Source organism: Pleuronectes platessa, chromosome 13 (genome assembly GCF_947347685.1).
Source record: "Pleuronectes platessa chromosome 13, fPlePla1.1, whole genome shotgun sequence".
NCBI classification, from domain to species: domain Eukaryota; kingdom Metazoa; phylum Chordata; class Actinopteri; order Pleuronectiformes; family Pleuronectidae; genus Pleuronectes; species Pleuronectes platessa.
The window spans coordinates 16,061,757-16,182,691 of NC_070638.1; the positions used below are offsets into that span (position 1 = coordinate 16,061,757).

The following is a 120,935-nucleotide window of genomic DNA, read 5'->3' on the forward strand; positions in this document are numbered from 1 at the left end:
CTGGAGTGGAACAGGTCTATGAGAGCCGGCAGGTCCCAGCCGATGCCCTTCTCAGCTGACCAAATGATCCGCTGCAGTCTGCCCTTGTCCTTGGCAGTGGAGGCAGCAAACCAGACGGTGATGGATGCGGTGAGGATGGACTCAATGATGGCTGTGTAGAACTCAACCATCACTTTCCGCGGCATGTTGAATTTCTTCAGTTTCCGCAGGAAGAACATCCTCTGCTGGGCCTTCTTGATGATGGAGGTGATGTTCTCCGTCCACCTCAGGTCCTGTGCAGTTATAGTCCCCAGGAATCTGAAAGACTCCACTGTTTTAACTGGGGAGTCGTACAGGGTGAGGGGGGGCTGTTTGGGCTGGGCTCCTCCTGAAGTCTGCTATCATCTCTACAGTTTTTAAAGCGTTCAGCTCCAGGTAGTTCTGGCTGCACCAGGAAGCCAGGCTGTCAACTTCCTCTCTGTTGGCGGCCTCGTCCCCATTGGAGATTAATCCAATAAGGGTTGTGTCGTCAGCAAACTTCAGGAGTTTGACAGAGGGATGGCTGGAGGTGCAGTTGTTGGTGTTCAGGGAGAAGAGTAGAGGGGAGAGCACGCAACCGTGAGGGGCTCCAGTGCTGATGGTCCGGGTCTCAGAGACAAGCTTGCCAAGCCTCACGCGCCGCTTCCTGTCTGTCAGGAAGTTAGTGATCCACCTGCAGGTGGGCTCAGGCACGTTCAGCTGTGTCAGCTTGTCCTGGAGAAGAGCTGGGGAGATGGTGTTGAATGCAGAGCTGAAGTCCACAAACAGGATCCTGGCGTAGGTGCCGGGGGAGTCGAGGTGCTGGAGGATATGTTACTATGGTGTTAAAACTGAGTTATGATGCTATTAAAACCATTGTGTTAAAAATGTTATTATGTTGTGAAAGCAGTCATAAAACACATTACCAGTTTTACATAACTAAAATAAAATGCACAAGTAAAAGCAGAGTGATTTACAACTCATAAATTATTGGCATTCGATATTGTGAATATCAATATGATATCATAATCAGTTTAGTGTACCATCTTATCTTAAATCTTAGAAAGATAAGATAAGATAAAACTTTATTGATCCACATGCCAGGAAATTTCACTTGTTACAGCAGCAGGCAGGTCAGAATGAGGTAGACAAGAGAATAAAGAAATAAAAAAAGGCAATAGAATAATACAAATTAAATCAACTCAAATGTGCAAACGTTATTTTCTGTTAAAAATATGACAAATATTGTAAATGGATTGACGTAACCAGTGCGGTATTTTGTTTTTCATTCCAGATGGTCGTTAGGAGTCTGACAGCGGTGGGAATGAAAGACCTGCGGAACGTTTGATTCTTGCACTGTAAGTGGAGCAGTCTGCTGCTGAAACAGCTGCTAAGGGCCCCACGGTGTCATGTAGGGGGTGAGAGGGGTTGTCAATGATGGAATTCAGCTTTGCTAACATCCTCCTCTCACCCACTTCCTCCATGGAATCCAGGGGACAGTCCAAGACAAAGCTCTCAGTGCACCCGCACCTGCAGCCGAACAAAGGCGTAAAACACTGCCGAAGGGACCACAGTGTCATAAAAAAGTCCTTAATAGTGTCCTCAGTCTCCTCAGCAGATGGACACGACCCTAGCCCCTCTTGTACAGGATGTTTGTATATGCGGACCAGTCCAGTTTGTTGTTGAGGTGAACACCCAGGTAGTCCCCCACGATCTCAATGTCCACTGGTTATTCAGTTCAAACCAGTGGGCAAAGTCAGTGATGACCCCCCCTATTCTCCGGCTCGTTTTCCTCTGATACACGACCAACTGTGTCATCAAAGAACTTCTGGAGACGACAGCTGTCTGGGTTGTCTCTGAAGTCTGATGTGTATAAGCCCAAACTAGACTCGGTCAGGCATAGACCCCCTCCAAGGCTCAACACAGTCCACTTACATTCCATCAAGCTGCACCAAATTACACACACTTATAGATATCACTTGCCAGATATCTTGCCAGATATCACTTATATCACTTGTATCACTTATATCATAGATATCACTTGCCAGATACCAATTGCCAGATTAGTTTCATTCAGATCCAAGAATTATTCCCTTGGAAAATTGGTCAACAGGTCCAGACCCTTGTCCAGATCCACACCAAGATTTGATGGGTCATTTCTCGGCCAATGTCACATCCATCCTACAAGTTTCATGGAAAGGGGTAAAGTAGTTTTTGCGTGATCCTGCAGACACGCAAATCATCTGTGAAGTATAAATAACAACACAGCCCTGCTATCCCTCATTCTACCACAGTGCTCGATGACTCATTATTCATTAAAACTTTGCAGACCTTTTACAGACACACAAAAAAAAAAGACCTATGTAACTCATTAAGCTTGAGGAGATTCCCTCTTTGGATTGTAAGTGAACATAGATCAGTTTCCTGTAGCACTGATGAAGACACTGGTTGCACTTGCTGTGTTACTCACATTTTTAAAACTCCTTGTAACACTTTTGTATTTTAGATTTTTGAATTTTACGAGGTACTGCATTATTAGGGTTGCTTATGATGTTATTGCCAGGACTTCAGCTGAATCAGATTGGGCTGTTCAGTGTCAAGCAATGCTGCCCTGATCTGCTGGTTATTTGAACAAGGCTTGGCAGGATGGTCTGGATGACGGCAATGATCACGCAATATAGTTAACAAGCCAAATTATCCTTTCAAGCTAATGTGTGCAACTACACTAGCAACAGATGTGCAACAACAGTTTTTGTTGACACTAGAGTTATCAAGGAAAAGCCAGAGACTATATCGTATTAAGGTGCTCTTGTGACGCTCAGTCATTTATGTTTATGGTTTTCTATTTTCTGTTTTATTTTATAGCCCCGCTGTCACTGTCTTGTTTCAGCTTCTCACTTCCTGTCGTTAATTGTCTTCTCAATGTGTTTCACCTGGTGTAATTGCCCCGGCCTTCCTGCTTGGTATTTAAGCCTCTGTTTCCCTTTGTCTGGTGTCGGGTTGTACTAGTTGTTTTCTCCCCACGTCGTGAGAAATGGTTTGTTTGTTCCTGCGGTTTCGACCAGCTTCTCCTGCTTCCTCGTTCCTTGTTCTCAGTGCGCCTTGTCGCCAGTGTTACTTTTGTTAGTGTTCTTGTTTTGTTTTTGTCTTGTTAAAGACGTTTTTGTATATTAAATCCCCTTTTTGTTATAACCTCTGCATCCTGGGTCCATCTCCTCCTTCAAACCGTAACAGCTCTCTCAGTCAGGGTCCAAGTCCACAGCTGTGTCTCTAAGAGAGAGAGCAGCATGAAAGGGAGGAGCGCTCAAACTCAACAATAAAGCTGTATAACTGCATTACAGGCTGAGTAGATTAATTCAAAAACAATCTGAAATCAGCAGGGTCTTGTCAAATATTACCCAGAACTCAATTGTGCTTCTGTACCCCTGTTGCACTGTTTTTTTATCACCAGATCACATTGCGTCACAAAACAAGTAGAGGCCGTTTAGAGAGGTATCCTTGTGTCAGTAGCATGTGCTGTGCAAATGCAGAGAAATGATTTTGCCTCCTTTCTGTCTTGCGCCATAAGCGTTACAAATAACTCTTTATTCAGAGTGACCCCTACCATCACAACTATATGTATTCATGAATGGCCAGCATTGATTCAGAAGTGATCTCCGATTCAAGTAGGCTCCAAGTATCTTGGCCTTCAATGATTTGCCAATTTACTTGTAATATTGCACTTTTTGCAAAAGGAGTTTTATAGCATGAGCATTCATGACAGAGGCTATGTACTAATACGAAATTTTCAAAAACTTTTCAGTGTCATGATACTGAAGATACTTGGCATAAATCTAAATCTTACTTCCTAATTCCCCTTATAGCTGAATACTTCTCAAATGAGTTGATATATAAAGTTAAACCCTTGAGTTGGGCTTCTTCTTACCTTAGTCTAGTCATCACTGCTATGTTGGACAGAGCTGCACAAGGGGGTCACCAGAAAAGAAGTGATAATGGTGCAGGGAATCAAGTCAATATGGTTTTATCCACCTCCTGGAAAATAGTTCCTCCGTCCCAGGATAAGAAGCATGTAGCAGGACTTGACTTGTTCACAGTCTTTATGAAGTGGAACCTTAGCCTGTCAATGAGGAGTGTAGTAACAACCCCCTTTACACGGGCTATAACATTTAACAGCACCAGTGTGGAACTGTTTCTTGAAAAGTTCACTGAGAGGCAAAAAGTTTATGGGTAGACAAAACTAGTCTAACGACAGCCCTGTCACCAGACCATGATTCTGGTCTTAAAAATACATAAGGCCAGAGAGTTGTGCTTAGATATGTAGCATGGAGTGCATTGCTGCCTCCTGCTGGAAAACAGCACATTTGCTCTTTGCAAACTATAATAATATGTGTGTTGTTTATTGACATCGAGAGCATGAGAGTGAAATGTGATCACAAGTGGTGCCTCAACACAAATGTGGTGGCAGGTGTGTACTGATGTAGTTAAAGCTGTTCACATGTGATCAGAGCACCCATAAGACACGTATTAATACCTATGGACAGGGCATTTGTCTGAATCTGAAGTGAACTTGTAAAAAGCGATATGATGGGAAGGGAAGATGTAATTGTTCCAATGGTGAAAACATTAACGATTAGCTACAGGATCCTTGTGTTGACAAATGGAGACGTTTTATTATCTGAGTTCAGTGCTTGAAATAATATCGTCCTCCATACAGCTACAAACTAGACCACATCAGATATGGATCCATCTCCATTTGACCATGATCTGCGGATCTCTCCAGAAACACTGTGGAGTCACATATGAGGATGAAGGAGCTATACAATTGTTAAATATAATCACTAAAGGATTAATTACCTTAAATAGCTCATTGGAAAACGTTACCTTAGTTATTCTGCCTGATTTGAAACATTAAATTGTATAGCGCGCCAAGATCCAACATTACTCTTAGACATTCTCAAGTTGGGAATAAGATTTAAATTTTTCCATCAAAATCCATTAATTATTCTCTCGGTAATTGGTCGAACAAACAAAGAAATGGACAGGAGAGAAAACATATCCTCCCGATTTCACAAACCAGAACAAACTTAAACAGTTTGTTTTGGGCGTATTTTTTTGGGCCTGAGAAGGATTGTTGTTTGGTTCAGCAGTGATTATTGAAAAGTATGGGTTAAGTCTAGGCAATTTGAACTTGCATTACAGATCCAAAATTAAAAATTAAAAATTTAAGACATAATTTGTGACTCTCCATTTGTTTAATGGTTAATGAATGAAAGGAAACCCTTTCACAAGATTATTTTCTGACGGGTGTTGTCTATTCCCCTGCCTATGAGGATTAGAAGTTACATCGGCAAAGAGATCATGTAATTTAGTCAAATTAATGGGATCTATGCTGTTTTCTATTTGTCTTGAATAAAAATATTGTTTCACAAGCATCACAAATTAAAAAACTAAATATAAAAAACAAGGAAACTAAGTCTTCTGAATATTGAGCACACAAATTATGAAAAAAAAATTCACATGTTTATTCCATAGTAAGAGTTGTAGTCAACTACTATTCCCATTACTCCCTAAAATGATGATGTGTTTTACACCTCAGAATGACTAAAACAATGCCATTCCCATGTTTCCAGCATGTTTGAACAGATACAAAATGAACACGTGTTGTTAGGGATTCCCCCCCATTTCAGGATCAGACTTTTCTCTTTCAGGAAATTCCCACGTGTGGGAAACTCCAGCGCGTTAAAATCCCCTCTAATAACAGATGCATTCAAGATTTCAGGAAGTGTGTTACTCTGCTGCGGACAAACTGAAACTAAACTGCTGCATCCAAACACTCACTGAAAATGTATTTTCGGACTTGTATTGCAATGTGTGGTTTATCTTTGGATTCCGAGTATGTATGTACTCGGCGGAGTGCTTAGAAAATCAGCGCTGAAAGTAGAAAAACGAGGTCAACTGTCTGAAGGGGTGAAAAAACCTGCGGCCGTGAACGCAGCAGCTAAAAACCCGGAAGCGTGTCGTCATGAGCAACAACAAACCGAGTGGCTCAGACAGCGGCTCCGTGTTGTTGTCAGTGACAGACAGCAGCCGTCAGGCATCAACTCCCGTGGGCGTCTACGCGCACACATTTAACTCTGTTTCGCCGGGTGCTCTTTGGGTTTCGTCAGTGAACTGGTTCGCCGGCCATTGGATGCTTTCCCTGTGTGTATCCGCCCTCCTCCTCCACCGCACTGTCTTTAGCTTAGCCTGCTAGCTATTGGTGACTTTATGACACGCGTGTGAATGGGAGCGCTCTTCCTCATTGCGTCCTGTTAAAGAGGCACTTCTGCTCTCAGTGGCGAACCCGGCGCAGGAAGAAAAGCTTCGCACACTTCCACATCTTCACTAGCTGCCATGGAGCATCACGTCGCGGCGATGGGCTGCGTGAACATGGGCAGTCTGACCAGCACCCTGCCGGTGATCCCCTACCAGAAGCTGACGGACCTGTACTACGTGAGCAGGGGGGGCTTCGGCACCGTGTTCAAGGCGCAGCACTCGGACTGGAGGACCACCGTGGCCATCAAGTGCCTGAAGCTCGACTCTCCTGTGGGAGAAAGGTACCTGGATCAGCTCATGTGACCACTGCACACTTTAAGGAAGGAAATGCGAATTTAACGTTATACAGAAACTTACACTGTTACTGTAACATTTTATAGGAAAGTAAAAAACCTACTATACAGGCACAGGCTGTGGGCTCTGTGTTCACAGTAGAGCAGCACGATGTGGTGACAATCAATCTAGATGAATATTGTTTGTTCCTGAGTGAAGATTGTTGTTGTAAACTCTTTGTGAGCAGAGACTGACAAACATCTAGACATATTTACACGAACCTCCTCACTGTGCTTACACGATTCATAAGCTTTGTATTGAAAATATTGACTTCTATACATTATATCCTGGTTTGCCCAGATGTTATCCGAAGTGTCCCCCTTGTCATCTGGGTTGACAAAATTTGGGCTAAAAAACAATAACAATAACTACTGCCATCTGATTTCCATCAAGAGCAATATAACAAAGTTGCGAGACGTAATTGGTCTTCCTCAAAATTTTTAAACGCTTCTCATTCTCCGTCCATAAAGAAATGTTCATAACCACAACTCTAACTTTGGGGCAAAAAACACTCTTTAAACGTGAAATAATTAATAATGTGACATTTATTGTGATAATAATCAGTACCGAATGATTGGAAAATATTCATCTTGATATCATTTTTGGCATATCGCCCCGCCCCTCAAATGACTTCAGTCGGTATCACTTCATTCCTCATTCCTGCAGTTTAGGTGGAAGGTAACTTGCTCTTGTCCACACCTGTATTGGCTCTTTTGGGATAAATATTTTTGCTCTGTGGCCCCGTCACTCAAACACAATCCACATTTGAGATGGATGTTTTAAAAGCTCTCTTTAAAAAAACACTTACCATAAAACTGTTATGATAAAAAACACTTTCATTTTTATTTAAAGAAGTAAGACCTATGTCTTGATTATAATGGTTCACAGATAAATATCCGCTTGCCTGCTCTCGGATGGACCCACTTCATAATGGAGACAATGTTTATACATTACGAGTATTTTGGCCTCTCTTGCTGATATATTAATATTTCATTAATAAGTAAATATTAGCAGATTTATTGACTCTGAAGTATTGAACTTCCTCTTTGGACGAGCTGCAGGGTTTTATATTTAGATCACATTAACAGATGTGCTGAAGGTGTGGTTCAAGAGAAACTCAACATTTAAAGGAGCACAATGACCCGTATTCCACTGTGCAGCGATGTCAGGGATTGGCAGTAACTCGCTATGATCATTTGCTGAATTTCAATGAGATCTCAGTGTGATATGATTTAATAATATTATAATCCAACTCATTTACATAGACCAAATAATTGCGCACAACCTGCTCATACTAACAAAATGAAAGTGTTTTAAACATTAATAATTTGGCCTCTTGTTTTACGTGACAGTAGGAAACTGTAGGTCATTATTTACATACAGAATACACAGGTATCCCGATTTGATATTGTGATAATGTAATTTCCCTAAGCATAGATCTGTATCCACAACACTATAAATGTCATCTCTGTTTTGATATTTTCTTCACTCGACTGACTCTATCGCTGGCTGTGTCTCAGAGAGAGGAGCTGCCTGTTGAAGGAGGCCGAGGTGCTCCACAAAGCCAGATTCAACTACATCATCCAGATCTTTGGCATCTGCAACGAGCCCGAGTTCTTCTGCATAGTCACAGAGTTCATGAGCAACGGCTCTCTGGACCTGCTGCTCCATGAGGTAACTACAAGCACTCAGAGGCCAAGACCGTCACAGCTTCCTCTTTCATTGAGGAAAGAAGAACTAATTTGTAACCAATCAAACCAACAATGTTGCGGTCTTCCTTGTAGTGTTGAACCATGTAAAAAAAAAAATCTTAAGTCACAGTTGCATATTGAACATTGACACAGGGACAGTTCTTGTTTTCCCACTTTTGTTTCTTGAACGGCTGAAGAGAGAGACTCTTTGTTGCTTTTGGCAAATATATCTCTCTCTCTGTCTCTTTTATTGAATGTGTCACTCATCATGAACGTGTATGATGTAACTTCCTGCTTGTGAAATAGCAACCAAAAGTGAAACCTGGATATATTCACAGTCCCTAAAAAACAGGGGGAAATATGTGAAGAAAGAAGTAAGGTTCGGGAAATTCCCATGTGTTGGGAGGTCTGAGGGTCATTTTAGATTTTGAATCAGGCCAGAGAATCTTGTTTCTCAGTCGGAAATCCCTTTAGGTATGCTTTCACTGACGGTGGGGCAATATAACTATACCGATTCTGATCCCAACATAATTTTATGCCAATAGCAATATGCAATAAGTTCATTATATATTTAATGTTTATGCATCATCCAAACACAGTGATGAGGTATAGCAATGGAAATACCTCAGATTTAGCTAATATTTCCTGTGTAACTGAAAGTGTTGGTTCTTCTCTGCCAATAAAGAAGAATTTACAACCAAAAACCTAATTATGGAGCAGAAATAAGAAAAAAACAATTTCATCATCAAAATCGACTGATAAGAACATTTTTATCTTGATATCATTTTGATATAAATGTCACTTTCACTAAGGAGATGCTTTTGTGTGGACACTCATTTCCACAAAAGATCTCTTGGGTTCAACCAGATTGACCACAGGGTTCTTGGTCACTTCCCTTACCAAGGCCCTTCCCCCCCCGATGGATCAGTTAGTCAGTGTGACTAGCCTCGACAGCCCTTCCACCATTTTAGAATATTGGGGACCACTCTGGCTCTTGGGTACCCGAAATGCAGCAGATTAATAGCATTCCTCAGATCTGTGCTTGATACAATCCTGTCTCTGAGCTTTTCTGCCACTTCCATTGACTTCATGGCTGGGAGTTTTACACTGATATGCTTTGATTTGGCATCTGTGTGACCTTATACAGACAGCTGTATACTTTTCCAAATCATCGACTAAAATCATTGCGGAGAAACATCTCAAATAGGAACTAGATTTCAAGTTTGTGAATACATATGTGATGTTTCAGTTGTTCTTTTTTTTTTAATATCTGCTCTGTTCCTACAGAAAGACACATACCCTGATCTCGCATGGCCTTTACGACTGAGGATCCTGTATGAAATCGCACTGGGGGTCAACTTCCTTCACAACATGAGCCCACCCCTCCTACATCATGACTTAAAGACACAAAACATACTGCTGGATGATGAATTTCATGTCAAGGTGTGTGTGTGTTCATTTCTACACTGTTTATTCGCCAACTATGTCTCCATTTTAATTGCTCATGTGATCAAAATAAATGTTTAAATGCATTACAATATCCTTAGTTCTGCCTCATGAAAGTTTTTATTCTAAAAGACCTTAACCTCAAATTGATCAATGTTTTATCATGTGATTTATTCAACAACTGGATACATGAGCGACCAAACATGATAGATTAATTTGAGGTTAAGCTTGGATTATGTGTCATAGTCCTATCATGTAAATCCCATTTCATCTAGTTTGGGACTTCTTTAGATTGTGTTTAAAAACTTTATGATTAGAAATGACCAGTCAATCAACAGAAAAATATTTAGGTTATTATTTGAGTGAGGCAAAAGCCCCACATTCTCTGGTTCAAGGCTCTCAGAGAATTTGCTCTCATACATGATATTAAAGTGAATATTCCAGAGTTATTTGAGCGGTTGTTCTGATCATTTAAGAAGTCTTTGGGTCACAGTCTGGGATTAGGGAAAAGGTAAATACCATATTTGACCCTTTTCGACATTTCTAGATAACATTATTCATGGGTAACTTTAGAAAAGTATCAACAACTGAATCTATAAGTAGAAACTATGTTTTTTATGAGTTCAAAATGTTTGTGCATGGCATTGTCACAAAGAAACAGCCTGATTTTTATACATTCTCATGAAACTACGTCCTGCAATGCACAAGAAGTGCAGTTCAAAATGAATGAAGCGGAATTTATTAAAAAACATATCTTGTGAAGCTGATATTTGTGAGTAACTTTCTGCTATTGTTCTGTCCAGATTGCAGACTTTGGCCTTTCAAAATGGCGCCAGCTCTCTGTCAGTAAAGGCTCAGGTTCCAAGCCCACAGAGATGGGTGGCACAGTGATCTACATGCCCCCGGAGAAGTACGAACCATCCAAGAACCGCCGCGCCGATGTGAAACATGACATGTACAGGTGAGACAACCGATCCCAATAACGTGATTCGAAAACAATAATTGCACCATGAATCTGGTTATTGACGTCTATGTCATCAGTCACATTTAAAAACATTTTATGTACATGACGTTCAAATGATCAACATTTGAAAATGGATCCCTTGATAACTTGACTTCAATAATACACACCCTGATAAAGGGAATGTTTGCCAAACATTTTCCTGTTTGGCAAGTTGAGATGATGTGCCAAACTTTTGACTGGATTCTTTGCATATCAGAACCCAACACTGCAATGATATCTGCCAAAGGCTCAATCCGTCGATTGCACAATCAGCCAGGTTCATTTGAGGAATCTGCTAGTGAGAGGGAGACGTGGCCTATTGCAAAAGAAGTCAAAAGTATATTCAATAAAAGACCCGTTTGAATTGTTGCAACAGCTCCATCAGTCGTCACACTTCCTCAGAGCAGCATTTTTCTGATTAGCTCATCGTAAAGTCCCTCACGTCTGAAGGGGAATACCAGTTAACAGACGTCACAACTCTTATTTTCCCTGACTGCCTCTTCATGTTTACACTACAGTTATGCCATCATCATGTGGGAGGTGTTGTCCAGGCAGATACCATTCGAAGGTAACGTGTCTTTGTTAAATCAATTGTTAAAAGTATTTTATATACAGTGCCTTGCATAAGTATTCACCCCCTTTGGACTTTTCTACATTTTGTCATGGTATAACCACAGATTAAAATTTATTTCATCGTGAGTTTATGTAATGGACCAACACAAAATAGTGCATCATTTGGAAGTGGGGGGAAATATTACATGGATTTCACAATTATTTACAAATAAAAATGTGAAAAGTGTTGAGTGCATATGTATTCACCCCCTTTACTGTGAAACCCCTAACAAAGATCTGGTGCGACCAATTGCATTCACAAGTCACATTTGCAAGTCACATAATTAGTAAATAGGGTCCACCTGTCTGCAATTTAATCTCAGTATAAATACACCCGTTCTGTGACGGACTCAGAGTTTGTTGGAGATCATTACTGAACAAACAGCATCATGAAGACCAAGGAGCTCACCAAACAGGTCAGGGATAAAGTTGTGGAGAAATATGAAGCAGGGTTAGGTTATAAAAAAATATCCAGAGCTTTGAACATCTCTCTGAGCACCATAAAATCCATCATAAGAAAATGGAAAGAATATGGCACAACCGCAAACCTACCAAGAGGACGCCGTCCACCCAAACTGAAGAGTCGGACAAGGAGAAAATTAATCAGAGAAGCAACCAGGAGGCCCATGGTTACTCTGGAGGAGTTGCAGAGATCCACAGCTGAGGTGGGAGAATCTGTCCACAGGACAACTATTAGTCGTCTACTCCACAAATCTGGCCTTTATGGAAGAGTGGCAAGAAGAAAGCCATTGTTGAAAGGGATCCATAAAAAATCCCGTTTGGAGTTTGCCAGAAGCCATGTGGGAGACACAGCAAACATGTGGAAGAAGGTGCTCTGGTCAGATGAGACCAAAATTGAACTTTTTGGCCTCAATGCAAAACGCTATGTGTGGCGAAAACCCAACACTGCCCATCACCCTGAGCACACCATCCCAACAGTGAAACATGGTGGTGGTAGCATCATGCTGTGGGGATGCTTCTCTTCAGCAGGTACAGGGAAACTGGTCAGAATAGAGGGAAAGATGGATGGAGCCAAATACAGGGAAATCCTTGAAGAAAATCTGATGCAGTCTGCAAAAGACTTGAGACTGGGGCGGAGGTTCATCTTCCAGCAGGACAATGACCCTAAACATACAGCCAGAGCTACAAAGGAATGGTTTGGATTAAAGAATGTTAATGTCTTAAAATGGCCCAGTCAAAGCCCAGACCTCAATCCAATAGAGAATCTATGGCAAGACTTGAAGATTGCGGTTCACAGACGGTCTCCATCCAATCTGACTGAGCTTCATCTTTTTTGCCAAGAAGAATGGACAAACCTTTCCATCTCTAGATGTGCAAAGCTGGTAGAGACATACCCCAAAAGACTTGCAGCTGTAATTGCAGCGAAAGGGGGTTCTACCAAGTATTGACACAGGGGGGTGAATACTTATGCACCCAACAGATGTCAACTTTTTTGTTCTCATTATTGTTTGTGTCACAATAAAATTTATTTTGCACCTCCAAAGTACTATGCATGTTTTGTTGATCAAACGGGAAAAGTTTATTTAAGTCTATTTGAATTCCAGTTAGTAACAGTACATTATGGGAAAAAGTCCAAGGGGGGTGAATACTTATGCAAGGCACTGTATGTATGTTTGAGTTGTCATCCTCTTATTAAGTTGACTTTATGTGTGTTCAGAAGTGACAAACCCAATGCAGATCATGTTCAGTGTGCTGCGTGGTATGCGTCCAGATACGAGCTTGGACAGCCTGCCCGCGGACATCCCCAGCCGAGGGACCCTCATCGACTTGATGACCTGCGGCTGGACCACCAATCCCGACGAACGACCGTCCTTCCTCAGTAAGTTCACCCAAACAGCGCAACTAATTTCTGGCAGAATATTTCAAATTCCATCTTAAAGATATAATATGTCACAACTCTTCCTGAATTATTTTTCATTTTCACAGTTTGGGATGGTCTGTTCATGTTGAGTAACAGACTAATCCTGCGATGAATTTTACCCTGACGAAGCGCTGACTAATAATCAGCTTCCTGTCACTGAAACAACATGTTATTCACTCCCAGCATTTGTTCAAACTACACGCATTCATATTAAGTCCATGACCAAACCAACTCCTTTTTATGAGCTGCATGATAATCAGAACATGCAGCAGATTTATGAACTTATAGTTGTTTTACAAAGCGCCTAAAGAAAACTACTGTCACCAGTGAAGTGGCAGGTTTCTGAACTCTCCCCCAGCTAACAGAGCTTTTACCTCCATTACAGAGTGTTTGATTGAGCTGGAGCCCATGGTGAGAAACTTTGACGAGATCGACTTTTTAGAAGCCGTGCTGCAGGTCCAGAGGTCAAAGGTCAGTCGCAATATGTTACTAGGGTTTTTTGAAGGTGTTTAATGCCAGTAGTAGAGAGCTGACAGTCTACAACCAACCAAGCTGGCGACATTGTGGTTCATGGTCTGATTCACTGTGGTGAAGCTAATGGAAGATGATGGATATGTGAATGTGGACAGTGGGAAAGTTGTTAGAAAAATTGGCATTATATTGAAAGTATAACCCGACTGATTTTTGTTATTTCTGTCATTTCTGGTATATTAGAGTGTAAACACTTTTCAGTACTGAAATAACAATATATATTTACATAAATTTATATGTATATTTTTTTGAATTTTTATTGAATTTACAGTATACCTTGTAAAACACAAATACAACCAAATATATGGAATAAAGTCATAAAATGTAAAAATAAGAGCACATTTTTTCTGTATTCTCTCTCCTGTAAGATTGAAGTTGCCATCTCAGCAAACATAAACTCTTATGTCTGTGAAAGTCTCGATTCATGTCAGCCAGCCGAGTAATCAGTCGTGCTCTATTGAAAACATTATCATCATGATTTGGGACGCCCATAATCTCCTGGAGAGGAACCGCTACGTGCTCCACAACATTTAACTGACCACCTGTAGGGAATTGAAAATGTTCAGGGTGTTGTTAATGTGTGTGACTCTTAGTGTGAAGCAGAACATGTGTGGTAGGTTGATGAAAAAAATTTAGTTTGTTCTCTTCTGTCATTTCTCAATGTTATTGGCTAATATTAGTGTGATTAAATAGATACTTAAGGGAGACACATGCAGCACCAAACTAGAGCTGGATATCTGATGAATTTGCATGAATAAAACCTTTATTTAACTGGTGTGTAATCCGGGGCAGTTTGCTGTGACTTAAGAGAAGGGGACGTGTTCAAGAATTCTTGTTCCTAATTTCCCTTTAACATTTCCTTCCACTTTTCAGTTTTGGTGTGTGTGTGTCTGTGTGTGCGGTTGTGTTTCCAGTTAAAATTCACTACTATCAATAACTACTAAGTTTATGCTTGCAGCAGACATTTCCATCTAGGCTGCAGCTTGACATAAACTTTATACATATAGCATGTCGAAACCCATTGTCGAAACATGTGTGTCAGAAGTTGAACATGAGGTCACTTGGTCAATTTTATATTGATCTTTTACTGCACTCTGGTTAAACTGTGTTGGTCCTTTGTTCAAAGAAACGGCCTTATCACTATATTTCCTCTCCAACACACAAAAGATGCAGCTTTTAAATCAGGCCTATAAAGACTATGTTCCAGACACATTACAACACAAACTCCCCTCCATGTGTGGATGTAGATTTTCAGTGTTTCTCATGTATAAGGGTCAGTAAATAATAATAAGGTATATTTTTTGAGTTTGCTTCATACAGTATATATTAGTCCTGATTCTGGTTTATTCAATTTAGCACATTATTAACGTTTGATCGTTGCCCACTCGTTTCAGTTTGTCTCATTCCCTTGTTCTCCTCTTACTCGCTCCACAGTTAAGGCAGAGAACGGTCTGCTGTTTGGCTCAGCCGGTGTCCGGGCTGAATGACAGGCCCAGCCCCCCAGTCAGTAACCTTTCATTCTTACTTACGTTTAGCATATGCTTTGAGGAGTACATACAATCAGCTGTTAAACGAATATTACTGTAGAAATATCTAAATCAAAGTCAAAATTTTGTGTTAATTAATGTGTGTGTGGAAGTTAAATATCAGTGACTGTTCTGTCACAGGAGAGCTCCACCTCAGGCTCAGGCTCCTTTTCATCTCAGGCCTCAGACATATCTCTACCAGGACCTCTCAACAGTAGCACTACAGGTAATGACAACATCACATGGGTTTTATGTTTAAACACATGTTTAAAACAGCATCAGTTATTGGTTATGTGGTTAAGCTGCTGTGACTATCTGTACTAATGTACAACATTTAGGAGAATGGTTTTCCATAAACCACACAGGAGCAGCTCAGCGGTTCCAGATGTAACATTTTATATAACATCTGTTGACAATACCAGCTTCATTCATCTATTGGGTACATCGCACCTCTTCCTCTGCCCTTTCTTATGCAGGTAACCGTCTACCGTCAATCCTCGATAACAGGCTGGAGCCTCCAAAGTCTCTGAAGGACCCTAGCCAAGAAAACAACCTCAACACTGACCAGCCCCCCAAACCCCAGAATGTTTGGAATATTCCCATCAATCCTGGCCGGCCGATTCTCGAGTGCCCAACTCAACCGGACGACCAATGCCTCAAGCCAAAGCCGCAGCAGCAAGGTAAAAGCAGTTAAAGTTAACTCCGCCGTGCTGAGTCAACCCTGGAGAATGATCGGGCTGCACCATTTATCATTCTCTCTAGCTTGTTTGTATTTCTTTAAAGTAATCTTCTAATCCTAATCTCCTAACTAATCTAAGACAGGGATGCAGTGACAGTGACCCTACTTAATAGTGTTGGAAGGGGAGGCTTGTTTTGGTTGAACATTTGTGCACAGGGAGGTGGGCCCTGTTATCAGAATGGCTAATTACCCCAAAAGAAATCTGCCAAACGGCGTCTGTCGACTGTGTGATGGCACACCCTATTCTGAGTTGTGCGACTTATTTAAGTTTAAGTCTGACTGATTTTCAGTTTTCGTTTTGTGTCGGATACATTTCTGACATGTCAGAAACGTTGGTCTGCTGTCATCACGCTCCTGTTCAGTTGAAGCATATTCACAAGTCAATTCCCCCAAACTCCTCATATTTTTCCTCACTGCATTTGCGTTAATGACAAAACACAATAGTAGGAAATGGAGTTAATGGCATGAGGCAATTGCACAGCTAGAAAGAAAAAGATGGAGGTAAAGATGTTCCCTCCAACATAGTTTTCTTTCTTCCTGCAAAAGAGCAAAGCCAAAATGACATAAGCCAACGCATCTTTTTTGGACTATAGCAAATTTAAGAACAACATTTCTAAAATTCTAAACTTCTAAATTTGCACAGTGTATGCCCTCCTTAGCAAACAGATAACAGCCATAGGTTAGGAGTTTGTCCTGGATGATGCTCTGACGTTTCTTTCTTTATTTCCTTGTTTCCTTTGTTAGTTTATTTCTTAACAGTGGCATGAGAAGAGAGGCTGTCATACGTTGTTCAGATTGTAAAACACATTTAAGAATTTGTGCTGTGTAAATAAATTCGACTTGACTTAATCCCACATTTGACCATATTTTACCACTAAAACATGAATCCTACTTCTTTCTCCTCCTTAGCAGCAGAGCACTTTCCTACACTGCAGCCCTCTCCGACCTCACTAGGCCCCATCACTCAGTGGATGGCGACTCATCGCGTGGAAATCGTCTCCCAGATGACAGAGGCCTGTTTGAACCAGATCCTGGACGCCCTGTTGGCCCGCTCCATAATGATGCCAGAAGATTACGAATTTGTGAAAAACCAGCCCACGCGCACCGCCAGGGTCCGCCAGCTCCTGGACAACTGTCACCGGCACAACGAAGACTCCTGTCACATCATCGTCCGCAAGCTGTACGACAACAAGCAGATGGGCCTGAAGCCGTATCCGCCTGAAATCTGCTCCCCGACCACCGCCCTGGCTCCCAGTGCTCCGCCTGCTTACACGTCCCAGCCAAGCAGTACAGACAACTACAGTTGACTCTGAGTGGTTCTGCTGTCATCAGGGTGGTGAACCTGGTTCTGTACTTCCCTCAGAAGACTGAGGCACGGCTGCTTGAAGAAAAGGAGCCACAGTAACAGGTGGTTTTGAAATGTAATTTCCCCCTTCAACCAGAGATGGACTAGATTCTGTTTTATCAGAATCAAAATATTTTGACTGAATCAGTGATTTTTATTTTACAATGTTATGGATTTACTGAGGTGATTTGTTTATAGTCTTTGTATACTGACTGGATATATGACAGTGTTTCACTCCTTTTTGGATGTTTCTCCTCTTGAAATTACCATTGATTATGTAGCCTCTAACACTTATGTGTGTATATGTGTTGAACACAAAGATTCTTGGTAATCTCAGTTGATCTGAGTAAATGACGGAAGGACTGTTAATATGCTGGAAAACCTGCAGCAAAAACAAAGTTGATTCCGGCTGTAGCAATCTTATGTTAAACTATCATGTAGTTGTGACCTAAGTTTCCTGATAATTCCACTTATTCACCAATCAGAGAGACTGTCTTTGTTCGAAAACATTTAAGAAAATGCCTAGTCAGAAAAGCTTAACAGCTGTTTATAGCGTGGTGGTTTTGAACGTCAACAGCTTCTCGTAATTCAGCTGAAACATAGGGATGAGTTAATTTGCTGGAATGGGGTCATGTGACTGTCCTCCTCCATTTACTGTAAAGATAAAGACTGGCTGGGCCCACATCGAGGGTTATGCGTGTGTGTGTCTGCATGTGTATACCTCGAGTAAAAATGGAACAAAGTAATCAGCCTTATGATTTGTTTAATCTTCTAAAAAGTGGCCTCAGCTCTCAGTATTTATAACAATACTCACTTTAGACACTTTAGACCTGCCGTGTCAGGAGTCACAGTTCTTCCATTCGCTCTGAACTAAGGTTGAACGTTTTTTTTACCCTACTGAGCCGATACAATTGCAAAACACAAGCAGGAAAACAAACCTAGTGTGCTTGTAGGTTCAGTCATTTTGTTTCTCTTCACTTTTCTACTGTATCTGTGCTGCCTAATCTGCTGAAAATGAAAGTAGAAAATGTTTCTGTCTGTTTCTATAAAACATTCAGTTCGCATTAAAACAGTTGCAATAGTGGATCGCCGTAAACACTATTTTAAACCTGTTTGTCAGCTGCACAGTTCACTGTTACTTAATTCATTCCTTTGTGCCGCCGACAATGAAGTGAAGAAACTAATAATTTATTTTTTCTGCAGGTTAATTCTCTGTCGTTTGACTAATTGTTTCATCTCTGGTGTGAATGTACCTAGTTTTTTCATGAATAGCCTTTGTGTCCTCTTCAGTGATTTAACTCTTAAATAGGTGCTTAGATAACAGTATTGTAGCTGAGGTATGATCTCTGTAATATCCAACATTCATCACAGAATAACCCTTTGTTTTGTTCCAATTTCTATGAAAAGACGCACTTTTTTTGTTAGCATTAAGTTGATGTACACCTCCCCAGTCATTAAGTCCAAGGTAAATAGCAGTTCAAAAACATGGTAAGAAATAAGCCACAACAGGTCGTTCTTAGACCCTTTTACAATAAATGTTCCACTCTGACTACCATCATTTAAGTGTCAACAGGAAGGCCACCAAGGTCAATGTACTTCCACAATATGGGGCTAGTATCACCTCATGTTTGATAACTGCCTAATATTCTGCTTCTAGTCGCATCTATAGTAACATATAAAGGACTTTTACAAACATATCAAATAAGGAGTACAAATGCTATGAATTTGATAGCCTAGATATGTTTGTACTGTAGATGATAGTTTTATGTTTTTATAAATATTTTCATCTGTGATCTCTCGTTAATTATTATTTTTTATTTGATATCTGTAGAATTGTGCAAAACAGCAGCCTATCATTTAGGAGATAGTTTGTCAAACTGTGATATTATGTGTTAAATTAAATTTCAGTTGGCGTGAAGCTGTGATTTCTCCGATTTTTCATATACCGCATCCAACTCATCAATAAAATTGGTATTCTGCTTTTACTACTGCCTGCTGTCGTCATCTTTCCTCTTGATTTCTTTGCATATAACAATAATCCAAAGGTCATATATAGTTTGTTAGCAAAACACTGGGGGAGTTACCTGGGGCCTCAGGGTGCAACACAGTTAGCTTATATAATGTTATCAACTGCACAAAGATTGAGATGTGTGGAAGAATACTGAGTTTGATTCACTGCTCGGGGGAGTTGTATCACAAGAAGGCAGTACAATCTTTTTTGATTTGATAACACCACATCAAGGCAAGTCTAATGACTATAGGTAGTGGACTGAGCTAGTTGAGGGATCACTGTGAGAAAAGATAGGTGTAACACTGAGGAAGTCCTGGACAGAGTCATCAAGTAGGTGGGAGCATTAAAAAAATTGTTGCCAGTAAACGGGAGGGTTCATGTACATCCATGTCACTATAAGATAAACTGTCACTATAAGAGAGGGGTGAGGACCACAAAGAGATGCAAATGAGCCTAAAAAATACTCAAAAGGAGAATGAAGGACCAGCACAATGACCACAGATGAAAACACATCAATAACTTAACCAAACAAAATGACCACAGAGTCAGAAAATGACCAAAAAGACACAAAGAGGACAAAGAGAAGCAAACCAACGTCCCGGAGACACACACCCACCTGAAAGAGATTCCAAATTCCCCAAAAGATTAACAATGACCCTCAAGATGCAAAACAAATACAAATCAACACCAAGTAGAAGCAAAGGTGAAGATAATGCAATGTATGATGGCTGAATTCCATTTAGTTGCTTCAGTTTCAGGATACTGGTATTCTGCCTGCTGGCTCACTGTCACTGGCATGTCTCACCAGGACTCTTAAACTGAATGGAGACAAAATCATCAGTGTGCTTTTCTCACAGTCATGCCGGCTGTGAGAAAGGCCTGTAGCAGCCCGTCCCAGTGACTGATTGAGAAGCAGGTGCTCGGCCAACCGCTGTGCACTCAGAATGCTCCTTAATGATAGCACACGTCACAATATCAAACAATCTCCAGACCCTTGTCCTGTTGACCCAGAAGCAGCTTTGCTCCCTGTGTCTGTGCTGTTCCTGGGGGCCGGGGGCGAGGCCTATTGGTCTCTCAAAATAGCACAGAGGGGAACACGAGAGTGCCTGCTCCTGTAAAAACACTCGCTGTGGATGTGTCTGGCTGGGATTGCGACATCGACCGTTCAGTTGCTACCACTCAGATATGATCTCAGCGATTTCTCACTGCTAGGTGTAGAGGAGCAGACACTACACACACCACAGGAGGACAAATACACCTTTAGAATTCCCCCAAAATAAGGTAAAGTCCTGTTTGTTTACTTTTGCCACTTATTTCACGGATTATTACACAGTGTTCCTTAGCGGTGTGAGCACATGTGTGACCTTTTCCTGTTAACTGGACATTGACATGATCAAGTTCAGCTCATGTGTTTAAGCCTGGAGAATTTGGACCTAAACCAACTTAGTCATCTGACAGTTCAATTTGAAAATGCTTTAATTCCTGCTCCATAATCTCAATATCAGCAGTGCATCACTGATGGGGGATCTGAGGCAGAAGATGGGCGTCATGTCACAGACAATATGCCCACGTTCACAGGCTGCTTCTGTTGAGGACTTAAAGGCCCCAAATGCAGTCAAAGAAGAGAAGATGCACATGAAGAGAGAAATCTCTCTCGTCAACGGGGTCTGCCTCATCGTGGGCAACATGATCGGCTCTGGGATCTTTATCTCACCTAAGGGTGTGCTCATGCACTGTGGCTCATACGGACTGTCGCTGCTGATCTGGGCCCTCGGAGGTATCTTCTCCGTGTTCGGGGCTCTGTGCTACGCAGAGCTCGGCACCACCGTCACCAAGTCCGGAGCCAGCTACGCCTACATCCTGGAGTCTTTCGGTGGGTTCCCGGCCTTCATCCGCCTGTGGACGTCCATCCTGCTGATTGAGCCTGCCAGCCAGGCCGTGATTTCACTCACCTTCGCCAACTACCTGGTGGAGGCTTTCTACCCAACCTGCCAGCCGCCGTACCACGCTATCCGCCTGATAGCAGCAGCCTGCATCTGTAAGAAACACTCCTGTGAATGAATGAGAATGTGGGACAGACCAAATTCAGCATTTAATTCATTACCTAGGAAAAGAGTTGATGGATTTCTCATGACAAAAAAAGAAAACAAAAGTAAATGGTTTTGTATTTAAATAGCGCTTTTCCAGTCTTGATGACCACTCAAAGCGCTTTACATTACAGTTTCACATTCACCCATTCACACACACATTCATACAGTGCATCTACTTGCAGCACTTTTGCTATTCTATGGGGGGCCATTCGGGGTTCAGCATCTTGCCCAAGGACACTTCGGCATGCAGATGATTCAGACTGGGGATCTAACCGCCGACTTTCAGGTTGGAGGACGACTACTCGACCCCTCAGCCACAGCAGCCCGAAGTAGTTCATATACAATTATTCAGCCAGGTACACATCTCATTTAGATTTAAGTCTCTCGCCAAGAAGGCAGCCAAACATCGTTACAACAAGAAAGGGTCAGATGAATTAATTTACTGCAAATACAAACTCAACACTTCCTGCTTGTACATTACAAGCTTTCCGCTGTTAAAACCTACAGTGGCTTTTATTTTGAAGCAGTCACAGGAAACCGTCTGAACACTAACATGTCCATTCATTCCAGGGTCAAACTCAGTAACCCTCTGTGGGACTGGCACCGGCTATTGTTGGACCAACAGTCCTGTAAAAATAACACTGTGGTTTACAGCAGAGCTCTGTGCTTTGAAGAATGTGGCTAGCAGCAGGACCAGGGCCGGGTCTGGACAGGCATGTATGAGGGGGCAGCCACAAATCTTGAGGGGGCATTGTGCCTAACCCTAACCCTAACCCTATTTAGTTTGAGGGGGCACAACATTTATTTGAGGGGGCCAGGCCCCCTCTTGCCCCTGCCTAGACCCGGCCCTGAGCAGGACTGGTATTTGGGTGAGAGAGCAGCTCTGTCCAGATTCATGACGCGCTCACGCTGAGGCCCTTGAGACGCTCAGACAAGATGGTCAGGGATATGCTGTGCTGATCAAAGAGCAGGCATCTGCAGCTCGTGATAAAATGAGTTTCACCTGCTGACCTGCAGGGTTAGTCGTTGTTTCCTGAGGGGTTCCTCTTTACCTGCTGGGCAAAACACCTAATAAGCCAGCAGAGGTTTAACTTGACGCTGTGTTGGGCCTTGTTTGCATAAATGATGGTCTCAGCCATTTAGGGCAAGGTTCATTCATCACCATATTCCTCCACTTTTTCCAGGTATTCTCATTTTTGTCAACTGTGCCTATGTGAAGTGGGGGACTTTGGTCCAGGACATCTTCACTTATGCCAAACTCATGGCACTCATCCTCATCATCATTGTGGGAATCCTGAAACTATCCACTGGTAAGTACAAATACATTTAAGAATCCATCAGAGAAAACACGCCATACGTTTCAACCGCTGTCTTCTCATTTTGTGAAGGAGAAACAAAAAGCTTCGAGCGTCCTTTTGAGGGCTCCTCCACAGATCCTGGACCGATAGCTTTGGCCCTCTACTCGGCTCTGTTCTCCTACTCCGGCTGGGACACACTGAACTTTGTGACGGAGGAAATTAAGAATCCAGAGAGGTAATGAGGACAGACGCATGAAAGAAGCATTTCGAGGGCATGTAAAAACACACACTCAAGCCTTTGTGGACACACTCTACATTTTACAAGACAGATGAACACCTCCAAACCACTGCCACTGCACTCCTCCCTACAGAACTGACAACACGCACACTGACTGTCTCTTCACACCACTGCCTGTCTAAACACGTGTTTCTAGATATACCCTGCAACCACTGACACAACTGTCTACCTCTGTATGTATGAATGAATGTGTATAACACGTTTGGTAAGTGGATATGAAAGTGCAATTATTTTCTTTATCTTTGTTTTCCGTTCTTTATTTAATTGTTTTTTGAATAGTCTTATATTTAGAAATTTAGTGACACGACCAGGTAAAGACATTGCTGGACATATATGAGAATTTAATTGCATCAATAACTTATTTCTACATTTGACAATAAAGACTTTTGAATCTTTCATTTGAAAAGTCAGAGCTAAAGGGTTAATATATCTCTGAAAATTGTAAATAAAGTGGTTTTAAAATAACCATACAGAGTCTTTACTAAGAAACTGGAACTCAATAAATGACAAATGTTTTCTTTCTCACAATTACAGTAATAGGAAGACGTTTGTTTGCACTTTATTTACTCACAACGGCTCAAATTTCTGTTTATATATGAAACGTGTTGCTGTTCGTGCTGAGCCCACTGACAATTATCACATGACCCTGTGATTCAGCTCTGCACAGTCATGACTCATCCACCATGTGTCCCACACAACAAGCTGAAACAAAAAGTAATGACTAAGCTGCCTGCCCAGCACCGGTCAGCTGACAGAGCACGTCACTGACTGTGTTTACATGATCAGCAGTAATCCAGCTCTCGACTTTATTCTGAATTAGACATCATTTTGATTTAGATATTCATACAAATTGAATATAGAATATTTCATCATATTCCTATTTACATGTTATAAAGAATAATGTGAGTATGATGTCAAACAGTTGCCTCACATGTTGTGACAACTCAAGAGAATGTTATAATGCAACTAAGACCTATCTCAACCAGGGAACAGTCTTGTACTTAATGTTCTTTGTATGATGAACATCTTATGTATAAAATCTAAGATTTTCTCCTTCCTGCTTATTTTCCGATCATAAATTTGTGTATAGATTTATTGTTTTTGGATAACACTGAAGGAAGGAAATAAAATAAACTAAAAGTAATTAAACTAAACCCATGAATACCCCACATGTCTTACTTTCATTATTGCTTATTCTCAGTATAGCCTTGGTTAATACTGGGTAATCATAAAATACAGACATCATCTATTCACTATTGTCCGAATCCAATTATTTTCAGAATATTAGTTTCCATTGTAGACATAGTTATGTGTTTCCACTGCATATTTTACTTTGTGCTTGTTGTTGTAGAAATCTGCCCCTGGCCATTGCCATCTCTATGCCCATTGTGACCATCATCTACCTGCTGACCAACGTGGCGTACTACGTGGTCCTGGACATGCCATCCCTGCTGTCCAGTGACGCCGTCGCTGTGGTAAGACCTGGATGACGGTTGAAGGTATTAATAGGCTTTGTTGACCCGGAGCCTAAACCAAAATGTGAATCTGATCCCACAGACCTTTGGGAATGCAGCACTGGGGCCGTTCAAGTGGATCATCCCTGTGTCAGTGGCCATGTCCTGCTACGGAGGACTCAATGCTTCTATCATCGCTGCCTCGAGGTGAGAACCAGGAAGTCTGAACAGGCACTGACCGTAGGATGACATAATGAAGAGCATCTTTGACTTTTCATCTCTGTCAATGATGCAGGTTGTTTTTCGTTGGAGCCAGAGAAGGCCACCTCCCCAACAGTCTGAGTCTGATCCACCTGGAGCGTTACACACCCATACCTGCGCTGCTCTTCAATGTGAGGGACATTTACTGCTCAGATGACGGACAGTGGTCACAACAGTGTTAGTGTATGCTCTGTTTTCATTGCCCGCTCTCTGGTTCCAGGGGTTGATGGGCCTGATCTTTCTGTGTGTGGAGGACGTGTTCCAGCTCATCAACTACTTCAGCTTCAGTTACTGGCTCTACGTGGGTCTGTCTGTGGCCGGCCTCATCTACCTGCGCATCACTCAGCCTAACCGACACAGGCCCGTCAAGGTGCTACTACACACAGACACACACACACACACACACACACACACACACACACACACACACACACACATAGACACACACTTTTTCTCAATTATAGTGGTGGAACAATCTGACTTCCTCTGTCTCGATACCTGTGCTCTGGTCATCAGCTAGGTTTAATTAACAGGCTGTATACCTCATTTAAACACTGCTTTACCAATGAAATTAAACACACTTATATAAATGTACTGAATTCTCATGTATTATTAACAGTATTTGAATTAATAGATTTGTGCTAGTCCAGTTATTTAAGTCAGTATCGGACCACTATCCAATGATCAATCGATCAATAATCTCATCAGTGCATCCTCACGCGACTCCTGTAATTGACTGTAATTTATACTCTACTGATTTTATCTGACAGCTCTATCTACTAACCAATATCACAAATGTTATAATATTTGTCAGAATTGATAATTATCACATCAATGTTACATTATCATTTCTTTCAACTTGATTTTTTGCTCCTGAGTAAATGTTGTGGTTTTAAACTATGAGCACAGAAAGACAAACACTTAATAAAAAGCAAAACATTTTATGAATTTGAGCTGAAAACTTTAATACAAGAAACATATTATTCTCATACATATTACTGAAATTATTATCAAAAGAATTCTCCAATTGTCCTCAAGAAAGTATATATGTTAAAGTACAACTTGAGGCATCATGAATGATGACAGGGAACATTTTGCAGAATTAATACTTTTACTTTTTGATATTTTAAAACATTTTCTTTATAATGTTTGTGACATTATCATTGTCTTAACTCGTACTTTTGTATTTTTACAGTGTTGTACTGCTACTTTTACTTTAGAACATTATATTAATGCAACATCCACCGCTGATCTTTAAATACATATATATATGTAAAAAAAAGTATATATTTGTGAAGTATACTTTGCTGATTCCAATTAAGCTTGCCGGATTAACATACCACAAGGACAATTATTAAAACATTTTATTTTATTGGTTTTGTGCATGACACACACAAATACTCTGAGAAAGGATCCGCGATATATAACAAATGTGTGTGTGTGTGTGTGTGTGTGTTCTTCTGTCCACAGTTGAGCCTGTTCTTCCCCTTCATCTACTGCCTGTGCAGCCTGTTCTTAGTCATTGTTCCTCTGTACGGAGACACCATCAACTCTCTCATAGGGATTGGCATTGCGCTCTCTGGTGTGCCAGTTTACTATGTGGCCATTTACCTGCCTGAGGACAAGAGGCCCAAGTTCATACAGAAATTAAATGGTAAGGCTTTTAAACATAACTTCTGTATTCCGCGAGCAGTAGGAATTTTTTTGTGTGTGTTTTATTATGGTGTGATTACCAATTTACTTCTGTGGTTGTTTGGTCATTACATACATGTTTGGAAGAAGGGATAAAGTGATAAAGGGAAAACACTTCCCCTCTGAGATACTGACCTTTATTCAAAGACATGAGATTATGCACGTAGTGAGATTACTGTTGATCATTACAGAGTTTGACTTCCTTACACAGTCTGTCCCATACGTCACTTGGCCTTTCCACTCCCTCTGTCTCAAACAAACTTTCCCTCTTTCCCTCCTCCAGCGTTTGCCACCAGATGCACCCAGACTCTTCTCTACTGCTGCCTGACAGAAGTCCACACAGAGCCAGAAACACAAGCAGGCGCTAAAACGCAGTGAACACCATGGAGCGTCCATGGAATCGCCCACCACCGAGGCCTCTGTCCTGAGCGACGAGGTCCACGATGGACAGCACAGCCTGGTCTGGACTCATGGCGTTTGTGTGCCAGGTCATGCTAAAAAAAAAAATATGAAAAAGAGGATCTGACATCGCAAATGACTCACCAGGAGGAGAGAGCACTTGAGAGAATGCAGACTCACTTTCCTCCGCGAATGTGACACACTTCCCTTCAGACAACGAGGAGTATTTCCTACGAGGATTCAATTAAAGTTCAAGCTGACATTTTTTATTTAGTGTTAAGATGTTATATGATTAGTCCCTTTCAAAAATTCATCATATACTACTCATGTGGCGACAGGTAAATCATACAAAAGCCGCAGTATGACTAATGTTATTGTGATTGATTACATAGTCGAATGTAATGTAATGCCTCTAACAGCACCTGGCTTATTAACTGCCTTTAGTAGTCACTGTTACAGTGACTAGTGAAGTAACTAAATACACAAATCTCCAGACACATCAACAGTACAACAGAGCATGTTCATGGTGTGGTGATCAAAACCTCTTTGTGTTAAATGATGTAAAGTGCGATGGGTCACCTGTTTACACCAATTTGATGACCTGCCTACATTTATTCTGGAAATCCTACCTTCATGTGAATAACAATTGATTTCAGTGAGTTTATATATTATGTTTTGTAATTATTCATGATTTTCAAAGGACTGATTTAATTGGTCCAGGATCCATCTGCAGGCAAGTTGCAAGTTCGAATATAGAGTATCTGCAAAGCTTTAGCAAACTGCATCTTCTCCCACAAGGGGGAGCAGATCGTTTTTTAGCTAAAACATGTTCTGCATGCTTCACTTGAAAGGCCTGTGTTTCTGTTCTAATTGAAAAAATAGTAACGAACTAGTGTGTACTGTAAAATGTTAAGGTATCCAGAGCCTCAACTCTTGTTTACTGGCAACCAATCAAACCTTCACTTGACAGGTCTTAAATAATAAATGTAAACTCAACATTATTTCACATTTAATAATCTACTTTCTTCACATGTGAAGTGCAAACCAAATATATTCAAGAATTTACTTTTAGAAACAAGATGCCTTTTCTTTCTGTGAGTGACTCTCAGCCGTTGTCTCTTATAATCTTCATCTTCTTTCAAGCAGACGTGACGTTTTCTTATATTTACACATGTAGTGTTTTATCTTGAATATTAACAAACTTTGTCTCTCAATTCTTTTGTATTGTGATTAAAATGCAAAACCTTTTCACAATAAATGTGTGGATTATATTAGCCAAAATGTGTACTACACCCCCCCCCCCCCCCCCCCATACATCACAATTACCAGTTTTTTTTAAGTTGCTGAGCAAATTTACCAAAACTTTGCTCATTAGAATACATTTTTTAATAAGTATATATCAATCTGGTTAAATCTCTCCCATACCCACAGTTTCCTGAGGGTTAGGGTTAGGGTTCATGTTAAACAAACTTTCAGTTTTGGTTACAGCTTCACATTTTATTACATATGAAAAAGCTTTTAAAGACAACTTGAATAATGCTCATACATAGGATCAACAGATGAAAAACAAACAGTTAACTCAGAAGTTAAATTATTCTTGAAGGTCACTAGTCTACATATTAGTTGGTATATAATAAGGATATAATTCTACCAAGAGGATTTACTCTCCTCTTAAGAAAAGGTACAGTCGGCCGTATCAAACCCAGGGCAGATCCACTTGTTGCTGAACTGTTTGTATCCTTCAGCATCAATCAGCCCACTCCCTGAACAGACCAAAGATATCGTTAAACTTCATTGTTACTATTGTTATAATGGAGATTACAATGTGTGAATGAATTTAAGAATACATTGTAACCTTGGAGTGTAGAGACTAGTCTCCAACTCGTACATATGGATTATGTAAACATACAGGGAGAGAGCATTTACCGTCCATCAGGTTCTGGAGGCTGCAGTAGTTTGTGTTATTGTCAGCAGGGTCTTTGGAAACCTCGGACACAGCATCACCCTGCACATTGTAGAAACATCATGGGACGCGGATTTTTCACAAATCACAAAAAGAGGGAAACAGAGTGTGAACAAAAAAACCTCAGCGACCAAAGCTGCTTAACCTGAACTCTTAGTTCCCTCTTTGATTTTCCCCCGAAAACGCTCTGAGGTCATGAGAATAAACATTTTCACACGCTGTCCCTCTGCTTGTTTGAAGCCATTATTGATGCATTAAATCAGATAGACTCACAGAGGACTGATGAGGTCTATGGTCATTAGGGCAAACTGTGGGAGCAGCAGATAAAATTGTTCTGCTGTATCATTGAAAAAAATAAACATATACTTACACTCATCTTGCAAACAGTGGACTGCTCCAGAAGAAACTGAAGGTCGTTGACTTTCTTTGTTTTCGGAGACATGTGCGTGGCCTGGATCAAGTACGGAGCTGACGACACAAGCTGCCGGCACAAGTCACAGTCAGACACAGACATTATGTGCATCGTGTGCAGCTGTGGCCTCTGGTAGGTGGTAATACTTAAAATAGTTCAACACCATGACACTTTCCAATATTGCACAAATCCTTATTTCCGTAGTAAATGGTAAAAACCTGTGTCAGCGAGACCACGAGCAGATCAATAATTTAAAACAAGATAATGGTATTACTTATATACAATGCAGTATATCAACTATGTATCAGACATCAGGCATCAATCTCCACTCTTACATATGTATAACCTTGTTTCCAAATTTGTTTTATCCTCATTTAAATCACTGCTGAGATAACAGATATTATAATAACTATTTCATGAATTATTTATTCAAATTCCACAGCTGACAGAAGCTTTTCACCTCATACGAGCACCTCTCCCCTGCAGCTAGACAGCTCGGCCTGCTCTGCCAGGCCTTGATCTGGCTCACCAGCTTCTCGTTAACTTCACTGCATGAAATGCCAAACAACCTGTGGAAAAGAGCAGTCAGATTTGTTAAAGCTCACTTGAAAGGCTCATATAGTATTTATGAAAAGTGTGCACAGTGTGGATTTGAACGTTCGTCTGCACGAGACATGACTAACGGCAGTCTTGTGAGCACAGACCGATGATAACAAGCATGAGAAGTGAACTTGGACTGCACAGAACTATGAATTCATAAGCACCTTGACCAATTCACTGTGACAGCAGTGGATGTCATGCAACCCAACAAGCTTTATAAAGCATTATCTATGCATAAGCGTTTACATGGTGAGGCCTCTGGGTGGTTAGATGGTATCTGTGTTTGCATGATCTCCTCCTGTCTGCATGGGATTTCTCTGGCTTCTTCCCACAGTCCAAAAACATACAGATCAGGGGTTAGGTTATTTACAGACTCTAATTTGCTCATAGGTGTGTACGTGAGAGTGGATGTTTGTTTGTCTCTGTATGTTGGCCCTGGCGACCTGTCCAGGGTGAACCCCACCTCTCACCCAATGCCAGCTGGGATTGACTCCAGTTCCCCCCACAACAATAAATGATAAGCGGTATAGATAACAGTTGGATGAATGGATGGATGTCGGAAAATTTCCACCACTGACTAATTTCATGCAGTGCCCACTGTGCACTTCATACAAACAGTTTTAATTAAACACAGGTTAATTCAATCTATAAATTATATATCTCTATCATGATATCTATGATAACATATCTATGACTATGCAGACAATTCACCCAGAAAGCCAACAAACCAAATAAAGCACTTTACCATTTGACTTTGCACTGTTCGGTTTCCTCTGCCAGGAGCATGGTGATGGTGGCCCCCAGAACGAGAGCCGAGGCAACAAACAGGAATCTCAGGTCCATGCTGAGGACGATTGGATCAGTTGGTTCGGTCTGTGGTCGAGTGCGTGGTCGTCTTCTGAATGTCCGCTCGATCGGGAGCGACAGCTTAAAGAGGAAAGTGCACGGGTCATGTGGACGACTGGAGAAGAGGACAGCACAACATTGATTACCACGGATCACCTCATGGGAAAAAACAGACTCTAGCAAACTGGCCAAAGATCTCGATAGAGCACAAATGCAGAAATGTATAATTACAAACATTTAGGGACTATTTTCTTGGTTATGTTTTCCAGAGTGATTTAATGTTTTTTTAGATCAACTTGAAAACCTCTGTCTTCTGCCCCTGGAATATCATGGAGATAGACTTCAATATCGTTAGTTTCCAGAGGGGCCATTTGTAGAAAGGGGCCCCATTAAAAAAGCTTCCTTTAAGGATCGTAGTAAGAGTGAACGACAACAGTAAAGTTGTGGATGTAGAACCGAAGCAATAAAGCCACTAGAATCAGGGTCATTATCAGGGTCATCATCATCATGCATGTTGACAAAATATGAATAAGCTTCTTTCTTTACTTGAATAGAATGTAATTACCTATTTTCTTTGTGTCAGGTTCCAGGGGTTGACGTCCAGCAGGTTTCCCTGGTCATTAACTACGACCTTGCTACAAACATAGGTAAGAAAAGATCATATACCCAGTCATATACTTTTCGAGGGGGGGAAACTGTCAAACCTTGTATCAGAATTTTGATGTGTGTAACAAGGTAGGGGATTTCTATGGTGTCTTAATAAACTGAATTTGCTTTAAGTAAACTTCCTTTTTCTTGGTGTACATTTTTAATTCACTGTTTAAAATGGTGTCTTCAAGTATCTGCCAGGATTTGTAAGCCACCTATCAACATGGCAGTGTTGAGGGGGGGAAGAGTTGGTGAAAAGATTTGACTAACAGCACCACCTACTGGCAAGTCAGCGTAAAACTTCACTAAGCATGTTACAGAAAAACAGTCAAATCTATGGAGAAATACTGAGCATGCAAACACATATTTTAGTAAAAAAACTGCATTTATAGTCGTTTATGGACTTAAATCAATGTACAAATTTATATACTTCCCCTTTAAATCAGGATTTTTAATTCCAACTTGCATATTTTTTTTAATTTTTACATGAATTACTATTTTGAAGTGTAAGAAGCCATGGATAAATTCATTAAATAGTTTTAGAGAAAGTAATTGAAATTTCAGTAAATTCCAAATATGAAATGTTATTCTACAATTCTATTCAATTCTATCCAAAGTGTTAATATAAAATTCAAAGTCATTTAAGCAATTTATGTTTTAACTAAATAAAAACATTCTCCCAGGCTTGTGACTGCTGTGATGCTGCAGGCTGCCAGTGATGTAGGACGGCTGATTTGTTCCCATGTCCCACGAGCATGTCCTCTCTTTCTTCACTCTGACTCTTCCTGCTCCCCAAACCACATTTATTTCATTCATCGAACAAACACAACTATTTAAATGCGAACACAAAATCTCAAATCCTGAATGAAAAGGATCAGAAAGATATGACAGATAGTACCGACACATTACATGTCATCCATAAAATAAATTCCCTCTGTGTAACTAAACAGCCCTGATTATAGAGGACCAAGCATGCAACCCTGATTTGTCAACATTCAGACGTTAGTGCGAGTTTCCTTCACCCTGACTGTGACATGACAGGCACACAGCCAGTATGAACCATCCTGAAAGACGTTATCCTTAAGTTCTCAGAAAAAGATGTGAGGGAACACAAATGTCACTTGCTCAGGACCTTGTCCAAAACTTTTCCAACCGGTCCGTCAATAAAATGTCTGCAATGGGAAAACAAACCAGGAGAAAGTCCAGAAAAATCACAGGCATGGGGTTAGTATTTCTAAGACGGGATTGACACAAAACGTCTTACAGCAGACATTTCCATCTAGTGTACAGCCCGACATAAACTTGTTACATATAGAATGTACACCCACTGTCTAGCATGTGAACCCATTGTCTAAACATTTGATTCTGAGGTCCCTTGCACTCGATACCAGACATACAACTATTTCCTCTCCAACACATTTAGGATGCAGCGTATAAGTCACGCATATACTGAATATATGTTCCAGACACAGAACAATACATGAGGACCCAATTTGTAATTTTCCGGAGTTCATGTCTGAAACTTTTTAATACTGAAGTTTTTATCCGACATCCATTCGTAATTTCATTGATGCCTCCTTAACCCTTGTATGTTGTCCGGGTCTGTGGGACCCGTTTTCAATGTTTGGTAAAAGAAAATAGATGCGATAAATATTTGTTCCAAACCTGAGACTCATTGGCCTTGTCTCATTCTCGTGATGAACATATAAAAGAACATATTTTCAGTGACTGTACACTGTACACCCCCCCTACACATTTATATTACATATGTTGTGTTCGGGTCCACCGGACCCAGGACCACGTAATATGTTAAATTGTACATTACATGCACCTCTGCTCCCACATTCCTGCACATTTTACGTAAAAGTTCTCTGCCAGTTTCTGCATCTCACAAGGATTCTGTGGATTCCCCTTTGGATTTGAAAACTCCAGCAAGGATAATAACCACAAACTATGCAAATAAATGGGTTTGGTCCATCTCATTCCAGCTTTCTACGAAAACACGCTGTCCCTCCAAATTAGTGCAGAATGATTTACGTAATGAAAAGTTCGTAAGAAGGCTCGATGTCCTGCACATGAGTCACTGCTATCCGTGTCGGCCCTGGTTGATCCTTATTACATTGGTAGCCATGCGATTTCATAATTTTTTTGACATCCATATGTTGGCTGCTGATGGCCTGGCCTGGATTTGGGACTGGCTGCAGATGAACTTTTTACGTAGCTGGCTGATGGTCAATCTCATCCTCTTCTTCAAACTCACTTTCAGACTCTGAATTGATAGAAACAGGAACTTCATATACTCTAAACTCTTCCCCTTCATTGTCTTCCAAAGATTTTCTCATGTAGACTGACATGAGTGTGTTGAATTTCTGATTAAGTTCAAGAAATAGACAAAAAACGAAAAGCACTTTTATTCATACATGTGATTTAACAGGGGTAAATGACAAATATTAACCATATATGCTGTTTATATTGCTTGCAATTGGGATAAAGTTAACATCTGTTAAGTATTTTTACATATTGTTGTAGCTGTATTGACTGAAAGGCCTAATAATGCGGTGGGTCCACCAGACCCGCGGACATTGACTGAGTGACCAAAACACGAACACCACAAAAGGGTTAAACAACCATGACAGAAAAGTCTGAAGTCCGGCAACTAATATTCAAATCTTGCCAGACAACTAAAACAAAAAATATAAAAATAAAAAACACAATACACAACAAAACAAAAACACAATCAAACTCCTAGGAATTATACTTAGTTATCTTATGAGATCACATGATCAGAGTCCCTTTCCCAGCATATTTTGAGGCCCTCCAACTATGGAAATTGGATATAAATATAATCATTTACATGCTCCCTTATTTTTGTGCTCCATCTTAAGTGAAAGATCTTCAATTCCAGTTTTACCTTGAAAATGTGTTTATTTGAAATACAGTAACGCCGAATTTAATAACCAAAGCGTAGGTACACTGAGTGATACTAATGCAGTCCCGTACAAAATGCCATATATTATATAAGAAGACATTTTACTCCAAAATTGAAAAAGTTGAGATCTCGAATTTCCTTCGAATTTAAGACAAACACCATCAAGTAACACTTTATCCATTTTCCCTGATAGTCAGCAGCAACTGTGACTCTTATTCTGAAAATATCTGAAAGTTAGATGCTTACTATTGCTATTTGATCACCGGCCATAATGAGGTTACTCTCTCCCATTATACAGCTTTTGGGAGCGAAGTTCAGGTGAAGGTGCCGATGGCTGATGAATTAAAGGAAGAAACTTGCACCTGAGGAACAGTGAATTTTCAGCTTGTAAAACAGCAAAACTTTAGTCTGAGTGGAATAAATACTGAGAACAAATAATTCCATTTAGAAATTGTGTTCATTTTTATAAATGTGGGGATAACAGGAGCACCTTGAGAAAACCCATTGCAAAACTTTAGACTTAGTAAAAGCTAGGTCAGGCCAGATAAATCCCTGACCTGAAAATGATTATGGAGGTACCTGCACCACAGAGGATCAATCAGCGCAGGTGAGAGCTATTACCTGATTGGTCCTCACACTGAAAAGCGAGTCACTTTGTGTTTGTGTTAAGTTTGTGTGTTAATGTGAGTAATGTTCAATGAATCATGTTAAAAAGCGAACACTCCGTTTCTGGCTTTGTGTGGGAGAGCCCCGTGGCAAGCACCACTGCCACACTGACATTTGAAAGTGAAGCTTTCGGAGTAACATCATCCACCTATTATCTCCCGAAGAAGGAAGAGACGCCTGCTCTGAAAGAGGAGACAAAGCCAGGCTTTTTGCACAGGCGTTTTCTCAAAATGGAGATTATTGATATCTCAAGTTCTGGATCTCTTCCAAGAAGGGAAGACATTAGCATCTCTGGAGAAGGCCACTTATTACACAACTCCTTGAAAATGTCCTTGTCAAGGATTCTTCTAGGGTTGAAAGTTGAGTCAATGTCTTTGACCTCGGCCCATATTCTCTCCAGCAGATGACGGCTTGTGTCATCATCAGTACAGGACACCTTGCCTTTCTATAGATTTGTGTGACGAGCTTGTCCGAGAGAACACTGACATACATTTTATATCTAGCCTCTGCCTGGATCTTTTCAATCTGCTCCCTGGCCCTCCTGTCTGATGATGCTGAGTTCTCACGTTCTTTGCTGACCTCTGATGATATTGTCTGCTTCGATCTTTTCTTCCCACTGCTGCTGACCACTGCTGGTGTTGACTCTATCAGTCTTTCGTTCCCTCTGCTGGTGAACTCTGATGGTGTTGACTGCTTAGATCTTTTCTTCCATCTGCTGGTGACCACTGTTGATGTTTACTGCTTCAGTCTTTCATTCCCTCTGCTGTTGACCTCTAATGATGATTGTGATGAGTCGATGGCCATTAAAGCGACTGACACTCTGTTTGTGTGGCGGTTAACTTGGTTGTTCAGCCACCAGCTTATCAAGGACAGAAAACAAAACATCCTGGTCTGAAGGTCTGCATATATGCCCCTGTGTGAAGTAGGAACACAAACCTGTTTCACTAGACCTGAACCCATGTCTGAATTCTTGCCAGGTGTGATGTGCGAATAGATGAGATCTGAAAGCTGTTTTGTGAATACAATAACCTTTTTAGATGGAGGCTTTTCTAGTGTTTGGAATGCAGAACTTTCATTTCCACCTCCTGGCTTCTCCTTCTCCAGAAGCACAGAGTCAATACTAGCAATCAATGACTGTATCGCCTTCCTGCTAGTGACTTTGGGATTCTCATTGAATTTTTTCGCAACCTGTGACAATATTTGGAGCGTCCCTGCTGCGGCAAAAGTCTTTATGAAAAGCCTATTGATCTTTCTCATTCCTTTACCGATTGAGAAGTTTGGATCTGGAGATTCCTTTCCATTTGTGCTTTCCTCACGGATTGACTCAATTATTTCATCTAAAGCCATATCAATCTCTAGAGAAAACGATGAATTGAGAGAGAGGCTGTCATTGAACTCATTAAAGAAGTCTGTGATGTCAGTCAAACTATCGTTGATTGTTTCCTGGACAAGCCTCTTCACACTATCCATACTGCTTGCTGTTGAACCTCCCTCTGAGGATCTACCTGACTTGGAGCTTACTCGTGAAGAGTAGGAGCTTGAAGAAGTCCTACACACCAGAATGGGATCATCTGAAGGGTCCTGTTCCTCTGAGGAGATGGCCTGACTTTGCTTGCGCGATTGACACTTTACCAATTGTTTGATTCGTCCGTCTGTCTTTAACGACTCGCAGGCATAACAGATCATCTTCTGGACTTTAGCGGGGTTAATGAGGAGGGTTGCTATAGGCTTCTCAGAGCTCACACAGATGGAGCTTGCAGACAAGGTGGAGTTGACAGTCTCCGTCACCTCCTCTACAACCAAGTCTGTGAGCTTATCCAAACCTTCAGACGTTGTTGTGCTGCCTGGTGAAAGACTGTTGTTGAGAGTGTCTCCCAGAATGGACCGAACTTTATCCTCAGACACGGGTACACAGGGACGTCGCTTTACAATGGCATTTGAAACAGACGTCATTAAGTTCAGCAGAAATTCTGCCAAAATAAATGTTGTAGCTTCATCCGGTTTGCAAGATTTCAACCTCTCCCACTGCTGTGCAGTGAGCTTTGTAAAAAAAATTCAAAGTACGGCCGGACAGTTTCTGCATTAATGTCCATTTGTTTAACTTTCTGAGTGAACTCCATTGCGAGTGTTCTTTTCGCTGTTCGAAGTGTGCTTTACATGAAAAATCTCTTATTTTCTTTGTTCTACCAATTGGCTGGTTGTTTCAGACTGACTCTTCAAGAATTTAAGCAAAAGGGGTTCTAGGAATTGAGGCAAAGGGGGTTAAAGGAATTGTAGCAAAGGGGGTTAAAGGAATTGATCATTTCTGATTCTGAAAAGTTCCAGGGTTTTGGCTAGTTTGTGTACCTCGGTGCTCAGAGCACATCAGGACACTTTACTGTTAATTCACGTACTTTCCCTCATGTCAGCCATCTGTGTCCTCTCAGCCTCTGCTGCTTTCCACAGCACTCTCACAATAGTTTGTACCATCACACATGCAGTCAATTTAAAGGTTCAGTCTGTAACATTTAGGTGAAAGGGATCTATAGGCAGACATCTTATATAAAATAACACTATGTATCCAGTAGTGTGTATTAATCATCTAAATTGTACAAATTGTTGTTACCCTAAAATGGGCCCAATATATTCAAATACTTTAATCATGTTTTTTACAGTAGCCCAGATGATTATCACAGTTTCTCTTTCATGTTTGGAAGGGGAAGGTGAGGTGAGGGGGTATTCAGCTGCAGAATGCAACTTTGCCACTAGATGTCACTAAATTCCTCACACTGAACCTTTAAATATGATTAATGTTTTATCAAACATGTTATCAAACATAGCATCAACAAGCATTTTTAATATCACTCATATCATTGTCCCTACTTGTGTGATTAATATATTATTAAATTATTATTATTAAAATCACTGTTACAAATGTGTGAAACAATAATTTTAGCATTCCACCCTACAAATGATTCATACACTGATTGATTGGAAACTGTTACTTGCCCCTTAAATCATGCTGCTATTTAACTTCCACTGTAACTCCCTCCATTGCTCTGGATTTTGACTGTAGGAATGGGTGGTGTAGGTTCCATCTCATATGGCCTCTTTTCATTGACCCATGTAGACTTGTCTCTCTGTTTGGACTAGACTACCGTTGGGCCTTCTCCATGTAGAAGGCCTTCCCCCAAGTCTTTGGAGGCCTCATCTAAGTCTGTATCTTTGGGTTTGTTTTCAGTACACTTTGTAGATGTACATGTCTCCCCTTGTGCCCTAAACATGTCATCTGCTGGAGCGGTCACCATTTTCACTCTCTATGGGGAAAGAGCCAGGATCAATCCATAATAACAGCACAACAAACTGAAGACGGTGTAATATCCCAGTATGTTTGACACATTTGATCTTTAGAGTACCTGTCTTAGTGTTCCTGGAGTTACAGTCAGACTGTAGAGACACCACAGCGGCACCATGAGGACTGAAGATGCTGCTAGAAGTAACCCAAGGACATGGCCCCACCATGGGTAGTGGTAGGTGTTGTTGTATGTCAGAGGGGTGAATTTGATCACAGAGAAAAGCAAAACGCTCTATGAAGAGAGAAACATATCTGGGTCACTAAACTGAAAACTCGTTTTTATTTTCTCAGTCAAGTATATGTAGACAATAAAGGCAGTTTCCTTCATTTACTTACAGCAGACAAACATGGTGTGATGAACTTCCAACAATATTTCATGTAAAGTGAAGGTCTGTAGCCAATCATGTCCCTGATGTTATTGTAATAACGATCAGCACCTTGGAGACAGACATTTATTAGATAATCAATATTACATGGTAAGGAGAGTGAAAACAGAACAAAACAACATTTTAGAGTTGAGAATGAGTTTTATTTAATAGAAGTTGCAATATGTACGAAGGGGTGGGGGGGGGGGGTCGGCAGTAATAGTTTTGGATATTTACTGTGCCACCTGTTTTAATTTGAGTTAGTAAGTCACAATTATAGTCATTATTATAATTATGACTCTGTTGTTACCCAGCTAGCATTGTGTCCTTGTTGCTCTGGGTTGGTATTCCCCCAGTAATATTGTAAACAATTAAATTATGGTTTAAACATCGCGAGAAGTTTGGGATCTAAACGTATGTGTGGTGCTATCGATGGTGCTGCGTGGAATCATCCCCTTGAATATGATTGTTGAGAGAAAAATACACTTTTCTATTTGTTTCTAGATCTTTAGTCCTCAGTGGGCTAAACACTGATGTCAAGGCAACATGTGACGTCTCCACCTGCTGGTGGTGCTGGTACTGTACTGGTGCGAAGTGGAATTGTCATTCTGTATTTAGTGATAGGATTATATAGTAGCTATTTGTATTTGAAAAACAAAGTAACTCACCATAAACCCATCCTATACAAATGGTCTCCAAAATTCCAAGAAGTAATAATGGGATACCGGAACAGGCGTAGTAGTCAAAAAGCTGAAATACATAGATTCCTCCCTGTGGTTCATTAGAACAAAGAGAGAGAAAATGATTATTAAAGAGAAAAGTAAAGTTGTACAGAAATTGATCAACTGTATATAAAGCAGGAATTTTCACCTATTCTTTTTTTATTATTGTGACCCTTCATTAACACCTTATACTGAGAGGACTCCAACAGTCAAACAGCAGAACACACAGACAAACACAGAGGGGTCATTTTGTATCATCTGAAATGGCAGACACACAAAACCGCACTGACCTCAGTGACCATGCAGAGACCGATGACTAAGCACACGCCACAGATGACCAGCAGGAGTAGTTTACGTCGATGACCAGTTAAAAAGAAGGACGGATGCATATCTGATATGGATGTTACCAGACATTCCAGATACACAAACTGTGGGTAAAAAGGAATATAGATTAGAGCTCTATTTAGTGACATTAACACAGACTATGACTGTGATGTCAGAGAAATGCATCGAGAAGGAGAGCAGTGCTACATTTGACACTCAACTCATGCAGCAACAGTTCTCCACAGCCGTCAGATGCTTGTCTTTACAATTGTTCTTTGTTTGATTTTACTTCATCCTGAACTCCTTTACAGCATTTTCACAGATGAAAGTTTGGACCAAACAAAGTTCCAAACAAAGTTTTTAGTGTTTACATTTTATAGATTAAAATGTAATTTCACATTACAATTTAGGGTCCACAGATGAACGTGTGTGTGATGTTGGCTTATTTTTAATGCAGCTATTGAATTTGCTAACTTTTTTGAATAAAATGCATTTGTGCTGTTGTAACATCATTATGGTTTGACTACCACACACCAAACACATTATTCAAACATTATATATTCAGAGGCAAGCAATCCTGTGAGCCTAGGAAAACCTGTTTCTGGAGAAACAAGAAAGAGTTTCACTTCTGTTTGTTCTTTTATCGTTTGATGCTGTCTTATCTTCCTGAAATCGGTCCAAAAATGCAAACTATCAAAAACGTTCACACCTCAAATAAACTGAACCATGGTTCAATTTGATCAAGACCAAGACTGCCTCCTCTGGTTGGAAAACATTTTGGTCCATTAGGACCTTGGTTTCAGGGCACCTTTCACACCTGTTAGTCCTTGTCGTCATCACTTAGTTGGGCTACATCTACCTATATTTCACATTGTCTGGTTTGTAGTCATTCTGATGTTGGTTTGTTACATATTTGGCTATTGTACTAACCAACTCTTTTGAATAAAGGGGTTTGAATGGTGAAAATGAATGAAGTAGTTCTTTTTTTTTATTATTAACATCCTTTTCACCCAAATATCTTTGGAGACGAAGACTGGAAGCAATCCTGGGAGCTACCTTCTGCTTCTCTTTCCTCTTCTATTGTTTCATGCTGTCTCAACATCTTGCAATAACTCTAAAGGCGGAACTATACCAAATAGAGTTTTTAAGAAACAAACGTTCAAATCCAGTTCAGTTTGATTCGGAGGGAGACCATCTGTTTTGATGGTACCAAGTCCTGGTCCATTGGTGTGTCCTACCTGACTATCCACTCCAAGGAAGACAATCATAAGAAAGAAACAGGCAGCCCAGAGTTGGGGTAATGGCATCATTGCAACTGCTCGAGGATAGGCAATGAATGCCAGGCCGGGACCTGCAAGTGGCACAAAGGACAAGGTAGACCACAAAATATGTCCAGCCATAAATTAATTCATTCATTCATTAATTAGAGCTTGAAAAACTTATACCTGATTCAGCCACTGTTGAGATGTCAACACCCAACTCATAGGACATGAAGCCAAGGACGGAGAATATTGCAAAGCCAGCAACAAAGCTGGTTGCACTGTTCAGTAAGCACAGGGCAAATGCATCCCTGTAGAATCAATAGATACGTTACTTGAGTCATAGAAAATAACAACAAAAATAAAATAGAGGAGAGAAACATGTTTTCCTTACTTGTAGCAGTTGTTGGTGTATTTGTTGTAACTTCCCAAAGATGTCAAACAGCCAGTGCACACAGCATAAGAAAAGAACACCTGGCTGGCAGCATCCATCCACACCTTCACATCATGAAAAACTTCTTAGTGTGTCCTTTCTTTATATATTTTTTTTTACACTTTTTCATTTGATCATTTATGTTTGAAAATGCAATGGCTCATCCACTAAAGCCCAGAGTTTAAGTTTGGATCAGCAGTTCAATGATTAACGTATAATTCATTTGTTTAAGATTTGAAATCAATCTCATGTTTGACCAGTTGAGTCAATAAATCCGTCGCATTCAGCCTCCTTGTTGAGAAGGGTGGCTGTAAGACTTGGAACCATTTAGAACAGTTTGGTATTTTTAAATACTAGTGATGCAGACTGTTTTTTTATTTGCTCGCATTTTTGTCTTACCTGAGGATTAGCCAGATGTGTCGGATCAGGAGAAAGGTAAAATCGAATACCATCTAAAGCTCCTGGCAAAGTCAGACCGCGGATCAACAACACAATCATCATCACATAAGGAAATGTGACTGTGATGTAGACGACCTGAGAGAGGAGGAGGGATAAAGATACAGTGAGTATACAAAATACTAACACTGCAACATAATACATTGAAAATCAAACTTTGTTAAGCTCTCAGAGTTCTTTGAGCTACTGTCGTTTTCAGACAGGAATTGTTTTAGCTCCTTAGAGTTGTCGGACATAATTGTTTGGAAGTTCACCTTTCCTGAAGACTTGACTCCTTTCCAGACACAGAAGTAACAAATAATCCAGCTCAGCAGAAGACATCCAGCCAGGTCCCAGCGGATGCTACCCATCTCTTCAATTCCTCCTGACAAACCCAGGACTCTTCTCCTGAACATAAGATATGTTTAGACACAATTTCCTGTAAAATGAATCTTCTGTTTTAATATGAATTAGAGTTTAAGTGAATACGCACTGCCAGAATTCTTCAAATGGAGATGTTGCATTTGGAGATTTGGGATTATTTGATGAATGATTGACTAGAAAATCCACACATTCCCCTAGTAATAGAAAAGAGTAAGAGGTTAAATTGACATTTTGTGCTACAGTGAATTTAAATATTGAATGTCTTTGTGAGAAATGTCTTATACAACGGTTTCCCTGTCATTTTCTTTGATACATATTTCTCTAATGTCCTACTGCATGAATGAGTCAGTCACAACCAGTGATGCCGGTAACGCGCTACTTAGTAACGCGTTACTCTAATCTGACCACTTTTTTCAGTAACGAGTAATCTAACGCGTTACTATTTCCAAACCAGTAATCAGATTAAAGTTACTTGTCCAAGTCACCTTGCGTTACTATTTCGGTATTTGTGGTTAACCCGCTGGGCACGTCCTGCGGCTGGGGGAGCAGTCGCCCCGTCGCCCTCCTCACCACGCCGCCGGAGGCTCGGTGTGCGGCACGCCTCGACGTTTTTTTAGGGGGGTTGTGCTCGTCCGCGGTGCGGGGGCTTTCCTATGCCGCGGGGCGGTGTCCGTCGGCGCTGCGGAAGGCGGGGACCGGTTGGAGGGGACCGGGTACGGCGGTCGGCGGCAGCGACTCTGGACGCGTGTCGGTCCCGTCAGATCACCTCAGCTACAGCGCCCGTTGGGGGAACCCTCCGTTCGCGCGGGGGGGGGGGGGGGGGGGGGGACCTCCGGCGGTGTCTAATAAAGTTAGTGTTGGCAAAACCGGTTGTCATTTTCATGTTGAGGCGGCGGGGGTGTTGTCGGCAGCTGCTGAATGTAACTAATAAAGTAACTTGTAATCTAACTTAGTTACTTTTAAAATCAAGTAACTTGTAATCTAATTTAGTTACTTTTAAAATCAAGTAACTTGTAAAGTAACTAAGTTACTTTTTCAAAGTAACTATGGCAACACTGGTCACAACCCATGAGAAGTTCGTAACCAGCCATGTCTTGTGACACATGTCGTCTTCCCCAGCCTGCGGTGAAGCATCATGATCATTTTTAATGTCCTACAACATCTGGGCACAGTTTTTAACAGATGTCAAGCAAACAAGAGGAAATAGTGCTGGGTACTGTTGTCATGCAAATTGGAATTAGCACCTTCTGGTTGTGTCTCTGCCACCCAGTGAACTTTTAGTCCCTCCATATTACATTTACAAATAATCAAGAGAACAAAAAAATGCTTCGCGGGGCCACCTTGACCTTTAAACCACAAACTTCAGTACATCTATGAGTCCAAATATATGTTTGTACAAAATTTGAAAGGACACTCTGTAGGTGTTGCTGAAATGTAGTGTCTACGATACAAAAAACTTTTGTCTGGTCACCGGGATATCTACCTTTGACCACTAAAATTCCCTAATCATAATAATAGCTTGAGTTTATATAGAGCCTTTCAAGAGACCAAAGGATGCTGGGGACAAAAGAGAAAAGAAATGAAAGTAATTTGCACAAAACAGGATAGAAATGAACAGCACTAATGGCAGGAGAGCCTTAACTGAGGCCAAAGGCCTTAGGGACCGGCTGGTGTTTGAGTATTTTTTTTATTATTTCGTCTGTGATTTCAGCTAAACATCCAAGATTCAATCCAAGTGAACGTTTATACAGAATTGGAATAAATCGGTGGGAAATAAAGCGAGATGTCGGGCAGTTTTACAGTGTGGCTCACTGGTGTAGATTTCGACAGCAATGGAGGGACCTATGGTGCAGAGGTTATGTTAGGCTTAGACAATGCTAACAATTGAAAGTAGGATTAATTTGTTTTTTGATCTGTGAATTACCAGACTGAACATTTCAAAAACTCAACATATAAATACTTAACACAGTGATAATATGTTGTAGCGTTGGTTACGTATGTTCACCTGTATTCCAGGTGTTGTTACAACCGACCCAGGGGAGCTCAGAGTTGAAGGAGGAGAAGAGGTAGAAGAATCCCCAAGCCAAGATGACGATGTAATACATCGCATTGTAAAGCATGAGTACTTGACCGCCATAGCCTAAACCTAAATACACACGTCATTAAATTGGAACTTAAGATACAACAATACAAAATTAAATTTTATATCAACTCTTCTGTATCCCAGTACCTTCAAGTATAGGGCATATTTTCCTCCAACATGTGATTGAACCCTGACCAGTAAGCTGCCCCAGAGACACCTCCAGAAAGAAGATGGGGATTCCACATGTGACCAGGAACAAAACATAAGGAATCAGGAAAACCCCTAAAGGAAATGATTAGGTTATTTTTTTGGTCAAGAAAAACCACGACTATTATGAGTAAAAACAACATTATAGCCAGTGTTACTGATGATTGCGGCAAATTGAACTAAGTCTCCTGTTTTCCCCAAATTTCACTTTCACAGATTAGACTTTTGACAATTGTTCTCTTACCACCTCCATTTTTGAAGCAGAGATATGGAAATCTCCAAACATTTCCCAGGCCAATGATTTGACCAACAACTGCCAAAAAGAACTCCGTCTTGTTGGCCCACTGGCCTCTCTCAACACACTTTGATGTGGGAGGATTTGGAATACTGTCATCTTTCATCAGCTCCTTCACTGGATTCTCTGCTGGCTCCATTAGGACAGGGCAACTGTTGTGGGATGTTACATTTGAACAAAAACAGTGTGAGTTTTACGATACTTTATTTAGTTTTATATACCTCTTTACTATTCACTGTATATAACACCAACTTTTTAGAGACTAGGGATACAGAAGGAAATTATCATTTTTTTGGCAATGCATGATTAAACATAATTAATAATTTTTGCTTTTAGCCGCTAACCAACTCCACTATATATTCAAGGCTCCTTCATGTGCTATAGATGAATGTGTGCTTCAATCCCTGAGCAACAAAAGCTCCAATTGGTGGATCCCTCTTGAGCCAGCCCATCGCAGAACTCATTGTGAACCAGTAATAAGGCTAACGAGTTAGCTAAGTGGGAGGTCAAGCTGCATTACATTATGTCATTTAGCTGATGCTTTTTTCCAAAGCAACTTACATTTTTAGTACACTTAACATTCATGAGGGGCCATTTAGGGGTTCAGTATCTTGCCAAGGACACTTCGGCATGCAGATGGGGAAGAGCGTGGTTTGAACCGGCAAACTTCGTGTTTGCCGAGAACACCCGCTCTACCACCTAGGCCACACCATCTTAAGTTCAGCAGCTCAAAGTAGCCTAGTAGCCGCTCAATTGGCAGACAGACAAATGGCTGCTGTTAGATGCTGGACATTCAGAGAAAAGCTGGAAAAGATGAGAATGGCGAGAGTAAAAACAAATAACAGCTACAGGCTGTAAAACCAAACCAATGATCTGAAAAACACAGCCAGCGTTGGTAAATCCTTAGCGGTCCAAACTGAGATGAGGTTATATTATGCTCCCTGTGCCACAGTTTGTCCATGACCTCTTGAGACATGAGATGCAGTGACGTCAGTAGTTAAGGAAGACTGCTGTCCATTCCTGTTGTGTTTACCACAGAATTGATTGTCTCCAATTTAGTAAATTGGCAGAACCGGGCACAATCCAAGTGTCTGAGATTACCCTGTCATCTTTTTGTCATTGGCTTCGTGGCAGAAGATCTGACCTGGTCCTGTGGTTGTCGTTTGACGGGATTTATTTGGAGCTGGCTGATGGTCAATCTTATCCTCTTCCTCAAACTCACTGTCAGACTCTGAATTTACAGAAATGTGATCCTCATATTCTGAGAACTCTTCCTCGTCTTTCAAGGCTTCTCCCTCTTGTTGTTTCTAAGGTCCTCTGAACAGAGAATACGTTCACCACCTTGATCAATTGTTGTATCCCACCCCCAATTTACAGCTCTGATAGGGTGGGAGGAAATTTAGAAGACACAGGGTTAAAATGTGCGGGAATGTGGGAGCAAAGTAATGTTTGCCTGAAATGTAGCAATGATGCAACCTTGTGCATGGAAAACAGGTGCAGGAAGCCAAAGATCATGCACATACAAGCGCGCACACACACACACACACAGGCACATACACTCATACTAACAGCAGGCGAAGGTAGGAGGAGGACTGAGTCAGATATACCTACAATTTCAACACTTTCTTTACCCTCGGGTCCAGTGGATCCCTCGGACCCGAACAATATGTAATATGAATATGTTGGTGGGTGTAAAGTGTGCAGTAAATGAAAATGTGTTATTTTTCTATAATTTTCACAGAAAATGTTTGAAAAAAACATCAATCGCATCAGTTTTCTTTTAGAAAACATTAAAAACAACACGCAAGGGTTAAAAATGTTCCTCATAAACTCTTAAGCGATTTAAACAACTACAATGTAAACTTCAAGTAATGGGGAAATCCTATTAACTCCAAAATGGTGTTAAAGCGCAGGTCACTGGGGGAGTAGTAGTAGTGAGGCACTCACTGAAACTCTGCCGTATACTACCATAAACTACCATATTAAAATATTAACATGGTAGTTTATGAAAGAACAGTGTCAGGGAGTTTTCACCATCATACTTCCTTTCATCAGAAATAGTAACATTTATATTAATGATAATTTGTAGGTGTTGTGTATTCTGTTCACTGGTAAAACTGTTGTGATGGAAATCTGAAATTGCAAGAGGCTGGAAAATTTGTTTGTGTATTTCCATAAGGGCTTATCTGCAGAAAAGATCAACACAGAGAGTCACAGGGAACTCAAAGTGAAGATGCAGAACATTAATATGCAAGGATCTTATATAGGAGAACTAAGGATGTTTGTCTGAGCCAGTTCAGACTGGTTCTGTAGGCGATGATTGAGACAGGATTTAACACACAGGAATAAATGATTTGCATACGTTTCCATTCGGTTCTTGGATAGGCAATAAGTAATAGAGAGGAGAGACAGGTTACATGTCACACTAACCCTAACACTTCAGTTATGCAACAAGTTACGCTTCAACTACAAAATAGCTTTCCCTGCTGTAACTAGTCATATAATCTTCGGTGAGAAAGGTCACTAAGTTCATGGAAGATACAACGTCTCTGTTGAACAAAAACAGTTGTGAAACTATTCAGACCTGTTTCCTCTTATGCATACAGGCTTCACTACCATAAGCATCACCTCTGTAGGCAAAGTGAGAGTTTTTATTGATCAAGGCAGCCTGTGGTGTGTTTTTTTTTTACTAAAGATGATGTGCTGTGATTATCAGACACACTTGAGAGTGATAATATTTCCACACAGTGGAGATTCAAGCAGTTTATACATTTAATTCTCGAAATCACATCAAACACATTTGACATACAAGTACCAAATATTTGGAAATACCATCTTAAACTACCGTACCTGCCATTTTCATCAGTACTTTTCAAAGATCATCTTTTTGTGTTCCCTTGTGCTCTTGTGTTTTGACCGTAGACTCTTATTTCCAGTTGTTAGATAACCTCTTGTTTTCATTTTATTCAAGAGGCTTGTATCACCTGTTAGACAGTTTTTAAATGAATGCTCCACTGTATCAGTTGAATCAATAATGAACTATCCTAGGTGGGAAACGTGGCTTGCATTTAGGTGCACAAGATAAAACACAAGTGTACAGAGTATGAGTACAGAAAATGATAATTATACATACATATAATTGCAAGTAACAAAGAAAAAGATCAGGAGATGAATAGTTTCAGAAATACTCAAATCAGCTTAACAAGAATCGTGACACATACCAGAGAATTAAAACAGGACGTTGATATCACTCCCAGACTGACTGACTGATCTGAGTAAGGGTAGTTATGTTAAATAACTCAGCAGCGTTTCTCACAGAATTTGTTAAATATGACAGTAATTGGGGTGAACGCACACGACCGTCTTGCCCAGGCGCATCAGACTCCAAGAGTGAAAGATAAATTCAGATTTTTTGTATCCCCATGAAACCTGTAATAAAAATAATATAAGATTTGGCCAGTACACAGTGATGAATCAGATATCTAACTTACAAAACTTTCATACACATGTAAATGTCAATGAACACATTAAAATAAATAACTCTGTTCGGCATATTTTACAGTATTAACTACTCAAATTGGTTGTAGTTATATAAAATGTGTTTTTAATCTCAGTAAATATCTATCTTATAAGCATTTCGGCTTGAAAGGTGAAATTGAAAGTGAGATGTGATTCCTACTATCACCAGAAAGTAGAAAATCTGACTCCACAGATAAAGGTATCAAGGTTGAAGAATACTTGCAGACTATTTAATCTACAGTTCATATCAGATCATTGAACATATCAATATTGATTCTTGTGATGCAATCTTTTTTTTTTTTTCATTTTTGATTAATCTTCGCTTTAAAAAGAAAAAGAGTATAACTCTTTCACATCTTGTTTTGTTTGACTGAAAGATTAAAAAGAACTACAAATATTGAATTGACGGTGATGTGTGACAAAGAAAGAACCTTTAGTTTAGAGTTTACAGTACCGTTCAGAGAGCAGATACTCCGGATCATTCAAACCTGAGGAGGAAAGTGAACGCACTGAGATCCCCTCCCCTCTGTACGTGTCAGGATGTTCCCTCCTCAGTTTTCACTGGAGCGTGAAGTCTGTTACTGTAATCTGATTCGACCAGCAGAACACTGGAACACACAAATACTCATCAGCACACTCATGGAGCACTTCATTAGGAACCGTATACTCATTTTGGGTGGGTCCTCCCTTTGCCTGAGTCCATTATGGAATGGATTCAATGAGTTATTTGTTTCTGCAGATCTTTCAGCTGCTCATTCATTCTGCCAATCCCCTGTTCTAACCGACCCAAGGGTTTTCTACTCGATTCAGATTCTGTGAATATCACTAAGTGAAGTACAGTTAAATGTTCAATAAACCAGTTTGAGATCTTTCTCCGTGACATGGTTCATTTTCAATTCAAACAGAATAATTTGAAGATGGTGAAATGAAGCCACAAAGTGATGATCATGGTCAGCAGCAATGGCTGAGGCAGTAAAAGTATCATTGATTGGTTTTAAGGGGCGCAAAGTGTGCCAAGAGGGTGCCAGTCGTCACCTTTTGTGTTAGTGTTCTGATGGTAATACTGTTGCCTTTAGGCAAAATAATAAATATTTACCGATTAAAAGATATGAAGACTTCTGCCATGACAACTAGATCGTAAACTAGGTAGCATCTGTGACTCACTACAATGAGAAGTCGTTTGTTGAAATAAGAGTCACACACCGTCCAAATTATGCAAGAACTTTATTGAAGAAAAGTGTTTTGATTCATGTTAATCCAAAAGACCAAAAAAATGAAACGGCAGTGATTGCAGGAAGAATACATTTCAAACGGGAGAAGCATCACAGTGGTGTCAGGTATGTGTGTGGGAGAGAGAGATCACCTTCAACCATTAAAAATGTACTCATTAGAATGAACTTCATCTGTGTTCCTTAGTGCATCTGAAACTTATGTTCAATAGGAAAAAAAAAAAAAAAACTGCTCGGTAGCAAAGTGGCTTGAGTCCAAAAAATATATAAATATATGTCACTCATAATCATTGGAGGCTCTTTTGAAGGCCTTCAGTGAGCAACGGCCACTGCAGCCACACATGGTGATTATCTCTCATGGGCTCTATGTCCATGATCATTGTCCGTCTCTATGAACCGAAACAGTCCTGAACACATATTCCTCATGATCCTGAACCAGAAGAGCTGCTGCTGTGACAAATTACACCAAACTCTGTTCACAATTGAAATGAAATCTGCAAAATTCTCCCTATTCCAAGACAGTGAGCCATCACAGTGAGCCCATTGTGTAGCTGCTATTTTATGGTAAAAAAGTTACATAGTGTTGCTTTAACAAGTAAAAGAAATACACACGTAACGTTCTCCAAAATCAAAATTTGACACATAGATTATAAATAGCAGAGGATTATCCGTATTCACAATATATTTTTTTATTTTTTATTACCTTGTGAAACATGTGAACTAACTCTCAGAAACACACAGAAACGTTTGAGATGAGTCCCTTTCATACTTTGGTGATGTTCTTTACAGTCAGAGTGAAGTTCCTATCTGGTTGACCCTGCTGGATGATTTCGTAAAGCTGAAAGACACAAATCCAAATAAACTCATCATATTCAGGTCCTGGTTCACCTGTTGTTATTATTATAGTGTGCACTACACAATCAGCATACAGTAGGTTTAATAAATGTTTGATAACAGACGTTTAAATTGACATTAAACTCTGCGTGGACAAGAAAGTCGTCCTGAGAACACGTTATTACCTCGGTTAAGATTGGAGCCACTGTCGTTTCATTTAACTCACGATTGGACTGAACGGTCGCCTGAAGGATTACCACAACTGTGGCACAAACAAAACGAGGCATGAGTTCAAGCCATCAAAAGTCATGTTGGATTTCAAGGTGCAAGATCAAACGTACTGTTGTTTGGGAGAACAGAATCTGGAGTCTCTGCTGTGGGTGTCCCCGAAGTAAAGGAGGAAAACGGCGCTGGGGAAACTTTCCAAATAAAGTAAAGTACGTTTGAAATCTACATCATCGAAAAACTTCAGCTCAACAAATTTGCTCAAATTGTCTCCATCTACTTATCTATCTACATATATATTAAAGTTGTTAATTGTCTTTGTACTCACTTGACTGGGCGGCCCCCGAGGCCAAACCTGCAGTGAGTACGATCAGCAGCAGCATGTCGAAGCTTTACGTATATATTCAATGTTTTCAGCGTGAAGTCAGTCGTCGAAAGGTGTCGTTTCTGCCTCCAAAGGACCTCTGGTTGCTTTCGTCGTGTGTGAGGAAATGACACCCTTTTTCAGAGGGTGTGTCATGGTAACAACAATAGCTACTGAAGGGACAACTCAAGCAGAAATCAAAGGGATATGAATAATGGGCTCATTGTTCAAAAAAATATGAGGAAATACAGCACCGTTCTAGTTCGGTGAAGCATGGCCCTTTGTGATTTGCTTCTTCATAAACCATCGAAATCCTCCCACTGACTAACCAATGAATGAAAGGCTGAATGAGTACAAACAAAAAACTGAAAAAGAGGTAGCTGCTCTTGCAAAGCTAAATGACAGCTTGTTGGAGATCCATCCTTTTTTAGAGCAGCCACAGAAATGCACTGCAACAGGGAGATCAGCAGGAAAGGCCCTTACTGGTTGGAGTGTTATCTCCACACCACCTGCTCGACAGCCTCTGGCACTGGCCCTCTTACTGCTCCAGACTCCTGGCAAAAGACTAAGGGAGACAGAGCTTTTGAAATAAGAGCACTGAGGCTCTGGAACACGCTGCCTGAGGAAATAAGGCCAGCTGAGTCAGAAGCTTCCTTTAGATCAAAGCTTTAAACATGCTTTACCTGCTTAAATCTCTGTAACATATTAAGTGTTTTACTTCATTACTTTTTTTACATTACGTTTTTATGTTTTCGTAATTACTTTTATGTGTTTTTACTTTATTTATTTGTAAAGCACTTTGTAACTTTGTTTTGAGAAGTGTGTCGTCGCCAGGCACTAAACTTGACCTCGCCTCCGGCGATTTGACAAACGTGTTTGTTGATCCAGGATTTGAGAAGGAATAATTAGACACTCAATTAGATCTCATGGGCCCACCACCTGTGGGAAGACCCGTTGGGGTTGGGTGCGCAGCCACATGGGTGGCAGCGAAGGTCAGGGGTCTCGACGGACCAGACCCGGGCGGCAGAAGCTGGCTCTGGGGACGTGGAACGTCACCTCGCTGTTGGGAAAGGAACCGGAGCTTGTGAGGGAGGTGGAGCGCTACCAGTTAGATCTGGTGGGGCTTACCTCCACGCACAGTCTCGGCTCTGGTACCGTACTCCTGGATAAGGGTTGGACTCTATTCTTCTCCGGAGTTGCCAAGGGCGTGAGGCGCCGGGCGGGTGTGGGGATACTCATAAATCCCCGGCTGAGCGCCGCGGTGTTGGAGTTTACCCCGGTAGACGAGAGGGTCGCCTCCCTGCGCCTAAGGGTTGTAGGGGGGAAAACTCTGACTGTTGTTTGTGCGTATGCACCAAACAGCAGCTCAGAGTACTCGGCCTTCTTGGAGACCCTGAATGGAGTCCTGCATGGGGCTCCAGTAGGGGACTCCGTAGTTCTGCTGGGTGACTTCAACGCCCACGTGGGCAACGATGGAGATACCTGGAGAGGCGTGGTGGGGAGGAACGTCCTCCCTGATCTGAACCCGAGCGGTCGTTTGTTATTGGACTTCTGTGCTAGTCATGGATTATCCATAACAAACACCATGTTCGAACATAAGGGTGCTCATAAGTGTACCTGGTACCAGAGTACCCTAGGCCGAAGATCAATGATCGATTTTGTGATCGTGTCATCTGATCTGAGGCCGCATGTTTTGGACACTCGGGTAAAGAGAGGGGCGGAACTGTCAACCGACCACCATCTGGTTGTGAGTTGGATCAGGGAATGGGGGAAATTTCCGGATAGACCTGGTAAGCCCAAACGAGTAGTGCGGGTGAACTGGGAACGTCTGGAGGAGGCCCCCGTCCTAGGTATCTTCAACTCACACCTCCGGCAGAGTTTTTCTGGCATTCCTGTGGAGGTTGGGGACATTGAGCCGGAGTGGGCGGTGTTCAAAGCCTCCATTGCTGAAGCTGCGGCGGCTAGCTGTGGCCTCAGGGTCTTAGGTTCCTCAAGGGGCGGTAACCCTCGGACACCGTGGTGGACACCGGTGGTCAGGGAAGCCGTCCGATTGAAGAAGGAGGCCTTCCGGGATATGATATCCTGGAGGACTCCTGACTCGGTTGCAGGGTACCGACAGGCCCGAAGGGCTGCAGCTGCTGCCGTGTCGGAGGCTAAGCAGCGGGTGTGGGAGAAGTTCGGAGAGGTCATGGAGAAGGACTTTCGGTCGGCACCAAAGTGTTTCTGGAAGACTATCCGGCACCTCAGGAGGGGGAAACGGGGAACCATCCAAGCTGTGTACAGTAAGGATGGGACTCTGTTGACCTCAACTGAGGAGGTCGTCGGACGTTGGAAGGAACACTTTGAGGAACTCCTGAATCCGAATAACACGCCCTCTATGTTGGAGGCAGAGCTCGAGGTTGATGGTGTTTCGTCGTCAATTTCCCTGGTGGAGGTCACTGAGGTAGTCAAACATCTCCGCAGTAGCAAAGCCCCAGGGATTGATGAGATCCAGCCAGAAATGCTAAAGGCTCTGGGTGTTGAGGGGCTGTCATGGTTGACACGCCTATTCAACATCGCGTGGGAGTCGGGTACAGTGCCAAAGGAGTGGCAAACCGGGGTGGTGGTTCCCCTGTTCAAAAAGGGGGACCAGAGAGTGTGTACCAATTATCGGGGTATCACACTTCTCAGCCTCCCTGGTAAAGTCTACTCCAAGGTGCTGGAAAGGAGGGTTCGGCCGATCGTCGAACCTCAGATTGAAGAGGAACAATGCGGTTTTCGCCCCGGACGTGGAACTACGGACCAGCTCTTCACTCTCGCAAGGATCCTGGAGGGGGCCTGGGAGTATGCCCATCCGGTCCACTTGTGTTTTGTGGATCTGGAGAAGGCGTATGACCGGGTCCCCTGGGAGAAACTGTGGGAGGTGCTGCGGGAGTATGGGGTAAGGGGGTCTCTCCTCAGGGCCATCCAATCCCTGTACTCCCAAAGCGAGAGCTGTGTTCGGGTCCTCGGCAGCCAGTCAGTTTCGTTCTCAGTGGGTGCTGGTCTCCGCCAGGGCTGCGCCTTGTCACCAATCCTGTTTGTGATATACATGGACAGGATATCGAGGCGTAGTCGTGGTGGGGAGGGGTTGCAGTTCGGTGGTCTGAGGATCTCGTCACTGCTTTTTGCGGATGATGTGGTCCTTATTGGATCATCGGCTTGTGACCTTCAGCACTCACTGGATCGGCTGGCGGCCGAGTGTGAAGCGGCTGGGATGAGGATCAGCACCGCTAAATCTGAGGCCATGACTCTTAGCAGGAAACCGATGGATTGCTTACTCCGGGTAGGAAATGAGTCCTTAGCCCAAGTGAAGGAGTTCAAGTACCTCGGGGTCTTGTTCGCGAGTGAGGGTACTATGGAGCGTGAGATTGGCCGGAGAATCGGAGCAGCGGGGGCGGTATTGCGTTCGCTTTACCGCACCGTTGTAACGAAAAGAGAGCTGAGCCGCAAGGCAAAGCTCTCGATCTACCGGTCGATCTTCGTTCCTATCCTCACCTATGGTCATGAGGGCTGGGTGATGACCGAAAGGACGAGATCGCGGGTACAAGCGGCCGAGATGAGTTTTCTCAGAAGGGTGGCTGGCGTCTCCCTTAGAGATAGGGTGAGAAGCTCAGTCATCCGTGAGGGACTTGGATTAGAGCCGCTGCTCCTTTACTTAGAAAGGAGTCAGCTGAGGTGGTTCGGGCATCTGGTAAGGATGCCCACTGGGCGCCTCCCTTGGGAGGTGTTTCAGGCACGTCCAGTGGGGAGGAGACCTCGGGAAGACCCAGGACTAGGTGGAGAGATTATATCTCAACACTGGCCTGGGAACGCCTCGGGATCCCCCCGTCAGAGCTGGTCAATGTGGCCCGGGAAAGGGAAGTCTGGGGCCCCCTGCTTGAGCTGCTCCCCCCGCGACCCGACCCCGGATAAGCGGATGACGATGATGAGAGATGAGATAATTAGACACTTATACATGAAGTTCTGGAAATTGAACATTTATTGTAAAATAATGAAATACTTACAGAGAGTCTCTGGGGTTCTGCCGGACACGTCACCAGGTTCACTGGATCATGTCGAGAAGAAGCCCAGTTCAATCCTAAGTCCACAGTATATATAATCAGACACAGGGTGGGCACAGAGGCGGTTCTTTTTCCCTGAGGGAATTCAGCCATTGGCCAGATGTACACTGTTTCCTCAAAGTGCAGTTTTTTGCAAGCACATCACTTTCAACTGACCAGGTGTCCCACTACTGTGGCCTTGGCAAACAGGGAGCTTGCTACAGTGGAGAGACCCAGCAGATTAAACATTTCAGGAGGATTTCATATCTTTTTCTCACCACGTTTCATGAAGCACCTCATTGTATTAGTTCTGGCTGATACAATGAATTTCCATCACACACTTTTCTCCGAATTGTATTTTGGGTCAGATTGGCATTCAGATTGATACCTGCTCTTTCAGTGGTCGTGCTCTGGGCCTGACCCTGCGTCTGAGTCAAAAAGATATACATCATTCCAAATATAAGAAACAGTTGTAGCATTATAGATTATATGGATTAAACAGCTAATATTTGTTCACAGGATATAGGTAAAATATAATCACAAAATACAGAGAAACATAGATATCTCAACAAGTGCTATATGATATTATTATGATTTTTTTTTTTTTTAATCATTGGGATTTCCCCTGCCTTCCCTTCAGGGCGTGGAGGACACAGTAACCAGGAAGCTGGCAGAGAAAATCTCCAAGTATCCCTCTCATCCTGTTATGACAAAGCTTTCAAACCTCCTTTTGGGGTCAGTGTTTCTCCTTCCCTGTGTGACTCTACCCGGAGCTGGGAGGAGCCTCCTGTGGTGTATCTGCGCATCTCCTCATCCACTCCACCTCTCACTCTATAAGACCTCAGCTCATCTCCCCTGTCGTCGCCAGATCATCCGTTCACACCCTGGACACATCCCCTTTTCCACCTCCTGTCCTCTGGCAGACACTGTACACCGAAACCACCTCAGAACAGGTTATTTCCCTTTGCTGTCAGCCTCATGAATAGCTGACAGTGTCATGTATGTACCACAAACCGGTTGTTCTCCTACATGTACATCGACATTCACATTTGCAGACAATGCACATACATCCCTTTCTATTCTAAACACAAAGCACACTACTGTTGTTTGCAGTATCACATTGTATTTTGGTGACTTTTACACATATTGATTTAGTGAGTATATGAGTCCAGTCTGTAGATATTGTGTGGTACACGATACACAGCCGAGAGTAAACCACCTATAAGCTTTCAAAGTTCCGAAGTCGTCTCTCTCCCTCCTGTCATTCAGCTGTCAGACGCGTCTCTGACCCTGCACCACCACACCTCTGGATACAGCATCTCCCATTAAACCCTCCAACCAGAAGCCCTTCATCAGACTTCACGCTCCATCCCTCGTCACCACCACTGCCCAGGGACCCGGTTAAGTCTTGATTGCTCCCATCGTGTTCCTTCTGGGGTCTATGTGCCAAAGTCTATTCCTCTGATCACAATATATTTATGATCATTATAAAAAGTCTCTCCTGACTGAAATATAGGTTGTGGTGATGATCTGTAACAATAAGTACAAATACAAATACCGTCTTCTGGAAGTTTTATTCCAAAGTACTTTCAAATGGAGAATACAGAGTTCAGCCGCCATGTCACTTCCAAATCATGATATTAAGTTTCCACTGATTAAACGAATGAAATAATGAGATTAGTGTTCTTTGAGTTCAGATGATGTATGAGATTATGTGTGTGCAGAGTGTGTTCAGGAAAAAACGGTTTGTATGTTGTATTCAGTTCAGTTCTTCATAGCCTGATTATTGGAGATGGATGTGTGTGTGTGTGTGTGTGTGTGTCTCCTTACTGCTTCAACTAAAAAAAGGTCAAACATTTCACAGTCTGTGTCCATTGAGTGATGTGACACAGTTATTCTATGCAACTAGGAGTTCTTCAACTTCCTGCTGCTGGTGCTGCTACTTGCAGAGCTGGAACGTCTGGAGCTGGTGGGAGGAGGGGAGGTCACAGTCATGTCTAAGCCCAGTTCCACAGTCTTCAACACGGGAGAATGAAGTGCAGAGGCCCTGGGGCTGCTGCTGGCTGAAGATGCAGGAGACCTTCAATACAGAGAGAGAACAGCACCATGAAGGTACAGAGGAGGAGTAGCACTGGGAAATCTCCAGTTCTTAGTATGACAATAACGGAAACAAGACCTTGAAAGGTACTAAAGTAGATTTAATTAGTATGAGGTCTGTTGAGGAGAGAGTCTGACCTGAGGGAGGCAGAGCTGCGGGCGGAGTTTGTCTTGGAGCTGCGATGGCTGGTGGGCGTGGAGGAAGGAGCTGGAAAAGACAGATTGGCCTGAAAGAAAAAGCAGAAACAAAAAGGTTAAGGAACTCGGATTTTGTCACTAAAACCTCTACACAATTCAAGTTGAATCCCATCCCTGACACTAAAGCAAAGCCAAGCACGTTTAATGCTTAATATATCATCTGAATATATAAACAATGCACCGCTCTTCGTTTTATACCTGCAGGAAGTATTTCTCCAACACTGGTCTGAGATCAGGCTTGTCCTCCACGGCCTCATTTAGCATCTTACCGATGCTCTTGTTGAATTCTTCTAGTTCCCTCAGTTTAATGTCTTTTTCCTCTAAAGTCTCAGACTTGGTGTTATTCGCTGCACGGATCTTTTTGGTCAGCTTGGAGCACTAGTAAAGCACAAGGAAAATACAAAATGTTATTATGATTAAAAGGTAACAAACACACACACAGCATTCTTCCTTTATTTACTAACCATTACCAGAGCATAATCTACCCTATTTATACTAGGTTGAGCCAAACTAGAGAAAAACACAAACAATTTGTTTCAGATTTAAAATGTTCAATTGCGTTAGTCTGACTTATAAACTGAAAATAAAAATAAGATAGTCGTGTTCAGATATTTAAATTATCATAATATTAAAACATATAAAGTTAGGTTAGCCAAACAATTACAGTTGGACATCAAACCTGTTTGGTTGCCCTGTCAATCTTCTCTTGCTGGGAGGTGATTTCTTTGATCAGTTTGCTGATGAGTGATTGTCTGTGCTCCATCTTATCTTTTTCAACCTGCTCTTCTTGCAGCAGACTCTCAAAGGTATTGTTCATGTCCTGGAAACAGAGGGTGGTAAACAAAAGCAGACGCTTCACCACACAATAGCAGCCATCGAGACAAACATTAAAAAAATCTGCAAAGGACTAGAATGTTTTTTAAGAAACAATGAAGCATGAAGCCATATCAAATATCTAAGAATATTAACAATATATCATGGACATGCGCTAAAGCAAAATTACTGAAAACTCCCTGTAATCAACCACTTTATGCAACAGGAAGAAAACCATTGTGATTCTCAAGAGGAAACAATATTTGGACTTTTGCTGGAAATTTAAAATTGCTTTAACGGCCTTGGAAACCTAACTAACCCCTGGGTACAGCTAGTGATGCTACAATGACCTAATGTGTATATAGTAGGGCTGTGTATTGGCCATATTGCCAAATGTTTTAATCCAAGTTTTGTAGAATTAAAAAAGAACCCACCACCATGCGTGACATATGTAGGTATTTCAAAGTGGAAGAGTCAATTGGCTGACAATAGATGACAACCCTGCTGTGTAGAACACAAACACAAAATAAACTGTGGGATACAAATCTTGAAATGGTAAATATTGATAAAAAAAAATTTTAGAGGTTTGTCAGAATTGAAACAGCATTAAACTAGATGTGATCAACTTTTTTCCCCTAAAGACTTGGGAAGGACTTAACACACATATTTAAAAATGGATTTACAAATAGCTGTTGCCCCCTAATCTAATACAAAAAATATGAATTCTTGGTCATAGATTTAAACATATCAATTAAGATTTTTGCTACAACTACAAGGAATTAAGTGTGGTTGAAACCTATAATGTAGCCGAAAAATATTTTTTTGCAGATTTTCATCACAGAACATAGGTGCTAATTATTGACAACAAATGTGATGTCAAATTGTTGAAAATGTGAGCCAATCTTCTGAGAATGTATTGTACATGTAATTCCATTAGACATTTTCTGTGAGACTTGTGATGGGACACGTTATGATTCAGGTTGAGTTATTTATTCAGGGCTCATAGACTAAATGTTACATCTTTCTACTTCATCTGCTCAACACCAGCTATAAACGGGACTAACCTGTAAGTCCTGTTGCAGCCCCTGGACTTGTCTCTTCTTGAACTTGAATGTATCCTCAGCTGCATTTAACTCTTCCTCTAACTTCAGTTTTTCCTGGTATTCTGGACCTGGAATAAAAAAATCTGAATTACTTTGTGTGTTGTTTTTAATTTGTTGCTCTGAAGTTGTTCTGTCAACCCCGTCATACGTACTTGATTCATTGACTTTGTTGAGAGATTTGTGAAACATTGAGTTACTGTTGTTGAACAGCTGGATGGTGTTCTCCAGAGCGCTGTTCTCCAGCTCCATCTTGTGTATTTGAGCATCTAGAGCGTCTCCCGTTTGCTTGAGCTCCTCCTTCTCTTGTGCAGCCTGGTGAAAAGCACAAAACCGCATTCATTCAGGGAGCTGGTGGGCACTGAGGGGAAATGTGATCACGGTTAGCTTCAGCAGACTCTGCATGTCACATGATGGTGGTTGTGTGTGTGTGTGTGTGTGTGTGTGTGTAGACCTCAGACCTTTGTGATATAGTAGGCCTGTGACTTCTCCTCTTCACCCTCAGGAGCTGCCATCGAAAGGGTCACAACCTCAAAACGGCTCTTTATCATGACGATCTTGGACAGTTTCTCATTCAGCTCGGCACTGAAACAGAATCAGTCACAAAATGTAGTGACTTTCTTTGTAAAACATTTACCAAAGGAGAAGTTACTTAAAAACCAGGTGATACATTTGTATACGAGGCCTCAGAGGTCCAAGACCACTTCACATTCACCTGGGTGGGGCAGTGGTCTCAGACTATCGGACTTAGTTAGTATATGAGATTTGAGATTATTGCTGTTGTTCCCACCTCAGTCTCTGTCTCTCCTGCTCGCTGATCTTGAGCTTCTGGCCGAGCATCTCTCTGTAGACCTTGATCTCAGCCTCCCTCTCCTTTAAGGCTTTCTGCAGCCCCAGCTTCCTCCTCTCCAACGACAGCACAGTGTCCGTCTTGTTGTACAGCAGATCTCTAATGCGCTTGACCTCTACCTTCAAGATGTTAAGCTCCACCAAGTCGTCCTGCAGAGCAACATGAGGTCAAACACAAATATTGTTCAGATTGTCACAGTAAGCAACTTGTGAATGTATGACCACAGACCAATTACCGCTAAGTTTTTTAAAACTAAATTTAGAATTGAAGCTGCAAATAATGATTATTGTCTTTATCAAATTGTCTGTTTTTTATTATTAATGAAAATACAAAATGTATTTGTATCCCTGGTAATGAAACGAATAGTAGTTTAATCCATTAATCAACTGACAATCATAACAACAATCAGTGTGAAGGTCGTGTTTTTAAACAAAAAAATGTAAATCACTGTGGGCATTGCGAGGTCTGATTAACATTTTATACAATTTGATAACATTTTAAATTAACAATCAGTTGATTTATCATAAGATTAATCAATGAAAAAGATAATCATAGGATGTTAAAATACCTAATTTTGTCTGGCCAACAGTCTAAATATGAAAAGCTAACTAATATACAATGATACCGTCACTTTAATAAATCAAAATAATCTTTTATTGAATTCCTGTCAATCAAATCAAACTAATCAAAAATGGAGAGCTTACTTCCAAAGTGACAGAACCTCCGATCAAAGTATTTAAGTCTGATTTCCTGCACACAGTTTGAATACAGGACGTCCTGCAGTGGTAACTAAATGTCAACAACTCAGGTGAATTCATGACATCTGCTGTGTCATCAGCGCGTCACCTGTTTCCTGAGCCGGAGTGTCTTCAGCTCCTTCTCACTGGTAACACGGAGCAGCATGAGCTCCTCTACCTTCTCGGTCACATCTCTCTTTTGAGCTTCTGACTTTCCCATTTCTTTCTTCAATAAGCGGATATCTTCCTGTCAGAGAGAGAGAGAGCCAGAGAGAGATGTGTGAGATATCATTATTTCATTTAGAAGAGCAGAGAGAGAACGAGCAGTGGGACTGACCTCAGCCTCCTTGAGAATGCTGGTTAGCATGTTGGCTGACTTCTTCTTCTCTTCCAGGGCTTTGGTCAGCTCAGCGATATTCATGTCTAGCGCTTGTTTTTCATCTAGCTGGACGTCCCCTTGCAGCCGTGCCAGTTTTCTATCCAGGTTGATGACCTTGGAGTCCTATGATGCAGGAAAGCGAGAGGCAACTAAGAAGCTATTTGTTGATGTTGCAGAGTCTCGCACAAGACTGGCTCAAACAGGTTTTAGTTTTTTGTGTAAACTTACCTGCTCATTAATGATCATCTGCTGTCTTAATAAGTCTTTCTCCTGTTTTCTCAGCTGGCTGTCCAGGCCGGTGATGGTGGATTTGCTCCTGGAAACATAGGCGACAGAATCCTTCCCCTTGGTCTTTAGAGCCTGCAGATGCTCTTTATGACGGAACAGCTCATGTCTGCAGTCACGCAGCTGCACATCCAGTTCCTACAGCGAAGCACAGGGAACACAGGGTTACAAAGTAGTAATACAGTACAAAGCTGTGATATTTTGAGCACTTTATAGATTCTAACAGGGATTCATGAAGCACAACATTTTTATTAGTATACTGTGAGGGTGGTAGGGGGAGTTTTACCCTGCATTTATATTAATTCATAGAAATTGGTTAAGTAGCTTTTGTGTTTTCAATGCTAACAAACAAAGGCGGAGGTATGAGATTATCTATCCTGCTTTTCCTGTGATTTCAACAAAAAGTTAAAGTTCACAATTAATTTCAGGCTTAGTTTACACAATTGACTTAGTAACATTTTGAAAAGTGAGGGGGACATTCCCCTTGAATGAGCCTGGAAACGTCAAATTATATTGCAAACGGCAGAAAGGGACTGTGGTTATCTCTAGTCTCTCCCTCAACCAACATTAACCAATCAAGGCCCACCTATATATAAATAAGACCTAGTATGTACGTAATACGACTTTTACAGTCAAAAATTTACATTTTGCTCCTGTGTTGCTTTGAGAAGAAATTGTCAGTTTTAATCTTTTTCATCTCTTGCCTCTATTAACACATCTGTTCCATATAATTAAATTCACTTTAAAGTTGATGTATATTTAAATTGAACTACCAGCAAAAAAAATAATCAAAAAGTGTCTTAAGATGTGAAAGTCCTGAAATGAAAAACTGAAAAAGATGCTCTACCCTAAATAACCACTCTGTCCAGCCTGACCCAACAGCAGTTTATCAGTTCGAGGTTGTATCAGGCTGCTCACCTTGATTTCCTCGTCCTCATCCCTGAGAAACTGGTCCATCTGAGCAGCTCTCTCCTCCTCACTCAGGGCAATCTGAGTCACTTCTTTAAGCTTCTGCTCCAGCGCAGTGTTATACGCCCTGGCCTCCTTGAGTCTACAACACACACATATACAGACAGAGCTTGTTTATGAAGTTCTTCAGTGATTATATATCGACAGAGACATGTTGTTATATATCACTCACTTCTCATCGTTGTCCCTGAAGTCTTTCTTCATTCTGGATATGTTGGTCGTCACAGACTTCACACTGGAGGTTGCTTTGTCTCGTACGCCCTTGCAACTATTCAGCTGCAATTAGCAAGCATTAGAATCAGTCTCAACAATATAAAGTTAGAATACAGATTAAATTAGCTGTAACATTCCTTGAGCGTGTATTCTTCATCGTTGGCTGATTTTCTTTGAGTAGCTGACCTCATCCTGCAGCGCTCTGCAGTTATTCTCCTGCTCCTTCAAATCCTGCCGCAGCTTCACAGCCTGCCGCTGGGCTCCAGACATCTTCCTCTCAGCTTCCTTGTTGTTGTTCGTCTGATCATCCAGCAAGTGCTTCCTCTCTTTAACGGTGGCATTCCTTTCCCTGATAGTCTGGTTAGCTTCGGCAAATTGCTGAACGGGTGAAGTAACAAAACCGAAGTTTCAAACACAGGGTGTTCGTCAAGTGTACTGTTTCGTGAGCATTCACATTCTGATGGCTTATACTGTTCAGAGAGTAATATATATTGGTTTGTCTTTTATCAGCCAAAGTGCAACGGTTAAAGACCTTACCAGTGCACACTGCTGCATCTCAGCATCACGTTGATTCATCTGCTTGACGGTGTTTTCCCACTGGTGGATCAGCTGTTGTGTCTCCAGGTGAGTCTGCTGCAAATTATCAGTCATCTTATCCAAGGCAATCTGTAAGAAGAGCAGATGATTATCTTTATGGGAATAATCTAAAGGATTCACCGAAACACCCCACCCACCCCATCCCCTGAATCCAGGCCACCACCTCTTAGAGGATATCATTGTCTGAGGTATTTTTGGTTGTACCTGTGCAGATATAGTCTCAGTCGACTCCTTGTCAACTGCTTTTCGCTTCTCACCGGCTTCCAGTGTCTTCTTCTCTATTGCCAGAGTGAGTGACTGCAACAGGGGAGGCATCACAGCTGTTAGCTCAGGAGGAGTAAGACTTGTAAAGGGCAGTTTAGCTAACAGCCCATCAGCAACAACATTAAAAGAGGTTACTGGTGTTGATGTTGTGGCTGATGGTGCAACTTCTCCTGAAAGCAGAATGAACAGCTGGTAGATACTTCTCTGTCTTTTTACTTCACCTTGATCTTATGCTCATCTTGCTGGGCATACTTCATGATGGCCATTGCGTCCTCATCTTGACGTGCTGACTCCTCCAAAAAGTTCTCCATGGTCTGCTGGTCCCAGTTCATTTGGTCCCTAAACTCCTCCAGCTTCTGTTTGGTCTTGAAGATGTGATTCTGAGGATATGGACAAAGGTCAGTACATTCTGAGGATAGGATGGAACCATCAGCTAAAGGTGTTTCTTATATTCTGGATTGGTACAGACCTCCAGCATGTTTCTCCTCTCTGCTAAAGATCGACGCTCATTCTCCATCTTTGTCGTGTCCTGCTCCAGGCGACCTGTCTCCCTCTCTGCGAGGGCTGTGAGGTGTTTCTCCAACGCTTCTTCTCTTTCTTTGGCCTTACATAAAGCCTGGGTGCATAAAAAACAAGAGAACAAAGCCACAATACAGTGGCCCTGTTACTTCAACCCAATCGTGAGATGCACACCTGACACGGAATACATATGTATTTTATTCTGATAAACTTACCACAGTGTTCTCCAGCTCTTGTTGGCCATTTTTGAGGAACTCGGTCATTAACTGCTTTTGATCCTTGTTGCTTTCGAGTTTGTTTTCCAGTTGCAAGAGCTTTGCTTCTTTTTTACGAATCTGAAAAAAACGTCATAAGATTACAAGCAAATACACGTATTATAAATGTCGTCTGTGTGCCCTTTTTTTTATTGTTATCTTACTTTGCATATTTTTTGCCCTCATCTTTCCAATCGTTTCTTAAAATCTTTTCTCTTCTTATTTTGGATTACATTTTAACATGTTTTTATTTTCATTTATATTGTATGTAAAGCACTTTGAGCTGCATTTCTTAATTGAACTGTGATATATATATATATATATATATATATATATATATATAAAGTTTATATAAGTAGTAGATGGATGGATGGATGGATAGATAACTTTATTGATCCACGTAAGGAAATTAACTAATAGTAGTAATAGTAGCAGTAGTAGCAGTAATAGTAGTAATAGTAGTAGTGGTGTTAGCAGTAGTAGTATCAGTAGTAGTAGTATTGTCTAGTTTCATGAAATGCATTGAGTCATGTTTTAGATAGTATAGTTTGGAGACTGTATTTAAATGTCTAATGTTCATAAGTTGTCTGATCAGTGTTAGCATGATGCTCAGTGAGCTACATGCTAACCTGATGCTAACCCTGTCACTCACCTCCGCTGTCACAGCCTGGTTCTCAGCGTTAACTTCGGGGAAAGCGAAGCGCTCGTCCCAGCTCACGTCCGATAAAACGGAGTTCATGATGCTCCGCGTCTTCTGCTACAACAGAGCCAATAAGAGAACTAATACCAGGCAGAGGATTCCCAGTAAGATCTGCTGCTGCTGTCTGTTGTCTGTCTGTTGTCTGTCTGGTGTCTGTCGCCCTTAGCAACGGCACGAGCCCCTCAACTGTGTTGCCACCATAGACTGTATATGGTTGCCACTGGGAGGCATCAGCGCGGCACCAGCGCCTCACACTGTCCGTCCGTGGTACTGCAGTCATCATTTCTACACCTCGGTTTATACACCGGTCTGACATTAAGACATTTAAACAGGAGTTTCTGTATAGAAAGTAATAAAGAGGTCACATCTCAATTTATACACACTGTGTCTGTCTGAAGGCAAATTATCATCTAGGATAATATATATGTGAATTGATCAATTTAATACAACCAAAGACATACAACATCTTTGCTTAAAGTTTATAGCACTCAAAACAGGATTATAATAATATATTTCATAATGATCAACAGAAATAGTAAAAATTATACGTTTTATTAACATTATGAATGTTATGGTTATGAACTTATCAAGTAGTATTTGTTAGGATGTTGCTTTTGATTAATGAAGTTGATTTGTGAAAGGGAAATCAAAAAAGGAATGCCTATCTGTATTTATGTTGTGTTATATTATGAAAGAGGGCAGGTAATAAATGATTTGTCCTCTTTATGCACCTTTTTCGTTCATGAATGTATAACACTGAAATAAATCAATCTGGATTTGACAAAATGCTCTTCAAATAAAGATATTATTGTATGTTATTATTATCAAGTCCCATAAATTTCTTTTTTTCGTTTCTTAAATGACCTGCTGCTCATAAACCTTGACAGTCCCCTAAACAATGAGCTAAACAGCATTTGTATTTCACTGACATGAATCATTCTTCAGATTTATCAACGAACTTCTGTTGGCCCTAAATCATGACAACCTACAGCTGTCCTTATCCAGGCTACTGAGAATGACCGGCCGCTTTAAAGATACCAAATTGAAACATTTATTTTATATTTATACATTTGTGTTTAAACAAACAGCATTATGCTTAAAAAATTACAATCAATGTTTTATACTGACTTGTCACACAAATGTATTATAAAACAAAAGCAAAATCATGAATGCACACAAGAGTGTTAAAATGCAATATTTAAGACTGATATCCCCTCACGAACCCTCGTATTAACGTTGCAAATCAAAAGTGTGTCTATCTTCCTGCTTTTCAGTGGAGTCCAACCACGTGGGCGAAGGTGGTGACTCCTCTGTAGTTGGCTCGAGCACACACAAAAAAGCCCAATACTTGGAACAACAAAGAGATATGCCTTTTTATATATGTACATACACACACACATATATAAAGTCTCTGCTGTGTAAAATATTTCAGTCCTGAGGGTTGAAAAGGCAACATAGTTCTCAGCTCAGTGTGGTCCCCTGGTGCTCCGTTCACTGCGCTCGCTGTTTTTGTGGAAACTTCACATGGACGTTCCTTCGGCGATTAAACTGCCGTACTTTTGGTCCCAATATGCGGCCGTGCAAACTCCACAAAGTCATCGATAAGGACAGGCCACGCTCCTAGTGAACAAATAAACACACAAACAAATTTAACCAACTGAATCATGAGACAATATTAAGAGCAGCAATGAGAATTCATTCATTCGTAGTCTGCATTCGTAGCTAGGATATTTTAGTTTCATTTCTGGATGGTGAGAGGAAGAGGAGACGCATCATCTATCTTTATATGCAGTCTATGGTGTCAACTATCCCTAAAGGTTGTGAGAGAACGACTGTGGCTCGAAGATGTTTTCACCCAGCGGATTGCGAGCACTGTACAAACCTTCCTCGTCATAATTCGACATGTCATCTGTGATCATTGTGCTGAAGTCTAGTAAGAGGTTCCAAGTGTCCTTGGGAATTGATCTTTTGTGGTGCTCCTGCAAAAGGTGTAGAGTAAAGTTGAAGCAACACAAGGCGAAATAAAGTGAATGACTTACATCTGCGATTATGAACTTACAACTAAAAATGTGTTCCACAAGTCCAGGAACTTGAATCTTCCAGCCAGTACTAAATTCCAATATGCAATTGCCATCTCTAAATCTGTAAGAAAACCAGAAGTAGGTTAATAAAGATAAAAAAAAATTAAAAACAGGATGTATGTTGAACTTTAAGAGACTCTTACCCAAACCTTTCTGGCCAGGATTTTTTGCAAAATTAAATGTAAACTGGTAAAAATCCTTGAACTTCCCATGGTCTTTTAACTCCTGCTCCATCTTTGGCAGCTGAGCTTTTAACTTCTCTATAGTGTCACACCTGAAGAAACAGGAAGTGAAGTGTTAGTTTCACTAGACAAAGAGAAACATTGCAGAGCATCACACAGATCTTTGTTTTAATGTAAGGTATTTATTTAAGTTTGTGTCTGTACATAAATGGCAGTTACTGGGCGTATCATTGGTTCAATGAGTATTGGTGACACCCTCTAACCGGCTTTGTAACTGGTTAACCCTTCCGAGTCTCGCCTTCAACACCCTGTGACAGATCTTTGCACTGAATGACCTATCAGGGGGAGCGATCGCACAAAACCCCAGTGCTTTGCTGCTCGTCTCCTGTTGGAACGCTGCCACGTGTACCCAAAAGGAGGCCAGCCTGGCCTGCAGTTAGAGAGCTTCACGTGAACTCATAGAAGAGTTACATCCAGGGGCTATGATTTTCAATATCTTCTTCTTATGTGTTTAAATATCAAGTCGACATCGAAGGCAAGGGCAATAAGGGATTGAAGTGATCCCAGCTGGACCCCAGTTATGACCAGTTAAAAGGCCTGCAACTGAAAAGAATGAACCTGGCAATGGCTCGACCGGTGGAAGGCTTCGTCAACCCCCGCATGAGCAAACTATCTTTTAGCTTATTAATAACATTGTTGCCTTGATCTAATCATTTATAATAATATAATTATTCATGTTATAAATGCACAAAGTGCATGCACAGTTACACAAAAAAGAAAAAAAAAAGAAACACTTAACAGCACAAACCAAACTTTTAGTTGGCATGGAAATAATAAACACAAATTATATTAATTTCAAGTCCAGCAATTCATGGTGATTAAGGTCAAAGCCCAGATTATTAGTGTGCACACTTCAGCAGCACAGTTACTACACCGAAGACAAATGATTTACTACACATTCCTGGCTGAGGTCTGACCTCTACTGGGGTATGTTCTAGGCTACTACTAAGTAAAATTAGATTTAAAAAATGACATTAAGAACAGAGTCTCTCTTCTGTATTCTGTCATCTCATAACTTTTCCTGATGGTTTAGGTTTTTGCCATTGCATCTTTTCAGTATTGCAATCAAGATATTTAGGGAGAAGGTGTATCAAAAAGTTTAACATTTTAGAATCATGTCAACAATCTGTTTGTGACACAGACATATTTTCTACAAAAATCCTACTACAATTAAGTCAGTGTTTGAAATATAGTAGGGTCAGGGTGCTTCTGGTCCAAGAGATAATCGTGTTAAAGTCCATCTCACAAAGAACAGTGGAGCTATTTCAGAAGAGAATCATGTTTGCAAAAAAAAAATCTCACCCCTGTTCGGCCATGCCATCCATGAACTCCAGTTTCGAGAACTCGCACTGTGTAGCTGCCCTGAACTTCCAAGCGATGAGGAGGACACTTATACTGGCCGGATCCAAACCCAGGTCGTCACAGAACTGCTGGATCCCGTCGATGCCGATCTTGTTGTCATCATGAGGATCTAAGGGTGATGTGTGGAGAGTGTGATTGGATAATTAAAATAAGTCCATAGTAAATGCATGCTTATTAATCTACTTTCTATAAACAAACGTATTCTTATACATCGACCCCATTCATACCAGCTTGGGTGATCATATCTCCAGTGGTCAGCACCAGGTACAGGCACCCTGAGATCCAATCACTCAGATCCCATTCAGAGGTGGTCTGGTACGCATGTGGCCACATTCTTTTTGCAAATTCGTCCTGGGCCACATGTTGTCGCCTGACACGCTACAGTTTAAATTTAATTTTATGCTGCTCAGTGTAAACCTCACAATTTCAACAGTGACCACCACATAATGACTGATACTTTACTTAAATCTCTTAAAATTATTCTTTATAGCTACGCTCATTTATTAATTAAGATCCTCCTCTTTCTGCTGTCCCTCTCTCTCTCTCTCTCATGCTGACACACATACAAACATTGTCATCAAACTAATCAGTAAACTTAAACTGGGTCTACATCATTTGATCCTTGCACACACAAACACAGATCATGATTATTTGCATATTGAGTGAGGAAGTGGAATCATTTTTAGTTTCAGGTGGGAACAGACTAACTTGACACTGTCCCTGTGTGATTGGATGGGTCAGTAAGGATGTTGATACCAGGTCTGAAGAGGGTCAGGTACAAGTCTTTCCATACCTCTGTATCTGTGGTAGAGCTGATCGAGCCTCTTCTTGTCTAAAGCTGCCTTTAGATTTGGAACGTAGAGCTCTGGACTTTGGAAGAACTTGTCCGTGGCAACGTCTAGTTTCCAGTCATTCTGTGACAAACAGGTCAGCGCGGTCTTCTCATTGGATTGAGTGAATATCATGAACTGGCGAACTTTATCCTTCTGTGAGGACTTCAGCTTGTTCTGCATACAGACAAAGACACAACATACACTAAACTCAAAAACAACAGCAATGATCAGACTTCTGTAAAGAGGCATATAGATAATAACGTTTCTATAGAGGAATGGGTATATTTATTTAAGATTTGTAAAAGACTAGAAATTTAAACAACAAGCTGCATGTGGCTGCAGGATGCTTACAATCCAAACTGGCACTAATTAACCACGAAGTTTGGTTTCATTTTGGCACACAAACATCAAACCAGTGGTGGCAGCAGCAAGACAATCTGTAATAACATGCGATCCTGACAGCAGGGACCGGTTTTAAATGTGTCCACGAGCTTGTTTCCAGATTTAAACAACACCAAAGCAACAATCTGGTCTTAAACCCTGTGGACAACAACTCACAGCTAACGTTGGTGCAAGGTGTGTGGTGTTATTTGTCCGATGGCTTAAATGCTAGCGAGCTTAGCTGGCTAACTTGGCTAGTCTCACCGTGAGCTAGTAGGCTAATGCTAACGAAGGGAGGTTTGTTTTCATTGTGCAAAAGGACCTAATTGTGAGATTGGCGCGGCTTCCGGTCTGTGTAGATCTCCAGAAAGTGCCAGTTAATGTGTGAGAGGGGTAATAACACTAGAAACGTGGCATCAGGGTAAAATAATGGCTCATTTCTCACCATGTTTGTCTTCGCCCGACTCCCTCTCCTCCCATCCAGCTGGCTAATGACTGTAAAGTTATAATAGTCATATAAAACGATTTCTTTTTTCCGGTTGGGGCTTCTCTTCTTCAAAATAAAAGCACTTACTGGAAAAACTCCTGGGTGATGTCATGCCTTAAAATGATAGTTTGTTCGCTCCGTATTACTTAAATCATTTATCAATATTTCTTAGTGCAACCCTTACTGACTTTTTTAAGTTGGTTGGTGAAATTTGAAATATTACCACGTGGTTTATTTTATTTTGAAGTACCTTGCCGGAAGTAGTTGCGGAAGTGGTGTAAACTAAGCTAGGGCGCCTGTTCCGGAGCTGTCAGAAGTCTCTGGATGTTCAAACCTGCTTTTCAGAGACTCCGGGACATATGGAGGTCATACAGACACAGGTTTGTGCCCTGGGTTGTTCTCAACTTGTCTAAAAATGAGAAAACTCTGCGGAAGGTGACGGAGCGCTGCAGGGACAAGGTGGTGCCCGATGAGGAGGTGTTGCAGAGCCTGCTGAAGCTCTTCTCAGCCCTGATCAGGAGCCATGGGGCCGATCACAGGGAACTGCGAGCAGCTCACTTTACCAAAGAGGTGCCATGTGGAGAAGAAGAGCAGCATGCAGAAAACCCCGTGTGTAGACATGATGCCATGTTACGGTGTCTGGGATTCTGCATTGATCGTCAGCCCAGCACTCTGCCCTCTGCAGGAACCGGTGTGTTTGTCACCAAAGGGTTTGTGCCAGGAGGAGCCACAGTGGCCATGTACCCCGGTACAGTGTATCAGGCCTATGAGCCTATCCTCCTCCAGTCCATCAGTAACCCCTTCGTGTTCAGGTGCATCGACGGGGTCTTGGTTGATGGAAAAGACAAAGGAATTTCCAGAATGGTGTTCAGGTCCTGCAGCGGCAGGGACAGACTGGGGCCCTTCATGATGAGTGACACCAGCTGGCTGACAGCCACTCCACACAACCCACTGGCTGTGGGTCAGTATGTGAACAACTGCTCCAACGAGCGTCCTGCCAACGTGTGCTACCAGGAGTATGATGTGCCAGACAAGTTTCCCATTGAGCTCTACCAATACCTCCCCAATGTCAACTACAGCCAGGACACACGGAGGCCCCTGCGCTGTGTTGTCCTTGTGTCACTCAGGGACATTGAAGCAGGGGAGGAACTCTTCTCCAACTACTTCACGATTGTGCATTAGGATTAGAACTTAAACATACCCCGCCTGCAATGTCAGAACTGAAGATAAAATTATATTTCTGAAAATCAATCAACATTGCTATCATTATTTCTATTTCTTTTTTGACAACACTCTTTATAAACTCTTAAATACTCATATCGGGGGATAGATAAAATACGTCTCACACTCCAGAAACAAATTGTTTGCATTACATAATAAACTTCCATGTAACTTTTTTAAATAAGTTCCATGTAACGGGTCACATAAATTAAGTTTTGAAATGTAATGTAGGAGTATTAAGAAGGGATCCAACTTTATGTGTGAATCTGCACTGTTACGCTTGGAATATATTCCACTTCTGTCCGTCCTGGGAGGACTTGCAACTCTTTCTAAGGTTGCTGTGTTTTATTCCCCCTGTTAGAGGGGGTGCTTTGAGGAGCTATCCCCCACCATTGGCAATGGTTAAGGACAAACGATGCCACACCTTGAAGAGATTGTTTAAGCCCCATGAAATAAAAACGGATTTGTAAATATTGGCTAGATAAAATTTGATCGATTGATCAAGTGGGCCGAGAAATATAGGATCAGCATGTCAGGCAGGAAAGAGTTATTTATATCTTATACTGACATTTTTTATAAATACTTTGCTTTAAATCCATTCCATTAAGGATCTGCACTCAAAATATTACATGAGCAAAATTATAAATGGGCAAAAATACACCTAAATATCCAGAAATAAAAATAGTCATAATAATTACAGCATAATTAATCAGAGGGTTAAGTCTGTACTATCCAAAATCTTAATGTTACTGGATTGTGATTACAGTTGTATTTCTGTAGACAATATGTTAGAGTTTGAGTTTGGTATAGTTGGTTGACAGTGTATCAAAGTGTTCCCGTTTTTAAGTTTAAGTTGACTTTGACGTTTGAAGTTTTAAAGAAACTGGTAACTAAGTACCTCAAGTGCCCCCCCCTTCTTAAATAACAGTGCTGAGATCCACCACAGTAATGGAAACTTGGAAAAGCAGCAGCGAAGTGATCATAAACTGAGCTTTGCTGAGGGGGAGGGACCAAGAGCTCAGTTACAAGCAATTTTAGGAGGTTCAAAAGCTATAATCACTGCACAAAGATTCATGCACATTATTTGTCCATTAGGGATCAAAGTGTAAGGGGACATTCGTTAAACACAGCCGAAGCTAAATGGACTCGATATAAGTCAACACTTTTTTATGGAGCAACAACCAAATGATGGCAAAGGTGACACAGATGATTGGAACCTGGAAAACCGAAAGAAAGAAAATGTCAGTTGTAGAGGAAGTACTCAATTATTTGACTGTGAAAGAACAAATAAAGCGACAAATGTTAACTCAAGAAAAAGTAAAAGTAGCAAAGAAAGTTTCTACTTCATCAAGTAAGTACTTGCTTTTAAATATGATTTAAGTATAAAAGGTAAAAGTACTTGACGACTGTAGCCTGTTCCCTAAGGCAACAATTGACTATATCTTTATGGCTGAATGAATGATGAATAAATGAATGAAAACATTTTAGGTGTTTCTTCACCCGAGATGCTTTTGCTGTAGATGTACTCTGGTCTCATTGGAGGAGGCAGAGTTTAAAGTAGCCTGCATGCTCTGATTGGATCAGTGGAACAATTCCCCTGTTTGTAATGATCACCTTTAAAAATATAAAAACAATCAGAACGGGTCACCCTATGCACCTTTAAAAATATAGTGTAATATAAACATAGTCAAAATATGTATGTGTTATTTATAAATATTTGTTGACATATGCAGTGGAGTAAATGCACCGTATGTACAGATACATGAAAAATGTCACTGAGAATGATGGGAAGACTCCGACAGACACAAGTGGGAAGATTACCTGTATATTATTTCTCACATCATGTTTAAAATAAAAAAACTTGATTGTTAAGACCGGTTTGTTTGCTTTAGCAGGTTTCCTCAGTGTTTTCTTTAGAGTACACTCTATACTGTGTATTCCGTCTTCTCCAGTATACACACAACGTATGAATGACAGACATTGTGTACATATTGAATACTGAAACGATATATTGAACAATCTAGGAGCTGTGGTGAACTCACTGCTATCTAATACACCTTTATGAATCAACCCATTCGCCAAAATTGTTGCGCAACCTTCTCAGGAGGAATTTTGACCTGTTGGGGACACTGTACCGGCCCTAGCACCAACTATTACTGCAATATCCTTCCGCTGATAAATATAGTCTGGAACAATTTCCTCATTATATCGTTGATTGGCACATATGTCTTTATAAAGCAGATGTAGATTAAAACACGGTGTGCTCCAAAAATTATGTCCGTCAACTGGGACGAAACTGTGGACGAAACTGAGCATTACGTTCCTGGGTGAAAATAGTCCGGCTGTATAAAGGCACGCGGCGTCGTCACTAGCGATCTTTCCAGTTGCATGCTGAAGTTGTGAACAGACCATGTCTTCTGATCCTACTGAATACAACAGGTAGACACTCACATTCTGTCATCAGGTTTTTAACAATACTCGATGTTGAGATGTAATTACCGTGTAACTGCAACCTTTGCTTATTGTTTTGTCGGATTAGTGAAACAATCGCTGTTTAAGTGTCGGGGCGCTCTGGATGCTAACCCGTTAGCTTTTTGAATTAATTTAGTGCTGAACAACGCAGCTCTAAATAATCAGCCGCCACGCAAGCATCATCGGTTTTTAGTGTATGCTGAAGAATTAGAATAAGTGAAACATCGTTTTTGTTGATGGTGGCCGGCGGTAGGGAGAGGACTCGTCGGGGCAGGCCGCAGAGCGGCCTCGTTTTCAGGCAGCGCAGGCCCTGCAGTCCGACATATTGGTTAACAGGCAGCGGAGCACCATGTTGAGATCCGCCTAATGCGACTCTAGTCCCCCCTCAAAGTGAAGTTAGCAGAGTGGGCATGTGATCCGATCTGGAAGCACCTCGAGGCTATCGCATATTTAGTGTAGAAAGTCGAGCCCCTCTATAGAATTCCACACGTGCACGCAGCGAAGCTCCGGGCTGTAACGAGATACTTTGGGCGTGACCCGAACTACCGGGAATCCGCCAATTACTCACCGTACGTGGCCGTTGTGAATTCAATTAGTCAAAGTGCAACTTTTCGAGTTCTTGGCGACCGGTCTGACAAGTCTAATGGCGGCCGCCATGCAACCACACACGTGGTGGTAACGACTGCTGGCTGTAAATCTGTTAACTACTAACGCTTAAAGGGCATTTGTTCGTTATCTATGATCAAGTTAATGTTTCAATGAAACCCTTAAATCAGTACATTTTACATATGTCTCTTGAATTCCCCAGCTCTAGAGAGAATGCGGGGCCAGATTCAATGGAGCCTGATGGCGTCATCGAGGTAACTACATGATAACGTTACAGACTCTTAATGCTCCGTCAATATGTACGTGGTTTCACACGATATCCCTTGTGTTTTCCAGAGCAACTGGACCGAGATTACGGACAACTTTGATGATATGAGCCTGAAGGAGACTCTTCTCAGGGGAATCTATGCGTACGGTTTTGAAAAACCATCTGCCATTCAACAGAGGGCGATCATCCCCTGCATCAAAGGTACAGAAACCTAATTTACCAATAAATTAGTTTAGAATTAAGTCAGTAGTTAACAATTGAGTGAAATGATGTTTACCATCTTTCGGGACTTACCCAATAATGGGGATAACTATTTTTCACTGATCACTCAATATTATAAACCTGTCTCAGCTGAAGCATCAGAAATATCCTGTGTCTTATGCATTGAGGCAGTGTTGACTTGACTATCACTTTTCTTTTTTTTTTTGCACTGCTAGGATTGAACTTGTTAACATCAAATATTCCCTGTCCTATTGCCATTAGGCTTCGATGTCATTGCCCAAGCCCAGTCAGGTACTGGCAAGACGGCCACGTTTGCCATCTCTATCCTGCAGCATTTGGACATTGAGCAGAAGGAGACACAGGCTCTGGTGTTGGCTCCCACTAGAGAGCTGGCTCAGCAGGTATGCTGTTCCTGAGGTCATGGTAGCCTAAGTCTCTCAGACCTAGGCAGCATATTGGGGATTCAAATACTAAGGTAATATTTGCTCAAAATTTACAACGTGCCCTCTGAGGATTGGTGTAGTCTCTGTCCATGGCTACATTGGTCTCAAAGGTGATCTGGCTCCATTTATTTGATTGTAACTGTGTTGCTGTAGAAAACTAGGTGATATGATGCTTTTCATCTTTCGGGACTGATTTAAAATGCTGATTCCTTAATTACACTGATCACCATGAACAATTCTACAGTTTTCAGTTGGCATGTTCTGCCTTGCTACATGTACAACATTATCCTCAATTAGCCTTTTGTTTTGTATTCCTGTTTCCTCATTAGATTCAGAAAGTTATTCTGGCTCTGGGTGACTACTTGGGGGCATCCTGCCATGCTTGCATCGGAGGGACCAATGTCCGTAGCGAGATACAGAAGCTGGAGTCTGAGGCCCCTCACATAGTGGTGGGCACACCAGGGCGTGTGTTCGACATGCTTAACAGGAGACATCTCTGTAAGTATGACATGTCCTGTTTAGCAGAACAGCTTTTGACGGAACTCTGCAACTTCTAACAAAAAATGTCTTGCACAGCCCCAAAATGGATCAAGATGTTTGTTTTGGACGAAGCTGATGAGATGTTGAGTCGAGGATTCAAAGACCAGATCTATGAGATCTTCCAGAAACTGAGCACAAACATTCAGGTAAGGATCATTTGTGTCCAGGCGCAACAGACAACTATGAAACCCTTCTGCATTAACAGAAGTCTGCTATAATTGTGTGATCCAGATTTGATCTGTTTCATGCAATAATGCTAGCAAACTATTGCGCAGAAGGAGATCCAAATGCACTGCACTGAAAATGAGATGTGGTCGAACCTCTTTCTTAATGTTCATTGGCTACTTTTCTCAAGGTGCAGTGCCACAATTTAAGTCTGCACTTAAGCAAATAACTATTGTAACACTGCATTTCCTTTTTGACCTTGTGATGGACTGAGTCTTATAAAAGTCATTATTCCTTTCCTTCAGGTGGTTCTGCTCTCTGCCACGATGCCATTAGATGTGTTGGAGGTGACTAAGAAGTTCATGCGAGAGCCCATTCGCATCTTGGTGAAGAAAGAAGAGCTAACCCTCGAGGGTATCAAGCAATTCTACATAAATGTGGAGCGAGAGGTAGGTTAGCTGATCAGTCACCCAGTTTGTGGTGTTTTCACTAGTCATTGAACATCATATATCAGTCTTCTCTTAAAGCACCCTGCTAAAACTGCAGGAGCCAGACCTCTGGTTTAGCTCATGTGGCCGTGTAAGCATGGGTACACCAGGGAAGGAAATGAAAGGCACAGTATCAAAAATGAGACTGGGAGGGACCTCTTTCATAATGTCCAATGTCCTTGGTCTCACGATCCTGTGTTACATCCCGGCTGCATTTATCAAAGACTTAAATGGGTGTTTGATAACCCTCCCCCCTTACAGTGCATGACTTGTGGTTTTTCCGTTGATGTCTGCAGGAGTGGAAGCTGGACACCCTGTGTGATCTGTATGAGACACTCACCATCACTCAGGCTGTCATCTTCCTCAACACAAGGAGAAAAGTCGACTGGTTGACTGAGAAGATGCACGCTAGAGACTTCACTGTCTCCGCCTTGGTATATAATCTGTTCTACACCTGAATACTCCTATTTTGCTTATCTGTGCTTGTTTGTATTGCTGTTGCACCTTTTCTCTATAATAAAATGGTGTTTTTTTTTTTTACAGCATGGTGACATGGATCAAAAGGAGCGTGACGTCATTATGAGGGAGTTCAGATCTGGCTCAAGCAGAGTGTTGATCACAACTGATCTTCTGGTTAGTATGGGGCACAATATGGAGGGGGTGTAATGTATGAGAAACGCATCTGATCAATTCAGTTAAATCCAAAAGTTTATTAATCTTGCAACAGTCCAAAAGTGACCAAGCAATCTAAACTTTTGGTAGAATAGGGCTCGCGCTCCACAATGAATTCTTCTAAAGTAGGAATCTGTTACTTTTTCGCGAGCGACAATACCATGTGCACAAATAGTCTCATGTCTTCGCTTGAATGTAATTTAAATGCCTAGTTTCTTTTTGTCAGGCTCGTGGGATCGATGTCCAGCAGGTTTCCTTGGTCATTAACTATGACCTTCCTACAAACCGAGAGAACTACATTCATAGGTAAGACAAAATCGTATACATTGCCAAATTTGCACTCGCTCTTCTGTGCCAGTATAACACGTCTCAACTTGTCTCTCCAGAATTGGTCGAGGCGGCCGTTTTGGCAGAAAAGGAGTTGCTATCAACTTCGTCACTGAGGAAGACAAGAGGATTCTTCGGGACATCGAGACGTTTTACAATACTACCGTGGAGGAGATGCCAATGAATGTGGCCGACCTGATTTGAGCCCCGAGATCTTCCGTTTTGTTTTTTTACCGCAGTGATAGCGGTCGTTCCACTTGCATTGTGCTTATATTATTCCAGGGGGAAAACTTGTCGATGCTAAACCTTGGGATCAGAATTGCGGTGTGTTTAAAGCGAGTTGACTTCTATGGTGGATCTTCTCTGACAGTTGTAGATTCTAACCTTGACTTATGGCTGGTTGGAGCTACAAAGCTATGAGGTCTGAAAACATTATGGTTCTTTTGAGGTATTTCTTTCCATGTTCATTTAAGATGCATGTTATTGATGTTCTCCACCATTTAGTAACTTACTTGTGGACTAAAAGGTATAAGTGCTGTATAAAGTCAGCAAATTATGTTATAATGTTTATGCGGTGTATTGTGGGCCTGCTTAAACAGAGGCACTTGTCATAGTATAGATTCCCTTGCTATTTGTTATCTTTTGTGACTGCTAATTTTTGTGTTTGTTTTATTCCACTTCAAAATTCCTCACTGGTTGGCCATATTTTGCTGACGTGATTTTACCCTTTCCAGAGTATATTGCTTCTGCTCCTTGACTACTTTTCAGATTTCCTTCTCCCTAGATGTTTAGGAATGTCTTAATAAACTGAAATTGCTTTAAGGAATCTTCCTTTGTCTTGTTCATGCGTTTCCACTGGTTAAAATGGTACCAGCAGGAATTTGAAAGCCACCTATTAACATGGCAGTAACGAGGTAGGAAGAGTTGCAGGGTTAACGGGAGGAAGATTTAGGTTTTAGCACCACCTACTGGCAAGTCAGCTGTAAGACCTTAACTAAGCACGCTGGTGCACAGTAAATGGGAAACTAAATGTGTAAAAATCTCAACAGGTAATATGTCTGTTTTTGTAAACTGAATTTTAAGACTTTATGCACTAATATACTGATGGATTTTCATTATATAGTTTAACAAATTATGCAAGGTTAGTTAATGCAAAATACTAAATTCTACCCATATATTTGTATTCTGCACTGATACTTAATGCAAACTGATTAAGTTTAGATTAATTTGACTTAAGTAAAACTTCAGATTTGATTCAACATTTTTTTCAGATTAGTTTCTGAATATTTAGAGGATACAAACTTGGGCCTGATTGCTTGAGCTATGCTATCATGACTGGAATGAATTTGCAACACCCGATTCCTGCAATACTCGGTGTTAACTGTTAACCCTTAAACTTAAAACGTTTGAATATAATACTTGAATGATTTTTGTTTAAAAAAAAAACACCTGTTGATTTAACTCGTATAATTAACAAACTAAATTGTAGCAATCATGGATTGATAGGAGTTCTCTACTATATTGTGCCTCCTGATAATCCAGCTGCATATGTGGAACTGTTAGATAAACTAGTTCTTTCAATAGTTATTTGCCAAGTGTTAGATAAACAGCGATAACTTATATCTGAACTGTAAATGGGAAATTAGCCGACCTAAGCATAAATAATGGAAACTAGTCCAAAGATACCAAAAAAAACAACCCCACTGGTTTTACACTTTGTTTGGCAAATGTCATGTCTCATGTTAATATTAATTAGTGAGCTTTAAAGGTGCTGGGAAATTTTGTAACCTTTGGATCGAATCTTGCTATTTTCCTCATTTACAGTCGCTGTGATAAGATTAACACCTGGCTGCAGTTTTATATTCAGCATGCAGTCATCAGTCAATTTTCAAATTCTCAGCAAGAAAGTATGTAAGCTATCTGTTTCCCAAAATGCCACAAAAATCTAATCTGATTACAGTTTTTCTCAGTTGTTAAAACACAAAAAGCGAAAATTCGGCACAATTTGCACAACCTTCACTTCATGTACCAATCGCTCGACCCGATTTGGCACTACTTCACACTCCCTTATCTACATTAGACTCTGACTTTCCTTCTTTAGACTCTGTCAATTACACATCACCTTGTTGTCAAAACACTACACACAATGTACAGTTGTTGCACACACTTCTCAAGTTAACTCTCAAAGCATCAACCTACAACACACAAATACTCAAATCTCTAAACATTCAGGTCGTTGATCAATTTCACCGCATTTACACAGTCGAACAGGAGACTGAAATTGTAGATATGGTTTGTGAGAACAACTCTATCACACTGAGACAAATAAAAACTAGGATCCTGGCTGACCATGCTACATTTAGAAACGTCCAGACCGTCAGCCTCTCTACATTGGAGCGTATTCTTCATAGGACTGCCATGCGGATGAAACAAGTGTACAGGGTCCCATTCGAACGGAACACAGGCATCAAGGAGTTACGGCGAGAGTTTGTGCTTGTGTGTACCAACATTCAGCACTGACACATGCATGTATTGTACCTTTAATCCAATATTGTTCCTTTTCTACAGTGTCTCACTGTAGCCCACTGTGTTGACCTCTCTGTGTCCATACTGTAACTTGCATTCTCATGCTGTCTGTGTCAGCGGATCCAGGAGCTTGACACAGCTCATGTGTTGTACCAGTACATCTTTATCGACGAGGTGGGATTCAACCTGGTGAAGAGGAGGCGACGGGGCAGAAACCTCATTGGCCAGCGTGGTGGGAACATAACAATGTGTGCTGCAATGATCACCATGGGATCTTGCACCGTCATGCCCACCTAGGGGCCTATAACACTGCCCGTCTCCTCGTCTTCCTGGATGGCCTGCATGACCTGCTGGTACCACCTGGCCAGATAGATGACCCACAGCGGATCGGTCATGTTGTCATCTGGGACAATGTGAGCTTCCACCGGGCTGCTCAAGTCCCTGAGTGGTTCCAGGACCACCCTCCTTTTTCCATTCTATACCTTCCACCTTATTATCCTTTCCTGAATCCCATTGAGGAATTATTTTCAGCTTGGAGGTGGAAGGTATATGAACGGAACCCACAGGACCGGGTCCCACTGCTCCAGGCCATGGAGGAGGCCTGTGGCGACGAGAGTGTTGAGGCCTGTCAGCATTTTGTGTGTGAGGTTTTCAGTTTTCTGTGTGCAGTTTTGAGAAAGACGTTATTGTTTTGAAAAACATGTGTTAACAATTGTGAAAAACTGTAATTTTTGTGAAGGGGGGGGGGGGGGGGGGGTTGAGCAGGCCGGTTTACAGTACTGTACTGTTCTCTTGTGTGTACCGAAATAAACCTTTTTTTGCTGCATATTTGTGTGCTCTTTTATGTTTGACTATGAAAAAAGTTGGCCTACACTGAGACATTTTACAAAAGGAGAAATGGCTCATTCTCCAGAGTCATTGTCATTCATACGGTGTGTTCCATTTTGATGATTGTGTTTTCAATTTTGCACTTCAGTGTGTTGTAAATGCTTAGTTGTGTGTTCCCAATGAATGGTATGTGTGTGTCATTTGAAAATATGGCTGTGTGTACCAAATGAAAACACGAGTTCCATTTTGTGAACAGTTGAGAGATTTGATGGCAAAGAGTCATCTTGCAAAGGGAGTGTCAGGTTTAGCATTTCCTGTGTGAGGTTTTCAGTTGTCTGTGTGCAGTTTTGAGAAAGCCGTTATTGTTTTGAAAAACGTGTGTTAACAACTGTGAAAAACTGTAATCTACACCGTTTAACCAATCCGGTTTTAGACTGAGTTAAACCCACCTGCATAAGTAACACGTGGACGCAGATATAAATACACATAAAATACAATAGCCTTTTTATCACAAACTATTTGTTTTTCTAATGAGTTATTTATTTATTTATTAACCATTTTTTGGCCACATCTATGAGAACTATGAAAACCGAGTGAGATGGCCTGATTAACGTTCTTCTAGTGTCACCATGTGGTAAATCCTGTGTGATGCTGGTTACAACCACCCTCATGTGACATTTGTTCTCAAAGAGAGACAGTATTTCAAATGTCCTATAGTTAAACCTCACCTGTGGGCCTCAGGTGTTACAATGACTATATTTACCATGCCAACTTTCATGAACGCAATTATTTTCCTTAGCCACCTAGAGGAGATTAAAGAAGATCCTCATTGATCGAGTTTCTGATTATTTACCTGTAAATCAGAGGCGGATACTCAGTTATGATCCCTTGAGTAAATCTAAAAATAACATGGTATTATCACATGATGGTATTATCACATTTTCTCAATTAAATCTAACTAAAGCTGCGTGTTCATCATATTTGAGGGCGCTTCTTAAAAACCCACCAACAGGCAGTCTTCACAGTTTTTATAAACAGATGTCAGCAGCTGGTTGTGTTTTGAGTCTCGTTTAAATCCATTGTTTGAATTATTCCTCTTTGTGTTCCCATGGAAACAGGGCAGCTGTTTGGAGCACAGCTAATCCGGACCACATCACATTTCAGGAAGAGGTGCCATAAATAAACATATAGACAAATCCCAGCGGGGAGAGGACAACACTTGTGACCTTTAAATTGTACACACTGACATTTTAATTCATATACCGATAGTACACATCAGTCAGATTATGTTTACTATAACATGGAATTATCTGAATGAGGAAACATATCTGTGTCTGCAGCAGAAAAGAGTATATACACTACACTGTGGGACATTTTAAAGCTGATGTTAAAGATTATATTATGCCAAGCTGAGCTAACTAGGTGATGGTACAGATATAAAAGTGGTTATAGTGTCAGTGTAAAACAAACCAGTGTCCTATGTTATGTTCATGATACTACTGTGCACAAATAATGTTGTCTTTAAACATTTTTACTACTATATCCAGTATCAACACATTTGCAATTTTCAAAACAAATAAACAATGTATTTCAACTAATCTGAAAAACCTACTGTTTTACCTTCAAAATGTTTTTGCGGTTGCAAGTTAGTAGCATAAAAACATAATTGGTTGAAAGCAGGGTTATACCAAAACAGTAATAGTTTAAAAAGGGGGACGCCCGCTTGTTCACCATGAGGTTCAAAGGTAACTAGCAGAAACTGGTGCCTGGCAGAAAAATAAGTGCATTACATAACTCCTGTGTTACATGTCGGACATGTTATGGTTTGTATTTTGGACTCATTTAACGAAAGAGATAACATATTATTAATTAATCAGCTTTAAGAGTAGTGGTGGGAACATGCCCAGGTTTCCAGTATTTGGAAGAGGTGTGTCGATCCGCAGCAAGAATGTAAACTGGTGTTCTATTGGATTGATTCCTTTTACAGGAAGCTTTACTAAACTCTCAATCTGTGTATCATGCTCCTGTTGCCCAAGGAAGGAATCTCCGGCAATCTCTTCACAGAAAGAGCAGGGCCAACTGTTTTAACGCTCTACTGATCCAAAGTGCCACAAGGAATCCATGTTGTTAATCACTGCCCATTTCCTGAGAATGTTTGGAGAATTGACTTCATTGGAAGAACAATTCGAAAACAAAGTCTTTTATATATCTGGGACAGACAGATTTATTTTGAGACACTGTTTCAAACCTCAACTGGTTTAGCTTCCTCATACTAAGACGTTTCCTGAGCAACAAACTGACACGATTTATTACTACATTAAAAAATAAATAACTTTGACAACATTTGACACCTCTTTTGTCACACCTGAAACAAGAGTGTGGATTTTATTTCATTAAAAAAAAATCACTAATGCCATTACAAAAAAAAAGAATCCTCCTATTGTATACTTAACTTATATAACTGTTGCTTGTCATTACTGCACAGGAAGTCATTACTGCACAGGAAGTCTTCTCTGCCGTTACACGTCATGGAGGCAGTTTTTCGATCTGACAGTTTTTCTTATAATAACTCGCACGTCATGACCACATCCCAAATGTATCGCTTCTGCTTTGCACCACCAGTTTAGAAAAACATATCTCCTCATTGGGCCATCAGGGGTTTAAAAAACTTTTAGAAAAATGCAATTATTTCACAGTCAATGTAATAAAGCCGGTGAATGAGAGGAAGGGGCAGTGAGTGCCTTGTTTTTCATCACAATTTGCGGTCGGTCCAACACCAGTGTCAGTGCATTGTTGTACCAGTGGTCATTGATATTTTGATGATGTCTCACTAACAGAGATAAATCATGTGAACACTTCTCCCCACACACCACATGTTTCCAGGTTTTCCAGACGCTGGTGTCCGACTGAAAGGACTGAGGTAACATTCGCAGAGATGTTCGTCATTTCATTATGTTGCACAGACACACGCTTTCGCTCTCTGTCACATACTGACACGCACACCAGCAGCTATTCAGGTGTACTACAAAAAGGCTGCTTTGCAGGGGTATGTGTTGACATAGTAAGGTTTACAAAGAAGAGCCATTTTCACGGCCGTGCAGTACAGCCTGCCTACGACTCCAGAGCTCCACCGTTTCACCTGAGGGCGTGTCGCGGCCTTCCACAGGTCATAGATATTCTCCACGTGTCCATGTGAGGTCATCATCTGGTCATAGATACACATGTGGTAGGGCGCCGTGCCCTCCCCCGAGAAATAGACATGCTCTTGTGGGGACACACCAACGGCGTTGGCGCAGATGCCCATGAACACATCGTCTATGTAAAGAGAGGCGTTCAGGGTCAGTGTGGCCTGATAGATTTTGTCTGCTGCGTCGCTGGAGACGACATACCCAGCCCCTGCCGTGTAGTCGGGATACGACAGCCACGGGTACATCTCGTAGGGCACGTAGTACTTGCTGTCTTTTCTGCGGATGGGCGGTGCCCCTCTGTGCACTCGACCGATCCAGAAGTTTGTGACGCCTCTGCGGCTCATGTCCTGCAGGTAGCTCACCAGGTTGGGCATGTGGACGAAGATGTCGTCGTCGGCCGTCATGAGGAAGCGGGCGTGTGCACAGCGGCTGTGCATCCAGTGGAACTGTAGGATCAGCTTCAGGGTCAGGTTGTGGAAAGAGTCCAAGAAGTCCTGCTGGATCAAATCACCATGGAGGCGGTCCTCACGGATGAGCTGCTCCTGGGGGCCCAACCTACTCCTCGTCCTCCATGAAGGCTCGTCCGTCTTGGTCCGAGGCGATCCTAGGGCAAACACCACCCTGACAGTCACTCCCAAGGTGTTTTGGATGTAGGTCTCATTACCCCAGGTGGATCTGATGGCTTTACGCCTCTCAGTGTTCCCTGGGGACGTTTTGACAAAGAGCAGGAGGAGGACGTCCTTGTTAGCACACTTGTCCGGGTGATCCAGCAGGTAGCGGAAGTTGCTGAAACTTCTCGCCTGCTCGCGTGGGATGGTGAAGCTCTTGTTGATGTAGGAGAAGCCATTGACCAGGTAGCGGTAGGAGTAGGACTTGACGTGACTGACCACATGGTTGTCCAGCTGCTCCCAGCAGACCATCACCACCGACAGCACCAGGCAGGTGGTCATCAGCTGCACACATTGGCATCTCCGTAATCGGCGGAACCTCAAAAACATCCTGGAATCTCGTCACGCCGTGGCGGTGGTCCGACAAGCGGCGAAGCAGCTGGTCGTGTCGGCGTACGAGGAGGAGACAAGACGACCAAAGTTGCGGGGGTAGAGCGTGTAGTTTTGCAGTGCCTCAGAGCAGCTTGTGGTGGGTCTTCCATCCTAGGCTGTCCACATCCAGCAGGAGGCCCAGGAGCTGATGGGAGTCACTGGGTCTGCTGGGATGCGAGAGGAGAGAGCACATTGTGACATGAGCTCATGATTGTAGAAACCACTATTACATTTCGAAACAGACGTAAGTTCATCCTCTAACCCTCAGTATTTAAAAACACAATTTATCCATTCAATGAGTTTAGTTTAGGTAATTCAAAATTCACTAGGTTTGCACTGGGTTTGAATACAGCAGCACAATGTCAACTACATTAAACAGATTCCCCCCCTTCCTTTTCTTTAGTATTGCGTTCAACAACATATATTATATAAAATAATATTATATATTATAAATCTCCTCCCACCCACGTTCCCTCTCTCCTATCCCACACCAGCATGGGAGGAAGGGGAAAAAGAAAAGAAAAAGAAAAATGAGGCAAAACCTAAACAGAGAATGAAGATGCAGGACCTTTGGTGTGATCAGTTCAAACTGAATTTTGACATCATCAGGCAAAAGATAAATGATACCACTGCTGTTCGTCGTGTACTGAGTCCAGATTAGAGGCAGGTACTCATTGAGCTACAAACCAGAACACAAAGTTGGGACAGTAAAAGTACCAACAACTGATGATACTAATAAATACAAATCAACAGCGAGAAAAAGGCCATAAAACACTATATGTATAAATGTGTGAATTGAAAACATGACTTTAGTTATCCCCATCTGCTGGAACAAGTGCAAGGGCCTTTACATGGTCCAGATAAAGTAACCACCGTTTGTCAAGGAGCCTTTCGATGAAAATCGAATCTTCTCATATTTGATATATGGATTACATCCTGATAAATCTGCTATGGGTAGTAGGAAATAAGTAATACATCTTAAAGAGGGGTAAACAAGTTTTAGCATTGGTCCTAGTTTTTTTTACTTTATTTGTGTCAGTCTCTTGATGGATTTAAATCATTCAAGAACTCTATACCATGGAAACGATTAACTTTGTTTTTGCACTCCCAAAAATTAAGAACATTTTTAACTGGAAACGTTGACTGAAACTAAAGGAATGGTCTTTATACACACACCCTATATTCTTTCCCTCTCTTTTTTTATGGTGTGTTGGAAAATGGACCTAAGGAACTCAATCATGAACTCAATGGAATCACAGATCTTGATAACACGTGACCTAGCTTCGCCCGCTTTTATTTGACGGCTAATTTAGCCTTTGACGACCCTGTCTGTTGTCTCTTTGTCTGTGTTCTCTCTCCGTCCAGACCAGACAGAACATGATGTTATATTTTCATTTGGCTGCACCAACTTCACACTCGCCGTTTCTGTGAAGGCGTAGAAACGTTCGCTGAAAAGTCAAAACGTTGGTGGGTGGGAGGGGGGTTAGGGGATCGGGATGGCCACTGAATGCAAAAGCCTACACAGCAAATGCTGCAACGCAAGCTCTTCCATAATGGAAGGGTTTAAGGCGCGGACCCACTGAAATCGCTGAGAGTCATGGAAAGCGTTCCGACACAATGGGCGGTGTCAGAACCAGCTCTGCGGCACAATGCGCTACAATAATAGCGCGCTTCCGCCCCGGGGCCTGGGCTCAAATCGAGGGGGGACTCCCATCGCACCCCAAGAGCTTTTCAACTCTTTGATACACAGCATGGGTCAAAAGTGACCCGGCTCAGTTTTTATTTTTTATATCTTTGCAGTGAATGAATTTCATCATTCAGTATTTCAGTTATTCCCCAATTAACTTGTTTTTGATCATCACAAATCCTTATTTAAATTGTTCCTTTGTTACTTATTGAATGGAAATCGTTTTTGTATCACTACCCTTCGAATGCACAACATCGGTGAAAATTGACCCGTATTCACTTCCTGTGTTATTTCATGCATCGCTGAGTGTTTCTTTGCTATATTTTTTAAATAAATGTATTTCATCATTTAATATTCCAAGTATTCATTAAGTATCTGGATTTGTATTACCACAAATCATTATTTACCTTTTCCTTCTTTACTTAATTATCAAATTACATTTAGTATTTCTACATCACTTTTACACCAATGGGTCAAAAAGGACCCACACAGTATATATATACACTATGGAACAACTACCATTCATTTCACACACCTGCTTTTGCACATCTGATGCATGCAAGTCTTATTTTACAATCCATTACTAGTGAGAAAGAGAAATATGACCAACACATAGAAAAGCTAGCTAGCTGTTTACAGGCAAGCTAACCAAAGCTAGTTCAACAAAATAAAACTCGAAATATAACAGTATCTACTAAATAGACTGCTTGATAAGCATTTAAAAGATGATTTTGATTTTGTGTCTCCAGGGTGTTAGCATGGCCTGCTCGCAATCATCTCAGACTTATGGTTGCCATGTTCATAAAGATGCTGCAAGAAGAACAGTAAGAGGGGGCAATTCTTGGTCTTGATTCTAAATCTGAAATCTCTGATGCTGAGGACCTTTATTATGTTTCACAGGATCAAGCTTGAGTTCAATCAGTCCGAATACTCACTCACCAACTTTTAAGGCCATTTCCATTCGAGGAAGCAAATGATTTCCTGAATTAAATGAAAGCCAAGTTTGTCCCGACATAAATAAAGAGAAGGAAGAGCTTTGATAGTTCAAGTAGGGTGTGCAGTTGGAAGGAGGAAAGTTTATAGGACAGGCTCCTGTGATGTAATAGAAGACACCTTTACCATAAACTAATATAGCAAAGAAACACCCAGCCGTGCATGATCTAACACAGGAAAGGAATACAGGTCATCTGTGACCCATGTTGTGCACTAGAGGTTCTACTAGCCTGTGTATAGGGTTAAACATCTGAATGGCCTGTGCCTAATGAGGTCACCGGCTCATAAATGGCTTTTTTTTTGTTGCTGCCTGTTAATGAGACACTCAGCCTCATATATGCTCTCACACTGGAAAAAAAAACTGCACTATTACACCCATGTGTGGGTTTCATAGTGCACATATCTAGGCTGGGCCTAACATCTGACTTTACAGCCTGCCATAAAGCTAATGCCAGCAATGCACACTCTTGTCAGCAACTTGACAGAGGTTGATGAATGTTCAGTGGCCGGCATGGAGATAGTCTCACGTAACAATTAGACTGTGAGCAACACATGTGTCATATGAGTGAGAGAGTAGCAGGAAAATGAAAAACCAATCACCAGCTCGTGACAGAGACATTGTTTCCAGAAAAAGATTGCTTTTAAAATTGTATTTTCACATTATATATAGTTTCCTTCGGCTCCACCGTGTACGAGTGTAAGAATTGATTTGAATTAAAAGCATCATTGTCTGCTTAGATCAAAATGCAGTTCAATTTTGGGTGAGCTGCAATTTAAATATGGCTTTTGTCTCCCTGTTCAGCCGGGAAATATATACTTTCGTCACTCCTACCGGCAATGAAAATATTATACGTCTCATAAAATACTGCCACACATGACTTCAGGGAGGAGGAAACACGCAGCGCCAGGAAAACCTCACCAGACTATCTCAGTAATAGTGATCGCGACAGAACTCCTTGTGAATGGAGTGGTTATGATGTCCATAGACACAGTGCTCACGTTACAGGTGTCCAGTGTCGTCTGTCAACACCCTGACGGTGTTTAATTCATATGGCCTCGTTCCAGTCTGAACTTGACTGATAGTTTACGATTTTTCTTTTTTCTTTCTTTGTATAGTTAACGGTTATTTGATCCTTTTCTTCTGTGGTCTCCTTTTGTCTGGTGGCTGTTACAACTCCTTTTCATTTACGCACCGAGGGTGTCGTCACTGTCCCGTAAACAGACTGAGCTGCTGTCCCAACATTGATCCTCACGCTCACACTGCAGCTAAAACCAGCCCTGCGTAAGTGAACCACCTCAACCACATATTTCCAAAGTCACCATTCACATAAATAGACCTGAAATACACTGGAGAGATGGGGGGTGGGGGGGGGGGGGGGACAGCAGAAACTCAACGGATCACTGCAAAACAACTCACCGGCCAAACAAGATGTGTCGCAGTGAATCCAGCACAGAGGCGGCGGCAGTCGGACTTGTACTCCTCTCCCTCCTTGGAGTTTACCCTCGGATGACAGGATGCGCTACGCAGATCAATCTGCAGGGCTCAGTCCTTCTGTTCCAGTGTAAAGGAGGCGTGTGTGGGTGGGTGTGGTTGTGATCTGTGTGTTTGTTATCCTCGGATCTTTCCTCTAGCAACAGTGTGTGGACTCCAACTTCCCTGCGTACAAACAACTCAGATGCCGCCTCGCCCTCGATCCCTATTTCAGAGTTTGGGGGTAAACCACGCCCAGTCTGAGGAGGTGCACTTTAACACCATCACACAGGAAGTGGAACTTCTCCTTTCTCATCGCCTCAATGTCCCCATGTAAGTTCACCTCGGAATGTTTATTCTAATATCTGGTCGCTTCCGAACTCTAACGCGAGTCAATCAAACTGGGGGGGGGGGGGGGGGGGGGGGGGGTGATGACTCCATGATGAGCTTGACAGAAAACTCACATGGGTCAGAGATGAGAGCAGAACGACCACACACCCTTTTTTGGTGATAACTATGGTGGCCGAGAGAGCTTAATGCACTGAAAATCAAGTAAACACATGCAATTCAAAAAACGTGCAATTTAAGAAAACGTCATCAATTCGACTACACATGCGCTGCAGAACGTCATAGAGAGATAGATAGATGTATGGATCCTTTATTAATCCCGTAATACGCATGTTCATTTTGAATATGCAAATCAAATAACGTCACAGAGCATAGGAACTACGAGCAGGTTCATCACGTTTTGGGTCCCCAGGGCACATTTCAGTTTTTTTTGACATTTTGCAGCGCGTTTCTGTATTTGCATGGGTTTCTTATGTTTTTCTTAATTTGCATGTCTTTTTTTTCTGTTTGCATGTCTTCTCTTAACTTGCAGTGCATTTAGCTCTCTCAGAAATTGAACACACGTCTAGCACTGCTAGCTGCTATGTCACATTTCTTTTTTACATCAAATAATAAAACTAAAAACCGTCTATGTTGTTCCTTGCTTCCACAAAGACAAAAGGATGGCAAAATAATTGATCTGGGCCTAAAGATACCCCCAACTCATCTATACCTATAACAAGTATCATTCAGAGGTTTGTTTTTGGGCCAACCAGGCACATCCTGCCAACCCTTCCCCCAAATGCATTACAGCCCAATCTTCTATGTGATACCTTCAAATATCGGCTTTAAACCATCGTCTCCAGGTAAGTGGCTGCAAAGAGAGAGGCAAAAAGTGTGGGGCCTCCATGAAGCAGGAAAGACGCAGATGTCGCAGCATGCAGCAGCTGCGAAAATGTTGGAGGCAACTATCCAGGTGGCCAAAGCAAAGCCTGCAATATTTTGTAAGATAAGAATGATAGCAGGTCAGTCAGACAGGCATTCCAGTCCATACACACAGGTGTGGACTGCAATGCATGTGATGTCATTCTTCTTTCATAACAATGTAATCTAAATTAGCTGCATAATGAAGGTTAATAGTGACTTAAATCCTCCCCCTAGCTCACTGTGAGCACCTTTGTGTGTTGTCTTCACCGTGACTTCAAAAAAAGAGCTTGCAAAGCTGCAGGAGGACAGGAGGAAGTGCTGCATGTCTTATAGAGAACTGACTCTTAACCACAGAGGAAATCCAACTGTGAAATCATTTCACAAATTCGGTTTTGTCCGATTTACCTTTTTAAAACTGGTTAGGCGACTTCGATTTAACCATTAAAACTGAACCTAGACCAAACTAGGGGAAGTTAGGTGCATTCTGAAGTGAGCAAAATGTAATATAATATACAGTGTTAATGCAACAGAGAGAGGAGGAATTAATAATTAATCTGTGACTGGCAAATGATCCATGTAATGATGCACAGAATCCCTTTAAGAGCACCAATGGTTTATTGCATCTGTTTACATGCCAGACTTTTTTTTATATATTTCTGTGCAGGATTTTATGGCACATAAGACACATTATTGTTGCACGGAGGCAAAATTATTCAAATTCTCCTCCACTTCTCTGCCGTTAATGTTTAGGTTTGTGGTTGAAGATCCTCTCCAGCTCTCGCTGAGTGAATCATGCACCACATCCTGTATTTAAACTGTCAGGAAATAAAGTAACAACAATACCATCAGCCTTGTCTGTACTCTGCCTAGTTCTACTTACCAAATGTGAGCATGTTAACACACTGAATTAACCTGCTGAATGTCAACATATTAGCAACATCATTGTGAGCATGCTCCCTAAAAGTGAATCATCATCCATGTCTTTATACAGAGTACTCTCTATGGAATAGGTTCATCTTTTTTTGACATATTATGTAGTTGTATGTTGATGAGCTCTTGTGAACAGGAAATAACTGTAATAAATATTTACCTTCACCGAGGAGTCCGTGTTTCTAATTGTCTGTTCGTCATCTGAATTCCATGAAATATTGTGGAGGGGTGTGTGATGGAAGTTGTCTGGAAGTTAGTGAAGGGAGAACTCAGCAGCAGCTGATGTCTTATGCAGAAAAGTTTAACATAGACTGGATGCATCAAGGAGACCAGAAGGTGGAACAATATACAAACGCCAACAGAGTCACATGAGCGATTGTCACCCTAATAGCACATCCACGAAAACAAGCATACCAAAACTTTGCGTCTAGCCACTGACGTACTACGCAAAGGAGTTGGAGTTGGTGACTCAGTCTGGGCATCTGAATGAGATATGAAAGTCCATGAGGGTAGACACGACAGTGTACTGCTACTTGCTCCTTTGTCTATAACCAGCCCTCAGGTACTGCTTGCAGAGAAGGGAGTATCTGTGGAGTCAGTCTGGCTGTAGTCTCTTCATGGTGAACAGATTCACTGTATGGGGATGGTCAAAAAGTCTCTCACAGGGTGAGGTTGATACAAGAGTGGATCAAGGAATCTGGTTTCACTGCTTTTTACATGGTGAGACATGGTTAGTCTTTGCCTAGGCACGCGTTTTCTGAGTGACCTACTTGTTGGAGGTGCAGCTCTTTAAATTTGTAATTAAACCCTCAGGACACTTTTTTCTATCCCCCTACCAGGTCTACAGCTATTGGTTGAAATCATCATCAAAAAAAATTGCTGGAATTGCAGTCAAGTTGTAACAGAAAACCAGAAAAATGTATTCATTGCAATAACCCACAAAGCAAAATTATTTTGGCCCAGATTTGGCTCACATATGACATGTTGTGATGGTTCTGCTGCATGTCAACCACAGGTGGCTCGAATTAGTTTTGTGATATTTGGGCCATATTCACCATTTACCACTTTGGCCACTTTAAGTTCACATCCTGATTACCTCTTGCAGCGAATGTTTTCCAAAAAACACTTATTTGTGGATATTTGGGCCAGTGGGCAACTTTAGGGTCACGTCCAATCCAGGATCACAAGAAGGCTCAAAGTGCTGCATCGAAGTGGCCCCCATCTGTGTGTCATTGATATAAATCCATAAATTCTACAATTGTTTTGCTGTGAAGTATCAGTTTATAGTATAATTTGTCATATCTGATGGTTTTCAGGTTTTCTTATTGTCATAGATGTATCCTCATCTATGTGTTAACTGAAAGCGTAATAAAGCATAAACCATGCTAAAAATAAACACTAAATATGACCATACTGGAATATCATTTGCTTTGAACTTTTACTGCCCTAACCAGACCTTTAGTTTTATTATTCAGACAAACTGACTCAGTTAGGTAGTTTGATCATCATCTCCACTTATTGTCTATTCTGTGCAGACTGATGCTAACAAAGTCCAAACTGTCAGACCTCATTTAGTGGAGCTCAGAGTTTCACCTGAGAGTTTAGCGAGGGACCTGTACAGTCGGCCGAGGTCTTAAAATAAACTGAATGACCTGATTAACAGAGATGTTTGTCAGGAGGTCACGGATGTAGACAAAAACAGGATATATATATATATATACACACGTGTTCATTTCTTCCAAAGTTGGAAAGATGCACACAAATAATCAATTTAAAAGAAATAACCTAGCATCTTGATGAGTCCTAGCATCTTGATGAGTCTTTATTACTGTGACGCAGGTGTATAGAGGAGGAGAACAAGGGGCTGTGTTACATTAGGGGAACGATGACTCAACGGCCGTTAACTCTCACTCGGGCAGGACACAGAAATGAAAACAGCCTCCACTTCCTCCCAGCTCACTTACTTCAGCTAACATCAGTTACATGCACTCTCCTGATGGGTCAAGATCGAGCAGGCTTGACCGGCAACTTGGACGATACCAAAGTACAAACAGCTTGAATGAATGAAATGGCCTCACAATAACAGGCCAGCAGGAGTTAGCACTGTCGCCTTACAGCGAGAAGGTTCCTGGTTTGAATCCTGGTTTGGCTCTCTCTGTGTCGAGTTTGCATGTTCTCTGCATATTTGTTTTTTTCTCTGTGTACTCCAGCTTCCTCCCACAGCCCAAAGACATGAAGACTGGAGATGGGTTATATCTGAAGACTCTAAATTGTCTGTACGCCTTAATGTGAGAGTGAGCTGGGGCTGCCTGCCCCTGTTTGCCAGATCTGGGCCAAAGGTAAGCCACAGCAATACCGCATGTCAAGGTTGGCGCCAAACACCAAACACAAACACATCCAAATAGTGAGAGCAACTTTAGTGCCGGAAGTGGCCCACATCCGTTTGTATGTAATTGCATGTGTATTTTCTTTCATTCGCTCGGTGTCAGTGAGCAAACTGCACAGACGACTGAATTTTATTTAACTGCTGCTGGGAAAATGGCTATAATCATTCTTATTTTAAGATTATTCATTATACTTCCACATTTTAGAATTATTAATCAATTATTTATGATTTCAATTTGTTCCCCTTTATATTTCCACATTAACCAGCGTTGGCAGATTTTTATGGAACTGCCAATATTTTACTTGGCACTGATGCAATCAGTGTCAGTTATTTTGGTAACCACCCAACATGATGACTGTAACACTTTGTTGATTGACATTGTTTGGTGTTTTTTTATTTCAACCAAGGAGGTTTGTTTTCACTATTTATCCGTCATGAAGCAGGATTTTGCAAATAACGCTGACGTGACATAAGGCCATTTTGGTGAAAGGATGGGACATGGATCGTGTCCCATGCAGGAAATACTAAAAACTGATTTGATCACTTTATCAAAACCACACCAATAGTATGCAATGACTGCTGGGTCGTTAAGATTGAAAACTCATTCCAGTCAGGGGCTTTCACTTCTCGATTCTCAATGAGGAAATGATACAAAGTGCCGGATGAGCTCTTAAGGTCTGACAGGAGAGGACGATGTTCGAGAATCTCAGAGTTGAAAGTCAGATCAGAGCCAGATTGACTGTTAGTGGACTGCACCGGGTGAGCTTAGAGGTTTGGCGGTTTGCTAATGGCCTGATTTTATCTGAGACCAGGCAGCTGCGCATTTGTTTTACATCCATCCACCCATTATCTATACAGCTTATCTTTTGAGGGCTGTGGGGGCAGGGGGAGCTGTGGCCAATCACTGCTGACATGTTGCGAGAAGCGGTTTGACCCACTGAGGTCGCCAACATATCACCGGGCAACCATTCACACCTACAGTCAATTTAGAGTCTCCAATTACGCTTTCCTGCCTGTGTTTGGACTGTGGGAGGAGCGGGAGAACCTGGAGAAGACCAACAGACATAGGGAAACATGGATCCTTTGTTCAACATGCATCTACCGAATTGTTTTAGCCGATTTATTCATTGTATCCTTTGAATTAGGTCAACCTGCTCTGAATTCTTTTCAACATGTCCGTCACTCTCTGCTCATAAAGAAGAGTTTAAAGCCACAACCTTTACTCAGGAGAAAAAAAAAATCTGTCTTTTGTTTAAAAAGAAATGTGACTTATCATGAATTGTTTTTAGCTTAGGACCACAAATATCTCTGAATTCACAAACTAAGATGATTACATGGATTTCAATAATCTTATTCAGCATAATACATTATTTTGATTATGTTTACATTAGTAGCTATTATATAATATTCGATTCATATTCTCACTTGAACGGTCATATGTTGCTGCCGCCATATGCCGTGAAAGCTCCAATAGAATGTTACAATGTCATTCAGACGTACATGTCTATATAATGCACATTAAATCAGAATAATCCACATTTTAATTAGATTATATATAAATCTGAGTACAACGTTTAATTAGAAAACACTGCTTACGAGGCAGTGTCTTACTCAGAGTACTATTCTGGTCAATAGAACCGGTATGTGTTTGGTGAGCATACATGACCTTCAACGTCGTGTATTCTGGTGTGTCCTTCCCATTCATAGGTTGACTCCCTGAGTAAAGACAGCTAGTGCAGCAGAGTGAATCCAACGGGTGAACACGCTGATATTATCAAAATAGATTTTATTCTAGACCTTGAGATCTGAGTGATATTACAACAGTCAGATCAGGAGGCTGCAGACAGCAACCATGTGAGTGAGAGAGAAGAGTACAACGTAAGTGAGGGCAAAGACAACACAACAACAAAAAAAAGTGTAAATTGGTATTTACAGGTTCTGTGTTACACATCAACAATTAAATCCAAATTTTATATTTTTTGTTCATTTTCAGTACATGGCTACAAATAAATCAGAATTACAAAAGTTTTGACAAGTACAAAACCTTGAAGGGCTCTCCGACATAGCAAAGATAGAATTGACATTAGTACTTTCGGTAAGAAAAAAAAAAAATAGCAAACACACTTGAATGCAGTGTAAAAAACGTATCATCTAAAAACTAACCATTATAAAATACCATTCCACTGTCATAGACATCATTTGAAATAGTCTTTGTGTTACAGTCCAATCACTGCTGACTGTATTAAAGCAAACTTCAAGATATTCTTTAGCTTCAGTACAATTTTTTTGTTTCTAACAAGTAACATTCTAAAGAATACGTCTGCTGATGTATGTTTGGGTATTTCGAGCCTTTCGATGTTTTCCATGGCTACGGGACGAGACCTGGAATGCCATGAAGTCGGCTGGGTAGGACCTAATCCCAGAGGAGTCAGACAGGACACTAGTGACCCTCGTTTCCCCGCTGTCACTGCGACACTTTCAGCTGATTCGTCTTTAAGAGCATTTCAAACATTAGATGAGTCCGTGATGGCTTGAATAAACACACCTCCCTGTTTCTCAATTTTTAGCCTAAAGTGCAGAGGAGGAAAAAAAAGACCCTTTAAAAGGGGCTGCTCTTTTGTTTCGCTATGACTGTTTAATGGTATTTTATAAAAAACAACACCTCATGATCACGACCTCGGGTGATGCACAGCAACATCACATACTGTATTTAAAAAGTTACTTTAAAATCCACCCTCAGCACACGAGTGGCATACAAAAGAATCCCCTGTGATAGCACAGATATATATATTTATATATATATTATATGCAGATACCGTGTTACATCAAGTCATATGCTGCGAGTCTGCTTTTTAACAAGCGCAGAACTGCCTCAAAACGGCAACTCTGAACACTACAAACAAAAGCACTGTCTATCTGTGCATAGGCCTGAACACAGCCCGTCTCCAGAATGTGTGTGTGTGTGTGTGTGTGTGTATAGTAATGCTGGGCAAAAACTGCCTGACAACAGCAAACCAAGGACTGTAGTGTGTACTCGACACTGGGTATGAAAAGCTGCACACGTTACAGAGTGAAAGTGTGACAAAGACTCCAAGTTGACAGCGAAGTGATACTGCAGATGATGCTGTGTTGTTTTAAGGACTAAGCTGAGGAAATGGGACACAACTAGACCAACTTATTCTGATTATCTTCCAGGGCTGGATATCAACAAGCTATTACCTGAAGAAACACGCACAATTGTGACGAAATAATTATTTCACGTCGGATGAATTCAGGCCGTTATGGACTTGTTTTCCTGCATCTCTCTCTCCCTCCCTCTTGCCCTACATATCCAAGAGACTAGACAGATGCCAGAAAATAAGCCATTACTGTGTCACATCACTTCACCGCTGACACAAAAAGCACAGCCGTGGTTTTACGAGCTCTATTTCAATGACGTGAACCTCAGGCGGTCCACACATTCAGCACACCGTTAGAACATGATATCAACATGAAGTTACAGCCGCAGAGGTTTTGAATTCTTTAGCGATTCATTAACCTGATGAATTAACACCTGAAAACCATTTTTGAGGATTAAAGTTGCAAAAACAAAGGACAGTTCACTGTTTGACAGACTGCTTGACACTTTGTAAAAACAGTCGGAAAAATTGTCAATGCTTTCGTCTTCTGCGCTTGACAGAGTGCCAAGAACGAGATGAGCGGATCGCCCAATGAACAGCTTCGAACACCCACTGTAAAAGACAAACCGCTCCTACACCCCCGCCCCTCCCTTCTCTCCCAACCCACTCGTCATATAAAACCTACAGAGATCAGTAAAATCCAAATTCAACACAACAATGTCCACAGGACACCAGACATGTGCAATATGCACAGGCCAACAGAAAACAAGCATCTTTATAAACCTGGTACAAAGGATAAAAAGAGCAAAGCAAGAAGAATCCTGGTGTTTTGGTTTGTGTACGATGGGTCCGACATGGTTATACTCAGTGATCACATGTTTCTTCCTGCAGGTCTTGTGAGTGTCCACAGAGACCTGTGCATAACAACTTTGTGTGGCAAAGGTTTTGGTCCTTGTGTGTACATGAGAGAGAGCGAGAGAGAAATAGAGGCGGGGGGCTGTAATGGCCGGCCATCGCATCTGATGGGACTACAGCAGTGTGCCGGACAGGCAGGGACAGTCAGTCAGTTTGGCCATGTACACATTCGTAGTCGGTCCACGGCTCCCCCCAGACGAGTGTCATTTCCTCAGGTCCAATACACAAACCTGGAAAAGCAGGAAGCAGGAGAGTTACACACAACAGTTACAAGCTCCCCAACTTTTGGTGATGAGGCCTGGCGCTGGTGTTGATTGATAATAACACACGATTTCCGCAGAATTTAAACATCAGGTCCTGCCTCCTGCCTGCTCTACCCAGGTGCCGGCCCTCGCCAGAATATTCTGGACAATTTCCTGTTGTTGTGTCTAACCCGGACAATCTCCTGCTGTGGTGTTTGTTAAAGGCAAAGTCAAGAAAATGTTCCAGACCCAATACTGAGGAGATTTTTCCTGAATTCATGTCTGAAAACAGATAAAGACAGAGGAGCATCAATTGTCATATTGTGACCTGATAAGACCAAATGATTGTGTGGAATAAGAGTTGATTATTTAAACACCACTTTTGTCTTGTCCATGAATATAGAAATTGGACACTGATGTACATTCAGAGGCTTTATTTACGAATCAAATGTTCGACACAGCTTATTGACATTCAGATACTTGTTCCAAAAACCACCTCAAAGTGGGTCTTAGCTATGAGCTATTGTGCTGCAGTGTGATCTGTGATGCAGGTTTTCTTTAAGGGCCCCTCTATACTATTTTCTTGCCTGGCCAATACTCAATTACCTGCTGCCAACAGCATGTATAAGAGTTTGTGCCAAAATTGACAATTACATTTTGAAATGATGTCCCTCAGTGTTACTTGGCAAACAAAGGAATGGCTTCAAAGTTGAATTTTGCAGAGGCAACTGTCCTGCAACTCAAGCAGAGACAACTGACTGATAAAGTGTCTTCAGTCCCCTCCCCGATCACAGGCTTCCTGCCAAGCTGCTGCGGTTGACTCACATTTTGATTTGACACACTCTTTGACGAGTCAAAAATCGTATGTGACTGTTGATTTGGCCATGTGTGTGTTTCATATTACTGACACAAGGAAGTCCTCTGTCATTAGCCAACCACTAAACTTCTCTGTAGCAGAAGAGAAACTGAACTTTTAGTCAACCAAGAGTTTGGCCACACACCATTAAACAGATAGTTGCGTCCATTTGCCTGAGTAGAACTTTTTATTCACAGATTTGACCTACAAAGTTCATATTATTTCCGTAGGCAGGTGTTTGTGTTGTACACAGAGATCATAATGGCGGCTACGTGTGCGACGCAACTCACCGATCCGTCTGACGCGCTGGCTCCTACTTTGTCCCCTGTGGCGTTCCAGCACACCTCAAAGATGCCTCCTGTTCCCCGGTAGCTGTGAACTAAAGCACCCGTCTGAGGAAACAAAAACACATGTGAGCAATTGCAAACTTTTGTGAAGCCTTTTTTTGGGGTAAAGCTTTAGAACTGTTTTTGTCAATCTGCTATGATCACACACCTGAGTGTTCCAGATGTGGACACACTTGTCGAAGGAGCCGCTGGCGAGATGCCTGCCATCAGGGCTGAAGGCGACGCTGTAGACGGGCTCCTGGTGGCGGGTCAGCGTGTGGATACACACGCCGCGCTCGACGTCCCACAGACGCACTGTTGAGTCAAATGATGCGCTGGAGAGAGGTAAAGAGAAAGGGGAAACTGAAGTGGGCTCTGTGTCCAGTGGAATGAATATAAGGTGCCATGTAGCCAGTTGTAAAGTAAAAGCATGTAAACAGGACATGAAAGCTACAAATAAATTAAAATGATATACGAGTAGTCACGCCATCATTTTTGATTGAATGACTGTTGTGTCGACTATCCCATAATTCAGATACAAAATCCTCACAAGCAAATAAAAATTCTCGATTTTTTGGGGCTGATACTGAATTTAGGGAGTGCTACATTTTCGATATTGATATTTCATTATTAGAATTTTTGACGTGGATATATTACAAATAGAAATAATTAATTATCATTCATAAGATGTCTTTATCAAACCCTTTACGACAAATAATAATATTATTATACCAAGAAAGTAATTGGCACAAAACAGGACAGAAATAAACAGCACTAATGTCCGGGTGGAGCGTTAAACAGTTGGTGTTTGAGGAAGTTGTTCAAGCTGTCCAGAGATGCAGCGTTGCAGATTTCGGCAGGGAGAGAGTTTCAGACACAGAAGTCTCCACAGATTCGCAGTTTGGTGTTGGGGATGGAGAGAAATCCGGTGTTTGAGGACTTTCTGAGAGGAGTGAAGGGCTGGAGGAGGTCGGTTAAATATGGTGGGGCTAGTGCGTGGGGGGATTTATAGGTGAGGAGGAGGAGTTTGTCGATGCGGGCCCTGATTGGGAGCCAGTGGAGGTGACAACATTTTTTTATTGAGGCTCGACATTTACCTGTTTGCCCATAAGCTTTACTTTAAATAGCTACACATTAAATATCAAACCATATAAACAGGACTTGAATTAAGAAAATAAACATACATAGTTTTACGTCAAATCTAAACATGAATTCACATTTTGTCTGCATTGTCTGTAAAATAAAAAATATGAAAGATTTGCGGCAAGGTTGCGATGTTGTATCAACGACTCAACAGAGTGAGGCAGTAAAGAACCTGTTTTAACACACCTGAATTTATCAAGCATCCAATTATAACAAAGAAAGCTAGTTATTATTAGCTTCTTTTTTTTCTTCTAAATTTAAAATAGTAGGATTTCATATTGTTGGTTTCATCTTGTATCTATAAACAGAAAACTACCCAGTAACAGACCAGTCAAATGACACAAGTAGAAGAAAAGTGAAACTGGTGCTTATCTGCTGCTGTTGTTGTTTTCTTACCTGGCCAACATGAGGTTCGCACTGGGGTTGTTTGTCCCGGGCCCTGTGGGGCTCCACTTGATTGTGTAGATTTCTTTATTGTGAGCCTGGAGGTCGTGTACACACGAGTCCTGTTTCATGCTCCAGATCTGGGTGAGGGGATGATAAAGAAGCAGCTGTTAAGATGGCTACAAACATAATACAAAACGCTTTCCTTCAAACTATGTCTGATTGAGGTTGATTTCTAACTTTTCTCGGGCATTTGGGGACATTCACTTGTTGTGCATTGTGTGAACTGACCTTGAGCGTCATGTCATCAGAGCAGGAGGCCAGCAGGCTGCCAGTGGGATCCCACTTGATGGCGTTGACCTCATTCTGCCGGGAGTAAGAAGGGGGATAGAACAAAACACAGATGTGTTGTGGTGAGTACAGGCCAAAGCTAATTTAGAAACATTATACAGTAGTTCCATGAATCCTGATAACCAACTTCTAAAACTATGTCTCAAGTTTGACATGGTTTTACGATAAAGTATAAGCCAAGCACTATTTTAAACTTTTAAGAAAACATGACACTATGTATGTTTACAGGTTGTTACAAAATGACTTGAATGCATGGATAAGTCAAATTGTTTTTCAGAATCAGTTTTATTTCAGCTCATAAACACTATGTCTTACCGTGTGTCCCTGGAAGGTCTTGACAGGTCTGTCCTGACCGAGCTTACACACATGGATACACATGTCTGTGCTGCAGGAGGCAAACGTGTTGTTGCTCTGCCAGTCTACGTCCAGAGCAGGTGCTGTTGGGTGGCAGAGACAAAGCTAAGGGCTGGAGCAGCGCTGACATGTACAAGCATGATAGGATTGACTGATAGAAGAATTCTTATTGCCACACTCGATCTGTAACAATACTATAAGGTTTAAAACCTTAAAATACAATTTGTAAATGCATTAGAGGGACAGGTCTGTTACGGTCACATGCCAACAAGCTAAACATTGTCACAGAAAAAGAGCTGCCGTTCAGAATGTGTTCAGAAACGTTGAATACGAGTCAAAGGTATCAGTCACTATGTGTTGATAGATTTGATGGCAGAAAAAAAAAGGGCTATGGCAGAAGGTCTGAAAACAGAAACCGTTGAATGAAAAGTCTTATTACTCACCAGAGTGGAAAGGAAATTGTTGCTTTGCCTCTCCCGTGTGTGCGTCCCAAATAATTGTGGTCTGTGCGGGGGGGAAGGATATTTCAATTATTTATCATTACTTAAACACAGTTTACATTACCCACACACAATCATATATATATGTTTATAGACACACCTCAGGCCTTTTTATACCTGCAAGACAACTGCGCTTGAGTATTAATGTGCAGCCTATCCTGTCGGTGACATGGTGTGTTATTAGATTTTAGTACACTAGATGGCAATGTTGCACAAGGTCCATGAATGGTTTGTTGTGACAACTTCGAGAGCGAGAGATCTCTGTTTGATGGAAAAGCATCACACCTTACCATAACTGATGCGCATAGATCATTTTCATTTATTTGCTAACTCTGTCTGTAATTTTATCTCTCTTCCATTATCGATTATGGTCTGGCTGAAGTTTTCAGTGCTAACTACAACCTAAACTCCACAGCGTCATTTCAGAATACAGCTCTCAAGTGAACATTAACTATTAAAGACTTTTTCCAACTCTCTAATCCTCGAGAGCAAATAGTGACCCAACAAAATAGAATTTGAAATACCCATGAAAAGGTGCCTTTAACATCTTAGGAAAGTTGTATCTTGGAAAACCGTTCATCTTCGACAAGTGCTTTAGTAGACATAAAGAAAAAACACCAACCTATTAAACCATTACACATTTCTGCACAATTTCAACCCTCCAATGCAGCTGATCGACTAATATCCTATCCTGAATAAACCTGAGACCTCCCTGTGTAACGCCTTGTTTGAACTACAGGAAATATATTAGAGTACAGCCCCATGTAGACTGGACACATTTCTCTATGGGAGGTGGAGGGGATTCAGTAATCTTTATTAGAAGCGAATAGCTCTTTTTCTGTGAACTACTCTTCCGTCTGTCCGCCTACCTTTCAAATCTACTATCAAATATACTGTTGTAATGTCAGCTACAAGTTTGTATTGGCATTTCATGCGAGAGCCCTTTTTTGTAGCTCAATTTGTTTATATTTTGAAAATAATTTTCCAGCTAAACATATGCAGAATCAACCATTAGCAGTTCTGGTTTGCAATCTACCCAATGGGTGATATTGACGAGTACCACTAAATTGCTTATGATACTGAAGAAAACTTAGATTAAATTAAATAATTATCAGTTAAAATCGGAAGTGAATTATTCTATCATTTGTGGACGTTTATTTGTATTTGTATTGATGAAGACTGGAGATAATAATATTCACAGTAAGGTTACATGCCCTGGTATTTTCATGGTATTTTAATGCATATATGCCTGTTCTTGTTGCAGATGAGAATTGTACTGAAAACAACCAATAAATTCCAGTCAGACATTTTGAAACCTGTGCATACAACTGGTAGTTGTTAATTACCAGTCTCCATAGCAGGTATTAGAGAGCAATATCAAGCTGAAGAAATCAAATAAGCTGTCACTGCTTACTACTAACAGCAGAAGAAAGCAACAGATAAGGAAGAGATGTATAAACAACAATCCACAGTGGCTGCAGCCAACCAACAAAAAACACACTACATTGCTAGGCAACACGCTGGTGCTCATCTCTGTAGAGACACTGAAACATTCAAGTACGTCTGATGATGCTCTTACTCTGCAAGGATTTACTCTGTAAATTAAGCGAAGTACGCAAAAACTACAAATACAAAGGAACAAAAGTAAATATATATTATTTCCGCCCCTGCATCTATGAATCTTTGTCTGAAAATCGAATCAAAGATCATATTTTCTGCTGGAGGCCTTTCTAAAATGAGCAAAGATGAGTTAGTTGGGAAACGATGTGATCTTCATGACAACAGCGCCAACGTTCAAACCAGTGGGAAATGCTGCTTCCATCCTGTCTAAAGGAGGTTAAGAGTAGATGAGAATATTTCATGGGGGGGGTTCATGAGACAATAACAACATAAAGTTTCATGAAACTTTCATATTTTGGAAAAGCAGCACTGCTTCCAAAACCAGGGGTATTCAACCAGCTTATTCAAAACCCCAGTTAAAACCAACAGGCCTTACCTTGTCAACACCAGCACTGAGGATGAAGTTTCCTTTCTTATTCCACTTGAGTGCAAATATAGGACCTTTGTGTTGACCCAGAGTACTGGCCAGGTTACCTGAAAATATAAAAGAACCCAGTGCTTCTTAGAAAGACAACAAAAACATTTGGCCACACAATCATCGCTGTAATATATAAGCTTAGTCTTACCATCTTTTGTCCATATTCTAGCAAAGCCGTCATATGAACCTGTTGCTAGCAATGTTCCCTCACTCTGAAAGAGACACAAAGGTTTTTTTATTCATCTGCAGTCAGTCGCATTAAATTTTTTTCACTTTAATTTGCATATTTTGGTTCAGCATTGTTCCTTATTGCACAGATAAATTCCACAATCCATATTCATGAGGCTCTTCTGATTAATACATATTTTATGAAGGATAAGATATTAGTGCTTATGTGGTGTGCTCAGGCTGAGTGACTCTCTCCCATAGATCTGGTTAGAAGGAATGTCTTGAGCAGAAGTAGTGGCCACAGGCATGCACACACGGCACTAGATTAGATTACTACAAATCTGCACTCGGTTGAGCAGACACACACAATTTTACTGTACTACACACACACTCACATTCCAGTCTAGTGAGGTGACGTCTTTGTTGCTGGGTACATCTTGGCCCCCTTCCCGAATGCAGTGCCTCAATACCAGCTGGGTGGATCCACCTGTGCTGTTCTCACTCAGGTTCCAGATCCTTGCCGTTGAGTCTCCGGACCTGACCGAGACAAAAAGACAAAACATTTGGTCTTTGCAACTAGCAATGATGTGTGTGTTTAATTGCAAAGGGAGATAAGATCACAAGTTCTCACTTGAGAGGCATGTGGACAGACATTCTAAAGCCAGGGGTCAACTGACATACAGCTATGCACTTGTGATAGGATATCTTCAGACGTATGGTGTGAGTTTTAAACAGGGCCAAACACAGTGGGGAGAAGTGGTAAGATATGTAAATGCACGTTATCCTCTCAGGAAGAAACTGATTCGGTGAGATGTTTTTTTTCAGACAGACCTGTGCATTTAAACCAGTAAGATCTGATGCAACATGCGTTTTTTTGTAGTGGTCATTGTTTTCAAGACACAAGACCAATGACATACATTGAAATTCAACTAAAATACATGCTGGGAAGGAGAAACGCATGTTGTGTTGATGGCAGTTTCTGCCTTCTCAAAAGTTTTTGAAGTCACAATGGTTGTTAAAAACGCTGGTTACAAAGAGGCGGAGGCAATGGCCAGTAGGTTTCACCCACAGCAGCTGTAAAGATTGACCTGTCTAACAGTACAACGCCATTACAGGGTCACTAAGTAAATTTACTTTAGTTGACCTTATGGTATTTTTTGGAGTCTGAAGCAGATAAAAAGTGTAGATAAAAACCAGTTGGCAGCTGAAAGTTAAAATGAACTAAAAGACTTCAATTGTTAATCATTGCCTTTGTTCTGAAAACTGGACATGACTGGAAACCACAAGCGCTTCTGTCAACATACTTAACACAGGTTTATTGGTTTTCTCTTTTAAATGTCAATATATAATAGAGCAAAGTCAATTATTTACAAAAAAAATGTGTATCTTTCAGATCCTTAGAAATAAAGTTTTTTCAGGAAGCCCTCAGGTTGTAAGCCATTAGGTTTTAGAAGATTTTTTCGTGGGTGGCTTCTTAATGTGTAAAACATGAACACAATAAAATGCTAAAATGGGTTTGGCCTGATCAGCTATGGAGTAAGTAGTGGTAACGTAGCCCTTGCTTCAAAATCTGATGTATCAGGACAATTCTCTACCATACAGATAATTATGTTTTGCTGATATTGGATTAATGTGGATGAGACTATGTCTATGATGGTGTCTGAATGTCATCGTTTAACTGCAGTTCCAAGGTGAAAATAATCAGAAATGGCATTTAATGTGTATTTCAGCAATTTGTCTTAAAAAACCCCAAAGGGAAATAAGAATAAAACTTGAATTTCATAGGAGGGATTTTTTTTAGGAGGGAGTTTTAAGTTAAACAACTCTATTCTTGGTCAAAGGACTTTGATTAGGAATGCATTGATAACAAATAACAAACGTTTATTAAAATAATCGAACGCATTACATGTCTTAAGTGCCCTGGAGGAGTGAAACTTTTCCAGTCTATTTTTAACACTGCATGAGAAACCATGTGAACTGTGAGGCATGATGTGTTGATACTTACCCTGAAGCAAGGAGGTCATTGACTGGGTTCCAGGCACAGATGAAAACTTCAGACTCGTGGCCCCTCAGGACCATGGCTTTACTCTGGGGGATCTCCACATCTTGATCAACCTCCATCATCTCTGAGTGGTGATCTACGGGAAGCATGAGAAGCACAAACAAAACATTTATCCAAAAGTTTGTACAAGAGTAATCATAAACGACACTGTTTATGATTACAATGTTCTGAAGACCAACGCATAATATTTGAAGAGCTTTAGGACGTTTTAAGGCTTAAAGTCAGAATATGAAATTATAGGGTTTTTAAAGGGTTTTTAAGCCCCCAGGAAAACCTTGAAAGATGTAATGATTCAAGTTTCCTGTGAAATGGTCTTAACTTTTTGAAATGAATAACCAGCTTTCCCACGTTAATTATTTGTGGATCAGGAAAATATACTAACAAGAAAACTGGATTATTTTTTAACAACGTTTGACATCATCTAATTTCCTAGGAAGCTTCAGTCCAACAGCAGCGCACTTACTTCGTCTAATGTTGTTAATCCAAACAGACTAGCAACACTAGTGCAGACTATGCTACTGTTGAAATGCCAAGAATGTATTTTCCAAACACAGTGGGCCTGAGGTGGGAACTGAGTTTAACATAAGAGTTATTAAGCCAATGTGTTAGATGCTATAAATTGTATTATTGTGATTAAAACATGCTAAGAAAAGAAGTGAACAACTCTCTCACACACATTAACGAACTGGTTATAAAAAGGGGTTGGATTTAACACTACTGAATAAAATGTGACTTACAGTCTTTTATAGCATTGTAATCATTAGACACAGGATCTGTTTACTTTTTTCCTCCATCGTATAATATAATTTCATACATTATCTTTTTCAGTATTTTATAAAGAAATGTTCCAACTTCCTGCTGCGGTATTATCCTACATTACATGATTTATATAACTGTCAGTGACAGACTATCCCAGACAGCTTGCATTGTTCCACATAAACTTTAATCTTTAATTTCCAAAATGAAATCCGGCATAAGATCATGAAGAAAAAAAAAAAAAGGATTCCTTCTGTGTGACCGACCATTTGCTCCCGCCCAAACACAAGAAAACACAGATCTTTGCTAAGGAGCAGATTCAGACGCAGAACAACCATGAGCTAGCTTACTGGCTAAGGCGTGGGATCCGTTTTCCTCCCCGTTGGCGGCACCCTCTCCGTTCTTCGTGCTTCCCTGGAGTCCTGTGCCGCTGCAACTGCCTGATGCCACCTGCTGCTGCGCCAGCTTTTCCCTGTAGGCCTGCTGTCTGGTCTGCACAACATCTGGCATCACGGCATCGATCAGGGACAGCGACTCGATGGGCCGCCCGTCAAACAGGGTTCCGTCCTACACAGAAAAAAATGCAGCTTTATATAACCAGACTTTGCTCATGTAGGAAGAGATTTATTGCTAATTGACATTATTATAAGTCAGAAAAGTAACATTTTGGCAGACAGGCACATTTGAGTAAAAAAATAACGCTGATAGTGGACTTTTTCTTGCTGGTGTTTTTTAAATGACATCAATGAGTAGCTGATGGCGTAAAGATGATGCCTGACCTCATTGATGCTGACTTCAGCCTCCACATACTGCAGGCCCTTCTGGATGATGGAGATGAGGGCAGCAGGGGGCACCAGGGCTCCATTGATGTTGGACTGACTGATGTGGCTCTCTATGCCAAAGGTGAATGCCGAGTGGGAGAAGCCTGGTGGAAGTAGGATCATTTAGAAAGTAGGAACAAAGACTGTATGTAAAGATGGATGACGCGCCTCCACTTCCTCTCGCTATCTAGAAGTTAAGCTAAAATACCCTGGATACTAACGAAGTCCTCTTGAACATTTAGTGCCAGAGTCTGAGCAGCAGCGGCCCTGGTGTATCATGGTCCCGTTGATACACACATTCAACCTAACAGTAGTCAGTCATGATGTCTCGCCCCGTTTTTATAGCATCAAATAACTAATTAAAACCAAACTTACTGGAAAAATTACAATTAAACTAACATCAGCGTGATAAGAACTACCTAAAGTATCTGAAATGTATTTAACATCTACTAGGTGGCTATCGAAAAGCTTTGGCTGTACTTTTGGGGGGCAGTCCTGTCGTCCATCTTTATATAAATATCAATCAGAAGAATGGATTTAAAGTTCAATGCCAGGGATCAGCAGTATAAAATGTTTAATTTAAATAATTTAATGTAGTAAAGCTAGTGCAACTCACCCGACTCTTGCAGGTATCTGTAAACCAGGAAATTGACCTCATCACTGCTTATGCTCATTTTTAGTCCTGGTGATCAAACCATTGGGTCAGCACAGCACAGGAGCCTGTAAAAACAAACCACAGAGCATGACGTGGTGTTACACATGACAGACATGGGCTGAAAATAACTTTGACTTGTATCTTCAGAGTGTCTTCATTACCTATGAGCATTCACATCTCACAGAAACATAACATGGATACTCCAAAGTAAGAGGACATGCAATGGCACTGAGCCAATTGAAAAAGAGAAGTGTCACACACACAGACTGAGGATGGTGTTACACTACAAGCTAACATGGCACACATGATGAAAACAGAGAAGAGGAAGAGAGAATAAACACGTCATCTAGCCTTACCTACATCTTGCAACTTCAGACTAGAGGAATAGAATAAATTGGGATTTGCCATTTGATAAGTAATAACATATTGTTTGTCTCTCTGTTTGGTGGATGCAGGAACCTCCTGGCTCTAGGCAGGGTAACATTTTCCATTCATTAACCTACAACTGGGAATAATTACCTAGGAGGGGTATTTGGAAACCAAACATGTCTAGAACAGACCGGCTTTAAACCTCAGCAAAAACAGATTGTACAGCTCTTGTGTCCAGCCTCCACATTTATTCATGCAGAACCCGCACTGTTTGAACGGGACTGTGGAAATAAACAAGGGGTCTGGATGAGGTACAGAACCTCTACTGTTTCCATCGTGCCGGCCCACTGAAAAAGTCAACATGTCTCCTACCACATCCCAGAGGCTGAAATCCAAGTCCAACTAAACCAAGAGGCCTGGAATCTAATAGAAGCCCTTCAGCAATCCCCAACAAGGTGGTCACAAAGTCCTGAGGGCGAATGTTTCCCACAGCGAAGCACAACCAGTAGAATACAGCACATGGCTTGAAACAACCAGAAAATCGTACACAGCAACAATAAATGACAAAACACAACATGGTTTCAAAAACCATGTTTGCTATTGTTAAGGTGCACCATAATCATGTTGATATTACACTTGGGCTTATCTAATACTAGCCCACTTTCATAGGGTGCCAGCAAAATGTCATAACCATGCAAGTGACGCAGCAGCGGTGAACAGGGTCAGAGCTTACTTATATGAATAGTTTGACAAATTCATCATGCTGACATCTCGTCCAATACGTTTTAATGTTTTATGAACCTCAGCACCGATCGTTAGCTCTATCGAGAACACTGACACACCACTATTGACACATAATTCATTTATTCAGAAAAGACAAACAGCTTCCTTCTCCAAGGGAGTGTTTAGCTGCTAACTCGACTCAGGAGGAACATGACCAGTCCTCACCTCACGGACTGAATCTTGTCAAGTTAGATTATTTCCAGCTGTAGGCTTGACAAGATAGGATTGGACAGCCTCATTAGCAGCTCGCTCGGCCAAAGACGGGTTTAAACAACGAGCCATTTCTTTTCAGGGTCCCTCGGTTAACACTAAAGATTACGGTGTCACCTTTTAAAGTGGATCAAACAAAAGCATCAACCTCAAGATTCCCAGCTGCAAATGACACACACTGAAGGCTATATGGTGGATATCTGTTCAAACTATTACTCCATTCAGACCCACACAGTGATGCAGTTTAAACATGTCAGGGGTCTATATTAAGGGGTATGTGAATATAGGTCTGACAGCCTTGGTTTAGTGGGATGGCGTCATTTAAGTGAATGGCCCACAGAGGAGCGAGAGAGCACATGTGGGCGATCAGGAGAGGGAGCATGCAGATGGACAGACGCTAATATACATGAAATGCAGCGTAGTTCTCAACACTGCTGACTGGAGTCTCTGCTGACAGCGAGACGCAGAGAACCAGGGTGACAGCTCTCTGCATGAAAGCGTATTCCAGTATGAAACTCACTGACATAAACCAGTCTCACATTACCAGACATCCAGTTATTTGAACTGTGCCAAAGTAGGTCTCACGCTGAGTGTTGACCAAGTTATACGCACACAGGAACAGCTGCGGACACCACTGATGCATAACTGTTCTTATAGGAGTATCACACAGACCTGTGCACAACCTCAAAAATTCATAGAGCAGGCATGATGTTTCTAACACACCGTCAACAAGTTACTCCCGATGGACCTTGAGTTACAACCAAACAAATCTAAACTGTTTATACAGGTGTAAATCGCAACTTATAGGTAAATCACATGTATAGACAAAGAAGTCCACTGAAGACACTCCCACACTATGGACCTGGGTATGTTGTTTACCATGATCTTCATCTGAGGCCACAACAAGAATGTCTCCGACACTTGACCTCAGCTCATTGTTTAAACAAAATGACAAGATATCCATTACACTAACATGTCGACAGTTGTAGTGGAAACCTATCACCACCCTTGTTTACAGGAATACTTATGTAAACAACTGGGATGTTTATTTTTTGAGACATGCTTAAGACTGATGGTTTTGTGTGAGGCATTTGTGTAAACCATTCTCCCACGCGTTGAATATAAACCTATATTCCCTTTTAATCCCGACTCATGACACTATCACAGTGAAGTGATCCTCCAAGTGTCAACATGCAGCCATAGAAAGAGGCCAAACTGTATATGGAACAAAACGCAACAAAACTGGGACAGGTATCAGTGACCGCAAAATCTTCAGCTATTGAACTTATACTGAATATGACATTATTTTGATTATGATGTTTACTTAATTGCTAATAGAATATTCAATTCAAATTCCAGTTTATATGTTACAGAGCATAGTCTGATTATGAGTCGGATCTACATTGTTTACCAATGCATGGAGGGCATCATCAGGCAAGGGGAATTACTTAATATTGAAGTCACAAAAAGCTGTGAAAGGTCCAATAGGAGATTATATTGTGAGTAGGATGCATACATGTCTTCATACTGTTATTTTGCTGATGTTCTCAGTTACACGTGGCTTCTATTGCACTTCTGTCTGTCCTGGGAGAGGGATCCCTCACATGTGACTCTCTCTGAGGTGTCTATGTTTTTCCCCTGTTTGTAAAGTCCGATTAGACAAATTGTGATTTGTGAATATGGGTTAAACAAATAACATCTGATTGACTGAATATTGGTGTTTAGTGAGATACCCTACCCATGTGATCACAACGTCTTCAAAAGGTGCATCATAGCTCCCTTGTCCTCAGCAGGAACTGGCAGAACCTGAGAAACACAGGAGAGAAAATGAATTAACTTCATCCAACACATTGATTAAACTGAAGAAACATCACAGGTGGACATCATATCTATGTTATACCAATGAAACAGATTACAGTGTGTCTCCGGGCAGAAACCACGATAATAATGAAATATTCTGCATGTAGAATAACTTGACAAACAAGAAAAAGAAATGATCGGCTTGGGATGCTTTTCCCACTTTGAACCATTTCCCGACACATACTGTGGAGTTGCTCCTATTTTTTCCCAAATACTGCCAAATATACACTTTCACATGCAAGAACAGCAGGCCGTGCCAAGAAGTCATGGGAGACGGTATCTGTCTATCATCGCTGAAGGAGATTGCCCCAATTAGAGGGGACATTTAAGCAGCAATGTGTCAGTGGGTGAAAAGGCGGCACAGACAAAGTGTTATAGCACGAAGGGGCGTGTCACAAAAACAATGCGAGAAACTGGGTCAGCAAAAAAAAGAAGCCAACACAGTCTGAAGATATTGTAGCAGTGCATGGTTGAACCATCCCTGAAGGGCTGCAATTAGAGGTGAAGTGTGTTTCCTTGATGTGTTGTATAAAGTCAATAACACACAGACCTGCCACTGTCAGTTTAACTTATTAAACAGGTATATGATTAAGAAGGTGATGGCTAACTACAGCTCACTAGTGCTGACGGATCACACACTGGTGCCAAGGATTTCAGCGTTTTGGCTTGTGTCGCCATTGGCGGTCTATGTGAGCGCCGGGCCTCGGACAGATATCGTGCATGTTAATTCCAAAGCAAGGTATGTCCTTATGCTAATCTTCCGGTAGCTACATTAGCAGGATAGCACGGTAAGCTACTAGCGGAAATACGTTGCCCATCCCCCCCACACGCGGGGCCAGTGAATGAGATGAGCGGACCTCAATGAGCCCGCTGACCCTCGCGCTGCTGGAGGAAGGCAGACCTATGGCTCACGTTGTGCTAATGGAGGAGTCAAAGTGCGCTTTATTACCGTGATACAAGCGCGAATCAAACACCCACTTCTTATGATAACACACACATGCTGCATATATTAAGTGTAGCAATGGCTCCATTCAACTCATTGCCATTACAATGTACTGCCGGCTGAGGATTACCCACATGTCATGGGTCAGAGTGGATGTGCGCGGGGGACCTGGGAAAAGGCTTTGTCGGCCACCGTAACTTATTCGAGGCGCCTGTCCAGTGAACGCTTTTATTTTTGTTTACCTCGCTAATTTGTGTGATTGGCTTCCTCTGCTCTCCAGCCCATTCATTTGCTTAATGCCACAACATGCGTAGCGTTGGCACCACGGCTAGCATTAGTTGTGTAGCCGTCAACTCACATGCCACTCGGGCACCGAGATTCCGTCCAACTGAACCAGTTAGCTACCAAGCTAATATGCTGCACCCGCGTGTGTTAGCAGGCGTACTCATTACTCACAACCCTTCAGCCGTAAAACGTGCTTAGCTTATTTTTTAAATAGCATCTCTGACGATGTCGTAAACCCGTCCCTGCCACTCTACACCCCACTCAAAAGAACCAGCGAGCTAGTTAGCACTAGCATGCTATGCTAATGACAGTGTTGCTGTAATCTCGTACCTACTTGGATAAAACTGTTCGCCTGGCGATATCTTCCGCAGCTCGTGTGTTCACATCAGACCATGTTATGTGTTCGGATCACTTAGTTTTCGCATACAGTGGAACTATCGCCGGGTTATGATATTCAAGCTAACGCCAGGCGGTGAGGAGCCAGCTACGGCTTCACATATTCGACACAGTGGGGGTGACCCGACATGCGGAAATGAGCCGCCTGTAACCACTGTTATTTCAAAGCGCCACTCGCTGAGGCTCAATATAATGATTAACCCGTGACGAGAGAGGAGGAGGAGGAGGCAGCCTTCATCGTGTCCCCCTACCGACCACAGCACAGTGAGCTGGGCCGCCTCGAGCCCAGCAACACCCTCGTGCCACGGTCCCGCCGAGCAGACCCGGGACACACCGCGATCACGGAGACGACTAACCTATTCTCCAGACGCGATCAGAAACACAGCCCGTCCTGCTTCCCCACTGCGGATCGAAACCATCAGTCCTGCGACGATCGGATACCAGCCGCTGCTCCGTCACATCAGCAAGCAGACGTGTTTCTCCACTGGAACCGACCCATGAGATGGAAAAGACAAAACACACACTCTCTCACACACAAACACACCGAGGCCTCCTCTGGAAGTTTGTCCCACAGCCAAGCACCAGTCATAACAAGAGCTCGCCCATCCCCCACTACACCTCCTTTCCGCCTGTCTGGTCACCACTAGCCCTGGATTAATGACTCCCCCCCACACCTCCCTCTGCTCAGTCATTCAGACTGGGAAAGTCAACAACAAGCTTACATCATCAGTACAATCTGTGTTGTACATTGATTCTGTTTTATACAGCTCTATACGTAACACACTGGATTATTAATTTCCCCGTCATTGTCGACTCCCCCAGCTTCCAGTGCAGTGGCTGCATCGCCTCTGGCTCTTGCATGTGAGATGATGACACGACGTGAAATGCTGAATGGAGGATTGTTGGATGATCAGTTCTTACAACAGCTACAAGCATATTCGGTGCATCGTTTTGTGGCACTGGTGGTTTCTTGCTGTCATAAATACATCTGGGATGACCCTCTATAGTGGATAGATCTGCCCAGGCCCATCAGTCCCTTTATGAACCTTCATCAAAATTTACTATGTCCAGATTTTTATTTGGATCTGCCCCAAAATATACACGCTCATAGATACAAACCCCTTAACTATGTCTAATGTTTCTCATCAAAATCAACAAACAAGTGAAATAATGCACTATTTCACGAAAACAAATCTCATCCAGATCCACAATATGGGTCCTTCCCTGGACCAGTCTGCATCCGCCCCCCCAGAATCTCTGGTAATTCGTGCAGTATTTTTTGAGTAGTCCTGTTAAATAACCAACAGACACAGATGGAAACATTACCCCCACGGTGGAGGTAAGTCTCTGCTGTGTACAAACATGAACTCACAACAACCCTCTTTAATTACTCACAATCTGCAGTAATTACAAAACCACAATCCTCACAAAAACACAATCCCTACCATCGCCTCAGCATCATATGTTTTATATGATTTTGTGAGACAACTCATGTAGGGTAAGGGTTAGGGTACTGGCTAGGGGTTTGACCTATAATCTTCAATCAGAGTCACACAGATATTAAAGCCAGACTACATCATTAGCATTCAATCTGATAGTAAAAGTCTAAAAGGTTAGCATGTATTTCTATAGCTGGAGAGTGGACTGATGGATTTGGCTGTTTCAGATCATTCATGCTCTTGCAGACCACTGATTAAAAAAAAGAAAATCCTTTGCCACCTCCCAGTCTCTGAGCTACTGTATTTGATCCTCCCACTCAGTTATATCAGCGCTCATCTGACCCCTTGTCAGCAACTCAACCACCCCAGACCTCCCAGTCTAGTATCCTGTGGCACAATCATGCATGGGTGATTGGATGTTACACGGCAATGTAACTTCTTTACATGGAGCAAAAGTCACAGGACTAAAGGCCCAAGGCTTGAGGTGGAGCTTTATACACACCACCGAGAAATTGCAGGCCTTATTCTGAGAATCTGATTTTCTTTTCATTGCTGTTTGGTCCATTCAGAGGCATGATTTCTCAAATGCTCCCTCTGCTTCCCTTCTTCTCCAGCCAGAATAAACAGAAATAATGTGCTCCATCACTCCCACTGCTGTGTGAGGGGGTTTCTAGCTGCCAGTGAAGAAAACGCCAAGCAAATTCCTCCTCCTCTCCAGTGCCAGGGTTTACGCAATACGTGATTCACTCCAGGGACAGATACTGTGAACTGACTCACCTCTTCTCTGTGACCATAATCCTGCTCACCCACTTTCAAATACAACACATGCACATATTGTATACTGTATGTTAATAGGTATAAAAGATACACAACAGCTTACATCCGAGGGAATCATGAAATGGTAAATTATGTTCGCACATTGTAGTCCCTTAAATGAGATTAGCATTGTTTTCCACCATAAATGTGAGGCTGGGGGGGGGGGGACAGCAGTGTGGTATCTGTGTGTGTGGAGCCAGGGAGCTAATCTTCAGGACAATAACACAAGGTTGCTAGGCATGTGAGCACAGCCGCAACACTGATAAATATGTGCTGGACATGTTGGCATTGTGTAATTGCTTGGATACAGCCACACAAGCTTTATCCACGGCCTTAGCAACAGCAGTAATGCCTTTTCACGGGTGTGTGTGCACATCTCCCTTTTAAGAAGACGGAAAAATAATCTCAGATTGTTATTTAAAAAAAAAATGAAAAGAGGAATGATGTCAAGATATAGATGTCAACTGGAAAACAGTATATTTATTGTTCTTTAAAATACAAAGACAGTGCCTTTCTAAATTAGATAGGCACTGTCCTCAAATTCAATCAGGCTGCTCCAAATTGCACACACTTATAGATATCATTATTACGAAACATGCCAGAGTTTTTCATCAGATCCACGAATCATGGGAAATCAGTGAAAATTCCACAAAAACGTCTTCCTTCCCAATGTTAACGAAAGTGATACAAATTCATGGATTCGCCCCCTGATCCGGATCCGCACCAAAATTTACTGGTTCTGCCCTGAATCATTCCACATTCTTCCACCAGAGTAATACATCCTGTAGTATTTGTGAACACTTGTTTATTAACCAACCAACAAACAAACAAATAGGAGTGAAAATGAAATCTCCTTGGAGGTATTAACACATGGTTGGGACCTTTGGGTTCAAGTGCACATGCACACAACAAAAACTCTAACAAAGGAGGCATTGTATTGTCCTTATTTGCATACATGCTTTTTTTTCACAATAAAAGCATCCATCATAAAGATGCGAAAACTGATTAGAAATATCTACAGTAGAAGCTAAATCTTTGTATCCATCAGCTCAGTGATACACAACAGCACTGCAGGCGAAACCCCCAATAAACACTGTACAACTTCATTTACACTTCCTGTACCTAAGATGATAATAACTGTATTCTACAGCTGATGTGAAAGATTCCTCACGACGTGCATCATCAACAGAAAAAGGAGTAAAAGGGAGCAGGAGCAGGGACTGCAGCTCTGCTCCTCTGCCTGCTCAGCAAGAGCTATTTTTAGTTGCTGAGAGACAAAGGAGCAGAATCGTCTTTCATCCCCTCTCTCTCTTACTGGGTTGTTTCACGTCCAAATGTGGCACTTGAAGACAGCGTGCACGTCTTTGCAGCTATGTTTAGGCCTAACCTCAAATACATGCGAATGCCTCTCCATCTGCCCTTGAGTCTTTTTTTCCCCTCATCCTGCTATTTGTGCACATTTTCTCTGCTGTCCTATACTGTATGCAGAAGGGGTGATATATTTTTTTTCCAAGGCTGAAGGCCAAGGTATAATTACCTCAGAAAGGCATCTGAGCTAAAGAGTAAGGAAGCAGCTGTCGAAATTTTCTTTTATACTGCAGTCTTTTTACTGTTGCCATCACTGGATGTATCTTAGAGGAGACAGAAAGTGGTACAAAGTGGTAATAAGTGAGCACTTCCAGTAGAATAGGACCTGACGGTGCTGGTGTGAAGGACAAACCAGCTCATAGCTGGAGACCGCGAGGGGAAATCCTCCATCTGTTCAGAACAACACTGTCATCACTAGTCAAATGCTTTGGATTCTCATTCATTCATTCAACCTTTATTTGAACTACAGACCTTATTTATAATATGGTGAATTGCAGAGAATAAACTAAACATTCCAAGACACAATGAAAACAAAAATTAGAAACAGTACAAGTGAATAAAAGGTAATCTAAAGCAAATGAATCAATTAAAACAAATGAATAAACTAAAATAAGAACAGCTGTAGGTAAAATAAGAAGAGATTGAACATTTAAATTGCCCTAATATTTAAAGGTGATTGAGCTCTAGATTGTTCTGTATGTTAGAAATATATACAGACTAAAACAATAAATATAAAGAGATAAAATAGTCGGCTAATCTTTATTTGAGACTGGGAGGTCACATTTTTGAAGTAACTTAATTGGAATATAAAATTATGCATAAACACACCTATATACAATATACAATAATACAGTCTAGGCATCTTAGGATAGCTTATAAATTAGGTATAATGTGCTGAAGGGAAGAATACGTTTGTAAAACAAATATAAAAAGCATGATTTCTTTCAAAAATGTCCACATTGATTAATAATGTGCTTATAGCATGAACAAAATGAAATACAGGTATAAATAACTACAATTATCTTTAACTGTTTTACTGACAACACAGATCATTTCTTTGTCTTTCTTAATGTGCATCGTTTTGGGTAAATAAGGAAGCTGCGTGTTATACATTCATTACAAATATGTAATTATATAGATCTATAAACAACAACCTAACACTAACATAGTTTCACATTTCATCTGATCAGTTGCTGGTAAATCAGACAAAGAGGAATCAAAGAGGAATCAAAGAGGAATCAAAGAGGAATCTCCTCAGCCCACTCTTTTCCCTGTATCTGAGGTTGCAGAGACACCTAGTGGTCGTAAGTGTTCTTGTCTCAGTGTTTCCCTTTGAAGTTGCCTATACATACTCTACATGTGTAGCACTGAAAGGCGGATGTGTTTGAAATAACTGCTCCTGAATTCCTTCGTGGAAGTGTGTGCAATAATCATAGCGCCGGGCCCCCAGCGGTGCCCCTTCAGAGCCACAGTACAGTGGAGATTCATTGTGCGGGACCATTTTAACCACAGCAGCATTGTGCAGGGAACTCATATTACCCACACAGGTATGGCAGGCATCCTGTCCACTTGGGGTAAGAGTTTAAATAAGAGGTCACAGCTGATGTCCCTCGGAGCCCACACCATGCTGGAGAGTCACTGCTGACAGTTGTAGCCCAGTGTCTGGATTATCATAACAACCCAGCGACAACAGGTAGGAGCTCACAGATTGGACATATTACCACCACTATTTTAACCCAGCACACACAGGAGCCGGAGCTTATTGTAATTTGAATGTTCAAAGAACGGGATCATTTACAGGTAGAAGTAGAAACCGGGAGACTGAACACACACAGCACCATGTGTCTAAAGATGTTCCAGCTCACAATAGAGGGTTGACCCACAGCACAGAGCAATGATACTAAAGATGTTCACATGTCTCATCCATCTGATATGTATTTAGAAGGTTTATGGATTTTATGACTGATTGGATGAAGATTTTTCTTCTTGAGGTCCTGGATGAATCACAATTAAATTGACTTAATGGGCACATGCACTCCACAATAAATAATAATAATAAATGTATGCACAATATACCTTAGACGTGTAGATTAGTAGGCTATCCTTTGCTCACACCACTCATATACCAGTGTGCGTTCCTCAGGTAACCGTGTGCTGTGCAGAGGAGAGTGCAACTTTTTTTTTAAGGCACCGAACAGTGTATTGGACACCTGACAGCGAAGCACTTATCACTGGAAAGACGTGGCAAAAAATACATCCTGAGACATTCGTCATGAGAGAGCGCGATGATAGCAGGTCAGGCTTTAAATTCCACCCTGCTGCTTAGCGTGCGTGCAGAGTACACATGTACTAAAGCAAAATGTGCAGCAGTAAACCTCCGAGTCCTCACGTCTCAGGATTGTATGTTGCAAAAGCCTCTATATGGTAATACGAGCTCAATAAAATCCACAGAAAGTAAAAAACAATTGGGTGAATTATGAGGCACAGACACATAAAAAGCTGTGTCAACCAACAGAAATTAGACACAAAACAACACAAAACATGGCTGTTGTGTGTCCCTTTGTTTTCTTTTGGCTGTTTTTGTTGTTGTTTTGAATCTTTTTGTAGTTGTTTTTTTGTCTCTTTGTGGTTGTGTTGTGTCATTTCTATTTACATCTGTCAAGGAGGTTATGTTTGTCTGATATTAAGTAGGATTACACAAAAACTACTCGATGTATCACCATGAAACTCTGTGAAAGGATCCAGTCTGAGTCAGGGGAGAAACCATTACATGGGAGCAGAACCATTTTTTATCACTTACTTTCTTGTAAATGTTTGATTGCTCTGAGAATAATTCATGTATCTTGATGAAAAAAATGTTTAGGGGATAGATATTTAAATTTGATCCAATTTGGAGCAGTTTCCCCCAAAATGTGGATAGATTGAATGATAGATCCTGTTAAATGAGGTTTAATAAGAGGACTGTTAGGTTCTAGTTACCTCCTCAAATTAGTCACTTTTTGTTTGTTTATTTTACTTTTTATTTGTCTTTGCTGTGTTTTTGTCTTTCTTTGTAGTTTGTGTTATTATCTGTCTACCACGTGCCATTTAGGTTTGTTCCTCATTCAGTCAGGCCTTCAGTGTCACAAGATGTGAGAGGGGCAGATGGAAGAAACACCAACCAAGGACACACCCATAAATATTATACAGTGAGGTCAGCTGATCCCATCGGCCCTCGGCTCAGGATATGTACTTCATTAAAGTTATAATAGGGAAATGTGAACAATGCATTCCTGCTAGGATAAGCAGTTTCACACCAGCGCTGCGAGCTGAAGCAGCTCCTCAGACTGTCCCCCTCCACTGCAGACTCAGTAGCTTTTTTAATAGGCAGAGATATGAGGATTTATTTTAAATCTACTTTTCGAGTCGGTGGCTGTCGTTCAGATCCCCTCCTACACCCGATGGCTATGATACTGTTTCCACTTCAGTTCAGTTTTAGCCATTTCACTTCAATCATTTCAGATTTTCATTGGTCTGATTATCTTAGGAGTAACTATGCTATTTTATTGCCATGTGAAAATGTTTGTAATCACTGTCAGTCTTAATAAATGAGAAAATGATCAAGCTAAAACAGAGTTTTCATGTAAAG

At 41.4% G+C, this 120,935-nt stretch overlaps 10 protein-coding genes and 4 non-coding genes across 21 annotated transcripts; 8 read left to right on the forward strand and 6 right to left on the reverse strand.

Moving 5' to 3' along the window:
• Positions 1-5,861: 5,861 nt before the first annotated feature.
• On the forward strand, positions 5,862-19,405 carry LOC128454700 (receptor-interacting serine/threonine-protein kinase 2). 3 transcript variants are annotated; one of them, XM_053438180.1, is made up of 11 exons: positions 5,862-6,593; positions 8,166-8,319; positions 9,624-9,779; positions 10,586-10,743; positions 11,304-11,353; positions 13,130-13,237; positions 13,665-13,750; positions 15,245-15,313; positions 15,478-15,562; positions 15,813-16,016; positions 16,985-19,405. In XM_053438180.1, the coding sequence occupies exons 1-11, from the start codon at positions 6,391-6,393 to the stop codon at positions 17,380-17,382; spliced, it is 1,671 nt and encodes a 556-aa protein (XP_053294155.1). In that variant the 5' UTR covers positions 5,862-6,390; the 3' UTR covers positions 17,383-19,405. The 3 variants fall into 3 exon arrangements, with proteins under 3 accessions (XP_053294155.1, XP_053294154.1, XP_053294153.1); XM_053438179.1 differs by having other exon boundaries at positions 5,863-6,593; positions 13,076-13,237; positions 16,988-19,405; XM_053438178.1 differs by having other exon boundaries at positions 5,866-6,593; positions 13,076-13,237.
• A 1,156-nt stretch (positions 19,406-20,561) lies between these two features.
• On the forward strand, positions 20,562-28,116 carry LOC128454608 (Y+L amino acid transporter 2). 2 transcript variants are annotated; one of them, XM_053438044.1, is made up of 10 exons: positions 20,562-20,712; positions 20,940-21,469; positions 22,706-22,831; positions 22,910-23,054; positions 24,469-24,592; positions 24,675-24,778; positions 24,867-24,963; positions 25,053-25,202; positions 26,303-26,486; positions 26,808-28,116. In XM_053438044.1, the coding sequence occupies exons 2-10, from the start codon at positions 20,950-20,952 to the stop codon at positions 26,900-26,902; spliced, it is 1,545 nt and encodes a 514-aa protein (XP_053294019.1). In that variant the 5' UTR covers positions 20,562-20,712; positions 20,940-20,949; the 3' UTR covers positions 26,903-28,116. The 2 variants fall into 2 exon arrangements, with proteins under 2 accessions (XP_053294019.1, XP_053294018.1); XM_053438043.1 differs by having other exon boundaries at positions 20,562-21,469.
• Positions 28,117-28,468: 352 nt separating this feature from the next.
• On the reverse strand, positions 28,469-30,741 carry wu:fc46h12 (uncharacterized protein LOC568958 homolog). The gene is made up of 5 exons (XM_053438009.1): positions 30,644-30,741; positions 29,759-29,867; positions 29,257-29,427; positions 28,850-28,928; positions 28,469-28,686 (listed from the first exon to the last, which is right to left on the reverse strand). The coding sequence occupies exons 1-5, from the start codon at positions 30,739-30,741 to the stop codon at positions 28,595-28,597; spliced, it is 549 nt and encodes a 182-aa protein (XP_053293984.1). The 3' UTR covers positions 28,469-28,594.
• A 7,172-nt stretch (positions 30,742-37,913) lies between these two features.
• On the reverse strand, positions 37,914-44,975 carry LOC128454589 (sodium- and chloride-dependent GABA transporter 2). The gene is made up of 14 exons (XM_053438010.1): positions 44,778-44,975; positions 44,474-44,608; positions 44,249-44,389; positions 42,353-42,437; positions 42,135-42,267; positions 41,824-41,958; positions 41,386-41,489; positions 41,178-41,302; positions 40,971-41,083; positions 39,699-39,836; positions 39,355-39,457; positions 38,658-38,758; positions 38,383-38,553; positions 37,914-38,283 (listed from the first exon to the last, which is right to left on the reverse strand). Exons 1-14 carry the CDS (start codon positions 44,965-44,967, stop codon positions 38,116-38,118), a joined length of 1,842 nt encoding a protein of 613 aa, XP_053293985.1. The 5' UTR covers positions 44,968-44,975; the 3' UTR covers positions 37,914-38,115.
• An 11,932-nt stretch (positions 44,976-56,907) lies between these two features.
• ccdc39 (coiled-coil domain containing 39) lies at positions 56,908-65,074 on the reverse strand. The gene is made up of 20 exons (XM_053438519.1): positions 64,988-65,074; positions 64,297-64,416; positions 64,032-64,178; positions 63,784-63,942; positions 63,503-63,595; positions 63,239-63,367; positions 62,888-63,079; positions 62,661-62,764; positions 62,438-62,570; positions 61,463-61,657; positions 61,193-61,357; positions 60,965-61,102; positions 60,059-60,267; positions 59,730-59,853; positions 59,424-59,583; positions 59,233-59,339; positions 58,035-58,175; positions 57,554-57,733; positions 57,296-57,384; positions 56,908-57,140 (listed from the first exon to the last, which is right to left on the reverse strand). The coding sequence occupies exons 1-20, from the start codon at positions 65,072-65,074 to the stop codon at positions 56,966-56,968; spliced, it is 2,847 nt and encodes a 948-aa protein (XP_053294494.1). The 3' UTR covers positions 56,908-56,965.
• A 988-nt stretch (positions 65,075-66,062) lies between these two features.
• On the reverse strand, positions 66,063-70,433 carry dcun1d1 (DCN1, defective in cullin neddylation 1, domain containing 1 (S. cerevisiae)). 2 transcript variants are annotated; one of them, XM_053437712.1, is made up of 7 exons: positions 70,380-70,433; positions 69,514-69,727; positions 68,661-68,829; positions 67,260-67,390; positions 67,095-67,177; positions 66,918-67,014; positions 66,063-66,655 (listed from the first exon to the last, which is right to left on the reverse strand). In XM_053437712.1, the coding sequence occupies exons 1-7, from the start codon at positions 70,380-70,382 to the stop codon at positions 66,579-66,581; spliced, it is 774 nt and encodes a 257-aa protein (XP_053293687.1). In that variant the 5' UTR covers positions 70,383-70,433; the 3' UTR covers positions 66,063-66,578. The 2 variants fall into 2 exon arrangements, with proteins under 2 accessions (XP_053293687.1, XP_053293686.1); XM_053437711.1 differs by lacking the exon at positions 70,380-70,433 and having other exon boundaries at positions 69,514-69,733.
• Positions 70,434-70,697: 264 nt separating this feature from the next.
• On the forward strand, positions 70,698-73,475 carry setd9 (SET domain containing 9). The gene has a single exon (XM_053438240.1). It carries the CDS (start codon positions 70,746-70,748, stop codon positions 71,601-71,603), a length of 858 nt encoding a protein of 285 aa, XP_053294215.1. The 5' UTR covers positions 70,698-70,745; the 3' UTR covers positions 71,604-73,475.
• Positions 73,476-73,972: 497 nt separating this feature from the next.
• eif4a2 (eukaryotic translation initiation factor 4A, isoform 2) lies at positions 73,973-78,671 on the forward strand. Its single transcript, XM_053438374.1, has 11 exons — positions 73,973-74,081; positions 74,923-74,974; positions 75,057-75,189; positions 75,472-75,611; positions 75,983-76,151; positions 76,230-76,339; positions 76,664-76,807; positions 77,143-77,280; positions 77,390-77,479; positions 77,745-77,824; positions 77,905-78,671. Exons 1-11 carry the CDS (start codon positions 74,053-74,055, stop codon positions 78,047-78,049), a joined length of 1,230 nt encoding a protein of 409 aa, XP_053294349.1. The 5' UTR covers positions 73,973-74,052; the 3' UTR covers positions 78,050-78,671.
• On the forward strand, positions 75,248-75,318 carry LOC128455348 (small nucleolar RNA SNORD2). The gene has a single exon (XR_008341723.1). It is a non-coding gene; the product is annotated as a small nucleolar RNA SNORD2 (small nucleolar RNA).
• On the forward strand, positions 75,813-75,882 carry LOC128455349 (small nucleolar RNA SNORD2). Its single transcript, XR_008341724.1, has one exon. It is a non-coding gene; the product is annotated as a small nucleolar RNA SNORD2 (small nucleolar RNA).
• Positions 76,382-76,564, forward strand: LOC128455347 (small nucleolar RNA SNORA81). Its single transcript, XR_008341722.1, has one exon. It is a non-coding gene; the product is annotated as a small nucleolar RNA SNORA81 (small nucleolar RNA).
• Positions 76,872-77,052, forward strand: LOC128455346 (small nucleolar RNA SNORA81). The gene has a single exon (XR_008341721.1). It is a non-coding gene; the product is annotated as a small nucleolar RNA SNORA81 (small nucleolar RNA).
• A 3,755-nt stretch (positions 78,672-82,426) lies between the features above and the next one.
• LOC128454850 (lactosylceramide 1,3-N-acetyl-beta-D-glucosaminyltransferase A) lies at positions 82,427-89,919 on the reverse strand. Of its 2 annotated transcripts, none has more exons than XM_053438418.1 (2): positions 89,525-89,919; positions 82,427-85,591 (listed from the first exon to the last, which is right to left on the reverse strand). In XM_053438418.1, exon 2 carries the CDS (start codon positions 85,383-85,385, stop codon positions 84,222-84,224), a length of 1,164 nt encoding a protein of 387 aa, XP_053294393.1. In that variant the 5' UTR covers positions 85,386-85,591; positions 89,525-89,919; the 3' UTR covers positions 82,427-84,221. The 2 variants fall into 2 exon arrangements, with proteins under 2 accessions (XP_053294393.1, XP_053294392.1); XM_053438417.1 differs by having other exon boundaries at positions 82,427-85,594; positions 89,525-89,912.
• Positions 89,920-95,917: 5,998 nt separating this feature from the next.
• On the reverse strand, positions 95,918-114,320 carry LOC128454384 (F-box-like/WD repeat-containing protein TBL1XR1). 3 transcript variants are annotated; one of them, XM_053437775.1, is made up of 16 exons: positions 114,041-114,320; positions 111,939-112,006; positions 108,800-108,903; positions 108,142-108,287; positions 107,713-107,929; positions 106,550-106,682; positions 104,940-105,081; positions 104,525-104,588; positions 104,335-104,432; positions 102,282-102,342; positions 101,800-101,921; positions 101,425-101,499; positions 101,146-101,273; positions 99,776-99,941; positions 99,571-99,672; positions 95,918-98,412 (listed from the first exon to the last, which is right to left on the reverse strand). In XM_053437775.1, the coding sequence occupies exons 3-16, from the start codon at positions 108,855-108,857 to the stop codon at positions 98,386-98,388; spliced, it is 1,539 nt and encodes a 512-aa protein (XP_053293750.1). In that variant the 5' UTR covers positions 108,858-108,903; positions 111,939-112,006; positions 114,041-114,320; the 3' UTR covers positions 95,918-98,385. The 3 variants fall into 3 exon arrangements, with proteins under 3 accessions (XP_053293750.1, XP_053293749.1, XP_053293751.1); XM_053437774.1 differs by lacking the exon at positions 114,041-114,320 and adding an exon at positions 113,623-113,828; XM_053437776.1 differs by lacking the exon at positions 114,041-114,320 and adding an exon at positions 113,619-113,828.
• Positions 114,321-120,935: the final 6,615 nt, after the last annotated feature.

Excerpts from the sequence above, each read along its gene's own strand:
- LOC128454608 (XM_053438043.1), top strand. The coding sequence starts at position 20,950 with ATGGGGGATCTGAGGCAGAAGATGGGCGTCATGTCACAGACAATATGC. Across the intron at positions 24,779-24,866 it reads TCTATCATCGCTGCCTCGAG|GTTGTTTTTCGTTGGAGCCA; the intron begins GTGAGAACCAGG and ends TCAATGATGCAG. Across the intron at positions 24,964-25,052 it reads TACCTGCGCTGCTCTTCAAT|GGGTTGATGGGCCTGATCTT; the intron begins GTGAGGGACATT and ends CTCTGGTTCCAG.
- LOC128454589 (XM_053438010.1), bottom strand. The coding sequence starts at position 44,967 with ATGGAGCCAGCAGAGAATCCAGTGAAGGAGCTGATGAAAGATGACAGT. Across the intron at positions 44,390-44,473 it reads AATATGCCCTATACTTGAAG|GTTTAGGCTATGGCGGTCAA; the intron begins GTACTGGGATAC and ends GTGTGTATTTAG. Across the intron at positions 42,268-42,352 it reads CCATTTGAAGAATTCTGGCA|GAGAAGAGTCCTGGGTTTGT; the intron begins GTGCGTATTCAC and ends TCTTATGTTCAG.
- LOC128454700 (XM_053438178.1), top strand. The coding sequence starts at position 6,391 with ATGGAGCATCACGTCGCGGCGATGGGCTGCGTGAACATGGGCAGTCTG. Across the intron at positions 6,594-8,165 it reads GACTCTCCTGTGGGAGAAAG|AGAGAGGAGCTGCCTGTTGA; the intron begins GTACCTGGATCA and ends GCTGTGTCTCAG. Across the intron at positions 15,563-15,812 it reads TCTCAACAGTAGCACTACAG|GTAACCGTCTACCGTCAATC; the intron begins GTAATGACAACA and ends TTTCTTATGCAG.
- setd9 (XM_053438240.1), top strand. The coding sequence starts at position 70,746 with ATGTTCAAACCTGCTTTTCAGAGACTCCGGGACATATGGAGGTCATAC.
- eif4a2 (XM_053438374.1), top strand. The coding sequence starts at position 74,053 with ATGTCTTCTGATCCTACTGAATACAACAG. Across the intron at positions 74,082-74,922 it reads GATCCTACTGAATACAACAG|CTCTAGAGAGAATGCGGGGC; the intron begins GTAGACACTCAC and ends TGAATTCCCCAG. Across the intron at positions 77,480-77,744 it reads TGATCACAACTGATCTTCTG|GCTCGTGGGATCGATGTCCA; the intron begins GTTAGTATGGGG and ends TCTTTTTGTCAG.
- LOC128454850 (XM_053438418.1), bottom strand. The coding sequence starts at position 85,385 with ATGTTTTTGAGGTTCCGCCGATTACGGAGATGCCAATGTGTGCAGCTG.
- dcun1d1 (XM_053437711.1), bottom strand. The coding sequence starts at position 69,733 with ATGCAGAACAAGCTGAAGTCCTCACAGAAGGATAAAGTTCGCCAGTTC. Across the intron at positions 68,830-69,513 it reads GCTCTACCACAGATACAGAG|ATCCTCATGATGACAACAAG; the intron begins GTATGGAAAGAC and ends CATCACCCTTAG. Across the intron at positions 67,015-67,094 it reads TGTGGAACACATTTTTAGTT|GAGCACCACAAAAGATCAAT; the intron begins GTAAGTTCATAA and ends CACCTTTTGCAG.
- wu:fc46h12 (XM_053438009.1), bottom strand. The coding sequence starts at position 30,741 with ATGGACCTGAGATTCCTGTTTGTTGCCTCGGCTCTCGTTCTGGGGGCC. Across the intron at positions 29,868-30,643 it reads GAACAGTGCAAAGTCAAATG|GTTGTTTGGCATTTCATGCA; the intron begins GTAAAGTGCTTT and ends TCTTTTCCACAG. Across the intron at positions 28,929-29,256 it reads CCACTGTTTGCAAGATGAGT|GGTGATGCTGTGTCCGAGGT; the intron begins GTAAGTATATGT and ends TACAATGTGCAG.
- ccdc39 (XM_053438519.1), bottom strand. The coding sequence starts at position 65,074 with ATGAACTCCGTTTTATCGGACGTGAGCTGGGACGAGCGCTTCGCTTTC. Across the intron at positions 64,417-64,987 it reads ACCAGGCTGTGACAGCGGAG|ATTCGTAAAAAAGAAGCAAA; the intron begins GTGAGTGACAGG and ends CGTTTTTTTCAG. Across the intron at positions 62,571-62,660 it reads TTCAGGGACAACGATGAGAA|ACTCAAGGAGGCCAGGGCGT; the intron begins GTGAGTGATATA and ends TGTGTGTTGTAG.
- LOC128454384 (XM_053437775.1), bottom strand. The coding sequence starts at position 108,857 with ATGAGCATAAGCAGTGATGAGGTCAATTTCCTGGTTTACAGATACCTG. Across the intron at positions 102,343-104,334 it reads TCAGTGCTGGTGTTGACAAG|ACCACAATTATTTGGGACGC; the intron begins GTAAGGCCTGTT and ends CCCCCCGCACAG. Across the intron at positions 98,413-99,570 it reads CCAGCGCGTCAGACGGATCG|GTTTGTGTATTGGACCTGAG; the intron begins GTGAGTTGCGTC and ends CTGCTTTTCCAG.